Here is a 144,179-nt window from a genome sequence, read left to right as displayed (position 1 = left end):
ATCAAGAGCTGAATTGTTGATATCAAGAACTGAATTGATGATATCAAGAACTGAATTGTTGATATCAAGAAGTGAATTGTTGATATCAAGAACTGAATTGTTGATATCAAGAAGTGAATTGTTTATATCAAGAAGTGAATTGTTTATATCAAGAAGTGAATTGTTGATATCAAGAACTGAATTGTTGATGTCAAGAAGTGAATTGTTGATATCAAGAAGTGAATTGTTTATATCAAGAAGTGAATTGTTTATATCAAGAAGTGAATTGTTGATATTAAGAAGTGAATTGTTGATATCAAGAACTGAATTGTTGATATCAAGAACTGAATTGTTGATATTAAGAACTGAATTGTTGATATTAAGAACTGAATTGTTGATATTAAGAACTGAATTGTTGATATCAAGAACTGAATTGTTGATATCAAGAACTGAATTGTTGATATCAAGAAGTTAATTGTTGATATCAAGAAGTGAATTGTTTATATCAAGAAGTGAATTGTTTATATCAAGAAGTGAATTGTTGATATCAAGAAGTGAATTGTTGATATCAAGAACTGAATTGATGATATCAAGAACTGAATTGTTGATATCAAGAACTGAATTGTTGATATCAAGAAGTAAATTGTTGATATTAAGAAGTGAATTGTTTACATCAAGAAGTGAATTGTTGATATCAAGAAGTGAATTGTTGATATCAAGAACTGAATTGTTGATATCAAGAAGTGAATTGTTTATATCAAGAAGTGAATTGTTTATATCAAGAAGTGAATTGTTGATATCAAGAACTGAATTGTTGATGTCAAGAAGTGAATTGTTGATATCAAGAAGTGAATTGTTTATATCAAGAAGTGAATTGTTTATATCAAGAAGTGAATTGTTGATATTAAGAAGTGAATTGTTGATATCAAGAACTGAATTGTTGATATCAAGAACTGAATTGTTGATATTAAGAACTGAATTGTTGATATTAAGAACTGAATTGTTGATATTAAGAACTGAATTGTTGATATCAAGAACTGAATTGTTGATATCAAGAACTGAATTGTTGATATCAAGAAGTTAATTGTTGATATCAAGAAGTGAATTGTTTATATCAAGAAGTGAATTGTTTATATCAAGAAGTGAATTGTTGATATCAAGAAGTGAATTGTTGATATCAAGAACTGAATTGATGATATCAAGAACTGAATTGTTGATATCAAGAACTGAATTGTTGATATCAAGAAGTAAATTGTTGATATTAAGAAGTGAATTGTTTACATCAAGAAGTGAATTGTTGATATCAAGAAGTGAATTGTTGATATCAAGAAGTGAATTGTTGATATCAAGAACTGAATTGATGATATCAAGAACTGAATTGTTGATATCAAGAAGTGAATTGATGATATCAAGAAGTGAATTGTTTATATCAAGAAGTGAATTGTTGATATCAAGAAGTGAATTGTTGATATCAAGAGCTGAATTGTTGATATCAAGAACTAAATTGTTTATATCAAGAAGTGAATTGTTGATATCAAGAGCTGAATTGTTGATATCAAGAACTGAATTGATGATATCAAGAACTGAATTGTTGATATCAAGAAGTGAATTGTTGATATCAAGAACTGAATTGTTGATATCAAGAAGTGAATTGTTTATATCAAGAAGTGAATTGTTTATATCAAGAAGTGAATTGTTGATATCAAGAACTGAATTGTTGATGTCAAGAAGTGAATTGTTGATATCAAGAAGTGAATTGTTTATATCAAGAAGTGAATTGTTTATATCAAGAAGTGAATTGTTGATATTAAGAAGTGAATTGTTGATATCAAGAAGTGAATTGTTGATATCAAGAAGTGAATTGTTTATATCAAGAAGTGAATTGTTTATATCAAGAAGTGAATTGTTGATATCAAGAAGTGAATTGTTGATATCAAGAAGTGAATTGTTGATATCAAGAGCTGAATTGTTGATATCAAGAACTAAATTGTTTATATCAAGAAGTGAATTGTTGATATCAAGAGCTGAATTGTTGATATCAAGAACTGAATTGATGATATCAAGAACTGAATTGTTGATATTAAGAAGTGAATTGTTGATATCAAGAACTGAATTGTTGATATCAAGAAGTGAATTGTTTATATCAAGAAGTGAATTGTTTATATCAAGAAGTGAATTGTTGATATCAAGAACTGAATTGATGATGTCAAGAAGTGAATTGTTGATGTCAAGAAGTGAATTGTTGATATCAAGAAGTGAATTGTTGATATCAAGAAGTGAATTGTTTATATCAAGAAGTGAATTGTCGATATCAAGAACTGAATTGTTGATATTAAGAAGTGAATTGTTGATATCAAGAAGTGAATTGTTGATATCAAGAAGTGAATTGTTGATATCAAGAAGTGAATTGTTGATATCAAGAACTGAATTGTTGATATCAAGAACTTAATTGTTGATATCAAGAACTTAATTGTTGATATCAAGAGCTGAATTGTTGATATTAAGAACTGAATTGTTGATATCAAGAACTTAATTGTTGATATCAAGAACTTAATTGTTGATATCAAGAGCTGAATTGTTGATATCAAGAACTGAATTATTGATATTAATATCAGAAATGCATTTTCAGATATCAAAACTATCTACCATTTTTACTAGTAGCAATTCAATTGTTGATATCAAGAATAGACATTTCAACTAGTGACAACTGCATATTGATATCAAAAATTAGCATTTTTACTAGTAAGTACTGTATTTCTGATATGTGAAATTGGAATTTCAACTAGTAAGAAATCAATTATTGATATCAACAATTGAATTTGAAATTCTATGGTGACATTTCCCTAGTGAAAATACAATTACAGATATCAAGAATTGAATTGTTGATATCAAGAATTAACATTGTTGCTAGTGGAAATGTAATTCCTGATATCAAGAATTGAATTGTTGATATCAAGAATTCATATCCTGAGAATGAATAAAAGTCAAAACGGCTTGCCATATGACCCCTTCTGTCATCGCCACTAGTGGCCGCTGACGCCCTATAGATAGGAACTGTGTTTTTCTATCTCAATGTTCTGGGGGACGTTAATAGTGTAACATATGGCTAACGATATAGCATGTAGCATTTGCATAAACTTGGAGGAAATCTTTGGATAAGGTACACATTTACCTTAAATATTTAGTTTAATTGCTTCTTTGTCGGATAACGGCAGCTGTCTAAGTCATGAATTAAATTAAAGCCGTGTTAGCCGTTTACTAGAAGCTCTCAAGTTTACTGTTAGTGATTTTGCTGATATCCAAACTGTACTGACCTTATGTTTTTTGATGTGGTAGTGCTATTGAAGTGCCTTTGAGTGTTATCTGAATTATAGTAATTTCATTCAGTGTCAACGTATATCAATATAGCATCTGATATCATCAATGCCCTATGATTGTGCCATGGATGCCACAACTACTACAGTTTTCCATTGTACCATGGATGCCACAACTACTCCATCTTTTCATTCACATGGCCAGCTTTTACAGATTTCTTTTGTGTTTTTAAGTCACTTTAGGTGTTCTTGTTTGGTCATTCTGACCTGTTCACATTGTGTTATGTCCTATTTTTTCCCTATTTTGTAACCCCTACATAATTAAACACACATACACATATTTTTGTTGTCAGGAATTTACACAATATGTATTCTGCATCCATCTGTTTACTTATTATTTTAATAAATAATAGTTGTATGTTTACAGAGTATGGTTTAGACAGTGTAATTTTGTCATCAAAGAGTGGCTTGTCCAGTGTGTAATTTGCACTTGTTGCTCTGTATACTTTGGCTTGACTTGACAAACAAATTGAAGGAGTCCAATGCTTACAAAACAGCCTATTTATCACAACATTTAAGTAACTAAAGCTTCTCAGTGTGCGATGAGGGATTCCTCAGGTATTAAAGATAGAAATGTGGTTGACAGCATCATTAACAGCATCATCACATATGTACAAAACATCACAATGATTAGCCTTAGACACTTCACATTTAAGCATGAAATCAAAGTCATAATATTGTTATACTGTTTTGCTTTTTGCAATAGTTTCTTTTTTTCATAGTGTGATATTTTTAAAGGAATTTGACCTGCAAGCATAATCATAATTAATATAATAATAGTATAGGAGCCAAAACAATTAAAAAACATGTTTTTATTCATAATTCATTGCAAAGAGAGTAAAGTCCAGTTCAGGCATGGTACTGTAGCATATTTGGTATTAAGTATTGTGCTTTATGTCGTCATCTCATTAATCCTGCTTGATTGTCTCAAATATGCATAGATCACATAATTTGTTCCTAAATAGTTCTCCCATTTCACCGCAAACCATATTGCAAATGTTGGCTGCTTTGTGATTAAGATTTTTCTTTATTGTAGTGTTCTCCAGTATACTATGGTGTGAGACACTGAAATGGCTGGCCGTATTCCTCTGGTTTTGCTGGCCTGTGGCTCTTTCAATCCCATTACCCACCAGCACATGCGGCTATTTGAGCTGGCCAGAGACCACATGCACCAGACGGGTTGGTTCCACCTGTTCATTTACTTGAAACTGGCCATCATCTGTTATCAGGCCAAAACTGGCCTCCTTTCCACTGTCCCTCTGGGCCTGTCGCATTGAAGTGATTTCTGTTGTTATATAACTGCATTTTGATTTATTTTTGTTTAATTCTAGTCTGAAGTATGTCTAAAGTGTTAATTTAGTTTTTATTTGAGTTTATTATACTTTTGTTAATATTTTAAATTAGCTTTTATTTTTTATTTGTAGTTTTCATCTTAATTTTAGTTTACATTTTAGTCACTTAGTTATAATTCTGACTTTCTAGAAAAAAAAATCAGAATTGCGAGTGAGATATAAACTCACAAATGTGATTTATAAAGTCAGAATTGCGAGAAAATGTCAGAATTGAGGGCTGACTTTTTAATTAATTTTTTTATTAAAAATATTAATTGGGCTTTATAACTTGCAATTGCGAGTTTATATCTCAAAATTCTGAGAAAAAAGTTAGAATTGCAAGATGTAAACTTGCAATTGCTAGAAAAAAAAGTCTGAATTGTGAGGTAAAAATGCAATTATCTATTTTTTATTCAGTGGTAGAAACAAGCTTCCACACTTTTGTTATTTTTATTATCATTTTTTTTTAAATATTCCTATTTTTGTTTCATTTATTTTTATTTCAGTTTTAGTTATTTACAGTTAAGTTAGTGCTTCAACTTAAACTTATTCCAGTTAAAGGTCATGGCAACATTTTTAATTTTAGTTTAGTTTACGTTTTTCAACTAATATTTATTATTTATTTTATTTTGGCTTAATTTAAATTAACAAAAAATATTTTTGCTATAATAACCCTTGTCTAAACCTGTTATTGAATACATATTTATTTTATTCAGAGACTTTTATTTATTTATTTATTTATATATATATATATATATATATATATATATATATATATATACAGTACAGTCCAAAAGTTTGGAACCACTAAGATTTTTAATGTTTTTAAAAGAAGTTTCGTCTGCTCACCAAGGCTACATTTATTTAATTAAAAATACAGTAAAAAACAGTAATATTGTGAAATATTATTACAATTTAAAATAACTGTTTTCTATTTGAATATATTTCACAAAGTAATTTATTCCTGTGATGGCAAAGCTGAATTTTCAGCATCATTACTCCAGTCTTCAGTGTCACATGATCCTTCAGAAATCATTCTAATATGCTGATTTGCTGCTCAAGAAACATTTAATGTGTACAATTGTACAAAATATTTGTGTACAATATTTTTTTTCAGGATTATTTGATGAATAGAAAGTTCAAAAGAACAGTGTTTATCTGAAATCTAATCTTTTGTAACATTATAAATGTCTTTACTGCCACTTTTGATTGATTTAATGCATCCTTGCTGAATAAAAGTATTCATTTCTTTAATTTCTTTTCAAAAAAATAAAAATAAAAATTCTTACTGACCCCAAACTTTTGAACGGTAGTGTATAATGCTACAGAAGCTTTGTATTTCAGATAAATGCTGTTCTTTTGAACTTTCTATTCATCAAGGAATCCTGAAAAAAAAAGTACACAACTGTTTTCAACATTGAAAATAATCATAAAGGTTTCTTGAGCAGCAGATCAGCATATTAGAATGATTTCTGAAGGATCATGTGACACTGAAGACTGGAGTAATGATGCTGAAAATTCAGCTTTGCATCACAGGAATAAATTACTTTGTCAAATATATTTAAATAGTACACAGTTATTTTAAATTGTAATAATATTTCACAATATTACTGTTTTTACTGTATTTTTAATTAAATAAATGTAGCCTTGGTGAGCAGATGAAACTTCTTTTAAAAACATTAAAAATCTTAGTGGTTCCAAACTTTTGAACTGTACTGTATATATATATATATATATATATAAGGCTGTGAGGAATGAGCGACAAATGCAAAATGTAAATGTTTAATGCTCTTAGCAGTGCTTTTGCATTAGATACATCAGCTGACCTGTGAAAATGTACTTGCATAAGCTCATACGCAACGATTACAAGCAAAAGGCTTTGTAGCTGCTCAAACATTGAATCTACAATGCAAGCAAGCATTTTAAGTTAGATTAGAGTTGGAACATTTTGTTGTGTTGCACCGCTAGCTTGCAGTGCAGACATGATGTAACTGCACCTCTCAACGGCCTCAACAAGGTGCTGGCACACTGATGTTTTTGCTTGTGTTTATTTACTGTACAAAGTGTACTCCAGTACTTTCAAAAATAGCATGACAAGTTGCCAAATAGCTTGCATATTATATTACCTCAAGAGTGTCTGGAGACTTGTTTTTGGTTCATTGCCATTTTTATGAAAAATTAAAACAGACTTTTAAAACTTAATTTTATTGATAATTTCTGTTTTATAATTTTTTGCATGAGCAGCTAAATGAGAAAATGCAAACAATTGCAGGGTGATGTGAATTCATCTTGACTCTGCAAAATTAGAACATTATTTGGCAAAAACATTAAGCATTCAGCTACTCATTAGAGTCTGCCTGTGTATGCAAAGCCTGTGTTAATTTGTATGCAGTGACTTGGAAGCTTTTGTAGGGCTGTTGCACTTAGAAAAGGAATCAATGTCTATTTAATAATCCACTTATTTACATTTAAAGCAGATGCTTTAAAGGTGCAGTAAGCGATTGATATTTGCAGTAAGAGATTGATACACTGTTGATATTTGAAATCAACCCAAACCAACGCCCCTCCCTTCATTGCCCCACCCCTAAAATGCACAAACATGCAGTGCAAGAATTGATGTCTCTTTATCATAGCTGAAGCAAATCAAAATAATGCTTGAGCGAACAACAAGGAAAAACAATGACACTCAAAACTGTTCCTACAGCAAACATTACAACAACAGCTTATCTTCTGTAAAACAGCAAAACCAGTGTTATTCACATATGGATCAGGAACAACACAACCTCAGAGTCTGCTTTCAGGCCTTCCCGCTCAGGTCTCTCCAGCACTGGAAAGCTTTTCTAATATTAACGCGGGTCCTAAAGCTCTTGTCTGATCATAACCCTTCTTTTTCCCGTGATATTCCTCTGAGCTTTTCTTTTTTGTAATGTCTCTCAGCCATCTCTCTTTCTACAGTCTTTTAAATCTCCCTCTTCCTCACTCTCTTTCCTCCTCCATCATGAGTGGACACGCCCCCTACTGCCGATTGGCTCACTCTCTCTCCTCCCCATCACGAGTGGACACACCTCCTACTACCGATTGGCTCACTCTCTCTCCTCCCCCATCATGAGTGGACACGCCCCCTACTGCTGACTGGCTCACTTTCCTCCATCATAAGTGGACACACCCCTACTGCTGATTGAATCACTCTCCTCCCCCATCATGAGTGGATACGCCCCCTACTGCCGATTGGCTCACTCTCTCTCCTCCCCATCATGAGTGGACACGCCCCCTACTGCTGACTGGCTCACTTTCCTCCATCATGAGTGGACACACCCCTACTGCTGATTGAATCACTCTCCTCCTCCATCATGAGTGGACACACCCCTACTGCTGATCGACTCACTCTCTCTCCTCCCCCATCATGAGTGGACACGCCCCCTACTGCTGACTGGCTCACTTTCCTCCATCATGAGTGGACACACCCCTACTGCTGATTGAATCACTCTCCTCCCCCATCATGAGTGGATACGCCCCCTACTGCCGATTGGCTCACTCTCTCTCCTCCCCATCATGAGTGGACACGCCCCCTACTGCTGACTGGCTCACTTTCCTCCATCATGAGTGGACACACCCCTACTGCTGATTGAATCACTCTCCTCCTCCATCATGAGTGGACACACCTCCTACTGCTGATCGACTCACTCTCTCTCCTCCCCCATCATGAGTGGACACGCCCCCTACTGCTGACTGGCTCACTTTCCTCCATCATGAGTGGACACACCCCTACTGCTGATTGAATCACTCTCCTCCTCCATCATGAGTGGACACACCCCCTACTGCTGATCGACTCACTCTCTCTCCTCCCCCATCATGAGTGGACACGCCCCCTACTGCTGACTGGCTCACTTTCCTCCTCCATCATGAGTGGACACGCCCCCTACTGCTGATTGACTCACTCTCTCTCCTCCCCCATCATGAGTGGACACGCCCCCTACTGCTGACTGGCTCACTTTCCTCCATCATAAGTGGACACACCCCTACTGCTGATCGGCTCTCTCTCCTCCCCATCATGAGTGGACACGCCCCCTACTGCTGATTGGCTCTCTCTCCTCCCCATCATGAGTGGACACACCTCCTACTACCGATTGGCTCACTCTCTCTCCTCCTCCATCATGAGTGGACACGCCCCCTACTGCTGACTGGCTCACTTTCCTCCATCATAAGTGGACACACCCCTACTGCTGATTGAATCACTCTCCTCCCCCATCATGAGTGGATACGCCCCCTACTGCTGATTGACTCACTCTCTCTCCTCCCCCATCATGAGTGGACACGCCCCCTACTGCTGACTGGCTCACTTTCCTCCATCATGAGTGGACACACCCCTACTGCTGATTGAATCACTCTCCTCCTCCATCATGAGTGGACACACCTCCTACTGCTGATCGACTCACTCTCTCTCCTCCCCCATCATGAGTGGACACGCCCCCTACTGCTGACTGGCTCACTTTCCTCCATCATGAGTGGACACACCCCTACTGCTGATTGAATCACTCTCCTCCTCCATCATGAGTGGACACACCCCCTACTGCTGATCGACTCACTCTCTCTCCTCCCCCATCATGAGTGGACACGCCCCCTACTGCTGACTGGCTCACTTTCCTCCTCCATCATGAGTGGACACGCCCCCTACTGCTGATTGACTCACTCTCTCTCCTCCCCCATCATGAGTGGACACGCCCCCTACTGCTGACTGGCTCACTTTCCTCCATCATAAGTGGACACACCCCTACTGCTGATCGGCTCTCTCTCCTCCCCATCATGAGTGGACACGCCCCCTACTGCTGATTGGCTCTCTCTCCTCCCCATCATGAGTGGACACACCTCCTACTACCGATTGGCTCACTCTCTCTCCTCCTCCATCATGAGTGGACACACCTCCTACTACCGATTGGCTCACTCTCTCTCCTCCTCCATCATGAGTGGACACGCCCCCTACTGCTGACTGGCTCACTTTCCTCCATCATAAGTGGACACACCCCTACTGCTGATTGAATCACTCTCCTCCTCCATCATGAGTGGATACGCCCCCTACTGCTGATTGACTCACTCTCTCTCCTCCCCCATCATGAGTGGACACGCCCCCTACTGCTGACTGGCTCACTTTCCTCCATCATAAGTGGACACACCCCTACTGCTGATCGGCTCTCTCTCCTCCCCATCATGAGTGGACACACCCCTACTGCTGATCGGCTCTCTCTCCTCCCCATCATGAGTGGACACGCCCCCTACTGCTGACTGGCTCACTTTCCTCCATCATAAGTGGACACGCCCCCTACTGCTGACTGGCTCACTTTCCTCCATCATGAGAGGACACGCCCCCTACTGCTGACTGGCTCACTTTCCCCCATCATGAGTGGACACGCCCCCTACTGCTGACTGGCTCACTTTCCTCCATCATAAGTGGACACACCCCTACTGCTGATCGGCTCTCTCTCCTCCCCATCATGAGTGGACATGCCCCCTACTGCTGACTGGCTCACTTTCCTCCATCATGAGAGGACACGCCTCCTACTGCTGATTGGCTCACTCTCTTTCCTCCCCATCTTGAGTGGACACGCCCCCTACTGCTGATTAGCTACAAGTGTGTTGTGCTGCTCAGTCCGATCCACTTTCAACAGTGTTTCTCAGAAATCGCTTACTGCACCTTTAACCCAAAAGAGGTGTATTACATTCATGGTTTACATTTTATCATTTCATGCATTTCCTAGGAATCGAGCCCATGTTATTGGCATTGCTATACTGTTTGAGCTACAGGAACTGTGGCATGCTTTATATTTGACATCTGATAATGATGTATTTGACTCAATTTGGGTCAGATATTTTGTCTTTTTCCATCTCGCAGGTCTGTATCGTGTGGTGGGTGGCATTGTATCTCCTGTCGGTGATAGTTATGGTAAACAGGGTCTTGTTGCTTCGAAACACAGACTTGCTATGGCAAGACTGGCCCTGCAGAGCTCTGACTGGGTTTCCGTAGATGACTGGGAGAGCCAGCAGGTGGATTGGACAGAGACTGCGGTGACCATGAGGTGAATATATGCAGTATCTTGGCTTCTTACCATGACTAATGTGAATCCTTTATCCTGTCAAAAGTTTGATGAGACAAGAAACTTTTTGGAGTCTTTTAACACAACTAGGACACTGACTGAAAAGGAAACATTAACCGGTTTTGACAGATAGGGTGCTAAATCCTGATTGCATCTCCATTATCGCAGGAAATGCTCTGAGGTTCAGAGCTAGAGTCATCTTTGATGAAAAGCACTTCAAAAGCAGTGTTCAATTTTTTTTTTCTGGTGTTATTAATATGAAATAATATGATACGCCATATAGTTACGACTGATGTTGACTTATCCTTCACTTTAATGAACTGATGTAAAGAGTCTTCTATCTCACATATGAATTCTCATTTATATAGTGCATTATATACAAGAATAACACGTTGTCAGACTGAAAAGCAGGTATAGAATATAGATATTTGCTCTTTACTGTAGAAATATTCCACATTGTCATTATATCTGTGAATTCACCTTGCATCACCCTCTATGAAAGACTTTACAAACTCACTGTCATCTTAGAAATTTCAGAGCTGAGCTAAAGCCAAAACTTTATAGGAGCCGAATCCTTAAATTCCCGGTGTATGAGATATCAAATAGCCAGGCGCTGACGTGACTCATTCCAGTCCTTCTATCCATCATAAGATCCACGGTTTCCATTCTCCTCGGATTCTGCCTCAGAAAATACGAAACACCCTGTCATCCTTTAGTATTTGGCTGCTAGTGGTTTTCATTTTGCGCCCATGCCAAATTCTTGTCCCCTCTTTTTGCCTTGATGGGCCATTCCTCCTCTTGAATCCCTTAAGTGAGAACAAGAGACTGTTTAAGACCCCTCTGAGCTCTCAAATATTTTTAACTGCTAGCTATGCCCTTAGGTGGCTAATTAATACTCAGATGCCAGGAAAGAGGATGGCTGCTTTTGCGCCAGGGGCCTGTGCCAGGGCTTTGTCTTTCTTGTTTCGTAATTTACTTCTTGGCACAACTGGACAAAATTCACAATTGCTTGTGTGCCCTTGCAGTTGACCTATGTGTTGAATTACCAAGTTGAGTTTTTGCGATTTTAAAGGACATAAGTTGCATCCCAAATGATGCACTATACACTATGCACTTATACACTACGTACTCATCCATGTAGTGCGTGAATTGCATAAGCTTATTTTGTCATTTAACATCAGAGTCTGACAGTGCATGAAGTGTTCAACATTCCAGTGCATCATCCGGGAATTTAAAGTGTGCTTTTTTCTTTTTGGAATTTTCAGTGTGAACGCACTACTTACACTATTTATACTTAAAAATGTCATAGAATAGTGCATAAGTACGTGAATTGGGACGCACCTATTGTTGCATACAGGCTCTGTTCTAAACCTCAGTGAGCACTGCAGCCTATGTAGGCAGCATTTTAAGGTGCACTCATTAAGAAATTGCAAAAAGTAGACATCTTATAAGATACCTTCTTTTGGCCAAGTTCTTCCAGCATTGCTTGTATCCAGCAATGATATTTGGGGAGGAAAACATCCATCTATATGTCTTCGTCTATCCATTTACCATTCAAAAGTTTGAGGTCAGAAAGATTTTTTTAAAGTCCCCCTGTAGTGAAAGTCATTTTTAATGTTGTTTATATGTCTGTGTGGTGTTTTAATATGAGTTTGCACATGATTTGATTAAAAATATTAGTCAACACCATTGCTGAGTATTTTCTCCTTAAAACTTGTTTTCTTTTAAACTTTCTGTTCATCTATGAATCTTGAAAAAATATTGAGCAGCAACTGTTTTCAACACTGATGATAATCAGAAATGTTTCTTGAGCAGCAAATCATCATATTAGAATGATTTCTGAAGGATCATGTGACACTGAAGACTGGAGTAATGATGCTGAACATTCAGCTTTGACATCACAGGAAAATGTCCATGCATCCGTCCATCCATCCATCCATCCATCCATCCATCCATCCATCCATCCATCTGCCCTATAAACACTCAAGTTTTCAAGGCATTTCTTAAAATAAAAAAAAAATCCATCTTTTCAGCTACCTCAATTAAGATTTTTTAAAAGGCATTCGCAACTCAATTCTGAATGACGAACACCCTTAGTTGCTCTTATACCCTAATGTCCACTGTTCACTTTATACATTAAACACTCACATACACTACCAGTCAAAAGTTTGGAAACATTACTATTATTAATGTTTTTGAACAAAGTCTCTTATGCTCATTAAGACTGCATTTATTTCATAATAATTTATTCCTGTGATCAAATCTGAATTTTCAGCATCATTACTCCAGTCTTCAGTGTCACATGATCCTTCAGAAATCATTATAATATGCTGATTATTATCAATGTTGAAAACAGTTGTGCTGCTTAATATTATTTTGGAACCTGTGATACTTTTTTCAGGATTCATTGATGAATAAAAGGTTAAAAAGAACAGCATTTATTCAAAATATAAATCTTTTCTAACAATATAAATCTTTACTATCACTTTTGATCAATTTAACACATCCGTGCTGAATAAAAGTATTCATTTCTTTCAAAAAAAAAAAAAAGAAAAAAAATTACTGAGCCCAAACTTTTGAACGGTAGTGTATATTGTTACAAAAGATTTCTATTTTAAATAAATGCTGATATTTTTTAACTTTTTATTCATCAAAGAATCCTGAAAAAGTTTCACAGGTTATAAAATAATATTAAGCAGCACAACTGTTTCCAACATTGATAATAAATCATCATATTATAATGATTTCTGAAGGATCATGTGACACTGAAGACTGGAGTAATGATGCTGAAAATTCAGCTGTGATCACAGGAATAAATTATATTTTAATGTATATCAAAATAGAAAACCATAATTTTAAATTGTAATAATATTTCACAATATTGATGTTTTTTTCTGTATTTATTATGAAATAAATGCAGCCTTAATGAGCATAAGAGACTTTGTTCAAAAAAAATAAAAATAGTAATGTTTCCAACTTTTGACTGGTAGTGTACATGGGGGCGATATATATATATATATATATATATATATATATATATATATATATATATATATATATATATATATATATATATATATATATATATATTTTTTAACAGCTGTTGTTAACTCAGTAAATATCTCCCTGTAATGGTTACACACTCCTACACAACACCAAAGCTGATTACAGTCTCTTGTGAGAGATTGGAGAAGTTAAGATGCAAATCTTTAGGTTCATGTAATTCAGAGAGAATGTAAAGCTTCTCCCATGTTCATAAGCTGATTACTTAAACAGTATAGCCATTCATGCTCACTGTTGCTTATCTCTCTGAACACAGGTACCACTATGGCCGCATAGCTGCTCAGTACCACCACAGCAAGGCCCCGCCCACAAACGAGCGACCATCCTCTGGTAAGCCCCGCCCACCTCTCAGTATGTCTTTGTAAATTGCCACAGAAACCTCTCAACACAATTCGGTTTCCTCTGAGCCTCTTCTCCGGCCCAACAGAGCATTTTCTGTCTTTGCTAATCGCTTTAGATAAGTCCGGTGCATTTAAAACAGGTTGTTGTCTTCTCTCTGGCCAGCACAAGCGCTCTTTTTTAACAGTGCTTTTATTTGGGGGTGTTGTAGAGGAGCATGCTAATGAAGTCTAATACCCTCCACAGGGTGACTGGGCTTAAGACAGGCGTGCTCAGACTATAAATGAAGCTGAGATTAATAGCCAGGACAACTTTAAAACAAGACAAGTGCCAAGAATGATAGAACACATGCACACGAAAAACCCTGTTATCTTAAAACCTTTCACAGGATGCCTTGATTCTTTGCAAACCCCTTGTTTTGACTAAGTAAACTGAAGATAACATAAAGGAACTCCTCCTCATCCTTCTGTTACAATGATAAATAAACATATCCATTTGGAATGAACCTAAAAGATGTTGAAAATCATTGGCTTTTTCAGAAAGGGATCCGTTTAATTTTATATTTCATGTTGAATTATCACAGGGATTATTTTTTATTAAAATTGCCTTCGTGCAAGACCCGTTTAGGCGATGCAGAGAAATTTGGCGCTTGCTAAATGAAGCCATTTATGATTGTCTGGAAATATTAGTGTTTGTATTGAAATGTGCACAATGCTTTTAATTACTGTGTTTTCATGAATGTATTCATTATTAGAGTAAGTCTGAAGAGGGTGGTGTTTCCCCAGCTCCATGCAGTGTGCACATACATCGCTTTAGGTCTAAGTTTAGTCACACGGAGGAGAAATAAAGAGCTTTAGTGGGCCTGCAAGGTTCATTCCCTGCCCCCTGCAATTCATGTCTGATTAAACAAAAGCCAGCTCAGAGACATATGTTATAGCGAGAGAATTAGAGTTAAAAGCATACTATTGATTCTTTCATATGCTGTAAATATCACTGCTGAGGTCGAGCCCTAGCATTGCTGGCCATGAAATGATTTCTAATGAAGCGTTGAGAAAAGAACAAGAGAGTTTTTGCAGGTTTTCATGCAAGTGTCAAATATATCATTTTGTGTGAGCCACCGTAACGTTTTAAAAAAGACTGGGAAAGCATTGTTTTTTTGATTGTATTAGCAAATGACACATTAAAGGAAATATGCAAATCAGTTAACAGGCGCAAAATAAGTGCACAATTTCCACAGTGCATTTTCCAGTACTCCAGAGTTAGGGAGGATGCAGAAGGTTATGATAATTTGGCATACTTTGTTGGTTGGTACAGTATCGCTCTAACACTGCAGATACTATTATACTTATTGCTTATGTGCTATTAAAGGATTAGTTCACTTCTGAATTAAAATTTCCTGATAATTTACTTACAAGTAATTTACTTACCCTCATGTGCCCTCATTCAAGATGTTCATATCTTTCTTTCTTCAGTCGAAAAGAAATGAAGGTTTTTGATGAATACATTTCAGGATTATTCTCCATATATTGGACTTCACAACGGGTTGAAGTTTCAGTGCAGCTTCAAAGAGCTCTACACGATCCCAGACGAGGAATAAGTGTCTTATCTAGAGAAACAATTGGTAATTTAAAAAAAATAAAATAAAAATGTATACACTGTTTAACCACAAAATACGCCACGTGTGACCTTTGTAACGTGATTACGTCATGCGTGGCGCATCGTAGAGCAGTGCAAGATGAGCATTTGTGGTTAAAAAGTATACATTTTTTTTTTTTTTATAAAATGACTGATTGTTTCATTAGATAAGACTCTTATTCCTCGTCTGGGATCATGTAGAGCTCTTTGAAGCTGCACTGAAACTGACATTCGACCTTCAACCCTTTGAACCCCAGTGAAAATCCTGGAATGTTTTCCTCAAAAACCTTCATTTCTTTTCGACTGAAGAAAGAAAGATATAAACATGACATGGGCGTATCACTATTGACACCGCATTAAAATGAATATTGACACTATTGTCTTTTGTAAAGCTGCTTTACAGCTGAAATTGAAGTTTTTTCAAAGTTGATGAATTTTTGCAACATTAACATTTGTTATTTTCCTGGTTTTTACTGTGAAGCTGCTATGAAATGATCTGTATTGTATAAAGCGCTGTATAAATAAATTTGGCTTGTTTTGACTTCTAGCTTTTATTTGTATATTTTCATTTTTCTTTTTTAGTAAGTTTGTTATATGCTTTTGTCATTTTTATTAGTTTTTTCCTTTTTAAAATAATTTGAATAATATTTCTGTATAGCTTTAATACAATTTTGATTTGAAAATAATTTTTAATAGTTAACATTAACAACACTGTCTGTAACGCAGGATGTAAAACAAAATTATAGTGTTGGGGGTAACGCATTACAAGCAGGGTTCTAAATTAACTTTTTTGATCACCAGCCAATGTGGCTGGTAACTTTCTAAAGTTACCAGCCAATCAGAATTTCCACTAGCCAATTTTTTTTTTTTTTTCCGGTGAAAATAAGAGAAATTATGAGTGCCACTGAATGCATTTGATCATTTTATTAACATGTTGGCATGAAAAACACATATAAAGTACAATGCAAACAACAAAATATGCACAGAAAGTGCAAACATTGCACTCAACATACTGCCTCAACTTTAAAATGATTAGTTCCCACCACGAAATTGCTCGTTTTGTTTTTTCTTTCGCGTACATGCTAAGGTGACCAGATTTCTGAAATGGACATTTCCTATTTGAGTGGTCAAAATATCACCGAAATCTCATTTGTTATTAACTATTAATAAAAACGGGGACAATACATTTTGGAATGTTTTTGTTTTTTAATTGTTCACTGTTAACCCTAATAAGTTGAGACTACTTTAATTTTATTATTTGGACTTTTGGTCTGGTTTTAATACAATTCACCAAAAAACTATAACACTGTTAACCAAGCCTAACTAAAAAAGTATTACACTATTTTGAAAAATCACATTACAAAATTAAAACAACATAAATATGAGATAAGATAAATAAAATGGCATTTAACAAATATTTTTAACATTTATTATTGAATTTAATATTTTAATTTTCATGAGCTGTTTTAGGCTACTGTACAGAAATTACAACTTTTTAAACGTTTACCTATTTTTAACTGTTATTCTGCATTTTAGACTCATTTTAAGCACTAAGTTGCAAGTGTATTATTATTTTATTATAATTGTTTTATTTATTCATATCTGAGTGTACCTTCACCTCGTGATACGGTTGAGACGAGTCTGGAAATTGCTGCTTTGTGACTGAGGACGTTTAAATAGTCCAAAACAATCCCGCACCTTGTTTAAGCCCTGTTATAAAACACATAACCGTCTTACTTTAATTTAACATGAATAGTATGTTACTACCTTAAAAGTTGAAACCAATAGCGATGTTTCTTTTAATAATTGATGATATTCTTCATGAAGTAGCGGCGCGCGCGCGACCAAGTGTTGGTCAGGCTTTTTTGCAATGTATTTGCGGGTTATTTTGAACGAGCTATAAAACGGGGGCATCACCGGCCAAACTGGCTAGTAAGTTTTTATTATCACCCGCCAAAACGCATTTGGCGGGTTGGCGGGTGTTAATTTAGAACACTGATTACAAGTAATCAGATGACTTTTTCCAAGTTACTAGTAAAGTAACGCATTACTTTTAAATTTACAACAAAATATCCGAGTTACTTTTTCAATAATTTATTGCTGTCATTTATTGATTGACAGCTCTCCTGGGAGTAAGTGCGGAGGCGTCGTGTGTGCTGTGTGAACATGATGGTTATTCTAGACTAAATGCGAGCGTACATTTACACATTTACTTCTCCTGCATCCTATTCTTCTGTATTCCAGAATGGCAGCACAGCTGAAAGACTTGTTTGAGCTGCGCCCTCTACTGTACAGAAGTGAATTTGCATTTCCTTCAGGCTTATTCTTTTCACTTTTTGTGTGAAAGGACCTTTGCATTTGCCAAAAATATAACTTTTTTGTTGTTATAGTAGTCCAGCCCTGATGAGAAAAGTTATTAGTTATTTTTTAGAGAGTAACTCAATATTGTAATGCATTACTTTTAAAACTTTCCCCAACACTGATAGTAAAACAGGTCTTGTAAGATACGAGGGTAAATAAATGATGACATTGAAATTGAAAATTGAAAGCTGTGAATGAGCAATCACATTTCTATTGTTCAGAAACACTTGGTTTCTTTTATTACAGACTCATTAAAAAAGGTGCTGTAAGCGATTTTGTATGAATTGGCACTTAGAAAATATCTCTTTTAGATATCACTGATTTAGGTCTTCCAAATGATGGTTTCTGTGAAAGCCCTAGGCTCTGTACACTGCTATCATTCAAGTTAAGCACTATATTCAGATTCATAAGCAGTTGTCAGTTTGTTACCGCTTCTTTTGACAACCTTGACAGTTCTGTGATGAAGTGCTGCTGCTGCCCTTCTGCTCCATCTTTGATAACAGCAAATAGTATTTATATCACCATTGAAAAGATGAAAATGACAATAATATACAATCAGTAATGTGACCGATTTCCCCCCCTACAGACGTGCCACAGTTGAAGCTTCTTTGTGGAGCGGATTTCCTGGACACGTTTAAGGTGCCTGGTTTGTGGAGGGACGATCATGTCGAGGAGGTGGTGGGCCGCTTCGGACTGGTCTGCGTGAGCCGCGGTAGCCTGCAGCCAGACCGGGCTATACATGAGTCCGACTTGTTGTCCAGGCACCGGCAGAGCATTTTCCTGGTTCGGGAGTGGGTACGCAATGAGATCAGTGCTACAGAGATCCGACGAGCCCTACGGAGGGGCCACAGTGTTAAATATCTCTTGCCAGACTCTGTCATTGATTACATACAAGAGCACAACCTTTATACCCAAGACAGTGAGATGAAGAACAAAGACATTAAACTAAGACCTCTTACCAAGCAAGCAATACAAGACTGATGTAAGCTGTCGGGAACCCATAGCCTGAGGTGGTGTAAAGACCAATTCGCACTGAACCGACAAACGCCGACCAATGGGACAGACACTGTCGGGTTTTGTCGGATCAGTGTGTTACCCCTGTCAGCATCTGTTGCTGTTGGTTGGTTGTTTTCGCCGATTGAACATGTTCAATCCATGTCTGTCAGTGCAGTGTGAATTGGCCTTTAAGCATGGTTGCGGGAAATAGGGGTGGCGTAGCACCCCCTGCCGACAGCTGCGATGGAATTTAAGATGCCACTACAAATAAAAAATAAAGTTTTGCCTTCCAACATTTTATTAATTTTCCACCTTTATTTATAAAATTACTCTAAAGATTATTTTGCTTTTATATGCTGTTAAATCTGGTGTCCTGAAAAGTGAAGTGAAAATTATAATCATTTGATCGCCCCCAAGTGGCTGGTCCCAGTATAGGTCATAAACTCCACCCCCTAATGTAATCTAATGGGACGTGAAGCAAACTAAACAATCAAATTACACTTAAAATATTTTTTTTTCCCATAATTTAGTTTTTATCAGGCTGATGTAAGTTCAAGTGTTCCTTTTTTTAAATAAGTTTGGTTTTATTTAATTATTTGATGCTATAAAAAGGGGAGTGTGACATCATGATTGACAGCTGAGATTGACAGTTTCTCTGAGTGAAATAGTCACAGAGGCATCAAAAGACTTTTTTCGGTATCTTCGGGAGGAGATTGGAGCTTTAACGTTAATTTATACATTTCCGTAACTGTTTATTTCAGACCAACATAATGAGTTGTTCTGCAGTAAACTGTACTAACTGATTCTGCGTGAGTGTGGGCGGGACCTTGATATCGCGACTCCACTTCATGCTCACTAATGCACAGACTCGGGTCCTGAATCAGCGCAAGATGTTAGCGCCATATTGGGACATTGGCAGCTTAACTTTTTGTGCTAAGAGCACCTCCTAGTGGTCATTATATAAAACACAAAGGAAAAACTTGTGTGAGATATTGCTTAATAACTTAAAAGCTTTAACAAAAATATACACAAAATTCTGATAAAAGTGTTTTGCAACAGTATTTTTGTTGGATCTGACAGGTTTAATCAGGATGTTATCCATGTGTCTAGAACAAGTCCTAGCTGGTGTAGCTGTATTTAACGAGTTTTGTCGTTATCAGCAGAAAAAACCCTCTCTACAAATGCATGTAAATGGCTGGTTATTTCCCCGCTCTAGCTAGAACATTACAGCTGCACAAATGGATTTTTAAACAGCAATCGCATTTTTTAGTATTATAAAATAAATAAATAAATAGCCTACAGACATAAATGAAATGAGGGACACTGCTTACGTCTTACAGGACAAAGCTCCCTGTTTCACGACTGTCTCGCAAAAATTCATTTATGCACCCTGTCTGACAAGAAGTGTGGTTGGGCTGTTTAATATTAGGATTTTGTTTTAAATCCCACACCATGGCACCGCCCCACAATATTAAGCCCAGCACCCCCAATAAATATGTCCCCACGTCTATACCTTTAAGGTGCGGTCACATTTACCATTGTTCCGCGAATTTTCACGGGCGAAATCCAGTCATTTCAATTGGAATCCAAGCAATCGCGAATATTCCGTCAAGGCGAAAGATTTCCCTTCACAGATTTCGATAGATTGAGTTCAAGTTGGTAACATGAATTCGCAACATTGACCAACAGAAAGCTTCTTTGTTTGAAAATGATTTCTCTGTGAACAGAGAAAACATATGTATCCGCTTACATATATTTATATATAATCTATTTTTAATCTCTATAATAAAAATGTATAATTCAGATTTTGATCTCCATATCCATTTACATATATTATATATATCTTCCAAGGGGTTTTTTCCCTCCTAGGACTTTTTTCCCAGTGTTAGCACGCTGGGTTTTTCTCCTAGGGGGTTTTTTCCACCCCTGGGAGTCAGCCGACATTGGCTTAATGTAGCACCATCTTGTATATGTTACATATTACCACGCTTGTTTGTACAGCTTATTTTTAACCACTTCCCTTTTTTCTGTGCTTCTAATATGTAAAGCTGCTTTGAAACAATTACCAATTGTAAAAGCGCTATATAAATAAATTTGACTTGACTTGACTTGACTTGAACAGTGCTTTATACATTGCTAAACTAGTAATGGATGATGGACCTTTTTTAAAAAGTTGTTTAAAAAGTTGCGGTCACATTAGCGAAATTTCAGCAAAATTGTCACAATTTCATTGTGGGATTGACAGCGGACCGGAGAAAGCATTGAGAGTGGCCAAGAGCATCAAAAGGTTGAGCAGCTCTTGACTGTATGCAAATATCAAGTGAAAAATGCAGTCGGCAGCCAATTGCTGTGAAGTTCAGGTAATGACATCCGTCTTAAGCATTAAAAATATGCAGGTTTTAGTGCGTTTATGTGGATTTTAGTGGATGCTGGATTTAGTGTAAATCATTGTTTACACATTGGACGTTTTGCAGTTGTAATAAAATATAATATAATTGGGCAATATAATCATCAGAGATGCATGCAATTACATTTAGAAATAGGCAAGCTTTGTTTTTCAAATGCCGCAAGTAAAGATATCCTGTCAATTTTATAAACTTTCGTAAACCCAGTCAGTATAATCACAATGAAAGCATCCAAACTGCAATATTTAACACGTATATAACAAGTGCAAAGTGTCTAATGTGTAAACAATATGATTTATGCACTAAATCCAGCATAAACTTGCATATTTTAAATTCTCACGACAGATGTCACTATCTGAACCTCATAGCGATTGGCTGCTGACTGCGTTTTACGCTTGAAATTCACATAGATTTGTGAATTTCCCAAACTTTTGCCGCTCTCGGACTCTCTCAACGCTTTCTCCGGTCCACTGCCAATCCCACAATGCACCGCGCGAGCATGAAGCTCAACTTCCGTAGGAATTTACTGTAAACACTCCGTTATTGGGATCTGCATGATTCTGATTTGAATTTGCCCTCAAAATTTTGCCAAGCAACCTTAAATGTGACCAGTCACAAGAAGTGGCGAAATATGTCTCTAAAGAGTAAAATTCCCTCTTGCCTGTGAAAGCAGCTTTAGAGGGGTTTCATATTTTGTCTTGTGTAAAGTGAGCATTATCCATGACCATGGTTTCCTAGTGTAATGTGTGGAGAGGGATTTAGGAATTTATCCTGTCTCTGCAGGAGTTAGATTTGCCAGATCACTGCAGAGCTGTAGGTCTATGTTCAGCAGGTCTGAGATTTGTTGACTTTTGCTGAATGTCACAAGGAAGATAAATAACAGAGCCTTTACACTTTGGAGAGCAAACATTGCCTCTTCCATTTCCATTTGCACAGAAAGCGTCATTCATGTTGTCAGGTCCCTAAAGACGGTACATCAAGCTTTGTCGGTTGGGGCGAAAAGAGTTTCTGACAAAATAAAATAGAAGAATGTAGTTTGGGATATTTGAAGTGATCTCTATCTGAATCGTTTCTTGTATCACCGACTGCGAGTTTTGGCTCAAACGGCTCGCTGCTTTAAGGGTGGGTTTTGCGATGTTGAAGCCCTCCCGCTGACAGTGTTTGAGTGTGGAGTTTGGATGTTAATGCCTTTGTTTCATGCCGTCTCAAAAGAAAACCTGGAGAATTAATTCAGCGGAAGCGTCCCTCTCTTCTGCATGGCCCCTGCTTTGCATAGAAGAGCCATGTGTGCCGATTCAAAGCATCAGGCAGATGAAACGACTGACAATTGAGTTTAATCTTTTATCAAGCACAAAATATACATAAGAACAAATAGATGCACACAGTCTACGGAATAAAAAGTTCATCACCTGCAACAATGAAAGATTTCTAAAGAAGGATGTATTTTATGTGTGAGTGAATCTCTTTTTTTTTTTTTTTTTTTTTTTAAATAAATAAAAATTAAATAAACATTTTTGTGCGTTTTTAACCCTCTACAGCACAGCGTTGCCCTCAGGCAATGGAAAGTTTTTTTTAAGCCCTATGTTTAGTAAATTTTTCTTTAAATGATTACAACCAATTTGAAAGGTCGAGAAAGTAGCCTACCAAAGAACAGTCCAGTAAGGTGTGGGAGTCACCATCAAGCACCATTTAAAGGTGGGACGTCCTGTTCTGACACATGGTCACAGGAGCACATGGTGTGAGAAGAAGACAAGATTATTTGCTTTAGTAATCTTATTTAAAATGACGAGCTGTACATAAAAAATGTGTGTGTGTGTGTGTATGAAGATGTAGAGAAGCCTTTTGTCAGAAATTCAGTTTTTCCTCAGGGCAACGTGCAATAAGGGGTACTTTTTTGGACAATACCTCACATTGGCCACAATGTATTATAAGAAGGGAAGATGCAGGGTTCCTGGGTGTGCAGGAACACCCAAAGTGATGTGCAAAAATTGTAACATACACCACTATGTCACAGCAGAGAAGAAGTGCTTTTTGAAGTTTCGTATAGAGTGAAATCTTATTACATGAAGTACATTATATGGCATAGCACACTACATGATACAGACCTATGCATGCATCAAATTCAATATATCAATGTCTTTCAAGTGTTTTTCCCTTTTTACTTAATGATTTCTTGAAATTTTTTAACAAAAAACTGTGATTTTGATAATTTTCTCTATGATTCTGTACCATTGTTGCACAGGGCAACGTTGAAAATATTTTGGGGTGAGAGGGTAAAAAAAAATGAATCAATAAAATGTTCCCAAATTAACCAAAAAATGATGTGGAATATATATATATATATATATATATATATATATATATATATATATTTTTTTTTTTTAGCAGTAGAGGGTTAACATTTTTAGCATGTTGCCACATTATATGGGGTAAGTTGTCACAATGAAGCCTAAAAAGATGATAATCATTTCAGTAAAAGTTGGAAAATTAGAAAACAAAACAATTAAGCTGCAAACACATAATGCACAAAAAGACATTAACTTTATTCATTAGACGTATAACATTTAAAACCCATCTGAAAAACAGCTATTGAGATACCGTTCCTGTGACAACTAGCCCCGGCTGTGTTCCAGGTCACTGCTCTTCTCCACAGCTCTTGATCACAGAGTTTATGTGACGTAATTACATGGCGTGGTATCGTGTCCAAGTCTGCGAGATGGATCCAAACTCTAGAGGCGGGGAGACTGTTTCCATAACGGTATCCAACAGAACACAATGTAATGCACAAGTAGTCGGATTATGACCGTTTGAAAAACAGCCGTTCTCTCAGATGAAAAGCATTTGGAGAACAGCGAAATCAGATCTTCTTTGAACAAACCCATCAGTAGAGTTGATCAGAAATGGCTGCTGATTATAACGGCTTCTGGAAAATGATCTCCAACGAGAACTTTGAAGAGTACCTGAAAGCTCTGGGTGAGTTTTACAGCATTACATCCTTAACCTTCTGGTAGGGTAACACATCTGACGCGCAAAAGAGGTTAATTGAAAATGCTGAATTTTGTTTCAATAATATTTATTCTTTAGAACTTTGTATTTTAATTGGATTTCATGGATTAGACAATATTCAACTCTAAATTATGTAATAGAAATATTAATAGAGTAATTTAAAAATGCATGGAAGGCAGATTGGCACCATCTGGTGAAAGAAATGTGTAATCATATGTAATATCATAGCATTACCACTAGGGTTGCAAAATTCTGGGAATTTTCAAAGCTGGAAACTTTCCATGGGAATTAACTGGAATATATGGGAATTAATGGGAATAAACAGGGAATTTGCAAAATTGCAGGTTAGCCTATAACAGGGTACTTAAATGTAGTTATTGCATCATTTTGGTTAAAACAACCATATTTAATGCAATTTTAGTTGAATTTTTACCCTGCACATTCCTTACTGCAGGGCTATTGAGGCCACGCCCCCTGCACTGTGCATTCCCCCAGTCCATAACATGCACATTTGATCAAAAATACAGAAAAAAAACAGTAATATTGTGAAACATAACTACAATTTAAAATTATGGTTTTCTATTTTGATATACATTAAAATATAATTTATTCCAGTGATCAAAGCTGAATTTTCAGCATCATTACTCCTGTCTTCAGTGTCACATGATCCTTCAGAAATCATTCTAACTAATTTGCTAATTTGATACTCAATTATCAATGTTGGAAACATTAATATTTATTTTATAACCTGTGATACTTTTTTCAGGATTCTTTGATGAATAAAAATTTAAAGAACAGCATTTATTTAAAATAGAAATCTTTTGTAACAATATACCGTTCAAAAGTTTGATTTTTTTTTTCTTTCTTTTTTTTTTTTTTGAAAGAAATTAATACTTTTATTCAGCAAGGATGTGTTAAACTGATAAAAAGTGATAGTAAAGATTTATATTGTTAGATAAGATTTATATTTTGAATAAATGCTTTTTAACCTTTTATTCATCAATGAATCCTGAAAAAAGAATCACAGGTTCCAAAAATATATTAAGCAGCACAACTGTTTCCAACATTTATAATAATTGAGTATCAAATCAGCATATTAGAATGATTTCTGAAGGATCATGTGACACTGAAATAAATAACATAATTGGCGCAATAAAAATATATTTATTTTACATATTTACTAAATTAGAATTAATTGAATGTGAAAAATAAATAACTATTATTTCATGTTATGACCAAACAAAATGTTTATATTTGTTTTTATATGTTATATTTTATATAAATATTATAGATTTATGTAAATTTTCTAAAATTTTCAAATAATTCAAATAAATTCTCATAAATTCCTGTTAAGTTTCCAAACTGTAATATTTCTAAAATTCCCCAGGTTAAGTTCCCGTGGAAAGTTTCCAGAAATTTACTGGAAACTTTCCGCCCCTTTGCAACCCTAATTACCACTGAGAGAAATATACATAGGGCTGTTTATCCCAGTTGATTATATAATCATACATAATTCTTTACCATTATTTAGTTTTGTATTTGCATATATATAAACATCAAATACTGCTTCACTGTTGTAGATTTTACCACAAAAATTGCTCTGTATATTCGTATTTGTCCTGCTCTCCATTCATTCATGATGGTCTCTTTTTTCTTTTTTCTTATGGCGGTCATTATTGACTGCGAAGATCGCAAGTGTGACCAGCATTAAGCCTTTTCTAATCGTTCAGATGGCACAAAAGTACCAGAAAAGTCAACAAGTTTAGTACTATTCTGGTGATGCAAATAATAATAATAATTATTATTATTATTATAGTGAGAAAAATCTGTGGACATTAGTTCAGCACGATGCTGTGTAGTTTTAATGTGATAGACTTATTTTCGCAGGTTGTTACAGTTAGTTATCATGGGAAATTGTTGTTGTAAGGGAAACGAAACGGCAGTTTTCTACTACTTTTGTCATTTTCTCCTTTAGATGTTGTTGATTACACTAAGAAAAATGTTGCAAAACGGTTTTGGACACAAACCGTTGTATTCCTCAGATTACCATGTAAATATGGTTTATGTCTCTGGTAATCATTCAGTTGAAATACAATGTTATTTCCATCTGAAACCATCACTGTACTATGCTAAAGCCGGAGTACCTTTTTATAAGTGTATCCTGGGAAATCCACATTTTCTCATGGGGTATAATTTTCTTTTCCAGATGTAAATGTAGCTATTAGAAAGATTGCCACCTTGCTGAAACCTGATAAAGACATCACTCAGAACGGAGATCACTTCATCATCAAGACTCTCAGCACATTCAAGAACTACAACATGGACTTTGTGGTTGGTCAGGAGTTTGAGGAGGATCTGAGTGGAGTGGACGACAGGAAATGTATGGTGAGCAAACCTTGGAGGCTTAAAGAACTTTAAAGGGTTAGTTCACCCAAAAATGAAATTTCTGTCATTAATTACGTCGTTCCACACCCGTAAGACCTCGTTCATCTTCAGAACACAAATTAAGATATTTTTGATGAAATCCGAGAGGTTTCTGATTCACAAGAGAAAGTAATGAAATGACCACATTCATGGTCCAGAAAGGTAGCAAAAACATCGTTAAAATAGACTGCAGTGGTTCAACCTTAATGTTATGAAGCGACAAGAATACTTTTGTTCACAAAATCAAAACAAAAATAATGCCTTTATTCAACAGTTTCTTCTCTTCCCTGTCAGTCTCCTACGCTGTTTACGTTCAGCACTTCCAGGTTCTACGTCAGAACGCTGGCTTATTATTGGCCGGCATCACATGCATGCCTCATGCTGCTCACGTGATCAGCGTCAGCCAATAATGAGTCGGCGTTCTGATGTAGAACCTAAAAGCGATGAACGTAAACAGCGTAGGAGACTGACAGGGAAGAGAAGAAACTGTTGAATAAAGGCATTATTTTTGTTTTGTTTTTGGCGCACAACAAGTATTCTCGTCACTTCATAACATTAAGTTTGAAGCACTGCAGTCACACAGACAATGTCTTTAGTAGCTTTCTGGGCCTTAAATGTGGAAATTACGCTGCTTTCTCTTGGGGATCAGAAACCTCTCGGATTTTATCAAAACTGATTTAAACTGATTTTATCAAAAATATCTTAATTTGTGTTCTGAAGATGAACGAAGGTCTTACAGGTGTGAAACGACATGAGAGTGAATAATTAATGACAGAAATTTCATTTTTGGGTGAACTAACCCTTTAATGCTATTTTTCAAACTTTGCTATTTGACTTGAGATGAACTTGCAACATTACACATGTGATTCTTCCTCGATGCTTATTCACTGCAAGAACACTAGATGTTGAAAGTAATTTTCTCATAAGATCTTCTCATTCATAGAATTTCTGATGTTTTTCTTACCTTTAAGAAGCTAGTTTATATAAATGGGGCTGCATGGTTTATTATATCTATTTTCAGAAAAATCTTATAACATTCCAGTATAAGTAATAATTCTCCATTTGTATGATTGCGTTGCCCTTGAAAATCACTAACTGTGCTTGTCATTTACAGTTCACAATCTCAACTAATGAGAAAAGGGGAAAGTGTGAAATGAGAGCAATAATTGGCTCTTTAATCTAATAAGAAGTGTTACTCTCGTTCCTTTCATTTTCCTCTCACTTTTCCTTTCATTTGGAGAGACTTGCTATATCTAAGACCTGCTCCGTTGCAGAGATAAAGAGATAAATCTGGTCCCTGCTTAACCACTAAAGCCATAAACATATGCAGAGTATTCTTTATTATAGTTTTGTTATAGTTTCTATTGCATGAGCAATTTGTTAGTTGTGCTGCACTGGAGGTGAACTCTATGAAATCTGAACATTGTTCATGTTCTGATATAACTCAAAAAAGACCTGTGAAGTTTTTCCTTGAGTTGCAGTCAATAGAAAACACTTGAAACGCAGCGTTTAGTAAAGATGTTGTGACCCGGTTTGCTCTGAACAAAAATCACTCGCCTCATTCAGTCCACACAGTGCCAGGCATTGTGTTATTTCATTCCAGCCTCTGAAAGCAGGCAGAGGAACGGGCATTTTCAACATACTTCTCTTTGTGCGGCGTGTAATTGCGGTGCAAACACTTTTGCAAACCTGGGTCAAATTTAATTTTCTCTTTGTGCCGACAAAGTATAGATGTGCTCTTCTCCTCCAACTGCTCTTGCAAAATCTCTTCTGCTTCCCTGTGTTTCTTTGCAGTCCTTGTCTAACTGTGAAAGTTAAAAATAACCCAACTTCTCTGTTATGCGTTATAGACCACCATCACCTGGGATGGAGATAAACTGGTGTGTGTGCAGAGAGGAGAGATCGAGGGGAGGGGATGGACACACTGGATTGAGGGAGATGAACTTCACTTGGTAAGCCACTTCTCATGCATTTCATTTCTAACGTCCTTGATGGTATTCCCTATCTGGTATGATAGTTTCGCATACATCTAGTATAATATCAGAAACAGCCGGAAGCATATGCAGTTCAGCATCTCAGAAATTGTTAGTTCACCCTAGAGCTATTGTCAAATCTCAAAACTTGACGCACATGAAAAGCCACAACACTGACAGACTGATTATTTTAATACATTTGAACTTGGTTTAAATAATTCTAATGGGCGTCAAACACCATCATTATGATTTGATAGGATTTTTAAATGAAGTTGATGGGGATGTGATGGGTGGAGGTAATAACAACAGATGTTTGGCTTCAGCTGTGCGTTTGATCATGAATAATAAACCAAACCTCGTTTCTGACTGTAGCATTACCAAAGAACTGGACATTGCTGACACCATCTGGTTGTAAATTATACATTGTTGTGTTGTGCTAAAAAAAGAGCACTGTTAGGGAACATGGACCATGTTAATTATAGGGTCAATCCGTGTCAAATAAACCAAATTTCAGAAACTTCCCCGGCTCAAATTTTTGATTTTGTTCATATTTTTTTCTGTAGAAAGACAAACATAAATAGTGATGAAAGCCCAAATATTAAATGTCACAGATGTATATTTACTGAGAAATCCACTATTTTGTAGAGGGGGTCAAAATGACAATTTTCACCTGAGATTTGGAGCCAAATTAGAGGGGTGAAAAAATGACTTTAGAAAGATTGCAGCATCAATATTTTATTTTTACACAGAGATTGGTAGGTCTGTTAGTGAAATCTGTTGACTTTAGCAATCTTTGATGCATTACATGCCAATGGTGACCGTTCAAAAATGGCAAAAGTACTTCTTGTGTACATCCTTTTACATTCTAGTTCTTAACAAACTTTCCTCTTGGTGTCTTCATTTTTTAAATGGTTAGTTCACCCAAAAATGAAAATGATGTAATTTATTACTCAGCCTAATGTCATCCAAACCCTTAAGATTCATCTTTAGAACACAAATTAAGATATTTTTTGTGTCTCATTGAGGCTCCATTGAAAGTAAGATAATTAATACTTTCAATGCCCAGAAAGCTACTAAAGACATATTTAACCCTTAAATGCATGACTGTTTCGCCAATCATTATTACATATTATCTAACACGGATGGATCTCTTCCTGTCGCTATAATATAAAACTCTTCTGATAATAGAGTAACAATTACAGAAGAATAAAATAAATCATATTATTTTACCTTTTGGAGCTTGAAAGGGCTCCGTTTGAGCAGATGTTTTATGCCATTATAACTGTGCTCGTCAGAGCTCATTTCCCAGTAAATTCAGCAAATAATAGGCTAGTTTTATGTTTGAGGTCACGAATATGAGCCCATTCGCGATCTCAAACGTATTCTCAAAACTATATAATTTTCAACATCTTCAAAATCAATATTTCGATCGCTAACAGCTTCACCAGATCCATCCAGTAACAGTTACAGTCATATTTGATTGCCTTCAGTACTTGCTCTGCAGTAAATCGCTGAGCCATTTCATGTTTTTCTTATTATTTCGTTTTCTGTCTGAATGAGTCGTCACTTCAGCATTGTGTATCAGACATTGCCACCTTGTGGAATAAAGGTGAATTGCACTTATTCCATCATTTAAGATTCAATTATTGTTGTGCAGAAAAAAATATACATACACTTATACACACCTCGGGTCGTTAGCGACCCTATACAATTTTTACAAAAAATGAATACAAAAATAGGCATTATTTTATAATTTTATGATTTTTTCTTGTTATATTCTTTATAATGAATTGATTGAGAAATACCAAGAAGGTTGATGTCTAACTTTAAAAAATGAACGAGGAGGAGGGTAGTGAATGACGTCCCGGGTCACTAAAGACCCGAGGTATGCATTTAAGGGTTAAAACAGTTCATGTGACTACAGTGGTTCAACCTTAATGTTATGAAGCGACGAGAATACTTTTTGTGCAACAAAAAAACAACTTTATTCAACAATATCTAGTGATGGGCGATTTCAAAACACTGCTTCATGAAGCTTTACGAATCTTTTATTTTGAATCAGTGGTTTGGAGTGCGTATCAAACTGCCAAAGTCACGTGAACTATTGAAATTTAGAAACACTTATGACATAATGAAGCCTTGTTTACTGAAATCACGTGACTTTGGCACTCCGAACCACTGATTTGAAACAAAAGATTCGTAAAGCTTCATGAAGCAGTGTTTTGAAATCACCCATCACTAGATATTGTTGAATAAAGTCATTTTTTTGGTGCATAAAAAGTATTCTCGTCGCTTCATAACATTAAGGTTGAACCACTGTAGTCACATGAACTGTTTTAAATATGTCTTTAGTAGCTTTCTGGACATCTGAAAGTGTTAATTATCTTGCTGGCAATGGAGGCCTCACTGAATATATCATCTTAATTTGTGTTCTGAAGATGAATGAAGGTCTTACGGGTGTGGAACGACATGAGGGTGAGTAATTAATGACAGAAATTTCATTTTTGGGTGAACTAACCCTTTAAAGGCCCTCCATATCTCTGGGATTGAACCATCAAGGGCCTTTAAAATGAAGATACCTAAAGGAAAGTTTGTTAAGAACTAGAATCTAAAAGAATTCTTGAGTTACAGGCAAGCAAACTTTAGGCAAAAAAAAAAACACAATAGATGTTTTTTGCCTTTTTGAACTGTCACCATTGGTATATAATGCAACAAAGACTGCTAAAGTCAACAGATTTCACTAACAGACCTACCAATCTCTGTGTAAAACTAAAATAATGATGCTGCAATCTTTCTGAAAGTCATTTTTACACCCCTCTAATTTGGCTCCAAATCAAATTTAACCCCCCCTCTACAAAATGGTGAATCACTGAGTAAATATACATCTAAATATACATTTAATATTTTGGCTTTCATCACTATTTATGTTTGTCTTTCTACAGGAAAATATGAACAAAATCAAAAATCTGAGGACCTCTGGTTGAGTTGACAGAATGACCCTGTAGCAAAACAAAAAAAACTACATGATTTAAGATATTTTGAGAAAAATGTCTGTGTTGTTGTTTTTTTGTCCATACAATGAAAGTCAGTAGGGTCCATTGTTGTTTTAAACCTCACTGACTTTCATTGTAGACATACTTCAAAATATCTTTCTCGTTCCAAGGAGAAAAGAAAGTCATGCTGGTTTGGAATGACATGAAGGTGATTAAATGATGACAGAATTTTGATAATTAGGTCAACTTTCCCTTTAAGCATGTTTTCTTTGCTTGCAGGAGCTGCGAGCCGCTGGGGTTGTGAGTAAACAGGTCTTCAAAAAGGCTTAAACCTGTACCGACATTGTAAACTAACGCAAGAGATCCAGGAAAACCCAACACTTTAAAGTACATTTTCTAGCATCTCTCCATCTATCTATCTGTCTGTCTCTGTGCACCATCATCTGTGCTATTGTGAAACCAGACAAACACCATCTGTGATAGTCTGTCACAATCTATAAGTGCTTGTTTGTTCTGATCCTCACAGAGGAAGATCTCCAGCGACTTTCCTTCTTAGGTGCCGCCGCTCGTCGTTTAGATGTTATTTACATTAGTGGTGTAGAGAACACTGGGACAAGTTGCTCTGCAAGTGAACCATCAAACAACAGGTGCGTCAGGATATTGTCTGGGACGCAACAAGAACGGTCCTCAGATTGGGAGCTTCTGTGTACAAAAGTAATGAGACTCCAGAGAGGATGTGCTGAAGGAAAAATGATGTGACGAGTCTGAGTGCCGCCCGGATGCTGTCGCTCTGATTGAAGAGCCTGCCGGTCTCTTGGGTTCTGAGCATGGCAGGGTTTTGCTTTCCTTCCCATCATGCTTCTGTGACTGTGCACACAAAAGAATACATAAATGCATTGCTTTTGCTCTTCATATGCGTCTTAATGTGTTTGCTTGAACTTTTTATCAAAGCACTAGTTTAATAAAGCCATACCAGCAGGAATGTAAATTCAATATCGCTGCCGGTTTTGTGTGTATTTTAAAAAAAAATCCAGGTTGGCATGTTCACTTTTCATTATTGCTGAGATATGCTTCACTGGTTCTGAAGTACTACATGAATATTAAGTGAACAAAGCAGCATACTTACATCCACTTAACAAGAAAACGAACAGCATATAATTGGCAGTGTGTTGATAACTATAGACCGCCGACCAGTAAAGTCTGCAGACATTCATTTTCCAAATTTGGCCCAGAGTCTATCAACAGCTTCCTGCCAGGTGTCCCTTTTAGCTAAAAATGTGCTTCCATTGGCAGCCCACTCAGTGTCCACTTCCTTTTTTCCCATGCTAATGGCTCCAGATATATTTTTTGGGGTCCTAATTTACTTAAAATAGTGATCTGTTTGTATTAGTAACCCGGACCATGTTTAGCATGTCTTGAACTTTTAAACCTGCGACAGATTATGCAAGCAAAATAATACATTTTATACTGTTTCATACTTACTGACAAAATATGACCTATTCTCACTAATAATGCCTTTTAGCTTCAGAGGAAATTAACCATTGCAAAACTATATTCTTAGGTTCAAATTTACTTGAATGTATAGGTCATAATCATGGGAGGGAGACAGAGTTTCTCTTTTAAAGGTCCACTGAAGTGCCTTGAAACGCGCAGCATTTTTCAATGTGTTGGCGTAATTTCAACTGAAACAGGAAGACAGGGCGGGGCATATTGAACAGCTCCTCCCCTTTTTTTAAAATAGTCAATAGCATTTCGTTTATATCACAGCTCAGCCAGAGCCATTGATCTTGGTAAAGCCTCAGTTTCCTCCTAATCTCTGTTTCTCCTCCTAATCTCCTCCATATTGCTTTAAAATATTGCATTCTGTGCAGAATTCACATGGGTCTGAAAAATTTTTTGGTCTGCGCCGACTCATATGATCCACTCTGTGCTCTCGTGTCTCTAGACCGGAGTAGACTGTGTGCACGCTGCGGCAGTTCGCGTAACACTAATGTGAATCCAGACTTCATTCACCTAAATAGAAAGCATATTTACACTGTCTGAATCATTCCCTATCCTCTATATAGTGCACTATGTGCCATTCACCATGTAGAAAATAGTAAATGTGTGAACAAGTGGCCGATTTCAGCCACAGCTTCACCATCTATTTATAATGTAGGGGGCGGGACGCTTTAGATTCTAGAGAGCATTTGATTGGACAAAAAAATCTGACGTGAAGCTGAAGTGCAGCTTGTTGTGTCATCTTCGGAAGTGAGAGACTACGATTTGAATGCTTAGATCTTCTAAATACAAATTTTGTCATTGTTTTGGAGCACACTAGCTTTATATATGAGTAAAGGCCTGTTCACACCGGGACGAATATCGCGCGCGATTTTCGCCGACGTTTAACGCCTCGTGACTAAACAACGGGCGCCAATGTGAGTGTGTACACCGACGCGAAAAACGCAAGGCGTAAAAGCGTCATTTTTTAAAAAAACGCCTCGGGTTCATTTTTTTGTTTATTTGCACTACTGTTTCTGACTACCATCTCTCATGCCATTTATCTGCATTTTTATCTTCTTTAACTTTACTAATATCATATGTTTATTTGCACTACCGTTTCTGACTACCATCTCTCATATATATGCCATTTAATATCTGCATTTTTATCTTCTTTAACTTTATTAATATCATAAATATGTTTATTTGCACTACCGTTAAGCACAAGCGCCACATACTGTCAGGGAGTGAATTTGCACATTCACTTAATAAAGACACTACCAAACCTGATGATGAACTTATCATTACTAATTGGATTTGGGACTTATAATGTGGGGCTTCATGCAGACAATTCTCTGAATCTGCTCCTTTTCACCAGTGTCAAAGAATCCTCGCACTTTAATTCAAAATGCCATCTGATTACAACAGCTATTGAAAAATGATCTCAATTTAGACCTCAAATGAGTACCTGAAAGCTCTTGGTGAGTCAATTACCAGTTGAAAAGCCAGGGAATCTTCTGTAGGCTTAATTAACATTATCATCGCACTGCACTATAAAACCTTCGGAACGTAATTACATTACTGAGTTGGGTTGTATAATCCCTCTAATTATTAATTAAACTCAAGAGATATATTATAATTTTTATAATTGAATTTCACTAATTGTATCGATATAAATCTACATGCGTACATTAACTCACCGGACACTTTATTAGGTACACCTGTTCACCTGCTTGTTAATGCAAATATCTAATCTACCTCAGTGCATTTAGCGTCAAAATTGGGAAGAAAGGTGATTTATTTGACTTTAAAAGTGGCATGGTTGTTGCTGGAAGACGGGCTGGTCTGAGTGTTTCACAAACTGCTGATCTCCTGGGATTTTAATGCACAACCACCTTTGCAGAGTGTTTACAGAGAATGGTCTGAATGAGAAAATATCCAGTGAGCGGCAGTTCTGTCGGTGAAAATGCCTTGTTGATGCCAGGGGAGAATGACCAGAATGGATCCAAATGATAGAAAGGCAACAGTAACTCAAATAAGCACTTGTTACAGCCAAGGTCTGCAAAAGAGCATCTCTGAACCAACCGGTGACACTCCTGTCAGCTGAGAACAGCAAACTGAGGCTACAATTCACACAGACTCACCAAGATTAGACAATAAAAGATTGGAAAAACTTTGCCTGGTCTGATGAGTCTTGATTTCTGCTGCGACATTCAGATGGTTGGGTCAGAATTTGGCATAAACAGCATGAAAGCATGGATCCATCCTGCCTTGTATCAATGGTTCAGGCTGCTGCTGGTGTAATGGTGTGGGGGATATTTTCTTGGCACACTTTGGGCACCTTAGTACCAATTGAGCATCATCAACATGTCCATCCCTTTATGACCACACCATCTTCTGTTGGCTACTTCCAGCAGGATTACACTCCATGTCACAAATCTCAGATCATCTCAAACATGCTAATGAGTTCACTTTACTTAAATGGCACAGTCACCAGATCTCAATCTAATAGAGCACCTTTGGGATGTGTGTGATATTGGAGATTCACATCATGGATGTCCAGATGACAAATCTACAGCAACTGTGTGATGCTATCATGACAATATGGACAAAAATCTCTTAGGAATGTTGAATCACCTTGTTGAATCTATGCCACGAAGAATGATGACCGGTGAGCAGTATTGGAGGTAATGCATTACAAGTAACTTGAGTTACGTAATCAGATTACTTCTTCAAGTAACTAGTAAAGTAATGCATTACTTTTAAATTTACAAACGAGTTACTTTGTTTTCCCATTTGACTGACAGCTGAATTGAAGGCGTGAATTTGCATTTCCTTCAGCCTGAGGCTTATTGATTTCACTTTTACTGTGAAAGGGTCTTTACATTTGCCATAAAAACAAACAAACAAACAAACAGCCCAGCCCAGATGAGAAAAAGTAATGCAAAAGTAATGTAACACATTACTTTCCATGAAAAGTAACAAAGTAATGCAATTAGTTATTTTTTTTAAGGGAGTAATGCAATATTGTAATGCATTACTTTTAAAAGTAACTTTCCCCAACACTGCCGGTGAGTGTATTCATATAAATAGTGTATGTATGCACGTATGTGTGTAAATATGTCATATATAAATTGCCTGTTTGTTTTCAAACAGTCTTTGAAATATAACACAGAAATAACAGAAAATAATAAACACAAATACTGTGAGTTAAGTAATCTCATTTTGATTTTGGCTCTGGTTCCTGGCAGACACAAATGATGCTATTAGGAAAATTGCCACTGTGATGAAGCCAACAACGGCGTCTCTGAGAATGGAGATCACTTCATCAATGAGACGGTCAGCTCTGACGGCGTGACATTGCCTGGAGTTTGATCTGTCAGGAGCTGATGAAAGTATTTTGATTAGGATACCTATTTCTTATTTATTTCGATTTAAATATATAATAACTGTGTAAAATTCATTTCAACATTTGAATTAGTGCCCTTGTTTTCTTTCTCTATTGATATGCTAAGGAAATTGGTAGAGGCATCAAATCATAAATCTATTAAGCATATAAGAAGCAATACACTACATCTATAGTGATATACTCTGCATAGTTATGATGAAATCATAATTATAGGCCTTATTCATCATTGTCATCATTATTGCACTGACAAGATTACCAAGATGTGTTAAAAAGATAAGAGCAGATGGTTGCTGTTGTTTACTTTTGTCTTGTTTATCTCTTGTAGGAATAGAGCTCCTGGCATAAGAGAAAAAACAGGTCATCAAGAAATTATGAACCAAGGTCTATAATAAAAGCATTCCTGTTTATAGTATATAAGTGTGTGTGTGTGTGTGTGTGTGTGTGTGTGTGTGTGTATGTTCATCCATAGAATGAAAAGATAAATGCATACATATGTTATTAGATTTGGGGGCTGTTCACACAACACCATTTTCAACTAAAATCTGAAAACATTTTATATACGTTTTGGCTGTTCATTTTTTTGGGGGCCTGAAAACACAAACAGTTGAAAAGTGCAGGTTTTTGAAAATGATTCCATTATTGTCTCCATATAAACTACAAAAACTCAAATTTATGAAAAAGATGACATCATGCACATGCATATTACGTGTTCAGTCTGTAGGCGCATAGTGTTTCTTTACAAAGTGACATCGCCATCTGCTGGCCTGGCAATAACAGCCTTTTTAGTCACTTTCATGGATTCGTGTGAATGGGCATTGTTTTGACAACGATGGAAAAGCTTTTCTGTTTTAGAACATCATTGTCATGTAAACGTACCCTAGTTCTAGAGTTTACCCTACACTGAAAAAGAAAATTATAACATCTAAATTAGGGTCAGTGATGAATAAGGTTTATAAAAGTGTAAAAAAAGCATATAATTAATTTTGAAGGTTTATTAAGTGTTAACAATGAGATTATGTGGTTTTTATAATCAGTTTTTATAATCAACACTTCTTTTGTCATTTTTTACAAGATGGACAAAATTTGTCAACAAAAAAAGTCATTTGGTTTAATCAACATTTCAGTTTTACCGAATGACACTTTTTCATATTTTCAAACAATGCTAACAGGCTGATATCTAGCTAGCTAGCAAAAGGACAATCAAACATTTTATATTTAGTACAAGTTTTTAAAATATTACATTTTCTATGTTTTATAGCAGTTGTACCGAATGGCCTGATGTTTCGGGACATGAATTTTTCAAATTTAGTTACTTTCATGACCATGTGGTCATTTGCAGGTGTCGGAATGATGTCACATCCTGTCACATGATATTGACCGCATGACTAGATCCAAAATGGTCCCTTTATATTGGTTACTCCGAATGACATTGAAATGAATTTTTCCGGACATTCTTTCTCATAACAAAGCAACGACTTCTACAAATAATTTTAATGCCATTTTGCACTATGTTGATATATGATGTAATGAAATCATGCCAGAATAAAAATATATATACATTTATTACATTTTAAGATATTTTAATCACAAATGAAATGGCTGTATTGGCCTTTGGACGGTTAAACCGAATGACCTTTTGACACTTCAAAATCTTTAAAATACCTTTATATGTAGCAAAATATAATAAAACCTTTTGGATTCAATAAAAGAGATCTAGTTGTAGTACCTAACATACTTAGGATGTCATATCTTTGTTTTTTATAATTATTATTAATGCCTTTGAACAAAAAAAAGACCCGTCACATCATTGTCCCATTAACTGGTTTAATTCAAGTCAAAAATATTAGTCACATCACTGAATCCAACTTAATACATTGATTTATACCAACAAAGTTATTTCTTATGCATTACATCAGGTAGAAATAGATTTTTAAGGTAGCTATTGAAAGCTACCACTTTTTTTCTGTGTACCTAGCACTGGAAGGTATTTTAAAAGCACAAAAGGAGGTGTGTGTAACAAGAAATGTGGGATAGGTATATCTGACTCCTCATATGAAAGGCAAGGAGAGCACAGACAAGAAGAAAGATGATGAATGTAGTCTGGCTCCTGCAGCTCTCATAAACAAGCTTGATGGAGAGGATGTTGGACCCTGTGTATTGTCCCATGTGTACTAAAAATGTGCCAACAAAATGAAAATGAAAGAAAAAACTGTGAAATAAAGAAAGATGGAATGAACCTGTCTGTGTGGTGGTTTTCTGTTTGTTTGTGTGAATAGTAGTCAGAGTTTCCAATTACCAGCTGCATAACTCCATGGTCAAATATCTCATAAATCTATGTATAACATCAAAATCTGACATGAAGGTAAGGTGAGAGTTTCTTTAAGTTAAGACGTATGTGTCTGATGTGATAATATACTTCAAAAATAAGCATTTCTTCATTAAAACAGCTTATGTGAAGGAACCAGTAGGTTTTAGGTCATGCAGCATTGATTTAGTGTACTAAAATTGGAATAATTTAGGGTTATACATGTATGCAAACTATTTTGGCAGGCAATACGCAGTGTGTATGTTACATCAAACACAATTAATGCTTCTGTAAAAGTAGGATATCCAGGATTACCGATTTACAAAACAACATAATCTTTTTCTCATGCCAAAGCCACTTATCAGCCTTATGGGGCTTGTTTTAAAATCAGAATCTGATATCATCAGTTTAAATCCTCTTTATTTTTTATACATTTCTTACTTATCAATTAGGCCTGTAGCTTTTAAAGATAAAGGGTCAAAGAGAGTTCTTTATTGCTCTGCACGCTTCTATCCATATTATGCATGAGTTAGATTCAAACCTGATGATTTAGAAATAAAGCCTTGGGCTAATTGAGATTAATTGGTAAAAGATGGGATGTGTGCCAAAGCTGTATTTGTGCCTGAATCACAAATTAATGTCGTTCTCTTCAAGATGCTCTGAGAATCTTCCTACATTTCAACAGAGAAATGTCTTTTCAGTTCATTTAGTCCAAAGGTTTGCATTAGAACGGTGTAAATCCATGTGAATAATGTAACGATTGTCCCCTACCATTAATCCATATGTTCCAATATCTTTGATCCTCAAGTGTTATGCACATTGTGGGAGTGTTTTTCCCTATACAGTTGTACTGAGCACATGTGTCGCGGTAATGAGGCTGATCCGATTATTATGGTGGTAATAAAATGCGGTGCTGATATTCAGAGAGCTGCACAACAGGAGCTGGGGAACGATCAGACATCAGGTCTCCTCTAAAAACACATTTTCAGGACACGAAGAAAATCAGATATTTCACAATGCCTGCTGATTATACTGGATACTGGAAAATGATCTCCAATGACAACTTTGAGGAGTATCTCAAAGCTCTCGGTAAGTTTTTTTTATTATTCTTTGAGATGTATTGCAAGGGTATGTATGTGACTATTTATATATTTTCTCGCTTAAAAAATAAATTAAATAAAAACGTTTATGTCAGACCTTTTTCTTGGATGAATCACGTAACGCTGGTGGTGTGGAGTTGATTCATGAATCATTCCAGTGGCTCGAATCCTCAGTAGATTCGTTCAGTGGCCGTTAAGTCGGTTGTTACTCCAAACGGCGTTAAATGAGTATAATCATTCACTCTCAACCGATTGTTTAAAGTCGAAATTGACTCACATGCTCTTCATATCGGTCAGCATATCCTTGTTCACAGACGAGACGACTTGTTCAGTACCGCCAAAGAATATACACTAACAAGAAGCGACACTCAATAGAAGGTTCCGTTGCAGCACCGGCGCCCAGCAGCAGCCCTGCGCTTCCGCCATTTTGGGGTAAAAGCGAGTCGGCAGTCCACTAGTTTCTATGGCAATATCAGCTGCTTTGTTAAAATAAAATAAAAAAATAAATAAAAACGTTCATTAAAGCTGAAATCCAACCTGAATGATGACAACACAGAATAAAATACTATCGCTAGTGATCATCAAATCCTTACACACTTTGTATTTAAGTCTTCCATTTTTTTTTCACAGAACCTTTGCTCTCTAGAAACCCAGTCAGTTTGGGTTCAAATTCTTTAAAAGGCTTATAAACACTGAATTATTACCATGAAATTAAATTAAGGACATGCATCAGAAAAATTGGGAATGTTGGACAATAAATATATGAATATAACAGCTTGATTTTGCAGTGTTGTCTAATGTCCGTTAAAGCAGAAGTGTCCAAAAGTGTGAATTATGCGATGATGGACACAGCAATGCATCATGTATTATAAGATCATTATGTTTGTAGTGTGATCCATTAAAACGTAAAATATAGCCTATTTCAATTCAGACCTAGATATTATTACTATTAGCCTACTCCACTAGGTCTAAAATATATTGTTTGCTGTAAACATGATGATTTGAAATGTATTAATTATTAATTTACTATTAATAAATGTGTAAAGTTGCATAAAATGGAAATACTCAATAAAGTAGGCTAACTATGTTACCTCAGATGGTTGGATGGTTGGATTCCACAAAATAAAACATATAAGACAATACAACATTTACTGTGGGAGCCATACAATTTACTGGTGACTTAATTTTAGGAAATTGTTCTATTGCGCTTCTTATTTGGCAGTGAAACTCACAATTTTGGGTGCATAAGATGTGAAGGATTCAATGGTCAAGTTAGTATTTTCACCCCATAATGGCGGCCGTGCTACCAGAGCACCATCTAGTGGGTGTTACCCAAAAAGTATCAAAGTGTCGCCTCTTGGGGACTGCTCCGACTCGTACACTGAAAATACCGACTTGCTCGGTGAAGGGGCGTATTCGTTCTGTACGTCCAACCAATGAAATGCTCCTTCGCAGCCCGCACTTGGATGGCATTGGTCGTGCTATTGTCAATCAGGGGCAGTGCATTGTACCAGAGCTGTTAAATGTGTTTTTCAATGGCTCTGGTTCATACACTTAATTGTTTATAAACGAAAAATTTGTAGGAAATTTAATTAGATAAGTTAAAACATGAAAAAATAATACAGTAATTAATAGTAAATACTACTGTGTTTTTGAACTATAGTTAATTGTGTACTATAGTATTTACAACACTTTGTTAATGAATGCTACAGCATAGCCTACTGTAGTATTAACTATAAACTAATAAATACTGTATTTTCTATAAATTACTATATAGTATTTTTGCAGTCACTGGAAAGTATTTTTTGAAAGAATTTAGATATCTAAGTGAACATGTGTATCCGTAAACACTTAACCATTATTAACCTTGCATTGATTTATAAACAGGTCTGTTAAACCAGCTACTAATTGTAATTTTCATTTTTTTTCCTTCTCACAATTCCTGAAGATATTAATGTTGCTATCAGGAAAATTGCTGTTTTGTTAAAACCTGACAAAGATATCACCCAGAATGGAGATCACATTACCATCAAGACTGTGAGCACATTCAAGAACTATGACATGGACTTTGTGGTTGGTGAGGAGTTTGAGGAGGATCTGGGTCCAGTTGATGGCAGGCAATGTATGGTGAGTCTACCAACATCATACAATAAGTATAATCCAGAAGAATGAATCACAGTGATGGAGAGAGAAAACAGATGAGACAAATTACAGTGTTTGTCTGCTGTTTTTTCCTGTCTTTGGCGTAGAAATGGCTCAAATAGCTTTTCTTTCTCATTTGATTTCTGTTCACTTGAATGGCTTATTTTATTGTAATCCCCTCATCTGTACGTGGAATGCAGTTAAGTACAGAAATCCATTTAAAACTGCAATGGCTGAAATATGAAGTTAGAGCACCAAAGTTTTATCCCTGTTTTTGTAATTCAGATGTTCAGCTTTTGATGGCTCTTTTTAGCTGACCTACTCCAAACATGAGAGAAAATATTTAAATGTTTAATAATGCTTCAGAGTCATAAACATATTTATAAGGCATATTTATCTATATGGAAACTTGTTTCTGCCACTGAATAAAAAATAAAAAAGGTAATTGCAACTTTTTATCTCACAATTCTTACTTTTTTTCTAGCAATTGCAAGTTTACGTCTTGCAATTCTGACTTTTTTTCATAATTGTGAGTTTATATCTCACAATTCTGACTTAATAACACGCAATTGCGAGTTATGAAGTCAGAACTGTGAGATATAAACTCAAACAGTCAGTCTTTTTTTCCTCAGAATTGGACTTTATAACTCGTAATTGCAAGATGCAAACTCGCAATTGTGAGATAAAAAGTCAGAATTGTGAGATAAAAAAGTTGCAATTATCTTTTAAATAGTTTTATTCTGTGTGGTGGAAATAAACTTCCATATTTATCTGATAAAAAGTAAAGACATGAGTGGAATAAATGAAAAATAAATTATATCACATAAATTGTATCCAAGCAGCCAACTCAAAACTGTATGTTTTATGTTAGAGATAGTGATTACTGGTTACAATCTTACCATTAGAGACCTTTTAAAGTCACCATGAAATCAAAATTAAATGTTGCTGTATTTACTATAAATGATTTTCCCGTGCACTTCATTATATTTTAAATTCAAGTGCCCTTGTAATCAAAATAATTTCCCCTCCCACTTTCAGCGACATCTCTTCTCTGATGATGTGTTTACTGGCTCGAGGGCGGGGCAACCTGTCACTCACATGAGATCAGCCAATAGCAATCCAATCAATTCCCCATGGAAAAAATCAAGTCCCGCCCTACATTTTTTCTTGTTCTAGAAGCCCTTTTATATGTCAGAATTGGGAAGAAAAGATTCAACTTCAGTTTTTATGCAGACTTTAAATTACATTCATTAGTTTCAGTGGTGCTCAGAGGTGCAACTACCCAACATAAAACTTTCTCAAAAAAAAAAAGGAGTTATATATTAAATATCAAACTGTAAATTTCACGATTTGCTTATTTAAAAGATTAGTTCGCTTTTAAATGAAAATTACCCCAAGCTTTACTCACCCTCAAGCCATCCTAGGTGTATATGACTTTCTTCTTTCTGATGAACATAATCTGAGATTTATTAATTAATATCCTGATGTATCCGATCTTTATAATGGCAGTGAACGGGATCGACAAGTATGAGCTGAAGAAAGTGTTTTTCATCCACATCCATCCATCATAAACGTACTCCACACGAGGGGGTTAATAAAGGCCTTCTGAAGCAAATCGATGCATTTGTGTAAAAAAAAAAAAAATCCATCCATATTTAACAAGTTATAAAGTAAAATATCTAGCTTCCACCAGACCACCTTATGTATTCAACTTATGAAGAAAGTGTAAACTGGCATCACGTCAAATAAGCTTTTTCTGTAAGTTGAATATGGAAGGCGATCTTTGACTTCATAATTTGTTAAATATGGATATTTGTCTTACACAAATGCATCGCTTCACTTCAGAAGGACTTTATTAACCCCCCGGAGTCGTGTGGAGCACGTTTATGATGGATGGATGTGGATGGAGACACTTTCTTCAGCTCAGACTTGTTGATCCCATTATAAAGATTTGATGCATCAGGATATTTACTAATATTCCCCTGATTATGTTCATCAGAGAGAGGAAAGTCATATACACCTAGGATGGCTTGAGGATGAGTAAAGCTTGGGCTAATTTTCATTTGAAAGTGAACTAATCCTTTAAGCAGGTTCTAGTAGAGTCTTAAGATGCGACCACATATGCAATGTTTTTCTTCTTTGCATCATTTAATCCACAGACCACCATCACCTGGGATGGAGATAAACTGGTGTGTGTGCAGAAAGGAGAGATTGAGGGCCGGGGCTGGACCCACTGGATTGAAGGAGATGAACTTCATTTGGTATGTAAACTAAACTACACTTGAAACATCTTTTCTTACACATTCTCATTTGCCCCTATTTAACAATGACTTTGTTTCTGGAAACCGTGAGTTAGTGTAAAACATATGGTAACTAATGACACAAATGACATGTGCTCACCAGTGTGTATTAGTGGCTCTTTGTGCAGGGGACGTTATTATCGTTTCAAGGCTATTGTGCTATTGAACTCATCTAAAACATTAACAACAGATGTTCAACCACATCTGTGCAATGTTGCACTTAATTACCCCTAAGCAACCCCTTTGACAAAAGGGTGTCGAAGGTCTGTTGAAGAATATATTTAGGCACACAGCACCACCTGCTGGTGAGAAGTGCAATTTGTAGAGACACATGGATGTGTTTTTTTCCTGCTGCAAATGATATAGATTGGTGAGCTTTGTCTTGGAAAATCTGTTTTAATTCATAATCATGTTCTGTGTATTTTCTATGCAGGAGCTGAGAGCAGCGGGAGTTGTGGCCAAGCAGGTTTTCAAGAAGTCTTAAGCTTGTATAGTTGCACCTCCTACTGGAAAACACACAGAAACAACCACCAGATAGAGCTGTGTATCCATTCATCCTCTCATTATGATGTGCCTTTCTAGACTCCTCATCAGACAAAGTTTATTCCAAATAAGCAATTACTTTAGTGGATATTTATGAACACCTGTTAAATTCATATGTGTGTGGGTTTGGTATGTTTTAGTGCTATAAGACTAGCTTCATAACTGAGAGCTGTCTAAAAATACCGCCTTTAACATCTGAGGTCTGTCTGGCTGGAGGAGAGAAGACGGGTCTTGACCCCACAGCAAATCGAGCTCCTTTCTTGTTTGTAGAAGCAGGAAGAGGATGATGATGATATGATGAGGGTCTGTAAACCTGCACTGCTGCATCTCCTGTAGATCATGTGTGCTGAAAGTGTGACGTATCACAACTGACAAAATAAAGAAAACTGATGAGGATAGTGAACGTGCATGTTTTTGTGTTACCAGTTTATTTTCTTTGACAAAGTTTCACCATACATTGTTTACATGACTAAATAAGTTGAGGAATGAAAAAGACATATTTGCTATTTATCATACTGTTACAATGACTTTTAATAGGCAGAAAAGTTCACGCTTTTGTTCACAGTAGAGTACTTGTGGTTCAAGGCACATCAGTCGAGAACTTGTTTCTTAAAAACTTGTTTACACACCACTCCACAGACCCGCATTTCCTGCAAAATAAAATTAAAAATAAAATGTTTTTTAGTTAAAACGTTTTAATAAAATTTTAATACATATTTTTATTATTTTAAGGCAAGACACTGTAGGTGAATAGAGTTAAAAAAATAAACTAATAGATATCACCATATATCCCCAGTGGACTGACTATAATAAGAATTGCAAAAAAAAAAAAAAAAAATGTATTACAAGTTTTCTAAAATGTCATGCTTAGATATGCAAATGAAGCATTATTTACTATTAAAAATGTGCTAATTTGCATAAAATTCTAGTAAAAAAATCTGAACATTGGATGAACTCAGGTTGAGAATTCTTGTTTCATTTTTTTTCTACCGAGGGGATTTTGTGTATCTCTTTTTATCACTACAAAATTCAGAAAATACTGTGAACAATCAGAAAAAAAAAAAAAAATTCTTTGGAATAAAATGTATATAATCTGGCAAATTCTATATGAACAAATCCCTCTGTAAAAAAAACTTCAGAATATAGATAGGAATAAAACCAAAGTTTGGTGTAAATGCTGGAGTGGAGGTATATAGTTCAGTGCAGTAGAAAAAACTCATTTTGAGAAAACTGCCTTTAAAAATATGTATTGTAACTGAAATCTATAGTCACAAATAGATAAAGTGCCAAAAAATAAATGCTTAAATGTGGATATTGGATGTTTTCTTACCACTAGTCTGAAAAAACACTTCATTAAAAGCCAAAAAGCCCAAAATCGAAAAAGCAGCGTTTAGCCTGCAGTGTCTCACCTTAACAATACAAATGTATTTTTAAATTCATTAAAAAATAAAAACAATAAGCCATGTAAATATACATTGCCCTGAAAACTAAATGGCTACTTTAAAACATCAACCCATGAAATATTAATTCTTACACTACTGTTTTTAATGTATTTTTCATAAATAAATTATGGTGAGGATATTAGTTATGAATGGGAGAAACTACAACACGCAAAATGGTGGAATACTTCCCGCCTTCTAAGTAAAAGAGCCAATCGCTGATAAAAAATCATTGAAATAAAAAAAAATTGCGTCCCATAGAAACCTGAGACTCACGATTAGAAAAATAAGCTTTTATGCGGAAGAGGATTAGGACCAAGCAATAATAAAAAATAAAACCATCTCAAGATTAAAGTTGTTTAATTTGTGAAAAAACTCGTTAAATTTCGAGAAAAAAGTCTAGATAAAATGTTGAGAATAAACTTGTTAAATTTCGAGAAAACAGTCGAGATAAAATGTTGAGAAACTCGTTAAATTACGAGAAAAAAACTCATTAAATTTTGAGAAAAAAGTAGAGAAAAAATGTTGAGAATAAACTCATTAAACTCATTATGACTTTATTCTCAACATTTTATCTCGACTTTTTTTCTCGAAATTTAATGAGTTTGTTTCTCGTAATTTAACGAGTTTATTCTCAACATTTAACAACTTTAATCTCGAGATGGTTTTAATTTTTTATTATTGCTTGGCCCTAATCCTCTTCCGTACTTTTATAACGTCATTTGAGAATAAGAAACAACATTTATGAGACAGTTCATCTCAGATTTTATTGCTGATTTGAAATATGATATTTAATTGTGAGTTCGCCAAGCAGTTTTTGAGATTTCAGGATTCCCTCATTCAAATAGACAGGACTTGGTGTTGGATGCCCGAAATAGCTGCTCAGAGGCGTTGCAAATATGGCGCCGAGTGAACAGACTTTCCTTGAAAGGGACTTTGGCATAAGAGACTTCTTTCAAAATTCATTGTACAACCCTTAAACTTTTGAACAGTGCTGTAAAATGATTCTTAGTTTAGTTAGTTTAGTGGTCATTATGCACAAATTTAACAGTGTTGAGTAACAAATGAAGAATCCAGACTGTTGTATAATGAAGTCAGTAAATAGATTTCAGCTTACACATTTTAAATAGGTTTACTATTGCAGTGTGGGAGTGCTGCAGTAATGATGTTATCTCATTAATTACACTGTTGACTACACCAGTAACAAGACGCAGCCAAGTGTGACCTCTCTCATAATACAACAGACCATGTCCTCATATGAACTGTGTCCTTATACAAACTTACCACATGTAACTCGTCCCCTTTGACCCATTGTGTCCAGCCCCTTCCCTCCTTTTCTCCTTTCTGCACACACACCAGTTTGTCTCCCTCCCAGTTTACCGTGGTCTACAAAACAAGAACAGATACACGCCAGAACTGACTGACAATTCACACACAATAGAGAATGTTTTGTTTGTTTGTTTTTTTACTAGAAACTTAAATCAGTGTATTTAACACAACCTTTTAAACATCACCCTTATTTTTTTAAAGTACAAGGCTTCAGGTGTCAGTCACTTTCTGTTATTTTAGCTGTACATTAGTATTATTTTAATTTATTAGCAGAATCACACTGGTTTGTAGCGCAAATAGTGTATTCATTTACTGCACTTTGTTATTTTTATTATTTGCCTCAAAAAAAATTCTATATAGAACCTTAAAGGGGTGGTTGAATATGATTTCTCTTTTTAAACTTTAGTTAGTGTGTAATGTTGCTGTTTGAGCATAAACAACATCTGCAAAGTTACGACGCTCAAAGTTCAATGCAAAGGGAGTTTTTTTCTTTTACAGAAATCGCAAGAGGAAAGAGGAAGAGTTGTTGTAGAAGAGTGTTATTGACATGCCGTCATTTTACACCGGACTGCTTCACAAACGAGGGTCAATTCAACGCTGGATTTGCACAAAAGATTAACATGACGGCACATGCTAGTCAATGAGTTGAATCAACTCCACAGCAACTACATAAATTTATCCACTAACCATTCAGAAACGTCCAGTTTCATTCTAAAAGTTGTAACTTCTTCCTGAGTCTCTCCATCAGTGTCGACTCCGGTTTGAACAATGTAAGGCTGAACACCGTTACTGACAATCCTCATTTTGGCTGCGTGAAATTCTCCAGCTTTGTTGTTGTTGAGCTGTTAAAGCTCCGCCCTCTTCTGGAAAGGGGGCCGGGAGCAGCAGCTCATTTGCATTTAACCCTTGAATGCATGACTGTTTCGCCAATCATTCTTACATATTCGGGTCTTTATCGACCCGGATCTATATCTAACACGGAAGGATCTCTACCTGTCGCGATAATATAAAACTCTTCTGATAATAGAGTAACAATTACAGAAGAATAAAATAAATCGTATTTTGTTACCTTTTGGGGCTTGAAAGGGCTCCGTTTGAGCAGATGTTTTATGCCATCATAACTGTGCTCGTCAGAGCTCATTTCCCCGTAAATTCAGCAAATAATGGGCTAGTTTTATGTTTGAGGTCACGAATATGAGCCCATTCGCGATATCAAACATATTCTCAAAACTATATAATTTTCAACATCTTCAAAATCAATATTTCGATAGCTAACAGCTTCACCAGATCCATCCAGCAACAGTTACAGTCATATCTGATTGCGTTCAGTACTTGCTCTGCATTAAATCGCTGAGCCATTTCATGTTTTTCTTATTATTTCGTTTTCTGTCCGAATGAGTCGTCACTTCAGCATTGTGTATCAGACATTGCCACCTTGTGGAATAAAGGTGAATTGCACTTATTCCGTCATCTAAGATTGTTGCGCAGAAAAAATATATGTACACTCATACACACCTCGGGTCGTTAGTGACCCTATACAATTTTTACAAAAATGAATACAAAAATAGGCATTCTTTTACAATTGTATGATTTTTTTTCTTGTTATATTCTTTATAATGAATTGATTGAGGAATACCAAGAAGGCTGATGTCTAACTTTAAAAAATGAACGAGGAGGAGGGTAGTGAATGACGTCCCGGGTCACTAAAGACCCGAGGTATGCATTTAAGGGTTAAAGGGACACACACAAAAATGTCATGTTTTTGCTCACACCCAAATAAGGGCAACTTTGACAAGCTATAATAAATGATCTGTGGGGTATTTTGAGCTGAAACTTCACAGACACATTCTGGGGACACCAGAGACTTGTATTACATCTTGTAAAAGAGGCATCATAGGTCCCCTTTAAAGAGTTCTGGCAGGCTCTTCATAGAACCTTTGGGATCATTTTATGGATTTAGTTTAATTAATTTTGTTTTAATTCATTTTAATTTGACTTAAATTTAACCCCATAAAGATCTCATTGTAAACTGAACGTAAACACTGTACAAACATTCCTAAACTCGTTGACCTGACGTTCCCGGAGCACCAGGTGTTTGCGGCATTAACCAAAACCCTCATGGATTTAAGATTCAATAGGTCATTGTATGTAAATCTCAATCTAATCCTATTTAATGACATAATCACTGAGTCATCCATCACAGTAACCTAAGGAAAAACAGTTCAGAAAAGTAGTACACTTTTAAAAATAATGGGGGTTTTCGCAGCAATGCCATGGAAGAACCATTTTTGGTTCCCCAAAGAATGATTTTTACTTAGTGTGAAGAACATTTAATACTGTAAATAATCTTTTTCCACTATAAAGAACCTTTTTTATGCAATGGAAAGTTTCTATGGATGTTAAAGACTCCTCATGGAATCATAAAGAACCTTTATTTTTAATAGTGTAATACACAAAAAGGTTAAGTTTTCCAGTTGTGATCTTATATTTCTATTTTAACCTATACGTTCATATATAAGGAGGTCACTTACCATACATTTCCTGTCATCTACACCAATTAAATCCTCCTCAAACTCCTTGCCAACATCAAACTCCATATGGTAGTTCCTAAAGGTGGTGAGAGTCTTGATATTAAAATGATCACCATTCTGAACAATCTCCTTATCAAAGACGAGATAGCTGGCAATTTTTCTGATGACAAGATTCACATCTGTAAGTTGAATACATATAAAATTGGTCAAACCAAAGCCGTTTATGGAACATGAGCCGATTTTTAGTGTATAACAAACTATAATCAGGTCTGCCAGAGGTACTAAAACTTTTCTCTCGAGTACAAAATACAAGCATGTATTTCCATTTCCAACAGAATATATTATAAAATCTCACATACCACAATTTCACATGGGTATAATGAATAAATAAATAGAAAATGAAGTATAATCCTACCGAGCGCTTCCATGTATTCATCAAAGTTTTCATTACTTGTCATTTTCCAGTATCCATTCATGTCCACAGGAGACATCTTTGCTGCTTTTTTTGCGTTTGTCCTCTGCACTGATGTTTCAACATCAAGGTGCATTGCGGTGTCTCAAATCACAAGGCAAGTTGTAATCCTAAAGCCAATTAGGGCCTTTGGATTATCTCAAAGAGCATTTACACATGTTGTGGGACTTCTGCTGTGGATTGCTTTCTCCTTTTCTCTTTTTTTGTACAGGAGCTCTGTCACCGGGAGTGAACTCCAATGGGTGATGCATCTCATAAACTCATGTCAGTCACTGCATGTGAACAGACAGATATGTCAGTTTGTAATTGTTTTGATCTCAGCCTGTCAGCAGCACAACAGTCAGTCAAAGCAACCATCACAATGCTGTCAATCCGGCTTCCGTTTACGCCTTCAGACTCCAGAGCACAAACAGGAGGTGAAGACCCGTCAGTAATGAGGTCAGTCTTCCTGACTAAATTACTCTGAAGTGTTTACAGTGGAACGTAGAATAAAATATACATGGGATTCCCGAGATGTTTATTTTTCGGAACAAGGCTTATTTCCTTTTCCACCAACCACAAGAGAGTGATTTTGTCATCCAGACTTGTCTTGGTGGATCTACACATCCAAATTGGGGGGTCCAAAAAGGGACTTAAAAGTCTCTTATTCTCAACAAGGCTGCATTTATTTGATCAAAAATACACTGAAACAGTATTGTGATTTTGTCACATTATGTTGGTGTTTTGTTTCTGTTTTCATGGACTTTTAGTTTGTATAGCTTCCTGTGTTTCCTTCTATTGTTTCTAGTTTGTGTTCATTTGCTGTCATGTTGATTCATTGTTTTGTTTATTGTAGTCAAAGTCCCTTTATGACAAGTCATTTCATTCGGCAGCCATCTGTGAAACGCCTCTCGTTCATGCAAGTGCAGCTCCAATCTCTTTGAATAGGGAAACATCAAATTCTCCAAAACTATTCTAAGCTTACGATTAAATTTCATATTTGAAATCACCAATGAAATCTGACAACTGTCTCATACAAACGCTCAAATCATTGCATTTTTCAGGATGGACCAAGCTAATGTGGATGCACAATTAGCTGCGTTCCAGACAGATCCGAATTTGGATTTTTCCCACCTCATTCTAGGAAATAACATCTGGAACGCCACTCAAAGTCGGACATTTGGCATGTAAATTCGGGGTACATGGATCGACCCCGATCTCAGTGAGACGCGTCATTTGACATCAATCCCAAGATATTGCCACGTCCTGCTTCCAATGATTATGAAAGTAAACACAAACTTCAAAATTAGACATTAAGTTCAAGTAATGTTGCCTTCGTTTTTGCTTTTCATCAGCTGTTTTCAAAGCGATGTTATTTTATTCTATTTTGCCATAATTGACACAAAAACATGATATGCTCACGATGGCGACATCATGTGGTCAACATTTGAATATGATGAGTGATGACTGGAACTCACTGATGTCTGAAGTGGGACATTTCATTTGGCATATTCCCATGTCCAGCCTCGTTTGGAACGTGCCAGCAGGGTCGACCCTTCACAAAGACCCGGCCCCCTTAGTTACTGTTGCTTTGTCCAACAAGCCATGGGCTGTCTGTCACGACACACAGAGTGAAAAATACATCATGGAGCATAGAGGACACTGACAACACGTCGACAGACAAGACAAAGCAGGTTACTTATGATATCAAACAAAGTCCCAGCTTTCAAACTGTGTAGTTTTTTAAGAAATTCGAACAATTAATGTGTCGTGACAGATTGCTGTAGTGCCTCAGCTCAAGTGGCTCGTGAACCGATCATCTCTTCATAGTTCATTAATAGCATCAAATAAACATGAATGAACATCAGAAGGAATGTTGTTTCAAACGCAGAAAGACATCACACCATTTTTCAAGTTCAAGTCCACTGAGGTTAATATTCTAACCCCTGACTACTTTGTTAGACAAAATGGCGGATTCTGCGTTATGATTGGTTAGATCACCTGTCAATCAAACTCCCGGCGAAGACTAAAAAAATAGTTTCAGGGGGGTCCCCACTAAAAATCACGTTCTGGGGAGTAAAATCTGCATGTTTTGGCTAAATATCATGTTATATGGGATCGCTTCAACATGAAAAATAACCCGCGGCAGCAATGTTAATAAAGTAGCTCAATTCCGTGAGAAAACCGCGGACTTGGCAACACTGCACTGCGGAGCTTCTAACAGCAGTGACGCGATGAATTTACCAATCGGTGATTGGCTCATTTCTTTAGAAGGCGGGACTTATTCCGCCATATTGCGCGTTGCACTTCATCCCATTTATAAGTAATAGGAGTGAACCTTCTTTCTGTATATAAAGTCTTTGTTATAGTTCACACCTGTTTTCTATTTTAATATATTTCAAAAATGTAATTTATTCCTGTGATCAAAGCTTTTCAGCATCATTTACTCCAGTCTTCAGTGTCACTTCAGAAATCATTCTAATGCTGATTTGCTGCTCAAGAAACATTTGAAAACTTGCTGATTAATATTTTAGTGGAAACCGTGATACATTTTTTTAGGATTCTTTGATGAATAAAAAATTTAAAAGAACAGCATTTTAAATAAATCTTTTGTAACATTATCTTTACTTTCACCTTTAATCAATTTAATTTGTCCTTGCTGAACTGAAGTGTTCATTTCTTTAAAACCCTCATGTCATTTTGTTTTCCAATGGAACAAAAATCAAATTGTACAAAAACCTCTTTTGTGTTCATGTAAGCAATTTAAGTTTGAATTTACATCCAAATCTTTCTCCCTTCCTGTAATTAAAATAGCAAAAAGGCTTACTATAACACATGCTAAGGAGTAATACCAAAATATTCTTCCTCTGTACTTTCATATTCGTTCTACTTTCTTACAGGCCTGTGTGATGACACACTGGATGGAGCATTCAAGATAAATCTGACTCATAAATATATACGCTAAGTGCTGGAGCAGAATAAAGTGTAGCCTTTGGGCATTCTGATCTTCTGAACATCAAACGCTGGAAATGGTCCTTGTTCTTCCTGACACATTTTCTCTTATCTTGTCTTCCATGCTTAACAATAGAGTCCAAATACAGAGTTTCTCTGATCACAGGACTGAAGATCAAATACAGTGACGCTGTGTAACGCCCACCCTCTCTGCAGCAGCATCTCAGTGGGTGATAGATTTACAATATTGTTTATGCACTATGCCAATTATCACTTCAAAACCCACTGTTTCCAAAGTCAAAGTGAACAAAGATGAGCAATCATTTATAAACAACTTTACTAATTAAGTTCTGGTAATTTAGTTTTACTTTAGTTTTCACTTATTGATCTTGTGTTGAAGACTTTTTGCATTAAAACGACTTATTATTAATCAAAGAATCCTAAATTTTAGGTATCATGATTTCCACAAAAATATTAAGCAGCACAACTGTTTTCAACATTGATAATAAATAATGTTTCTTGATCAGCGAATCAGCATATTACACATAAATATAAAGGTTACAAAAGGGAGTTTTTGCAGAACCACTAACTAAACAGAAAAGGAAAGGAAACCCAAAGAACCTGTCTGTAGTGGCTGGTGGTAAATATATTTTGACCTATTCGCTCAACTTCTTTTCAGTAGGTGAGGGGTCTTCTCTCCTGCAGTCAGGTCAGAGATCTCCCTTATCATCATTACTCTGCTCTCTCCCCTCACTGTGAACAAACAGTCAAGGATAAAAGCTCCTCACTTGACTTAGTAACGCTACTGAAGTCCAGAGCTCATCGCACAACCATGGCTGTGGATTTCACTGGAAAATGGGAGCTGGAGTCGAGCGAAAACATTGATAATTACCTCAAAGCACTGGGTAAGCCTTCAGTAACCACTGAAAACATAGTTATGTATATTATATTGCATTTCTGTCAATAGATCCTCCTAAAATTTACACATTGCACCTTTAAAACTATATTTTCCAACAGATGGCAAAAACGGCAAATTGTCTATCTCCATGAATGAAAGTTAGAAATGTGGGTCTTTTTAAAAAGTGAATTTTACATAAATAATTATTTTGAAGAAGAAAAAAAAAAAAAATTAAAACTATTAATTTATGGATTTATTTATATAAACTTAAAACATGCCATAAATCCCCCCAAAACTGCACAAATGTAGAGTAAAAACATTAATAAAGTAAATAAAATTACATTTATATAAAAAAAAAAAAAAGCGACATTAGTCGACACCGATAGCCTCGTGGGCAGCACCGACATATAGCGCTGTTGATTCCTGGCTCATGGACATTTCCTGATTCCTTCTCATCTCTCTCTCTCTCCCGCTTTGCTCACTCTTCTATCATAATAAAGGCAAACATGCCAAAAATAAAATCTTAAAAATACATTATTTTGTTACAAAATCACATTTTATTGTTTTCATTGACCCCAACAGCCTGAGTGTACATCCCAAAAAAATATCTTACAAGGGTTCAGTGAACAGAGAAATAAGAGAAAGCTATTTGTGCCATTTTCTAACTCTGATTATGCCATTTTATAATATTAGGCAAAGCCATTTAAAGTATGAGAAATGACCATGCTAAGCTGCAAATATTTTGTTATTCTTACACATACATAGACATCGACTTTGCCTTCCGGAAGATTGCAGCTCACCTCACTCCGACAAAGATCTTTACCCAGGATGGGGATAACTTTGTGATTAAGACACAGAGCGCCTTCAAAAGCTATGAGCTGATCTTCACTGTTGGAGTCGAGAAGGAAGAATTCACTAAGGGATTTGACAACAGGACGCTGAAGGTGAGCAATTTCCTTTATAACTGTGATCCTCCTCTAGTGACGTAATGTTATTTAACCTGTCATTACCCAGCCTTGACCTGTAGGCCGTGATCTCAGTCAGTTTGTTCAGTGCTGAACCTACAGTAAAACAAACAGAAAAGGCCTCAACTTTTACCCAAAGGGACAAAATACATTAAGGTCTTTTTTTCTCATGTCATCTCAATACAGATTTATTTATATAAACCAGTGGTGGATGAAGTACACAAGTATAGTGTTTAAATAAAAGTACAGATACCCTATTAAAATATTATTCCAGTAAAAGTACTAATTTCCACACTCTAAAAATGGTTAAAACAACCCAAGTTGGGTTGAAAATGGACAAACCCAGCGATTGGATTGTTTTAACCCAGTGGCTGGGTTAAATGTTGACCCAATCTGCTGGGTAGTTTCATTAACTCAAGTATTGTTTAAAAATTACCGTATTTCTCGCTTAAAATGAACTCAAAATAGGTTGGAAATTAAAAATCAGACACATAATTACTAGAGGCAACAATAATAATCAAAAGTTGAACATTTATTAATAAGCAATTTAATAAATATTTATTGTTTAATTATTATTCATTAAACTTATTAATAAATGTTAATTTCCAACAAACTTTGGGTTCATTTTAAGCGAGAAATACGGTAATTTTTAAACAATAGTTGAGTTTAATAAAAACTACCCTGCAGGTTGGGTCAAACATTTAACCCAACCGCTGGGTCAAAACAACACAATCGCTTAGTTTGTCCATTTTCAACCCAACTTGGGTTGTTTTTAACCCAGCTTTTTTTTTTTTTTTTTTTTTTTTTTTTTTAGATGCAAGAATAATAATCAAAAGGTGAACATTTATTAATAAACAATAAAATACATGTTTTATTTAATTATTATTTATTAAACATGTTAATAAATGTTAATTTCCAACATATTTTGGGTTCATTTTAAGTGAGCAATACAGTAATTTAAAAAAGTACTTGAGTTAAACAAAACTACCCAGCAGGTTGGTCAAACATTTAACCCAACCTCTAGGTCAAAACAACAAATTTGACCATTTGTAACCCAACTTTTTTTTAGAGTGCAGTTTTACTCGAGTAAAAGTACTGATCGATGAACTGTATTTTTATTCTAGGCAGAACTAGTCAGTCAGCACTAATAAGAAAGAGTAGCGCACACCTGTATTGCAAAAAAGCAATAGCTCTCTTTATGAAAAATGTCTTTTTTATATGTCATGATGGTCAAAAATACTGTATTTATTTTTATTTTTTTTTAAAAATGATTTGTTTAAAAAAAGGTTATGTAACAGGCCAGTTCCTGTGGTTTAAGATTTATTTGATATTCAGACTCTGGTGATCTGGGAAGGGGACAAATTGGTGGCCACCCAGAAAGGTGAGAAAGCCAACCGGGGATGGAAACACTGGATAGAGGATGACAAACTTCATCTGGTGAGCATCCTATACAGTCATTCTATGTTTAATAATAACCACATCAATGTTAGAATCAACAATATTACATATAAATCTTTATTTTTTCACTTTTTATGAAATGTAATTGAATGAATATTATCTTTTCACAAAATTCCTGCTCTGCTGTGTATGTTTTGACCTCATGATCATTTCACTTGCAGGAGTTGACATGTGAGGATGCCGTGTGCCACCAAGTGTACAAAAGAAAAGACTGAATTGTCACGTGATTGTGATTCAATGTCACATTCATTTTGCTGTAACAAGTCTATCAAAATCAGGCTGTTGACGTGAGGCATCACTGCTTTCTCAGGAGATCAAACTGACGTGGCACTGACAGCACTTCTGTAGGAGTTTTTCTTCTACTAAATAAAGATGAAACATTACAGTATGAGTCTCACATTTCTTGTGTCTGTAACTTAACACTAAGCCTATTGTATCAAATATTTTAAGATGAACAGGAAACTTAGGTTTACTTGATTATCCATACATCTTTAAAAAAAAAATCACGTGAGCATCAAATATGATACGATATGATATATCTCTATCTCATTATTCTATTGCATAGCATTATATGTTTTGTCCCCCACAATAAAAACTATACAGAGCTTTGATCATAAAAGCATTTAAAAATAAAGTTAAATATATTTAACTTTTACTAGGAACAGAGAGAAGTCTTGAGCTAAAGAAAGGGCGGGGTTGACCTTGTTGCTATGAATGACATCAACATGTTTACTAACTCTGCCCAGTGATTGGCTGATGGAGGAGTCTCTGACAGCGATTTAATCATAGAAATATTGTAGAATGAGGTATGATGTTGCCATATTTAAATAAAGGTTTTAAAATGCAAATGTTGCCATATTCAAATTAGAATTTCCTAAAATTAGGATTGACACGCCCATGATTTTTAAGAGATTCTCCTACATCGACAAGTTAGGAGCTACTTTTATTAAAAACAAACTATTTGCCTTGTTCAACAGTGTTTTGGTCTGCTAAATATGAAAATATTAACTGGAAAAGAGTATGGTCAATAACAAATAAGTTTTTATTAATAATAAAATTAGAGAGGTATTAAACAGAATAATAAATATATTCTGTGCATAAAATATAAGTGAGATCATGTAAATGTTTGAAGTAACATGTAGACTTTATCTCTTTTGATACATTTATGGGCTATAGTTGACAATCATATTTATAATCATAAACATTTTAATCATTATGGATGAGTTCAATCCAAACATTATTATATTTGTAGGTCTGATACTGAAGAGCCTGAAGATTTCTGCTGACAGACTCATCTGAGCTTCTTCCTCCTGTTCACCTTTAAATAAAACTAAACCTTCATTTGTCTGAATACTAAATCAACATTAATCATTCAATATCACATGTTTCTGATACACATGCTGCTTTATTTCATTGTAAAGTCTGAGTCTCTTCCATCTGTATGAAACACATTTACACATTAATCACACATTTATTTCTCCTCATAGACACAGTAGTGAGACTCTTCTGTGGATCACCTGATGATTTCTGCTCCTCTCATGATGATTTCACACTATGATATAGAGCATCCATCAGACGTGTTTGGAGATTTAACTTGTTCAGAGACGTTTGGTGATTGATCATATATACTGTAAGGTGAAACAGAAGAGAAAACAATCAGTGTTCAGAGGAACAAAGTGCACATTAGTTACTATATTTCAATACTGTTTTTTGAGTAAAAAGAAGATACATTAAATTCCTGTAATCTGATTAATTACTGACTTTACATGATCTTGCAGAGATATTTGTGTTTTAAATATAATACATTTAAACCATGAATCACATTGATATGTTTGTGTGTTTGTGTTGGTGTGACTCCTATTGAGTGACTGTAAAGAAGAAACTAATGAGTGTACGGCGTATGGAATAAACCACAGGGAGCAAATACAAATGATATTCTGAATTAAAACACAAACCTTTAGTTAAAGCCATTTGTCCTCTAGTTTAAACATGTTTGTAGGGCTCTTAGTAAATAACTGAAAGTAAAGTGAGTGTAAAGTAGTGTGACGTGTTGCTTGTCAAAGTAAAAACACACTAGAGACAGAGACATTTCTCATGTGAGGCTGGACGGCTGTGAGCTGAAGCTGAACGCACTGATTTTAGCAGGAGTGCAGCGTTTTCCTACAATCTGAACAAGTCTATTTTCAGACTGAAATGATTCACTACTGACACAGTTAATAAAGCAGGTGTTGTTGAACAAAGCAGTGACAGTGTGCTTTTGTTCTCTTTCCTCCTTTGTGTTGAACATTTTAATAACTTCACATTTTGTTCTCACACAAACCCTTTGTTGCAATAAAGATTAATGATAATTTCCTTTCACATATCAGAGGTAAATGAAGATCTCTTTAATATCACAGTGATGTTTCCTCACCTCAGTTTACAGTTTGAGTCTCGTAACACGTCACTGAGCCACTGCTTTGAGTCTCCTATCTTATTGAAACTCAGATCAAGATGTTTTAAAAACTGCAGTGCTTTTGAGTTTGTCAAAGACTGAGTTAAAGAAGAAACATCTGTAATGCCACAGTACTGTAGACTAGAAAGACACAAACAGAGGAAGAGAGATTATCTTACAAACAAATCATTAAGATGAAGAATTTTGCACAAATATAATTTGAACTCAGACTCATTGTGAGATATTGAGTATAAAGTGTTTTAGTTTAAACTGTTAAAGTGATTTTAATCATTTTGATTCTTGTATGTGAAGAATGTTACTGACCTCAATCTCTCCAGTTTACAGTGTGAATCCTTCAGTACGTCACATAAGTGCTTCACTCCAGAGTCTCCTAGTTTATTCCCGCTCAGGTTCAGCTCTCTCAGGTGTGACGGGTTTGATTTCAGAGCTGAAGTCAGGATGACACACTGTTTCTCTGTAATACTGCATCTAATCAGACTGAAGAAAGAGAAAATGACTCAAATCCATGTTCAGTTCATGTGTGAGTTAAAAGAATCATGAATAAATGTCATACAGTCACTAATAAACCAGCAAAAACATGGAAACTTAATGATATAAACGAACAAACCAAGACAGGAGCATTTGAGGATACTAGTTACAATCCAAGTCTGGATTCGTCCTCACTCCCAAAAATAAGTGAATTTATCACTATAGATTAATATAGGATCAATATAGAAACAATAGAAAAATGAATATTTAAATGGACTATTTTCACATTTTAATGCAAGAAAATTTTAAACATGAATCCATTAAATCATTTTAGTGTAATTTACAATCTCTAAATACACATTTTGCTTAATAAAAGAAGATTTAGTGAAAAGTACCATTAGTCCAGTATAAATGTAACATTTCAGCATAATCTATTTGTGTAACAGTTTTGTTGTGTTTTATTATCATGGTGTTGCTGTCTGTGTGTGTTCCCTAGTTAGTGTTCTTGTTGTTAATTAGTTCCTGCAGCTGTTCAGTTTTACCTTGATTACTCTGACTGTGTATTTAAACTCTTAGTTCTGTCTGTTCATTGTTCTGTCGTTTATGTTGAAGTGGTTGTGTTTTATCTCTCCTACATGTTTAGATTTGTGATTAAAGACAGTGTTATTGTATTCTCCATCATCATGAGCTTCATTACAACCAGCCATTCATGACAATTTGTTACACTGTTTTTTAGTCTGTTCTCACTTCTGTCTTGTTTCACAGCAAAGATTTGTCAGATTCCAGCATATGAAACTATTTTACAGCCACAGAGATTAAAATGCTTTAAAGTTTAATGTCCATTTTACTGATACACATATAAACCCGTTAACTAAAACCATTTCTGAATCTTTCTTCAGATGGAGATGCAGCGCTACAAATGATGTGACTTGTGCCCTGTTGACTTAAAATAAACTAAACAGTAAATACAGTATAATGATACTAACTGTAGTTTCTCCAGCTTGAATTGTGGGTTCATCAGTAGATCACTGAGGTTTTTCACTCCAGAGTCTCCTAGTTCATTCCTCCACAGGTCCAGCTCTCTCAGGTGTGACGGGTTTGATTTCAGAGCTGAAGTCAGGATGACACACTGTTTCTCTGTAATACTGCATCTATACAGACTGAAGACAGAGAAATAACAATAGTTCACATCTATGATGATCATCTTATTGAAGAAATTCAACAGTTGCTAACTAGATTTAAAATAAATAAAAAAGTGACCAATAGGGAAAACCCAGAAAGTGCACTGCTATAAAGAATGAAACATAAGCTCTGCTGTCTTAAAATAAATAAACTTCAATCTCACTGTAACTGCTGTACAGTATAATGATACTAACTCTAGTTTCTCCAGCTTGAATTGTGGGTTCATCAGTAGATCACTGAGGTTTCACTCGACTCACTAACACTTTACAGTAATCTTTCATTTGTTAACATTAACTGCATTAGTTAACATGTACAACTACATTAGTTAACATTAACATTTAATAACCTTAATGTAAGTTTCAACATTTACTAATATAGTTTTAAATACAAAAGATTTCTGTTAACATTAGTTAATCCACTGTGAACGAACATGAATGATGATAATTGTATAAACTAACATTAACAGATAAAGGAATAAAGTATTTCTTTAAGCAGGAGACAATCAAAGAAGTTTTGGAAAAGGTAGTTCATTTGCTTTAGTGCTGCACCATGAGGCAGTGTCACATCTGTTCTGGGTTTTGTTTAGTTTATGTTTTCATGTCTTTTATTTTATATAATTCCCACAGTCTTGCTCCTCATGTGATCTTGCCATGTGCTCCCCCTGTTCATGTGTCATGTTCTGATTGGTAAATTATTATGGCTATGAAAAAACTGTTCTGACTCAAATATGTGAGGAAATATTATTTATCAGCTACAGTAACATTACAATTAAAAGTAATGTAATATTTTAAATAAATGAACAATACTCACATCAGTGTGTTGAGTCGACAGTGTTTATCCTGCAGTAGAGCAGCGATCTGATTCACTCGTGTGTCTCCTAGTTTATGATCAATCAGATTCAGCTCTCTCTGGAGTAACGGGTTTTTACCCACAACTCTCTCCACATACTGACAGGCTTCATCTGCAGCAGCACTCAAAAACCTGCAGAAGAGTCAATTCAGTTCTCAACTAAATCTCTGTTGCATTACAAACATGACTGATGAGATAAGATGTGTAATTATTGTTCAAAACACCAGCTCTAGTTAGTTATTTAGATGTAACACTTTTCTTTGAACATTTAAATACACAAATAAATATATATAAATACTTGAAAACGAAGTCTAATAGAGTTATTTAAAAGAAACTAGAGGGACACTCAGTCCTAAAGCAAACTCATAAGAACAGAAACGTCCCACAGAGCAGAAGAACAAAAGCTCACTAGATCATTATTTTCAGTATGAATACAGAGTATAAAATTAAGGCCTCAAGATCGTTCTGGTTTTTAAGCAGGAGGAGTGAGAAACATCAGCAGAGAAAACTGGCTTGTGAAACTGCATGTTTGTGAACATCTGGAGACTCATAGACCTGCTGTAGAGATACAGTGAATCTGGACTTGATGGAAAACAACTGTGTTCAGAAAACTATTTGACTGAAAGATTATCTAGAATTTTTAATGAAAGTGTGCACAAAAACAAAATTGTGCAAAATTGTCAAGGTATACCATACCATGCTTTCCTGTAGCTCAGTGGTTAGAGCATAAATGTAAATGTACTCCAGAATAGCACATATACTGACCCATAATGTCTATTTGACCTGTAGCTTGAATCACAACTAAACTGTTGACGGTTGTCATCATCATGTCAGAACCTGCAGCATCTGATCTGATCTTGATCATTTTGATGCAACAAATTGCCCAGCTTACTGTATAACTAAAATAATATGTAACCCTGACTTAATTTCAGGATTAATAATAATAATTGTATATAGTTTAAATAATGAAAAATGTATAGCTACATGATTGTTTACTGACACATAGCGTGCAAAGGAAAAAAATGAATAAATGTGAAAGAGAATAATCTGAATAAGATGTATTAGATAACTGACCAATGAGAGAAGACTGAGAAACTCCGCCCTGTTTTTAGTCAGCAGAAGCAGCGCAAGCTCACAATTTGATCAGAGCATTAAGCTAGAGTAATTCTCTAAAAAGAAGAAATACAGATGTAAATCGTTGTTTTGTAAAAAAAAAAAACCTTTTGGATTTCATGGAGAAGTGGTTGTACTGAGAGAATCCAGTTAATTTTGTGTTCGTGAGGATCTCAATATTGACGTATTACCGTGTGGAAATACTGGATGTTGTCAGGTTTTTTGAATTCACCGGAAAATTCCATTGATGGCGAGCTACCCAGTCGAATACTAGGAGAAGAATATCAAGGGGACGACAGAGTCCAAGTTTTTCATTCTTTGCTAAAGGAAGGATGTTTTTCTTTTCTTGGATGGAACTGTGAATTAACAGATGCATCGCTGGACTCGAGAAAAGTGATTGTGAAAAAAATGTGATATCAGTGAATTTGAACCAAACTGTTTTGATTTTTAAGTATTTTCTTTGAGGAAAAGAGGGTTATCTTTTTTTTGATACCTGAGTATATTTGAAGAGTTTTCTAATTTCTTCAACATTGGAAAATTGTCATTCATTTGTTGTTTTTTATTGTTTTATTGTGATTTAATTGTTGTTATTTTCTTTTTAAATGGCCTATAACTAAATTTGGGTAAATTTACTATTTGAAGACGTAAAGTACTTAATTTATTATTGACTCCTGTGTTCTTCAGTGAATAATCACCATCTCCAGTAGCCGTTCCTGTGATTTTCTGATTCGCAAAATTGGTCCATATACATTTAAACTGCCCAAATTGTTAAGAGTTTAATGATTATCTATCAATCTGTCATCTAATACAGATACGTACTTTTGAATTATATTAATTGTCACTCACTACAAATATATTTGTTATGAATATTTAGCCTGCATATAACTAATTTTGTTAATCATTTCATCCCGTCTCACCTCAGTGTCTTCAGTTGACAGTTTGGATCCTGTAGTAAATCATTGAGCTCCTTCACTCCTGATTGTCAGGATCATTTCCTGTGAGATCCAGCTCTATCAGGTGTGAAGGGTTTGATCTCAGAGCTGAAGCCAGAGCTTTATAACCTTCTTCTGTTACACTGCAGTTAGAGAGTCTAGAACAGGAATGAAAACATTCAGATTATTAATCAGTTAAACCTGAACAATAATAATCCTCAAAGTGAAAATGTGTTCTTTGTATCAATGTACTGAAAGTTAGTTGCAGAAACTGACAACTGAATATGGAGGCAAACAAAAGGCACAGAGAAATTCAATATGTTAGACATCAACATCACTTTCAAGATTTCAATTATCTAAAACTGTAGAGCTGTGAACGTCTTTGATCTGAATGATTCCCAACATAAGAAAAATTAGAAAATTAAAGTTTGGGAATGACCTAATTCAAGTCCAGACTTCAACTCAGATATTGAGTATAAAGTGTTTTAGTTTAAACTGTTAAAGTGATTTTAATCATTTTGATTCTTGTATGTGAAGAATGTTACTGACCTCAATCTCTCCAGTTTACAGTGTGAATCCTTCAGTACGTCACATAAGTGCTTCACTCCAGCGTTTTCTACTTTATTCCCGCTCAGGTTCAGCTCTCTCAGGTGTGACGGGTTTGATTTCAGAGCTGAAGTCAGGATTACACACTGTTTCTCTGTAATACTGCTGTCACTCAGACTGAAGACAGAAAGAGAAAAGACAATGATTCAGATCTATGATGATCGACTAACATGTTTATCTTCATCCAGCAGACTTTTGCTGACAAATAAACAGGGATATCCAGGTGCAGGTAACATGGAGAAAGACACACATTGTTCATTTAAATATACTACTGACATTGTAACAATACAAAGGCTGAAATAATCAATCTATGTTAGTTTACACATTAATTTCATATTGTCTTTAAGTTTCTTTTGTGTCAATGTCACCCTTGGTTTGATCACTGGGACAAATGTGTTTATGTCGGTTGTTTTCAGATACATTGTCAACTCACTAACACTTTACAATAAGCTTTCATTTTTTTAACTTTAACTACATTAGTTAACATGAACCAATGATGGACAATACTAGTACAGCATTTAATAACCTTAATGTAAGTTTCAACATTTAATAATATAGTTTTAAATACAAAGGATTTCTGTTAACAATAACATTAGTTAATCCACTGTGAACGAACATGAAAAATGAATAATAGTATAAACTAACTGTGGCGAGGGGGGCGTGGTTCAGCGAAGTCTGCAGCGGGAGAGAGAGGCAGGAGACGAGCGGTGAGTGAGTGGGTTAAATGCAAATGACGAACACCTGTCTCTTCTTTCAGTAATTGAGAGTACATAATGCCAGGAGAAACAGGAGTGGCTGAGAGAGAGAAGGACTACTGACTGCTGACCTGCTGGATGCTTGAAACCTTGTCTATTGGAGTTATTTTTGTGTTATGATATTTGACCGTCTTGTGCCTGTCTGCACACCTTTTATTTATTTGTGGAGACAATAAAGCAGTCAGTAGTCAAGCCGACCCTGTCCTCTTCCTTCCTGACATTGAACTTTGCTACACTAACATTAACAGATTAAGGAATAAAGTATTTTCTTAAGCAGAAGACAATCAAAGAAGTTTTGGAAAAGGTAGTTCATTTGCTTTAGTGCTGCACCGTTGTCACATGTCTTGTGTTTCTATTTCCCCCATGACCTAGTGTCTGTCTGTCAGTTAATTATGTAATTAGTTTCCACCTGTGTTCGTTATGGCCCTCAATAGTTCCTTTGTTTGAGTTGTGTATATATACCCTGTCTTCCACCATTCCTCATCCATTCTCGTTGATGTCAGATGTTGATATTGTGTTTCTGTGATTAAACTCTACTCCTTATATTCTCCGTCGTCATAGTGCCTTTTGATACACATGTATTATAACAACCATGAGGCAGTGTCACGTCTGTTCTAGGTTTTGTTTAGTTTATGTTTTCATGTCTTTTATTTTATATAATTCCCACAGTCTTGCTTCTCATGTGATCTTGCCATGTGCTCCCCCTGTTCATGTGTCATGTTCTGATTGGTAAATTATTATGGCAATAAAAAACTGTTCTGACTCAAATACATGAGGAAATATTATCAGCTAGAGTAACATTACAATTAAAAGTAATGTAATATTTTAAATAAATGAACAATACTCACATCAGTGTGTTGAGTCGACAGTGTTTATCCTGCAGTAGAGCAGCGATCTGATTTACTCGTGTGTCTCCTAGTTCATGTCCAATCAGATTCAGCTCTCTCAGGAGTAACGGGTTTTTACCCACAACTCTCTCCACATACTGACAGGCTTCATCTGCAGCAGCACTCAAAAACCTGCAGAAGAGTCAATTCAGTTCTCAACTAAATGTCTGTTGCATTACAAACATGATCGATAAAATAAAAAAAACTTAATTATTGTTCTAAATACAAGCTCTAGTTAGTTATTTAGATGTAACACTTTTCTTTGAACATTTAAAATACACAAATAAATATATATAAATACTTGAAAACAAAGTCTAATAGAGTTATTTAAAAGAAACTAGAGGGACACTCAGTCCTAAAGCAAACTCATAAGAACAGAAACGTCCCACAGAGCAGAAGGACAAAAGCTCACTAGATCATGATTTTCAGTATGAATACAGAGTGTGAAATTAAGGCCTCAAGATCTTTCTGGTTTTTAAGCAGGAGGAGTGAGAAACATCAGCAGAGAAAACTGGTTTGTGAAACTGCATGTTTGTGAACATCTGGAGACTCATAGACCTGCTGTAGAGATACAGTGAATCTGGGCTTGATGGAAAACAATTGTGTTCAGAAAACAATTTGACTGAAAGATTATCTAGAATTTTTAATGAGAAGTGTGCACAAAAACAAAATTGTGCAAAACTGTCAAGATATACCATACTCCAGAATAGCACATATACTGACCCATAATGTCTATTTGACCTGTAGCTTGAATCACAATTAAACTGTGTTGACAGTTGTCATCAATCATGTCAGAACCTGCAGCATCTGATCTGATCTTGATCATTTTGATGCAACAAATCCAGCTTGTTTTATAACTAAAATAATATATATGTTATGACTATTTAGCCTGCATATAACTAATTTGGTTAATTATTTCATCCCGTCTCACCTCAGTGTCTTCAGCTGACAGTTTGGATCCTGTAGTAAATCATTGAGCTCCTTCACTCCTGATTGTCCAGGATCATTTCCTGTGAGATCCAGCTCTATCAGGTGTGAAGGGTTTGATCTCAGAGCTGAAGCCAGAGCTTTATAACCTTCTTCTGTTACACTGCAGTTAGAGAGTCTAGAACAGGAATGAAAACATTCAGCTGATTAATTAGTTAAACCTGAACAATAAAGATTCTCAAAGTGAAAATGTGTTCTTTGTATCAATGTACTGAAAGTTAGTTGCAGAAACTGACAACTGAATATGGAGGAAAACAAAAGGCACAGAGAAATTCAAGATGTTAGACATCAACATCACTATCAAGATTTCAATTATCTAAAACTGTAGAGCTGTGAACGTCTTTGATCTGAATGATTCACAACATGAGAAAAATGAGAAAATTAAAGTTTGGGAATGACCTAATTCAAGTCCAGACTTCAACTCAGACTCATTGTGAGATATTGAGTATAAACTGTTTTAGTTTAAACTGTTAAAGTGATTTTAAACATTTTGATTCTTGTATGTGAAGAATGTTACTGACCTCAATCTCTCCAGTTTACAGTGTGAATCCTTCAGTACGTCACATAAGTGCTTCACTCCTGTGTTTTCTAGTTCATTCCCACTCAGGTCCAGCTCTCTCAGGTGTGACGGGTTTGATTTCAGAGCTGAGGCCAGAACTTTATAACCTTCTTCTGTTACACTGCAGTTAGAGAGTCTAGAACAGGAATGAAAACATTCAGCTGATTAATCAGTTAAACCTGAACAACATAAATCCTCAAAGTGAATTTTATTTTGTTCTTTGTACAAATGCATTGAAAGTTAGTTGCAAAAACTGACAACTGAATATAGAGACAAACAAAAGCAGAAAGAATTAAATTAAATATCAGCATATCTCAATGAATTACCACACAAAGGTACACAATAATATAAGAATGATGTTTTCTTTCATCTCTGATAGACATCTTCTCTTTAATTAAAAAAAAAACATTCATTATATCTAGCCAAATTTCACATACTGTATAAGTTTCTTCTTACAGTAAATGCGAATGTTGCTGAGACTGAAAGAGAACGAGCTCAAGTAAACATGCACACACTCGCATCGCGGAAGCTCACAGGCACCAACTTGTGCACCGAGCACATTTTGATTTTTAACAGTAGATCTTTACTTTTCTTGGAACAAAACAAATGATTAATATCAATTCAATATTATTCTTACGGAAAAAAAACAACAACAACTAATGATATGGCACACCAGTGCTGCAACAAATAAATAAAAGACCTTTGGATTTCAAAACGAATGCTTAGTTTGTAGTTCATCATTTTATTTAATGAAAACACAACAATAAAACAAAGAAAAACAACAAAAGTTAGCAAATTAACAAAGTTCTCTTGCGTTTTTGCCTCCAGCATTGTCCTGTCAGTCATCGCACCTCTCTCTCATCATGTGACTCCTGTGGCTCAACTTACCGTAGTATCTCCAATTTACAATTTAAATTCTTCAGTCCAGTACAGAGCAGCTTCACTCCTGAATCCTGCAGATTATTATTGTTCATTTTGTCTGTTAAGTAACAATCATTTAACCTACAAGGGAAATAAATCACATCACAGAATTAGATGGAATATATACAATACATTTTTCAATATACAATATTAAATATATTTTCCACTATAAATTTTTACATATATATATATATATATATATATATATATATATAGCAAAGAGGCGGATCGAAATTATCATTACTCTTCAAAAACTAGTATTTCCTGTACATCTGTTTTTTTTTTTTTATTCAGTGACAAGTTTTCTAGGTAAAATAAAGCATGTTTGCAAAAGAAATTGTGTTAAACTTTATAGCTTTTTATAGCTTTATAGCTGATCCTGGTTTCTCCCAAGGATTTCTTTTCTTTCACCTGATGGAGTTTGGGTTCTTGCCACTGTTGCCTCTGGCTTGCTTAGTTGGGGATACGTAACATTCAGAAATATTATTGACTTGACTGCACTGACACTATTAGATGAGACAGTTCACACTTTTATAGTTAGTTAAAGATCTTTCACTATAATTAAAAAAATGCCTCCTTTCACATGTACACATCTTTTTGCTATGAAATCTTTTATGATTTAGGCCAAGTAAAGCGAAGATTACTTTGAGAACCAAAGAAATTATATTAATTATTAATATTCCAAAATTAATATTTAATGGATTAAAGCAATTTAGGTTTTCTTGATTATTCACTGTGGTCAACCAATGGCTGATGCCGATATCTTAGAGAGCAGGGTGACCACTGGGTGAAATATCATTAATTTAAAGATAGTAAAAACACATCCATAACAATTGCAGAAATTAAATGTATATTTATTTTACTTAATATTTAATAAATTAGAAATAAATTATTTATTTTGAAGTTAATAAAAAACTAATTGGAGAAAAAACATGTTAAAATGTGTAAAATAAATATGATCCAAAAGGGTATTGATAAATGTTTAATGGTGAATGTCTCAATCATCTACTTATTGCAGTACACACACAATTAAAACTTCAGAACTGCAGAACTACTCATAAAACTAAGCATTTAAAATGTTAAATTCTTATAAAAGTTTGGTGTTATCATATGATACAAAACAAATAAGCAAACATTTGTAAAAGTTATTTTATATTTTGTCTTAAGGTTTCATAAATTGTGTCCATTATTTATTTTTATTTATTTTTCAGACTATTATTTCATATGTCACGATTTGCAGAGTTAAGTTCATGATGGGGAACCACTATAGAATAAATTAAGATAAATTCATTTTTCAGATGAGAGCAAAACATGACAAAAAGTATTAAATGACTTACAGAGCTCTTCTGGAGGTTCTGATGACTGCCGATAATCTAATGACACACTCGTCTGATTTCTTGAATTTCTGAAGCTCAAACTCCTCCAGCTCTTCATCTGATGTCAACAACACAAAGACCAAAGCAGACCACTGGGCAGGTGAAAGGTCACCAGATGAGAGACTTCCTTTGCTAAGGTGGGTCTGAATCTCCTTCACCAGAGTTTGGTCGTTCAGTTCATTCAGACAGTAGAACAGATTGATGGATCTCTCTGCAGACAGATTACCTTCTAATTTCTGCTTGATGTACTGAACTATGTCCTTGTTGCTCTGGTCACTGTTGTCTTGCTGTGTCAACAGACCCCGTAAGAGTCGTCGATTGGACTGGAGTGACAGTCCGAGGAGGAAGCGAAGGAAAAGGTCCAGGTGTCCATTGTCACTCTTGAGCGCCTCGTCCACTGCAGTCTTGAGAAAATCAATCATGGTTTCATTTTTGTTTTCCTGTTCTGTAGACTCATGAACAAACACACTTTTCTTGTTGATGTCTAGAAACAGATTTGCATAAAGGGCTGCAATAAACTCTTGAATGCTCAAGTGAACAAAGCAGTACATGGTACCAAGAATGATCTCTGTTTCCTCAAAGATCTGGGTACACATGCCTGAGTACACTGATGCCTTATAGACGTCAATCCCACAGGCTTCCAGGTCTGTGTCATAAAAGATCACATTGTTTCTTTCCAGTTGATGAAATGCCAGTTTCCCCAGTGAAAGGATGGTGTCTTTATCCCAGGAAACATCTGCTGCATATTCTCCATCATATTTTCGGCGGCTCTGCTGGATCTGAAATCGGAGAAAGTGTGTGTACATTTGTGTCAGAGTCTTGGGAGTGTCTTCAGTATTTGATTCCTGTAGTGTTTTAGAGATCTCATCAGCCTGATTGTTTTTCACATCATTATTTCTTTTCTCCTCCAGAATGTTCTGGAGAACAGTGGCTGAAATCCAGCAGAAGATTGGGATGTGGCACATGATAAAGAGACTCTTTGATTTTTTAACATGATCAATGATTGTGTTGGCCTGATTCTGATCTGTGAATCTTTTTCTGAAGTACTCTTCCTTTTGTGCATCACTGAATCCTCGTATCTCTGTCAGCCGGTCGATACAGTCAGGAGGAATCTTACTGGCAGCTGCTGGTCTGGTGGTGATCCAGATGAGAGCAGAAGGAAGCAGATTTCCCTTCATGAGGTTCGTTAGGAGAACATCCAGAGAGGCTGGTGACGATACATTACACCACGTCTCATTACAATCAAACTTCAGAGGAAGGCGACATTCGTCCAATCCATCAAGGATGAACAGGACTTTGAATCGATTCCTTCTTGTAAGGTTCAGTCCTTTTGTCTCTGGGAAAAAATGAGTTATAAGGTCCATCAAACTTAGCTTTTCTTTCTCCTTTAAGTTCATCTCTCTGAATGGAAGAGGAAATATGAAACTGATATCTTGATTTTCTTTTCCTTCAGCCCAGTCCAGAACAAACTTTTGCACAGAGACTGATTTTCCGATGCCAGCGACTCCTTTTGTCAGTACAGTTCGGATCTCCTCATCTTGTTCAGAAGCTTCAAACATATTTGTGCATTTAACCTGAATCTCTTGAGATTCATGACGCCTGGAAGCAACTTCAATCTGTCTGACCTCATGTTCAGTATTGACCTGTTCACTGCCACCCTGAGTGATAAAGAGATCTGTGTAGATGTTATTCAGGAGTATGGAGTCACCATGCTTTGCCATTCCTTCAAACACATGTTGATACTTCTTCTTTAGGCCACATTTTAGCTGATGAATGAAGAATAGCTCATCTAAACACAGGAACAAAAAATAAATAATTTTACTCTTAATATATAGTTTTATAGTCTACATTAATAAGTGACAATCTGACAGATGGTCATGAGTCTCTGACCTTCTAGAGCATCAGCAGCTTCATCTTGCTTCATCTCTCTCAGGTAATGTAGTGTGAGATCAAGAGCTGCTGCTTTGATACTGCATCTTTTCTCATTAAAGTCCTTCACAAAGTTTTCTGTGTCCTCATTTTGTAATATTTTCTTAAACTTTTCCAGCTCTTCCTTCAGAAATGTGATTATTTTGCACTCAAGATCCTAAAAACAAAAGTAAAAAAAAAAGGACAAAAAACTATTTAAACCAAATTGCAAATTGTACATTTACATTTGGTCAACACTATTTATTCAATAATTAAAATAAAGAAAAAAATCCTGTTAAAAGACTAACATGCTAACCTTTTTCTAAACATTTATGAAAATGTGTTTTCCTACCTGGAAGATCCACAGGAGATTGTCTTTAAAATTATTGTATTTCCTGCGAGTCTGAATGTCTGAGTCTAATGTCTCATATTGAAGCCTGTAATCAAATAAATAAGATAAAATACTGATTTTCCAGGCAAAACACTACAGAAAAGGAAATAAAACATTATCTGTGAATACTCTAATAAATATTTGATCTAATAATGTTTCATGATTGTTATTCACTGATACAACTTTTTTAACACAGTCAATGTGTGACCATAAATTAGAAACATGAAATACCTTTTATTAGATGATGGTTTTTCTCCACTGAAGACTGGTCCATTATCTTTTGACCGGTCACTCTTCAGAGACACAGAGCTGGACACATGTGATCCTGATCTTACACTAATGACACAGATGAAACAACAGAGAGAAAAACACTTTAGCAAAGGAGGTTGAACTGTGTCTGAAACACAGCCGTGTCTTAATCTAATCGTCCACAGAAATGCACACACTCACACAATCTACAGTTTTATAGTTAACAATTATTTTATTTTACTGACTCACATTGGTTTAATGATTTCTTTAATGTACATGAATGAGATTAAATATGTTAAAAAATACTTGACTAATTTAAGAGAGTTATTATTATTACTGCTAGTTATACTAGTTATTATTACTAATGTCAATTTTTTTAATTAACAGAAATGGAGAGCAGAAATGTCTGTGTGGCACATTTTTGTTAGCATACTTCAGTTAAATTAAGTGTATAGTTGTTTCCTAATGCAGGGTCTTTCCTGGGTCAAAAATGGTCTTCGGTGGTGGCTGACAGACATGACAGACAATATAAGTAACCTGAAAATACTGTGGATTATTAAGGCTAATTCTTACTAACTATAACCTTAAATTCATTATTTTATTTCAGTTTGTTAATTCATGGTTTTATTAAAAAATGGGAGGGGGGAAGAAATTTAGATTTTTATATACATTGGTTAGAAATTTATTAAATTTTATTACTTTAAGGCGGAGCACGCTTGGAAACAGAGGAGAGAAGAAGTGAGTTGTACAGGAGTGAGTTAGGTAGCTATGCTGTTATGCCGATACTTCTGATTAAAGAAAGAAACGTGAATTAATACCATCGTAACCCGTGTTTTATTTATGTTATCCACGTTGAAGACACTGGAGTGTTAACTATGGAAGCTTATATGTAAAAATGGCAATTCATTTCTGTATTTAAATTTACATTTTCCATACCATATATGCAATGTTTTGACACAATCTGCATTGTAAAAAGCACTATATAAATAAAGGTGACTTGACTTGATATTGAATTTCAAGTGATTATTGCTACACATAAGCTTCCATAGTTAACAGCAGAATTTTTAAGCGCAACTCACACCCAGCGGTAATTCAGCATTTAAATCTCCAAATGCGCCACAAGAAACATGGATTCAGTCTTCCGACCTATTACCATTGTGTCATTTCACATTTGGTTTTATTAAATGTGTCCTAGAACACTATTTCACAAAATGTAATATAAGTCTAAGGAGTCTGCAGAATGTGTCTGTGAAGTTTCAGCTCAAAATACCCCATAGAGTTTTTATTATACCATGTTTTAACTGCCTATTTTGGGGTTGGATTAAAATGTGCTGATTCAGTGCATGTACACCTTTAAATGCTTGTGCTCCCCGACCCCGACCTCACGACTCCCATTAAACATTGTATAAACAATAGAGACAGAGCGCATTTACTATAATCTGAAAACCACGCCCACAGGAGGGGAAAACAATCCAACAGTCCCCATTGACTTTCTATTGCGTGAGGCTGCCTCCGTGTCATTTCTGACTTGTTACAAAAAACAGAACAATGCCTAAAAGCTGCTGTATGACAAGGTGTACAGCTAACAAGCTAAAAAACCCAGAAATAAGTTTTTATAAGCTGTCGACCCCAAAAAACTAATGTTTAAGGACACAAACAGGCAGTGAGACTTATAGTCATATTACTATAAGAAATACACTGGAGGGGAATGTAATCAGTGACAACATATGCTAAACAAACATAAACAAACCATTCATTATTTTTAACCATGTCAAAGAATTATTTCACCTGTCACCGATTACGTTCCCCTCCAGTGTAGTTCTTATAGTAATATGACCCGTTGTGATCTGTCTCACTGCCTGTATCCACTTTTGTGTCCTTAAACATTAGTTTTTGGGGTCGACAGCTTATAAAAACTTAGTTCTGGGTTTTTTAGCTTGTTTGCTGTACACCTTGTCACACAGCAGCTTTTAGACATTCTATTTTTTGTTGTAAACCAGAAATGACATGGAGGCAGCCTCATGCTATGTAAAGTCAATGGAGACTGTTGGATTGTTTCCCCCTATAGGCGTGGTTTTCAGATTATGACGTGTGTCGCTCTGTCTCTATAGAATAAGTTCACACAGCTAATATAACTCTCAAACTCTTACAGACTGTTCATGATGCAGCATATCAGATCACGTAATATGGTTTTTATATTGTGGATTTATAAAAAATGAAGATGGGTTTATAAATTATACAGACTACATGCATTTAAAAATGAAAATAACATGGCTCTGGTCTGTGAATACAGTAAGAAACAATGGTAACTTTAACCACACTTAACAGTACATTAGCAACATGCTAACGAAACATTTAAAGACAATTTACGTGATATCATGGATCATGTCAGTTATTATGGATCCATCTGCCATATTCACTATTGTCCTTGCTTGCTTCACAATACCTGCATAACGTCTGATGATTCGGCTGTGCAGCTCCAGATGTTAATACTGGCTTGTCTAATGCCTTGAACATGGGCTGGTATGTAAAAGTTGGGGGTGTAAATATTAATGATCCCGACTGCTGCGTCACAGTCGATGTTATGTTGAGATTCGCCTGTTTTTCAGTGGTGTTTTGCATCAACAAGATTTACGATTAAGATTTAAGAAGGAGGAAACAATGGTGTTTGAGACTCACTGTATGTCATTTCCATGTACTGAACTCTTGTTATTTAACTATGCCGAGGTAAATTCAATTTTTGAATCTAGGGCACCTTTAATGTTCAAGAGAGAGACAATTAACAAATTATTATCTGTGATATTGTCTATTAAGCACTGTCAAACAGGGCTTAATTTAAGAAGTTCAAAATTGAAGTTGTGAAAAGCATTTGCAAATATAAAAAGTTTTATAATTAAGATTTTTTTTATTTACAGGAAAACTCCAGTAGAGTTTAAAATGATGGTGTGAAACAGATGCAGTGTTACCTGTGTTTCTCTGAGAGACTCATCTTAGAGAGAGAGTCCTTTCCTCGCTCCTCTGATCAGCACTGGTTTGAGAAAACAATCAATCGTTCAGCAGGACCTGGAAATGACAAGATTTTACAGAGATGAAGAACATGAAAATAATGAAGAATGATGAGTTAGACACAACAGAAAAAAATAATGAATAAAATAAAGTGAGTTACAAATATATTGTCATGTAAAATAACTGAAAGGTCTTAATAATTTCAGATTGTTTAATGAGACTGAACACAATCTGTTATATTCTCTGTTCAAGTTTAATATCTTACAATCATATTTACCCAATCTTTATTAATTGTTGAATTGTTTGTTGTTTAATCATTACTTCAAGTTCACAATAATGGTTGAATTCATTACTTTCAAATGATCCTAAAATAACTGATTTGAGTAAAAGTATCCTGAATTATTATGGTAACTACTAATCATAATTGCTATGAACTGAAATATTCAATTTAATATTAGTAGATTTTTGTTCTGTTCTTTGACAAAATAATAATAATAATAATAAATACACTCACGTTAGGCTTCATCTTCCTGTCTGTAAATGTCTGCTTCAAAATTACTTTCGATTTCGCATCAGAAAAACAACAGCCTAAAACGGAAGTGGAAATGAGACTCTTTCTCAATGACTATTTTGTTGTATTATATCAAAAAAATGCAAATACCCCGCCTCCTTGTTAAGATTTTGGATGTCTGTTGCTACACATTTGACCAATGTATTAAATATTAGGTATTGCTTACAATATTATTATTATTACAATATTACAGTCTTCTGACCAAATTGTAAGTAGTTTAAAATGCTTATAGACTCGACTTACTTTACCTAACCTGAGAATAATAAATAAGGTTAAAGGTGTTAAGATCAAAATAGGCCTACATGCCGCAAAACAATTTCTTCATGTTTTAACATCCGTGGTCTTAAAAAAAATTGTCATTTCTGGAAGATTCTTCCAGAATCAGGTGTCATGTATCATAACTACGGACATGCGCGTGCACGCAGATGTTTACCTGGATTTCCAGCAGACTGCGACCCAGCTAACAATTTTTGGTTCCCAGAACATACATCCTTCATACAGTCATGCAGCGTCCCTCAAATGCCGAGTTTATCCGAAATTACCCGAAAAATTCCGAAGCCGTCCGAGTGTCACGTCAGCGCACGGGCTTTGAGGAAGTTCCACGTCACATTTGCCTGCCGTGCACAGACACAACTGCAGCCGAGAAACACATCAGACTCTCGGTGGATGATATAAAATATTACAACTGAAGGAGACCAAAACCAGCAAACGCAATCATGGCAAGTGTCACATCAGTATCTATGTTATAGACAATATTGTTGCTGTTTCGCATATATTGAGGAAAATAAATAGGCTTTCAGTAACGTTAGCTAGCGCTGTTAGCCTCGAAGGCCCTTAGATTGGCCACATAGACAACTCAAATTCAGTCAGTCTGTGAATTATTTATTATTTTTAAATGTTTTTCGAGATACTATTTACATTTTAAATATTTACATTTTAAAGAAAATACATATATAATGAATTAATTGTCCACTTAAATGTTGAATGACAATAAAGTGATTTGTATCTGGCTAACAGCTGATGATATGAATGTGACGTTAACATAAGTACATGTTAATAAAAAAGCACTATAGAAATGTGATGCTGTTTATTATTATTTTGAGTAATTTAGTCACTCCCTGACATTATCTTGATGAGGCTTGATTTGTTGTAATTTTGTTGCTTACTGTGCTGTAAAGGTTATCAGACTTTTAACTGGGTGATAAATAGTAAATGTTTGTGTAATTGTGGGTAAAAACAAAATTTCACTGCTTTCTGTTCTTAAAACAATTACGTTTTGTGCTTTTTCTGTAGACTGTTGGTGTTACTGCTGTATAATTAGGACTGTTGACTTAAGATTATTATCAGCTCTAATGTAATAGTGATTTTGATTCTCCTCTTCTAGCCTCTGAGGCTGGACATCAAGCGCAAACTCACGGCTCGATCTGACCGTGTCAAAAGCGTAGACCTTCATCCGTCTGAGCCATGGATGCTGGCCAGTCTGTACAACGGCAGTGTGTGTGTGTGGAACCATGAAACACAAGTGAGTAGGAGACGTGTGCAGTTTTTCAGCATTTGCAATACATCTGATCTTTACATCAAACATTAGGGATACGGTAGAGCATTAAGTGTGTTTAATGTATGTCTAATATTTACCTTTCACAGACTCTGGTTAAGACGTTTGAAGTCTGTGACCTGCCAGTAAGAGCCGCCAAGTTTGTTGCCAGGAAAAATTGGGTCATAACTGGTGCTGTGAGTATACATGAAGAATAATATGCACAGTTATACAATATATATTTATGCTGTTACATGTATTATAGCTTTTTGTTACTGATATTAAACCTTTTAATAACCCCGCCCCCTCTTTTTCTAGGATGACATGCAAATTCGGGTTTTCAACTACAACACATTAGAGCGAGTACACATGTTTGAGGCCCATTCAGATTACATTCGCTGCATCGCTGTGCATCCCACCCAGCCCTACATCCTCACGAGCAGCGGTACAGATTACATTTACATTAAGTATTTGTTTTATACGTAAACTACTTGTCAAAAGTTTTTGAACGGAAAGATTTTTTAATGTTTTTAAAAGAAGTCTATTCTGCTCACCAAGGCTTCATTTATTTGATCCAAAATACAGTAAAAACAGTAATATTGTGAAATATTTTTACAATTTAAAATAACTGCTTACTACTTGAATGTATATTAAGATGCAGTTTATTTCTGTGTTAGCAAAGCTGAATTTGTAGCATTATTACTCCAGTCTTCAGTGTCACATGATCCTTCAGAAATAATTCTGATTGGCTGATTTGCTGCTCAAGAAACATTTATTATTATTATCAATGTTGAAAACACTTGTGTATGTTTTTTTAAGGATTATTTGATGAATAGAAAGTTCAAAAGAACAGCATTTATCTGAAATATAAAGCTTTTGCAACATTATAAATGTCTTTACTCTCACTTTTGATCAATTGAATGCATCCTTGCTGAATAAAAGTATTAATTTCTTTAATTTCTTTACCAAAAAAAACACTTTCTGACCCCAAGCTTTTGAACAGTAGTGATAATGTTACAAAAGCGTAATATTTCAGATAAATGCTGTTTTTTAACTTTCTATTCATCAAATAATCTGTTTTCAACATTGATAATAATAATAATAAATGTTTCTTGAGCAGCAAATCAACATATTAGAATGATTTCTGAAGGATCATGTGACACTGAAGACTGGAGTAATGATGCTGAAAATTCAGCTTTGATCACAGAAATAAATTACATTTTACCATATATTAAAATGGAAAACAGTTATTTTAAATTGTAAAACTATTTCACAATATTACTGTTTAGCTGTATTTTTAATTAAATAAATGAAGCCTTGGTTTGCAGGAGAGACTTCTTTTAAAAACAAAAAAAAAAATCTTTTCATTCAAAAACTTTTGACCAGTAGTGTATATGAAAAAACACCATATTTGGAGTGTCAGTAAGATTTTTTTTTTTTTTTTTTTAAAGAAATTATTATAATATTCATCAAGATTGCATTAAATTGATCTAAAGACTGGAATAATGCCTGCTAAAAATTCAGCTTTGCCATCAATTACATTTTTAAATATATTAAAAACATTAGTTATTTTAAATTGTAATAATATTTCATAGTATTACGATTTTTGATTAAATAAATGTAGCCCTTGTGAGCAAAAGAAACTTCGAAAACATTAAAAACAAAATCTTACCAACCTCAAACCTTTGAACTGTGGTGTATATATACAAAACTCTTTGTGTTTAACATTCATGTGTGTGTGTGTTTAGACGACATGTTGATAAAGCTGTGGGACTGGGAGAAGAAATGGTCCTGCAGTCAGGTGTTTGAGGGCCACACACACTACGTGATGCAGATTGTCATCAACCCCAAGGACAACAACCAGTTTGCGAGTGCATCGCTGGACAGAACCATCAAGGTAAGACTGAACACTTATGCATATAGAGCAAGTTTGAATCTGACTTGTGACATTTCCCTCATAATTTCTTCTTTGTTGTGTTTCAGGTTTGGCAGCTGGGCTCTTCCTCTCCTAACTTTACTCTGGAGGGTCATGATAAGGGGGTGAACTGCATTGATTATTACAGTGGAGGAGATAAACCCTACCTCATATCTGGAGCTGATGACAGACTGGTCAAGATTTGGGACTATCAGGTATAAACGATATTGATGATAATCAATGGAGCGGGTCATTACTGGCTGTTTGTTTACTTCTGTTCTGTGAACCTCTCTCTCTTCAGAATAAGACATGTGTGCAGACTCTCGAGGGTCACGCTCAAAATGTGTCCTGTGTCAACTTCCACCCAGAGCTGCCAATCATCATCACTGGATCAGAGGATGGTGAGTCGTGGCACATCTTCAGGATAATCACTTTTATAAAACTGCACTGCCTCATTCCTGGTGCAAATATTTTTTATTAGTTTTTATGCCAGTGAAATATTTTAAAAACACACAGCTTACAGCGGTCTCTGCACATTAAACTGAGACTGTATAAAGTGACGGCCGCTTTCGAAACACACTTTGTGATGCTTTGAACTTTTACAAATCATTTATCCTGAACCATTGATTCGGAGCATGTATCAGACTGCCAAAGTCACGTCATTTTGGTAAACGAGGCTTCGTTACGAGACGAAAATAAGACGATAACTTAAAACAAACCGGCTTTGAATGACAAAAACTATGATGATAAATCTATTGATATTTTTATCAGTGAATAAAAATGAGATGAAAATGTTAGGAAGGGCTGATTTGTGTAGAGATCTTTTAAATTGTAACACGCTGATCTACCCAGTGGCACATAAGTTGGCATACACTTTTTGCAACTTGCATGTCTCATAAAACGTTCAAAAATGTAAATGTCTGGTAGAAAGACAAGAGCAGACGTATGGATTGATCTGAAAAAGCATGACGACACAAAAGAGAGCTTTATTTGGTCTTTTTTTATTATTTGGTAGCTGCCTCTCAGACGTCCGTGTATGAGTACTGAATTGTCCGTTTTGAAGAGTATTCATGTAAACACAGTCACTTATGTCTCAAGAAAACTTAAACAGTTGTGAGAATATCAGATGTGCATCAGTATATTGGATCCGTGCGTTCGGTCTTAAAGTGACAGCAGCCTAATAAACCTGCTGTCTCAGAATTGCATGCACAAACAATGTTGTATGCAAGTTGTTATAAAGAATGCATTACAATTTAACTAAACCCATTAGATTTTAGTCAACTAAATCTACTGTACTGTAAAACTAAAACAATTCAGATTACTAAAAAATTACTAAAACTAAATGGCTTTTTGGTCAAAAGACTGACTAAAACTAAATCAACCTGCTGTCAAAGTTAACACTGGTCTATATATAATTTTTACCTGATCTCAGATCAATTTTATAAATTTTTAGACATTGAATGATAATAAAAAGGAAGAGTTGTAGTTAAAAGTCTCAGACTATTCTGATTACGCAATCTCTCTATAAAACAAACAAAACAAGTCCTACAATTGAATAAAACAACACACTTTATAAAGACACTTTATATTTATTGGTATTAGTTGATTTGATAATTGCATATTATAGATTACACCTTCAATAAAACATTTGCAATTGGTGTGTAAAAGGTGTTTTTATGCACAAGTTTTTGCTGCATTTACACTGTTCTGACCAGCAGGGGTCACCATTGTGTGGCGTTTTGAGTGAATCATTTTGTGAGGCAATTGGTCCAGTTTTGAGAAGCTTTGTTTCTCCCTTCACTAGTATAAAGTATTTTCAAATTAAAAACAAACACTTCTCCTTTAAATCTTCTTGTATCTGTCTTCTGTTAAGGCACGGTTCGTATCTGGCACTCCAGCACTTACCGTCTAGAGAGCACCCTGAACTATGGCATGGAGCGGGTGTGGTGTGTGTCTGGCTTGCGCGGCTCCAACAATGTGGCATTGGGTTATGACGAAGGCAGCATCATTATCAAGGTACTAAAAATAATACAAAAGTAGCACCATGCTGTTGCCTGTCAGCGGTCTGACATACCAGCTAAAGCTCAGGCTCATAATTGGAAAGTTCAGTCCCCACAATGAGAGCCATTAGGTTTTTCCAGGGCAACGGCTGTCAGCAGGGGTCGCAGAGGATAATGTTACGAGATTTCTATTTCAAATAAATGCTGTTCTTTTGAACTTTCTATCCATCAAAGAATCCCACAAAAATGTATCACCGTTTCTACAAAAATATTAAGCAGCACAACTGCTTTCAAAATTGATAATAATAATGTTTTTTGAGCACCAAATCAGCATATTAGAAAGATTTCTGAAGAGTAATGATGCTGAAAATTCAGAAATAAATGACATTTTTAAATAAATCAAAATTAAGACCATTATTTTAGATTATTATAATGTTTCACAATATTACTCTTTTTACTGTGTGTATATATAGATATATACATTTACATGACATTTCTATCTACTTCAATGAACATTAAATAATAATCTGATGAGCTTTATATAATGTAATATCTCATGTGGAGAGTCCTCTGTAATTTATCCGGTTTATATTTGTGTTTTAGCTTGGTCGTGAGGAGCCAGCCATGTCAATGGACACCAGCGGAAAGATTATTTGGGCCAAGCACTCAGAAATTCAGCAGGCTAACCTCAAAGCCATGGGAGATGCTGAGATCAAGGATGGTGAGAGGCTGCCACTGGCGGTGAAGGACATGGGCAGCTGTGAGATTTACCCCCAAACTATCCAGCACAATCCTAATGGCAGGTAAGACTATCACATAGAGCTGCACGATTAATCATTGAAAGGTCGCTGTCTCGATTCAGACACCCACACGATCTCGTAAATGACAGAGATTCGCCTGTCTTTATTAAGCCTTTGACAAAATTACACTGGAATATTTAGATCTGCGTTAATACTGCCGCTGAGCCAGAGAGAGCAGTTGTCATGTATAGGTATGAAACAGACGATTTCTTTCCAACCAAACAGTATTATTATAATTACAAATATTCAAATGATCACAGAAGTACTGGGATAAAAGTTTATAGTTCAGATATTAACAGTAATGTCTAGTATGGAAGCTTGTTTCCACACTTTTTAAAAAAAATAAAAAGGTAATTGCGACTTTTTATCTCACAATTCCTGCTTTTTCTTAGAATTGCAAGTTTAGATCTCAATCCTGACTTTATAACTCGTAATTGCATGTTATAAAGTTGGAATTTGCAAGATATAAACTCACAATTCTAAGAAAAAAAGTCAGAATTGAGATAACTTTTTTTTTATTTAGTGGCGGAAACAAGCTTCCATACCACCAGGTGGTGGCAGGTGACTTTTAAAAACCTTAAATCATTCAGTCAAAAGATTCGTTCAAAAAGTTATTCATCCACTAAAGTATTTATGAGTGAGTCATTGAATCATTAAAACTGATTATTTAAAAAAAAAAAAATCATTCAAATTAATTAAACATAGACTTAGACATAGACATTAAATTGCAGCAATTTAAATTTTTGTCAGAACCTCTGGTAAATTACCTTTGTTCAGAATAGGGATCACTATTTGAAACAAAAAATTGTGATACTCCGTTTATCCAGAATCGAGCTCTACTATCACATCTATCCTCTAATGCCACTCATTTACATAGAGCCTGCAATTTAATAATGTAAATATAGTTTTACAAACAATACATTTATCAACATCCAAAGTTTCAGTACCATTAATCTTGTTGTCTAGGTTTGTGGTGGTGTGTGGAGATGGAGAATACATCATCTACACCGCAATGGCTCTGAGGAACAAGAGCTTTGGATCTGCACAGGAGTTTGTCTGGGCCCATGATTCATCTGAGTAAGTGCACAACAAACATGTCAGAGCAACTGCTTACTAAAAATACTGTATGAAATATGGAAACTGACGTGACTTTGTTTTAAATTAAGGTACGCGATCCGAGAAAGCAGCAGTGTGGTGAAGATCTTCAAAAACTTTAAGGAGAAAAAATCTTTTAAGCCAGACTTTGGAGCAGAAGGTAAACTGTTTTGCATTGCATTAGTAGTGCAGTAAGCTCTGTATTCAAAATTTTTTGTGCAAAAATCTAGTAGTAAATACAGAACATTTACATATGCACAACCATACGGCATGCTCGATTCCTTGATTGCATGTAGTACAAGCGTGTCAGTCTTTTATGGTTTTATGTAAATGAATGGTTGTGCGTTGCAGGCATCTATGGTGGTTTCTTGCTGGGCGTCAGATCAGTGAATGGCTTGGCTTTCTATGACTGGGATAACACAGAGCTGATTCGTCGCATTGAGATCCAGCCTAAACACGTGAGTCAGCTGCTACAGTCCTCTTTTCTTTTGTTCTGAATTTTGGGACAATTGTTTAGTGTGCTGGACCTGTACTTGCAGATTTTCTGGTCAGACTCTGGTGAGCTGGTTTGCATTGCCACAGAGGAGTCTTTCTTCATCCTGCGCTATCTATCAGAGAAGGTGGCTGCATCACAAGAGTCAAATGAGGGGGTCACTGAAGATGGTATCGAAGATGCTTTTGAGGTCAGTGTTAAAAACACACGGTCATGTTTAATCTGTTTAAAAGAGTTCTTTCAAAGGAAAAGCATTGTAGTTAAATCTTATCAATGCATTCAAAAAGAATGATCTAATGAATCATTTACAATACAACCAGGATTTTTATTAAGACTGTACATTTTGATGTTGACTTTAAAGATTTGAAAAAAAGGTCTGATCTCCTCTGTGTTTGTGTGTGCAGGTCCTGGGAGAGATTCAGGAAGTGGTAAAGACAGGTCTGTGGGTGGGAGACTGTTTCATTTACACCAGCTCAGTCAACAGACTCAACTACTTTGTTGGAGGAGAGATTGTCACCATTGCTCACCTGGACAGGTGCCGTCAGATTTCCCTATATCTGAAATCAGTGTCAAATCATTTTCATAGTTCTGGTTCGTAAGATTTAAAAAAATGTTTTTGAAAGAAGTGTCTTTCTATTTAATGATTAAACTTAATTTGCTAAATAGAAGTAATTAATTTCTTGAAAATAAGAAACAATGACCCTAAACTTAGTAAAATTAGTAAACTTAGTATACATAGAGAAGGAAGGCCTGATAGTCGACTCACCCCAAATAGTCGACTAACCGTTAGTCAATGAGAAGAGGCTTAGTCGACCAAAATTGGTATTTGTTGGTTAGTCGCAGAAAAAACCCTCCACATGAAAGTGGTGAAATCACACAGTCTATGACTGACAGATCGTTAACGACAGGAAATCCAAACATTTGCATGTCATCATCATTCATCGACCTCAGATTTGGCTTATCACTTGAAACATGCAAGTAGTAGCGACTCCAACTAGTCCGCTCGCTCTAATGTTAACCTAGATAATTGTGTGCTATTATTTGGCACATATCCAAGTGTTTGTGTGGGGAGCGCTTACTGCACAACATGGAGGCGCCGGCGCGATCACTTGCAGTTAACTTAAAATACTAATTTTTGGTCATTCAGATAAGAATAATACAACATTTGAAACTGTAAATTGTTTGCTTTTATTTCTGTAAACTCACAATAACAAGATGTTGTGCTTTTGTAAAATAATGAAAAGAAATAGGATGCGCTTTCTGCCGTTTTGGTCTCAAGTGAACTTGAGCGCGTCACAAAAATGAACCGAAACTCCGCATATACTTGCCTTACAGACATGAGAAATATATCTATGGAAAGCTTGAAATTTCTACTTTAAACGAACTGATTCAAATCTAAAACGAATATTCTCAGATTATGTAATCAGTATGAAATGCGCATAAAGTCAGTATCGTCGACTTCATCACTGCAGCTGAAAACACAAAAAAACATGTGTTTAGCAATAAATTATTAAAATGTTCAGACAGTGTCCTTCTGTTTTTTTATGCCACAGAATCATTACGTTTGCCGGTGTACTGCTGTAATCTTTATGTGTGTGTTTGAGCACTGATTAGGCTATGTATTAAAACAGCCAATTAAAGGCTCATTATTATGATTTATATGGTTTATTAATATAAACGTCCAATTAGTCGACTAATTACTTAAATGAACGACTATTAGTCGACTAGAAAAATCTTTAGTTGAGGGCAGCCCTAATTATTATTATGTAATATAATTCATTCATTCATTCATTCATTCAGTCTAACAGTGACTTGTTCATCTTAGAACCATGTACCTTCTGGGATACATTCCTAAAGACGACCGTCTTTACCTGGGTGATAAGGAGCTGAACATTGTCACGTACTCTCTTCTGGTGTCTGTCCTGGAGTACCAGACTGCTGTCATGCGCAGAGACTTTGGCATGGCTGACAAAGTGCTCCCCACCATCCCTAAAGAACAGAGAACCAGGGTTGCCCACTTCCTGGAAAAACAGGTAAGATTTCAAAAGTCATGATTTGCAAATAACGATTCTAGCTCTGCAAGAGTAGCAGCAGTTTAGACTCATAAGTCGAAAGTAATAAAAATATGCATGTGAAATACGTTATAAGTCATACTTGAATGTACTTGTGAAGATCAGTGTATACAAATGTGTCAAGAAAGCCTTACGCTGCATCCGAAATCGAAACTTCCCTACTATATAGTACACGAAAAACACTATGCCAACAGAGTAGTATGTCTGAATGCATAGTATTCAAAAAACAGTTGTCGTAAAGTACCCGGATGACCTACTAATACTGACGGGATTCTGAAGTGCTAATTCGATGGACACTTTACTATCCCATGAGGAATGGAGGATAAGCAATGTAACTGACACTGGTAGGTCACGTGACAGTAACAACATGGTGGCTGTAGTACGTCCGGATAACATTCATACTACACACATTCATACTACATATAACAAATTTTTTTTAAACGGTGAAGTAAATTAAAGTGTAAATGTAGTACATTCTCAATATGCGATTTTGAATGCAGCGTTATTGATTGATTGGCTACAAAAAGTGTAACAAATCAAAATGATATACTTTTTATGTTCTGTGATGTCTAAAGGATGTTTGTCCGTGTGCCTTCAGGGTTTCAAGCAGCAGGCCTTGGCCGTGTCCACCGATCCAGAGCACCGGTTTGAGCTCGCGCTTCAGTTAGGAGAGCTGAAAATCGCCTACCAGCTAGCAGTAGAAGCTGAGGTTTGTTGTTATAAACCAGTGATACAGCTCCCCTAGTGGTGGCTAAGCTCAGTAGCTTACTACTTTATTCATTACATTTATTGTAGTGGAAAAAAACTTTTTCTGCAAAAGTAGATCAAAGTTAATATAATGAGGATTGCTAATGTTAATGCTCTTCTTCTGTAGTCTGAGCAGAAGTGGAAGCAGCTGGCAGAGTTGGCCATCAGTAAGTGCCAGTTTGGTTTGGCACAGGAGTGCCTCCATCATGCCCAGGACTATGGAGGTCTTCTGCTCCTGGCCACTGCATCTGGCAATGCTTCTATGGTTGCCAAGCTTGCAGAGGGGGCAGAGCGTGACGGAAAAAACAACGTTGCCTTCATGACCTACTTCCTGCAGGGAAAGTAAGTATTATAAGTGAAAAGACTTTTGTCAGCGAAAATACAAATAGAAATTTGTTGACTACAGATGTTTTACTTTTATGGATTATCATTTTTATAGTCTACTATGCATTCCTACACTTTTTCAGTCACTGATTGTTGTTTTGAATATGGTTGTGTTGCTTTAGCTGATTTTTATTGTTTGTCTTGCCAGACTGGACAACTGTTTGGAGCTCCTGATCAAGACCAATCGTCTGCCAGAAGCAGCCTTTCTTGCCCGCACATATCTGCCCAGCCAAGTGTCCAGGTCTGTGTTCACATTCATGTTGTCACAGCAGTAAAGTATCACCTGATCGAGAACAAGCTCTGGCTCCAGAACGCTGTATCTCAGAATAGAATGCACTTGACTTGATCTCAATTTCCAGTCTCTTTTTGACTCAAAGACATCGGTATAAAGTAAATTAGTCGTTGATCTTTTTTCTACTTCAGAGAGTAAAATGTGTTATATTTACACTCCTGTAACTGTGTGTTTGATAACAGGGTGGTGAAGCTTTGGAGAGAGAGCTTGTCTAAAGTGAATCAGAAAGCTGCAGAGTCTCTGGCAGATCCGACGGAGTATGAGAACTTGTTCCCAGGCCTGAAAGAGGCGTTTGTGGCGGAGCAGTTCCTGAGAGAGACCTGCCTCGGCAAAACCAGACCTGCCTCCGACTACCCACTGATCACGGTAAGAGAGCAGGGCTTTTCCATCTTTACTCAAAGCATTAATATTTTGAGTTTGCTTTTTCATATTTTTAGTTTTAGTAATTTAAGTTTTAGTAGTTTACTTTGGTCTTTTTCATTATATTTCTATTTAGCAATAATTTTATTTTTATTTCAGTTTTGGTTTTAGTAAATTTAGTATTTCAATATAATTTAAGTTAGTTGACAAGGCAACATTTCAAATTTTTGGTGAAGGTTTTTAAGTTTAAGTGTGTATATTTCAGCTTCATTTGAATTACCAAAAACAATTTAATAGTTTTAGTTATAATGAACAATATGAACACTGCCTTTACTTCTTCACCATTTACTTACACAGAATCCAAGCAGTTAGAAGATACAAGCCCATAAGTCTTTGATCAGCCAATATTTACTCATTGACCTATATCTCCTGAAATCAAACTAAACTCATTTATACTAGCAAATATAGTCAGATTACACCTGTAGGGGACGCTATAATGTAAAATCAACATTATTCCAACATGCTTGATCAAGAATTTTTTTTTTAACTTAACTGCATCTTGTCATTTTAGTCTGTTTTGATCCTGATCTGCTCTTTTAATTCTTTGCATACCTTTTTGTGTTGTAATTAATTGTTTAAAAATCAATTTTATTTGAGTAATAAGCTGTCTTTATGATTTAAAAAACTGTGTAGTTTCAACATCAGTTTTTTCTCACTATTTCTTTAGCCCAATGAAGAAAGGAACGTGCTGGAGGAGGCCAGTGGTTATGAACCAAAAGGAATTATCCCCACTCCTACAGAGGTGTGTGTGTTTGTCAAACACTCATTTTGTTGATGCCAACTAGAACTAGTGCTGCAACCAAGGGCCTAAAATTAACTTTTATTTAAATCATCAAGGCTTAAACTTTCGTGGCAATGCAGCACTGGCCCGTCAACGGTCCTGAGCATCATTCACGTTCATGTTCTCACAACAGTGCATTGTTAGAATTCATAAAAATTTTACCAGCCAACTGCCGTTTCATATACTCGGTTTTATACTCTCATTTGGCACTTAGCAAGTGTTAATTTTAGTCCTTGGGTGCAACGGATCACAAAACTCATGGTTTGGATAATGTTTTTGTTTGTGAGTCATGGATTTTTTCGGATCAGCAAAAAACAAAACTAACAAACAAAAAAATCACTCAAAGCACACTTTTAGGTACTTTGATACCACAGAAAAAACTACTAGCCTAACTATAATGTTCAAACATCATTAGAGACAAGTGAACAGTCAATAAAAAAAAAACAAACACTAAGTACAATTATAAATACAATAAAACAAAGTTACAAATAAATTAAGGTCTAACATTAGTATTGAGGTACAGACATGTAATAGTTAAATGTAAAATAACACTAGTGTTCACTGTATAAATTAAATATAGATTAATCTTTGTTAAAGCTGTCTTTTGGTGTTTTGATGAACATTAATGACACAGACAGCAGCACATTTATTAGGCTGCTGTCACTTTAAGATCTGATGCACGGATCCAATGTAATACACATCCAATTTCTTTCTCAGCTGTTTCTGTTCACTTAAGACATAACTGACTGTTTACAAGGATATTTAGCGAGAATGGTATTTTGACATAATTTTGTACCTGTCCGTTCAAGAGCAAGGAGATGCAAAAGAGGAATCAATTCAGTGTATGTGCATCTGAAGTGTTGCTCTCTATGTGTATGAATGCAGCTGTGGGCACAAATAACAGCGCTTGAGTACTGAATTGAGTTCTCTTTCACCTAATCACTATGTAAATTTACAAGACAAAATGTGCAAATGATTGAACTCTATGATGGTTAAACTTGCAGTTAATCCAAGAATTGCATGACACCATATCTTTGTGCATAAACAAATCAGATTGCCTGTGTATGTTCAGCAGGTGAAGGCCTCAGAGGAGCCCCCAGAGGATGTGGGTGTTTTGGCCTCAGTGATGGCAGCCGTCTCGGCTCCAGTAGTTGCTGCCATGAGTCATGCAGAATCCCAGCCTCCTCAGAAGGTCGAGGAGAAGACAGAGGAAGAACCTCCCACAGTGACAGCAGAAGAACAGAAGGTATTTGGTAAAAATACACAGTTAATAAAGCCATATTAACATCAGATTTGATGTAACCTCACTTTGTGATTTATTTTAAGGTTATTGATGAACTGGAGGATGATTTGGATAACATGGAGCTTGATGACATCGACACCACAGATGTCAATCTGGACGACGACTTCTTAGATGACTAAACCCCCAGCACTGAAGCATCAAGTTTATTTAAGCGACCAAACCTTTTTTATTTGTTCCTGTTAGACCTGCAGAGCTGAAGTCTTGGGTAGACTGGGCTGAATATAAATGTCTTTTAGGGCGTACCAGGAATGTGCATTATTGATGGTGAATTTTTGTACTTCATTCTGGACCTTCAATTTACATTTTACCTGTACATCAAGGTATATGTTGATTCTTGTGTGTTTGGCCATGATAAATCATGGCTCCATTATTCATAATAAAGATATCTACTATACTTACAATGATTTGCCCTGTCATAATATTGTTTTTTTTAATGAATAAGTAGGCATCTGAATGATTTATGCAAAATATAATATAAATATGTCAGACTTGAAGACAACTTAATCTGGTATCACAGAGCCACATTAAAAAAATAAAAAACCCTGCATATTAAAGGCACAATATGTAATTTTCACCATTAGATATCGCTTATTCAAAACAAAGGGGTAGCTTTATGATGCCATGAATGAGTGGAATCATGGGATTTGTCGTCTTACCTCCACAACCGATGGAAAGCAACCCAATGGGACTCGGTCAGAAATCACATTCATGGATGAGCTAATTCATGAATGTATTAATTTTGAGCGAGTCCACTGGAGCGAATGCTTATGAGAGGGACCTGCGATACACACCGGTCTCGAGACCAGTGGAGCTTTTATTATGCGCTGCAGTAGGCTGCTTTCACTCTTCTCATTGTGAATGTGGGGTAATGCAGCACTTTTATATGGTTAAAATAAAACCTTGAGTGTGTTGAAAGTTGTTTTAATGTTACTCTTTGTGTGAGAGATTGGTTGCACTTTGCAGTAATCTCGAAATTAGAATATCATCTTAATAAAAACTGGATGACTTGTGTTGCTTAATGACATGCAATTAATTGTAAAATATATTGTAAGATGGAGAAAGATCTCTTTGATAATATATTAGCCAATTGACAAAACTGTCTCTGAGGCATGGTAAAATCATGTTACTGGAAAATGATGAAAGCAAGCAATTCAAAGTTTCAAACAATAAGACTAACCGTGTTGAGCTTTATAACACTGATTCGTTTTCGGTTTGTATCCAAACAGTTGCTCACCTGTCTAATAAAATGCATAATACATTAAAGTGTCTTTGGTGTTTCCATAGTTTCAATGAAAGTAAAACTGGAACTCAAGGGAAACACGGATATGACTTCATTGACAGGCGATGCATGGACATAGTCTGTGTCCTGGTTAAAATTGCTGATTTCTCAGGATTTAAACACTGTTGGAAACACGTGGGATTATGCAAGTAGCCTACACAAGTCAACATAATAACATTGTTCTTGTGATTTTTGGATATTTTAATCTAAAAATCTTCCATATTGTGCCTTTAAGTTCACCTATATGAGGGGTTTGGGCCACTGTTCTGCAGAGTTTAGCTCCATCTTGCCTCAACACACCTGCCTGGAAGTTTTTAGTATGTTAGTAAGACCCTGATTAGCTGCTTCAGGTGTGTTTAATTGGGGTTGGAGCTGAACTCGGCAGGACAGTGGACCTCCAGTCCCTAATATTGGACACCCCTAACCTATATACACTTAAATGACAAAATACAGTCAAATTAATTGTAGAAAAAATGAAAAAAGAGGAAAAACAGACCAGCATGAGACAAGGTATGGATTTCGTTTTATCATTGAATAACAACTTAAATTTCTGTGAATGATCATCTTAAAATAGGTTTTCCATTTCTCATGTCAAATTAAGTTGAAATTAAATCTCCCTGTGTAATAAGTAACCTTTGTCTTTAATCTGGAACAATTGGATTTTTTGCTTCAATTTAACATGACTTCGAGGAATACTGTGAAATTACTTGTGCCATCAAAAATGTACGCAATATGCAGTACAAAGATTGTCTATACAGCAACAATGTACCCATTTTACCTTTGATGTTACCAAACAAAAGACCCAACAATGGTTTCCCGCAATTCTTATCTTTGGTAAAAATCTGTACATGCTGCTATTATTCTGGTACAATTTGGTGGAGGTTCAAAGCATTTCAAGCTTTATTGCAGATGAAAGAAACTGCGAGCATCATTATGATCTGTAGTACTGTTCTCTCTACAGTAAAGGAAACATTTGTCACCCAAAAATACAAATAGTGTCATAGTTTTCTTCCCCCTTGTGTCTTTCTCAGAGATCTTTCATTAGATGGCATCCTGTCCAGTAGATGGAGCCAGTGCTCCTGATTATTTATCAGTTTGACTCATTGGCAAAAGAGGAAGAACACAGCTGTAACATGGGTTCCTGTGAGCTCACAGAGAAGTTTGTGTGTCACATTTTACACCAAACCTACAAAACAACTAAATTACATGATTGGCCATCCGTTACCATCATATAATTGTTGGTCTTGATTGACTGACAATATGGCTGCCATCTCACCCGTTCCTGTCACAGATTCTGTCTGCTATCTTTGCACTTCTCCTTTAAAAGACTCTGTTGTTCTAAGATGTTGCCACAGCTTGTGCAAAAACTGTCTACAAAGCTACTGGGAGCTCAACAAGTCCCTGACGTGTCCTGTTTGTTTGAGGGATACACACTGTTCTGTTCCTCTACATCATTTAAGTATTTCTCACTTTGCCTCAGAGGACGAATCCTCTCAAGACAGAAACTTCAAACCACCCCATGTGGGGAATGCAGAAAGTGGAATGGTAAGTGAGCTCAACTTTCACTCAAAAGAAACTGCTCTCTTAACTTTGATCTTGAAATATATAACTTCGGCTAAGGGATCTGCTCTAATCCAGTTACAGATTTTAGGGACTGTCTTATGAAAACAGCAAAGCAGCAGAACAAAACTATTTTAAAAATATAGTCTTTTATCTGATTTAATTAGGATAGTATCAGTGTGTTTGCCTTTTATGGACCAAATAGTAGTAGAAGAAGAGTATTACCTAGTAGATTGAAAGTCAATTAAAGCTCTTTCCAGACAAATTCAGAGGTGGGAATACTTGAGCTAAAATTTCCCACTTCTGACTTCCAGTCTTTCCTCATTCCAGACAACTCATATTTTTCCTGCCTCCCCTTGAAAATTGAAATTGGTAATTGGGAATTGTTTTATTCACTTCCATATTGTAAATGAAGTCAAACAATGCTTTTCCCTAAGTTGGGGCTGATCAATCGGTCGGATATCTGTTCAAGTGGTTATTTTCAAGTAGGAGGCGAGAGAAAGTTCTGAGAAGTTTTGCATCATTAGTACTGGATCAATCACCTCTGACACTGACCTGATAAAATGCATACTTTGGCCCTGTTTACACCCAGTATTAAGATGAGTTTTGGTCGATCGGATCACAAGTGGACGACGCTAAATACAGGTGTAAACGGGGTCTAAAACGCTTTGAGCTTGTCCACTTTCGACCAATTCCAGAGGCAGTTGAAAACAAATTTGACCGGGTTGATTTCGTAGTGTAGATGCTCATGTGGTTGAATGTGTTCGAACAGCCACAAAAGACCTAATGCATTAACATTATGGGAAGTGTGCAAGTCAGATGGGATTTAAACTTTGTCGGCTGATAAAAACTGTACCAAGCACAAAGTTCTCTCACCATTCCTGATTTCTAACACGCACTCACAGCATTTGGCTGGTCTTGAGGCTGTCAGAGCAGAAACAAAAGCTGATGTTATCCGTGTTTTTCCATCATCTCTGGGCACGTTAATGTGTGCACAAGCTTATTTCATCCATTAGATCGAAAGATCCCATACATTTACCAGCACATAGATCCTCCTCTTGAAGAAATCAGGGCAGAAGTGGTTGAAAGTGGACAAAACAGACGGATTAAAACACCAGGTGTAAACGGGAATGTGTCTCCCTCATCTACTTGTGATCCAATTGACCAAAACGCATCCTAATACCAACAGGGCTTTTGAATACAATGTAAGTTGCTTTGGATAAAAGAGTTTGCCATAATGCATAAATGTAAATGTTTATGTTAACACCGACGGCAGTCAGTGAAGAAGGACCTATCAGAGATAATGAGCACTATGGTCAGCATCAAGACAGAAGAGGACATTAGTACCATGGTCCAGATATTGATGGAGGTCAAAAATGAACAGGTTGAAAAAAACATATCAGCAAACATAGGAGAAAACCTTATACACGGACATACAATTGAGGACATTGCGTCTGTGAAGGTAAGATGTCAAATGTATCAGCATAAGTCTTCCAAGCTGAGAACATCTCTTCTAAACATGTTCTTGTTTTGTTTTTTTAAAGATGGAGCAGTGCAAAGAAACCAGGTGAGTGTGCCATCTTCTCATGAAAATGAAAAGGTCTCTCGTTAGTACATAAATGCTTTAAAAGTAAATCATAAATCAGCCTCTTAATCTTTTATAGTTAAAGGGTTAATTCACCCAAAAATGAAATTTCTGTCATTAATTACTCACCCCCATGTCGTTTTCACACCTGTAAGACCTTCGTTCATCTTCAGAACACAAATTAAGATATTTTTGATCAAATCCAAGAGATTTCTAATCCCCTCCATCGACCGCAACATAATTACCACTTTCAAGGTCCAGGGAAGTAGTAAAGACATTGTTAAAACAGTAGACGTGACTGCAGTGGTTCAACCTTATTGTTATGAAGCAAGGGGGGGGGGTTCAGAAAGCTCTTTGATTTCAGCAAAAATATCTTAATTTGTGTTCCGAAGATGAATGAAGGTCTTACGTGTGTGGAACGTCATGAGGGTGAGTAATTAATTACAGGGATTTCATTTTTAGGTGGACTAACCCTTTAACTTCCTTTGCTTCTCCTAAAAAGCCTTTGATTTATACATTATTTACTGCTTCTAGTGATGAGGAAATGCATACAGACATGATAGCACATGACACCATTCCTGCGTCCAGTTCCGTCTTAACGAAACCTAGTGACTCAACAGAGAATCCTCATCCACCACCCACAAATACTTCCAGATCATTAAGATCCAACCTTTGTCCAAAATGTGGCAAGAGCTTCAAAAGAAAATCGGACCTCAAAGCCCATGAGAAGGTGCACTCCTTGAAGAAATCACACCAGTGCTCCACTTGCGGAAAGAGTTACGTCGGTAAACATGAGCTTTCCTTGCACGTGCGGCTGCATACGGGTGAGAAGGTGTTGGACTGCCCTTACTGCAAGAAAAGGTTTGTCAGGGAGAGTGGATTGAAGTCCCACATAAGGAGCCACACTGGGGAGAAGCCGTTCTCTTGCTCACAATGTGGGAAAAGCTTTTCTCGAAGAAGTACCCTAACTACTCACCTGCGGTTGCACCTAGGCCCCCTGCCCCACCAGTGCGACCATTGTGGGAAGCTTTTCAATACCGCGGCAGCTATGAGAGTCCACAGGGCTACTCATACCGGAGAGAGGCCATTTCCGTGTCCGCAATGTGACAAGAAGTTCATCAACAAAGCTGAACTGGATGTACACCTGCATAGCCATGCAGGGAACAAGCCGTTCAGCTGTTCAGTGTGTGGGAAGAGTTTCCTGAGGAAGCATGAACTCACCATTCATCAGACCATTCACAAAGACATCCGTCCATTTCATTGCACTCACTGCGAGAGCAGCTTCAAAAGGATGAGCCATCTCACGTCGCACTTGAAGATCCATTACTCCGACACCCCTTACAAATGCACGCACTGCGGCAAGCCCTTCAAACATCCCAACAGCCTCAAAATGCATGAGCGTCTTCACACTGGAGAAAAACCCTACAGTTGTGAACACTGCGGGAAAAGGTTCCCTTCTTCGGGAGATCGCTCTAGACACCTGGCCGTACATTCTGAGGAGAAATTGTACAAGTGCCCGAAGTGTGAAAAGAGGTTTCGCTTCAAGAACAGTCTGAGGTCCCACCAGGTCACACACACTGGAGAAAGACCTTACCACTGCAAGAAGTGCGGTAGGAGCTTCGCAAGGATTGCGAATCTCAAAAACCATAAGGTGGTACATACCGACGAAAGATGTTACAGTTGTTCTCAGTGCGGTCTGGCTTTCAAGTCCACCTCTACACTCAGGAGTCACCTGATAATCCATTCCAGCAAGTCCCTGTTAAACTGCACCACCTGTGGCAAAACCTTCACTCGCCACGACACCTTCAAAAGACATCAAGACATTCATGCGGGGATCATAGTCCACAAGTGCTCAGAGTGTGGAAAATGCCTGAGCTCAGCAAGTTGCCTGAAGCTGCACATGCAGGGTCACTCCGGGAAGAAGAAAATGTACTACTGCGATGAATGTGAAAAGAGCTTCAGTTCCGCATCCTATCTGCAAAAGCACCGGCAGATCGCACACACCGACGAGAGGCCGTATGCTTGCTTTGAGTGCGGGGAGAGCTTTAACACAGACGGGAAACTGGTTACTCACCAACTACAGCATTCAGGAGGACAGATGGAGCATGTTTGCTCCCATTGTGGGAAGAAGTTTGCCCGGAAAGAGACACTAAGACGACATGAGAAGATTCACTCTGATAAGAGGCCTCACCAGTGCTCAGAGTGTGGGAAAGGATTTACGAGGAGCGATCGACTTAAACAGCATCAGAGAACACATGCAAAGATGAATTAAATGGATGTGATATTTTCATTTTGAGTTCTACTAGGTTGCCTGTTAATATGCAACATTTTCTTTTGCTATTGAATCATCCTTTGTCCATGCATTTTTGGACCCCACTTGAGTTTACTTGAATGGTACTTTGTATTAGTGGCACTAGATGGCAGTCTGTGCTTTTGAGACATAATTGAGTGAATTGTAGTACTAAAAAGGTGACTGAAAACCCAATGTTGCAGAACCTTCTCTAAAATCATGAAACAAAATGACATTTCAATGTTAAGGTAAAAGACAGAAGGTAATATGTATGTTATGTTGTGGTTTTGTTTTGTTTCAGTGTTCTGTCATTAAAGACAATTATGTACTGATGTGATGGGCTTTTTATAACAACTAAAAGATCTCAGAAATTAGTCCACTTTTAATACAACACCTCGTGTGTTTGGTTCACCACTTGTCCTTTCGAAACGAGTCTGATAAATTAGTAATGGCAGTTTAAAATGTAACAGTCCATGTGTCTAAAAATGAAATTGGATTTTGATGCAAATGGCACAGATTCAGCAATATCAGCCTGAGGCGAGGACTAGCTCTGATTTAAATATACTAACACTTTATTTGAAGCTGCTGTTATTGCATTAACCTGCTTTTGTACCCAAAGGGTAGAATAATGCCATGCACCATTAAGAGGAATCATATAGACTTTAGGTCAGCATTCCAAATTGGATATTTGATTGGATTTTTTTTTTTTTTTTCAGTATCTGTTTTAAAAAAAAAGTGTTTTAGCCTTTATCCTTAATGCATAGTTTTTATAAAGCACAGTGATGCATAATACCAGTTCTTGATTGTACGTTTTTGTGCTTTTAAAGAGGTCACTTCAAATACAATTCAGGTAGCTAAGGAATGCCTTAAAAGGTACTGTGCTGAAAATAGTCTAAAATTATACATATTCATGATAATGTTCATGAATAGTGTTCACGCTTTCAGAAAAGCCACTCTTGTGAGTTCATCACCCAGGCTCAACAGGAGCTTTCCATTTTGTGTTGATTTTTCATTGATTTTTTAAAAAACAATTTGTTTGTGTATTCCCATTTGTTCATGTGGATGTTTGCAGACTCAGATTCCACTCCAGCTATTTCATTCCCAGTTGAACAAATAAACATAGTAAGAAATTCTAAGTCTGGTCAGGGGAGAGTCACACTCGGTCTCCTTGACAACAGTCGCTAGGCAACTAACATTTGTCATCCCTTTTCTTTCTTACCTCATGTCCCGTTTCCAACCATCTGCCTTTACAGAGTGAAGCCGTCAAACCCTTTCAAATTCAAATATAGTTCTTCACCTTGAGGAGGAATCTTGCAAGAATCATTTAGACAATTGCAGGGACAAACATCAGACACATACTAGGGTATCATAACAAATTGTCTTTATTCTCCCATTTTCAAAGACAGAGTGGATAACATTCATCAATAGTGAGAAACAAGTGAATGGTTCTGCCATGTTTGACCTCGGAACGTTTCCAGAACGTTGTAGTTTCGTTGTTGTTGCATAAGCCTGTGTGGCCAGCCCCCACAGAAATGCTTGGTCCTATGGCATATTCAGTGGATTCCATGAGCTCATGGGCCTCATTTATAAAACGCCAACATTCATGTTTATAAAAACTGTCCTTGACGTGGAAAAGTCACATCAGCGTCTAAGCAGACGTACACACTTTTCCTTATGGCAGAGTTGGAGTACTTTAGGTATTTGGAAATCTATGCAATTCTTGTCACTTGCGATTCTCAAGTAAAGCATTTGGACGTTGACTCTTTATATGAAAATTACATTAATTAGAGGCCGTTTACAAGGCGGAGATCTGAAACCATTGAGCTGCGTGCAATTTCACAATCATTTACAATGCATAAATTTAAAATCTGCAAGAGAGGCGTACATAAATTTTTTGTGCGTACATTCGGTCTCTGAATCACACTAACCCACATTTGAGAAATGATCGTAAGATCAAATATACACTAAAACATGCTGGGTTAATTTTAACCCAGGTTGGGTTAAAAAATGGACAAACCCAGGTGTTGGGTTAAATGTTTGACCCAACCTGCTGGGTAGTTTTATTTAACCCAACTATTGTTTAAAAATTACTATATTGCTCACTTAAATAGATTGGAAATTAACAGTTATTAATTAAATTGCTTATTAATAAATGTTCACCTTTTGATTATTACTGTTGTCTGACTGTGTCTGACTTTTAATTTCCAAACCTATTTTGGGTTCATTTTAAGACAGCCATATAGTCATTTTTAAACAGTAGTTGAGTTAAATAAAACTGCTCAGCAGGTTGGGTTAAACATTTAACCCAAATTCTGGGTTTGTCCATATTTAACCCAACTTGGGTTGTTTTTAAGCCAGCATTTTGAGTGTAGGACAGTTTTTACGAAACATTTTATAAATGAGGCCCCATGTGTTTATGTGTCTAAAATGTGAGCAGGTGAAAATACAGAACAAAACTTGCCCATCTCTCCTCTTATGGCTCTTTATGTACCTTTGTTTCAAAATACGTTCACATGGTATCATCCTTAAACACGCATACAACTCCAGCCATATCACTGAATAAGGATGTCATTTATGGTAACCCTCGCAATAAGGCTACAGCATTTTTACAGAACATTATTGTTAAAGAAACAAACATAGTCCTAATCCTAAACATTAACTACCTCTAAAATCAGAGGGAAATAGAGGGTTCATAAGAATGATGTTTAAACCCCATCACACGACTTGCATCAGCACTGCTCTATGAAATGAAGCATCAAGAATTGCACTCAAAGTTCACACAATTTCAGCTTTGACCTTGTATTTGTACCTGACCTTTTAAAGCATAGCCAGTGATAACCAGACTTGCAGTGACAGGTTCAACAATCTCAGTTATTTCACACAAGATTGTACCCGTCTATTGATGTCTTTTTACAGTGCAAAGCTTTGTAATTTTTTTCCCAAAGATATGACAAAATTTATGAAGAGATTTAGATAATTTTTTTTCCACAAGCATCCTGAGACCTCGGTTACAGATCTAATTTTAATTTGCTAAGAGTTTGCTAACAGTAAAAGGCCTGTTCACACCAAGAACAATAACTATAAAGATAACGATAAAGATATAGTTCTAAAAATTGTTGTAAATATAAAAGAAAAGCACAAATAGACTCTATATAGGACCCTATAGAGGAACGATATTGTTGGGATCAGTTTTAGAACGATTTTTTTTTCCAGCTGTTGAATGATAAACTGCCAATCAAAATCCATTCGAATTTAAGTTCTCGCGCATTTAAAATGGCGGACGGCATTGCGGAGAAGTTAATCACTGAGATTCTGAAAAATCCACCACTGTTTGACAAGTCTACCTGCCTTTTCAAGGATACTTTAACGTAAATGGATATATGGAAAACAATAAGTCACACCCTTGGAATAAACGGTAAAAGAAGTATTAATGATGATTATGTCAGGCTAGCAAACAGTGTAAAACAAAATTACCTCAGATATCCAGCGCTAGTTTCAACAACATTGTCTTGCTTCCTTTGACGATGTAGTGAAAAAGACTTTTTTTTCCACACTATAATGACTTCGTCAGCCAAATTCACTGTTAGATTAGATCGATTACACTAGCTATTCACTCAAAACATAGCATGCTGAGGACATCTGCTGGTAAAGCTGTGCAAATGCAACAAGAACAGCAAAAACACTTTGAAACCGCAGCACGTGAGCTTACAATAAACAGATCGTTCGTTGGTATAGAAGCAAACATATCATTAGTTATCTTTAGAGTTATCATTCTCGGTGTGAACTGGACTTAACATTTTGCAAGACCACATTAAACGAGTTTTCAAAATCAATCAGCAGGACATTCTGTTCTAAGCTCAAATGTTTTCACTGTTTATTGTGCACACAATCCACTTCCTTGCTACCATGCAAGTTTCTGACACTTCTCATGTGGATGGCAATGAGGCTTGAGTTGAAACCCTGATGCAAGTCATATGAAAGGTCCTCAACCTCAACAACATTCCTATCAACCAATCATCTATGTCCATATTGGCGAAATCACAGTAAGCCTCATGATGAAGACAAAGACATTACATGCTTGTAGACGACATGACAAAGTGGGCCATTCTCAATATTGCTTATCCTAACATCTGGTCTTTTTGGTGACAAATCATCCAGGAAAGTGAAGTGAGAGGAAATTTAAAGTACAGTTTTAACCTGAACCCAGGGCTGTATGGCGTTGATTAAAAGTGCCTTTTTTCGATCTCTGAGACTTGCATTTAACTACTGTGTGCAGCTAAATACCAAATACTATATATATTACAATTGACCCGTATAAAGGAAAATACCATATAAAGGGTTATTCTCTTGTCAGACAGAATTGAGTGTGAACATGACTTGCTTTCATTATACACTGAGGTGTCAAATTAGTTGACACAAGCGAGTTATTCTCTGTCTGACTCAAGGGACTGTATGAAAGTGCTCTCCACAGACCAATCTGCTTTCTCTGCCAGAATTGATTGCCTAATATTGCCTTCTTTCTTATTTTATGCTCATTAAATAACAGGTCTGTGTATTACTCCCACCATAGTGGTGGAGTTTAATTATGAGTGCATGTAATTGGGAGTTTAAACTGATATTAATATCAGAACAACAACAACATGTTGCATTGCAAAATGTCCCATTACATCTAAAAGCAATCAATTAGTATGTGATTTTGCTCTGAGTGTGGCTCCCTATACAGTTAAGACTGGTTATACGTCAATATCTGATTATGTACTTTAGGCCTGATTGACTGAAGTCATTACTGTGAGTTAAAGATTACATTTCAGTTATAGCCAATCACAAATATTGCTTATGTTTGAATATTTTCTTCCTTGTTTTCACAATTTTTGACAAGTCAATTAATACCAACCACACACCAAGAGTATGTGTTTTCTAAAGGATGTTAAATCAACTCACTTTATTCGTTCATTAAACCGCATATGTAAACTATTTTAGCAAGAGCTAATTTCACTTGTAAACAAGGCTCTTGAGGGTACAATTCGCAATTACTGCAACTGGACGGCTGTTTATACTAGAACAATAAAAAAACTGAATATCATTACCACTCCTCCGCAATTCTATGCTGATTCACCCCAATATTTTGCACACAGCTTTGTGATTAGTAAGCAAATTCCTTGGGTGTCATATCCATGCAATAACAGAGTGCATAAGGAAACATCACGCCAATCGCTCGGATGATATTAGCCAATTAATACACTTGATCACTAAATATTGTGCATGTCATAAGAACTGCCATAAGTTCAGTTCACATAATGATCAACACCGTGTCCTAACCAGATGTGATGCAAATGAAGCAATTTTTTGTCGGTCGCTTGGTTTTAACTTCTTGGCTGTGATGCCAAATAGCCCCACGTTCAAAATCTTGTTCCATAAAACATTAAAATACCTTCCTAGTGGCTTTGCTATTGTGATAAAAAGTTAAGCAAAGCAGAGTACCAAGTACAGAGTGATTTTGAGGAGGAACTAATTACTGGATCTGCACAAAGTTTTCCAGGTTAGTGGCATCAAATGAACGAAAGATCCTCAAGACTTCTGTTCTTGATCACAAACCTCAAGAGACATTTTCATAGCTAGTATTCGACTAATTGGGCTGCACGATATACAGAAAGAATTTCATTAAACCAATTATGCAATATTGATTTTATCAAAATATTTTTTCACAGTACAATAGCATTATTACAATATATTTCTTACTTTATTTATAATTTTTAATAATAATAATCATGATAAAAATGATTATTACCTTATGGTCAGATTGAATGGGTCAAAAACAGAGGGAATGTGGCCTATGAAAACACAAGGGAAAAGTGGTTTTATATTTACATTTATTTAAATTTCTGTTATCACTTTATGGTTACAGAAAGAGGTTTGGGTTGGTTATTTCTTTTAGAGAGTATACCAAAGAGTGAACATCCACATTTTTCAAGTTTTTCCAAATCATTCATCCCTAAAAGTATGGTTCACCAAAAAAGTAAAAAGTCTGTAAGTCTGAAAAAAAATTGTATTTTATATGCAGATGCACCCCTCAACAAAATCACCCCAATCATTCTAGAATTATGGTATTTGTCCAAATATAGCAGCAGAAGTCACCTGGTGAAAATTCCTGTATTCTTTTCATCTAGCAGAAAAACTAAATAATCGCAATGTCAGTTTTCCCACCCAATATCGTGCAGCCCTATCGAACAACAGGGGGTTTTCAATGACCGACTCTTAAAGGGTTAGTTCACCCAAAAATGAAATTTCTGTCATTAATTACTCACCCTCATGTCGTTCCACACCCGTAAGACCTTCGTTCATCTTCAGAACACAAATTAAGATATTTTTGATGAAATCTACAGAAGAGGATTAGGGCCAAGCAATAATAAAAAATAAAACCATCTCGAGATTAAAGTTGTTAAATTTCGAGAAAAAAGTCGAGATAAAATGTTGAGAATAAACTCATTAAATTACGAGAAAAAAACTCATTAAATTTCGAGAAAAAAGTCGAGATAAAATGTTGAGAATAAAGTCATTAAATTACGAGAAAAAAGTTGTTAAATTACGAGAACAAATTCGTTAAATTATGAGAAAAATGTCGTTAAATTTCGAGAAAAAAGTCGATATAAATTGTTGAGAATAAACTCGTTAAATTATGAGAAAAACACTCATTAAATTTCGAGAAAAAAGTCGATATAAATTGTTGAGAATAAACTCGTTAAATTATGAGAAAAACACTCATTAAATTTCGAGAAAAAAGTCGATATAAATTGTTGAGAATAAACTCGTTAAATTATGAGAAAAACACTCATTAAATTTCGAGAAAAAAGTCGAGATAAAATGTTGAGAATAAACTCGTTAAATTATGACTTTATTCTCAACATTTTATCTCGACTTTTTTCTCGAAATTTAAAGAGTTTTTTCTCAAAATTTAACAACTTTAATCTCGAGATGGTTTTAAATTTTTATTATTGCTTGGCCCTAATCCTCTTCCGTAGAAATCTGAAATCTGAAGTCATTATTATTTTTTTTTTTTTGGTGCACAAAAAATATTCTTGTCACTTCAAAATATTAAGATCAACCCACTGTAGTCACATGAACTGTTTTAAATATGTCTTTAGTATCTTTCTGGGCATTGAAACTGTTAATTATCTTGCTGTCAATGCAAGCCTCACTGAGCCATTGGATTTCATCAAAAATATCTTCTGAAGATGAACGAAGGTCTTACAGGTGTGGAACGACATGAGGGCGAATAATTAATGACAGAATTTTCATTTTTGGGTTCATTTAAGGTTTCCTTAAACCTAAAAATGTGCAGGTAGAGCGAGATAAGCTAAATCCATGCATTAACTAAAGCATCTTATTCTGTGCCGGAGGGTCTTTTTTTTTTTTTTGTTTACTACAAAACATATACTACGATTCTGCATCCGTGCTGTGTCAGCATGCTTCTTAACAGGGACTACTACAGGAGCTACTCTATCACCACTAACAGCCTGCCATAGCCAGCATGATACACTCATTATACTGAGACCCGGTGCTATATTTGTGTCTGTGTGTCCGTTTACAGACCTCTCGCAACCTTAAAGGTCCTGTTCTGCCAGGATAGTTTATACACTGCTAGGTTTCGCTGCACCACTGTCACATTCAATGAATGAGAGACTGGTATAAACAACTAATTTCACACATACTAGTTTAGGTAATATCTCCGGGGAATCATCTCCTCTGTGAAGTGGTGCGGCAACACTGTCTCTTATCTCCTCACCTGTCAATCTCACATGCAGTTTCTCCTCTAGCCTGCTTTAACACCTCTTCTCCCTTCTCTCTCGGTCGTTTTCGGTTACATTAGAGCACTGAGGTCATGACAAGAACGTGACTTCTGCCTGAGCATTCTGCTTCCTCTGTGTCTGCTGAGGTCTCTGTCTCTGCCGCCCTCCCTGTCCCTGTCTCTGCCCAGGTGGGAGCGCGGTACGAGCCCTGACAGAAAGCGCTTGGCCCTGCTGGTCAAGCTCTCGCGGCGGGCCGCTGCGGGGGACCCCTCCGTCCAGCCGGGCCCCAGGCTGTGGCCCCGTGCCGCTCTCACAGCCGCTTCTAGGAGATCGTTGGTGCGGTGGTCCAGAGAGACGGAGAGCTCCAGATACAGGCAGCCAAACATCATTGCGCTGGAGTGCGCCTCTGAGGAAGAAAGAGAGGGAGAGGTTGAGTGATACAGACGCAGATGGAGTTTGACAATCTCTTGTCATATCGACACAGATTAGCATTAGACAACTGCACTGATTGAGTGAGACTTAATGAAGCACGGAGGGGCTTTAGGAAAGGGAAATAAAGGCTAAATGCTTGGTGTGTGTTGATTCGGAGGTGTGTGGACAGGATTGAGTTAGATCACTCTAGATGTTGACTAGACGGCACCATTGTGAATAAGCAACATGACCTGAGAGAAGAAACGAGGAGGAGGAGACAGAGAAAGAAACAGACAACATTTATCATGACAATCCACAGATGAGGTGTAGTTTTAAGGCCAGTTCACACCGCACCAACAGATGCCGACAGACGGCAACAGACACTTCGTCTGGTTTTGTCGGATCAGTGTGTCGGAGCTTGTTTTCACCTATTGAACATGCTGAAACGGTGTTTGTTGGTCTTGAAATGTCTGAGAAGTGACATGCTGTTGGTCTGGGTCTGTCGGTGCAGTTGTTTTGTAAATTGTTTTTTTGTAAAATAAAGATTTTGATGTAACAAGTTTTAGCACTTAAAGGATTAGTTCACTTTCAAATAAAATTTTCCTGATAATTTACTCACCCCCATGTCATCCAAGATGTTCATGTCTTTCTTTCTTCAGTCGAAAAGAAATTAAGGTTTTTGATGAAAACATTCCAGGATTTTTCTCCTTATAGTGGACTTCACTGGAGCCCAAACGGTTGAAGGACAAAATTACAGTTTCAGTGCAGCTTCAAAGAGCTTTAAATGATACCAGACGAGGAATAAGGGTCTTATCTAGAGAAACGATCGGTCATTTTCGACTGTATATGCTTTATAAACACAAATGATCGCCTTGCATGTGCTTCTGCTTTCTGTATACTTCAAAAACCTTATACTGTATGTCCTACGCCTTCCCTATTCTATTTACGGAAAAAAACTAAACTGGTGCTGCGTTCGTTCCGTAAGTAGAATAGGGAAGGGTAGGACATAAGCTTTTTGAAGTATACAGAAAGCGGAAGCACATGCAAGGTGATCATTTGAATTTAACATTTTTAAAAAAAAAAATTCGAAAATGAGTGATGGTTTCGCTAGATAAGACCCTTATTCCTCGTCTGGTATCGTTTAAAGCCCTTTGAAGCTGCACTGAAACTGTAATTTTGACCTTCAACCGTTTGGGCTCCATTGAAGTCCACTATAAGGAGAATAATCCTGGAATGTTTTCATCAAAAAAATCTTTTCAACTGAAGAAAGAAAGACATGAACATCTTGGATGACATGGGGGTGAGTAAATTATCAGGAATATTTTATTTAAAGGTGGACTAATCCTTTAATTTTTCCTCCGTGGTACAGTGTCATTTTAATATTATTTATATACTATTTTAGTATTTATTAATATTTTGAATTAGCTTTTTTATTTGTATATTTTCAGTTTTCAAGGTCAAAAAACACTTTAATTTTCTCATAATATACAGTACACATCACCTGATTTTTCAAGGAATCTAATAACGTTCATTCAAGGATTCAGTCTCCCTCCTTTCCAAGAGCCTACTCTGCTCTGATTGGTCAAACGGCCCAGTCTGTTGTGATTGGTCAACCATGTCTCAGAAACTAAATACTTATTATCATATCTGAATTTCAGCTCTGGAGGCTTCCTCAGCACTTGTATACACAGAGATATGGATGGTTTGGTTTTTCCATATAAATTCCAGCATGAGTCCTCATCCTTTGGAAGTGCAGCAAAGCGGATTCGCAACACTGGAAACAACGTCTTTTTGACAAACTCTTCCAGGCCTCAGCTACAACTAAGTAGATGTTGTATTTGGAATTGTAAAATATATTAAAGTGGAAAACGGTTGCAATAATATTTCACAATAGAGACAGACTGAAGGGGAAAATAAATGATAAAAGATGCAGGATTGACTATAAAACGATGGACCCTGTTATCTTTAAAAAAAAAAAAAAAGAAGAAGGAGGAAAAGATTTTGCTGTGCCACAGCAGACAGGAGATTTATTGCATATGTGTAGCATTACAGTCCACAGCTGTAATTTCTGTTTATGGCTATAGACTCATCTTCGCCAGCAAAAGGTTGTGCATCTCTGTTTCAATAATTTAGCTTGTATGACCTTACAGCATGTACGCATCCAGAGTCTGCGTGCCTGTTTAAATACGGCTTGAATGTCAGCATCAAATAGCTGACTGGCAAATACAGAATGTAAATTAAACCCATTTACATGAAGCTGAGTACATATTGAGTGTGCGCTTGTGTGTTTATATCAGAGGCAGGAAGCGAGATGAAGACAGAAAAAGATTCAGAACATTTCCAAATCGATGACCACATTGGCTGCAGCACCCGGAGGAATAAATATGCTGAGCACAGATGTGTCCATACAACCATCCTCTGCACTTCCTACAAGGTCCTTTTCTCCCTTTTCTGTCTCTCTCTTATACTGTCACTCATACTTAGGCTTTTGTTCAAATCTTTAACCCTAAGTATTAAACTTTGAAGCATAACTCGTCCATAAAGGTGGGTTAGTTCACCCAAAATGAAAATTCTGTCCATCATTTACTCACCCTCATGACGTTCCAAACCTTCATCAGAACACAAATGAAGATCTTTTTGATGAAATCAGAGGTACTTTGACAGCTACGCAACTGTAACTTTGATGCTTCAAAAAGTTCATAAAGAGATCGTAAAGCTAATCCATATGAATTGAGTGTTTTAGCCCAAATTTTCTGAAGAGACAAGATCGCTTTTTTATGATGAAGAGATTTGATTTAGGCTTTTATTCACATATAAACATTGATCAGTGAACAGAAACAAGCTCAAACGTGCTGCGTAACACGAGAATGAACCGCATTGGTTTTCGCACGTCAAGTGAACATGCTTGAGCTTCTGTTTACCACAACTGATGTGTGAGTTGATGAATGTTTATATGTGAATATAAGTCTGTCAAAGCATTTTTTCCGAGGCTAGCTTACTTTTCCAGTTGTTTTCAATGGGAATGACGTGTTTTTAAAACGCCAGGAGCATGCCGAGACGCTCTGAATTTTTACCAGTCATAGAGAGTTGAAGAATGTTCATCTTTGTGTAAAACGCAGCGCTCATCACTGTCACTTTGTACCAAGCCATCCAATCACAGTAGAGGAGGGGCGGGACAAATACAACACCGACCAACCGCACATTCTGCTTGTACAACATCAACAGATGACAACAACAAGCATAATAATTGAACAAAATAATTTAAAACAAGATCCAGAGCAAATACTTTACATTGCATCAAAATTTTTATATAGAAACAATACAGAAACAAACTATCTGTGAAATGAGATGCTAGTAAAACTTCTGCGGATATTCCGTATCATAGCAAGCAAAGCATCTCAACTGAAAAAAACGCTGCTCTGTCGAAGCGCTCTCAAACACCCACAGCTATCCGTTTTCAGCTGAGCATCTGGTGTTTTCAGCTGGCTAAAAACACTTTGGTGGACACATGGCTTAAATTCAATCTGTTCAGCATATAAAGCAATCATGTCTCTTCAGAAAATTTGGACTAAACCACTCAATTCATATAGATTAGTTTTATGATCTCGTTATCAACTTTTTGAAGCATCAAAATGGTAGTCACGTAGCTGTCTATGGAGGGACAGAAAGCTCTCAGATTTCATCAAAAATATCTTCATTTGTGTTCCAAAGAAGAATGAAAGTTTTACGGGTGTGGAACGACATGAGGGTGAGTAATTAATGACTGAATTTTCATTTTTGGGTGAACTGACCCTTTAAGATGCGTTTTGGTTGATTGGATCACAAGTAGTCACATTCCTGTTTACACCTGGTGTTTTAATCCGTCTCTTTTGTCCACTTTCAGCGACTTCTGTCCTGAATTCTTCAAGGGGAAGGTCTATGGGCAGGTAAATGTATGGGTTTTTTCAAAGCGTCATCCTCCCCCAGTTATTCTTGAAGCCAATACGGAAGTGACTTAAACTGCAATTCATCGACTGGCCACTAGGGACAGGCTCCAAAAGAGAGCAGAATCTCATTGAGTCCCATGTTAAAATGCCCAACTTTTCAGCAGAAAAAAAAACATGTTTACAGCCTGGTACAAAGTGTGGTTTTTGTCTATACTGCTAATTTTGCCCTTCATGACAACTCTGAGGGGGGTGAATTTTTTTTTATAACTCATTAGTTTAAATTATATTAAGTCTTCTGCATGATTAAGGTATGCTCAGATTGAATAATTTCTTGAAGAACGATGATGAGAGCAGATCATTCAGAAATGTGATGTACACAATGGACAATATATCAATATTTCATGGATTTAACGCTTTTGTGGACAAAAAGTGCTGTTTTTTGTTTTTCAATGGACACTCATGGACATTTTACCCAAGTGCAACAGATTATTGGATTCATCTCGCGATCGCTATTTTCAATCATTACAAAGGTATGGAGTCCTTTCTGATTTTTCATGTTGTCATGTGCACACCTGACACAAATTACAATTACTGGTGCTGGAGCATCTATATCGTAAAAAAGACACTGTAGATTGACAGTAAACCTTTAGAACTTTCTAATGATATAACTTATCTTTATTAACTAATAAAGATTACAAGTTATATCATTAGAATATTAATATTTTAGATGGTATCTAAGATAGATAGACAGCTCCTTTGCCTGCAAAATGATCATGTTGAGCTAGGTGGGCGTGGTTTCAGCAACCAGGCACCTCAGTTCCAACCAAGATGGCAGCGGCCTCATTTTCACCTCAAAAATGCTCTTCAGAAATCTACGGGTGACGTCACGGACACTATGTCCATTTTTTTCAGATCTTTTGATCTAATGGACAAAATAAGCTTGTGCAATTTACATATGAACACGCCCAGAAACAACAGAAAAGCATACAAAAAAAAAAAAAAAAAGCATCAGCTTTCGTTTCTGTTCTGACAGCCTCAAGACCGGCCGAACGCTGTGAGTGTGTGTTAGAAAACAGGAATGGTGAGAGAACATTGTGCTCGGTACGTTTTTCGTCTTCAAACCAAACTTGCATCTTCAGCTGACAAAGTTTAGATCCCGTCTGGCTTCCCATTATGTTCAGTAACACATCTTAATACCAGGTGGAAACCGGGCCAAAGTGTTTTTTAAGGCACTCTGTAGCCATCTCAGACAGCTATTTTCTGTTTTCCATGAATTGCAATAGACCATTATCTCTAAAACTGTTTGTCAAAAGAAGGTTCAAAAGAGCAGCATTTGATAGATTTAATGCATACTTGGTAAATAAAAGTATATTAATTTAAAAAACTGCCCCCAGACTTTTAAATGGTAGTGTACTTTCCAGAGCAGAGATTTTTAGAGATATTATTGAAATATATGTTTAATTAACGCTTTTAACCTTCACAATGGCAACACTGATATTACCATTTCATTATGCAATCTAATGAGTTCTATGTATACTGTCTTTTGAAAAGAGGTTATACACAACCATGTATAGCAACCACTTAGAACATAATAGCATCCAATGGTCGATGCCCTTGTAACCACCCAGAACACCATATAAATGCCCTAGCAACTGCACCAAACACCATAGCAACACATTAAAGAACCTCTTAGCAACTGAATATCAGCACCTTTGCAACCTCCCACAACCCATCATGCTGTCATTTACCATTTACATTTCTTTCTGGCAGTGTAAAAATCTAGTTGTTGTATAGCTATTCATTTGTTTCAGTCACATGACTTTTCCGCTAATCCACCATATTGATGACCAACAGCGGTGGTGGTGATTACAAAAACATTTACAGAGATAACAAGGAAAACAATGACGACATATCCCAAAACATATCCCAAGTTAGCAAAGACCCTATTAAAACAAACTTTTGTGGACATCTATATATTTATTCCATGATCCATCTCCATATAGCACCAATATACAAAGAGTCCAGGTATACAGAAATGGGTTATATAAATGTATATAAATATTTGATTGGCCATTCCTTTGCCCAGCTGTTGGTCATAATATGGCTGATGAGCAGAAAAATCATGTGACTAGAACAAAAGAATACAGCTTAAACTGGATGTAATTTTCTAAATGAATAGAGCACCTCTGATGTCGTCCTTCCCCTGGAGCCGCCCTGTTATCAGCTAATACATAAAAGTGCCTGCACACCATTCTCTTAATGATTACAACACACTAAGCTTCACTGTCCTCTTTCCTTATCCTCCTTATCACAGTCCTGCAAACACATGGCACAGGGGGTTCACTTCACCACGCAGGCGAAGGAGAGAATTAGAGAAAGAAAGGTGTGAGGGAGAGAATATGAGCACATGTACTAGCATTGGCATACTTAAACACACACACACGCACACATAAAGATAGTAACACCAGCACATTGTGGGTGAGAGATAATACAAAGCAAACACAAAACATAAATGTCCCAAACATTCCAAGCATGGCAAACAGAGAGGGAGAGGGAGTGAGGGAGAGGGATGCAGCATGACTACGGAAGAAGCATTATGCCAACTCAGACTGAGGGTACACGTGTCCCTTCAGATTTTTTGGGCCATGTGAATTTTAAATGCAACCTTAAAACACAGTTTTCACTGTTGTAGGTATATACACATACAGGGCTTGACACTTGACACAGGGATTAACACGCTCAAACCCGCCAAATGCGGATGTATTTCAGCAGTGGTGTGTAACGCAGTCACTCCTACTAGCCACTTTGCCGGGTTAATTTTTATATAAAATATATACATATTTCAATTGTAGTCTTTTAAAAAGGCATCTAAAATAATAAACTAAGTGCAATGTAATACATAAATACAGGTCTGGACTCATTGTCCAAGAACCGCCCAGAGGCAGTTTGACTGACATGTAATGCAACCAATCACAGTTCATTTTGTTTTGCGACATGTTTAGGGGCATGTAAAGTCGATGTCCCTACAATAACAGACTGGTGTGCATCTAATAAATTACTCATTTAAGAACGTTATGCAAATTTACTGCAACAATGGAGCCATTATTTCCCACTGATTTTGATACACCCAAAGTGCACGCACATAAAGCGTCTCTCAGAAATAAATTGAGTTCTTTTTTGCAGCTTTTTGCACATAAACAGTCAAATCCACACAAAATAATGTCAAAATGCTGGTGTTGGTGAGTATTCATGTAAACACAGTCAGTTATGTTTGAAGTGAACGTAAACAGTTGAGAAAGAAAACGCATGTGTAACAGTATAATGGATCAGGCCTTAAAGTGACAGCAGCCTAATAAACCTGCTGCCATATTATGAGATAATATAAAAAAAAAAAAAAAAAAAATATATATATATATATATATATATATATATATATATATATATATATATATATATATATATGGGAGTTTTTCCCATGGTATCAATGTCAAAATTGTGGCCAGTGAAAATGCTGAGTGGCTACTAACTTTGGAAAACCACTAAACATTGTGGCTGGTGAGCAAAAAAGTTAATGTCAAGCCCTATATATATATATATATATATATCCAGGGCTTATATACGGGGCTTGACATTAACTTTTTTGCTCACCAGCCACAATGTTTAGTGGTTTTCTAAAGTTAGTAGCCACTTAGTCTCAGCCTCAGACACTTATCTGGAAACACTTCAGGAGTTTTGAAGTCGTCATCTGCCTCTCTGGTTGGTTGAATTCTACAGGATGTCTGGGAGATGTGTGTGTCGCATTCTTTAATGGTCCGCCTGGAAACGCCAAACCAGCTCAAGGAAGAAGAACGCTGCTGTGTTTACAACTGTGAGGCACAAGCTCTTACCAGGATCAACTAAATGCTGTATTTTCAAAGTATGTGAAGTTTGCGGCTCCATTGTTGCAGTAAACTTGCATAACGTTCTTAAATGAGTAATTTATTAGATGCACACCAGTCTGTTATTGTAGGGACATCGACATTACATTTTCATGCCCCTAAACATGTCGCGGAACAAAATGAACTGTGATTGGTTGCATTACACGTCAGTCAAACGGCCTCTGGGCGGTTCTTGGCAAATGAAAGCTGCGATAGAGTTCAGACCTTCTGCCGTCAGTCTGAAGGTCTGGCTACATGAGACTAGTAGCCACTCAGCATTTTCAATGGCCACTAAAAACATTATAGCAACCACCCACCAATGTGTACTTTGAGATGCAATTTCTTCAAATAGGACATTGTAGGTAAAAAAAAATAAAATTAAATACTGTGGCAGAAACCATAAATTGATCTGACTTGAGTTAAAATAAAATTCTGCAAACAATCACTGGGTATTTTAATTAAAATGTTAATTAGTCACTAAAACAAAACTCTATCTGCCCTGCTGAGAAAACACCAGGAAAGAGAATCTATATTCCGTATCAGCTCCTAATGTGTCCACTTAACCAATCCACGTCTCCTAGCAGCACCTGCTCATGCCGATAAGCTGCGTGATTTCTTCTTGCCAGAAATCCATGAAGCCCCTTATATAAATACAGCCAGATGGACATAGAAGCATTTAGACAAAAGCTGAGTCACAGCAGCAAGGTTAATATAGATGACTCACAAGTGTGAGATACAGAGGTGGACCACAGGGGACAAAATACCTGTTGAATTATGGGATCTCTACCGGAATTACTGTATTAAATTTCCTCATACATTTTATTCCTATTGTTCCACCATTTTCTGCTATTATTCTCACAGCGTTTAAAGTCGGCATGAAATGAAGATTGACTCTGTCTGTTTTCTAAATGCATGTTAACTGTTAATGATTTATCCATGCATGTCTTATTTTTTGCATTTATTTTGACCTAGTAATTTTTAATCTAAATGTCATAACTCAGTCTTTTGGTGAAACTTTCTGGTGATGTATGCCGAACTTCTCCAATCACTTTAATCCGCTTAAACCACGCCTCTTAATTTCAATTAACTGGAATCTCCATCCAATAAACAACCGATGGATAGCACCAAGACCCTGCCGTACATTTTTTTTTTAATTTTCTGATAATACGCATCACTCAGATGTACAAAAAAAATAAAAAATCTGTTGCCATTTCCACTTTATCACGACTTTAACATGCACACTCCATTTTTACTTTGTTTTATTGAGAATTTCAGCCTTGGCAGTGCATCTATTTTTATAGATTTTTTTCTCACAAGTACAGGAGCGTGACACAAAAAAAAAAGAAAGAAGAAAAACTAGTTTGCTCCCATTATATATGGAGCTCCCAGCATGAAAACTCTTGATATTGGCATAGTGTGCCCCATTTCTATTTTTGACACACTGCAAAGCTTCAGACAATAATTTCCTCTCTTATACGTACTCGTATATGGATACAGTAAATATATGGTAAAAACAGAAATATTGTGAAAATATTATTACAATTCAAAATAGCTGTTTTTAATTTTAATATATTTTTTAAAATGTAATTTATTCTTGAATTTTCAGCATCATTACTCCAGTCTTCAGTGTCACATGATCCTTCAGAAATCATTCTAATATGCTGATTTGCTGCTCAAAAACTTTCTTAATATTACCAGTTGAGCTGTTTAATACATTTATGGAAACCGTGATACATTTTTCTGTATTTTTTGATGAACAGAAAGTTCAAAAGAACATAATTTATTTTAAATAGAAATGTTTAATAAAATTATAAACGCCTTTACTGACTTTTTTGATCAATTTAAGGCGTCTTTGCTGATAAAAGTATAATACAATCTTACTGGAGCCAATTTTTGAATGGTAGCGTATCATAAATTCATTACTATTCATATTTTATTCATTATGTTTCAAAATATTTTGATACTAATCACTAATATTTTCCTTCTGAATTCCAATTGGTCTATTTTGCATACTGAATAATAATTGGTCTTTTTATATTGCACATAACTATCAGTCTCTCTCTCTCATCTTTCTCTGTATTTCTATCTCTGTATCTGCATTTGTGTTTACAGCGTTTAATTTACTGTAAAACACTATTCTTTCTTTTGACCTAAAACCCTATTCTTTTAATTCCCTGCATGTAATCTCCTCCAGCTATGAATTATGGGATCCGTGCTCAAGGACGTAGATTAAAACAGGCCTACCCTCTGTGCTGATCTCACGGGAGCGCACAAGGTCACTCTTGTTGCCCACTAGGATGATGGGGGTGTGCGGCAGCGACTCCCTCAACAGCAGGCGGAGCTGGGCGATCCGGTGGAAGCTTCGCCTATCCGTCAACGAGAACACCAGGATGCACACCTCACATTGCAGGTTGGACAGCTCCTGTCAATTAAATCAAATCACAGACATACCAATTACAGCAGAGCTCAACCATGAGAGCTTAATATACAGAGTATTAGATGATAATTTGCCATTGGTACGGTAGGTCAGTAATAAGAGAGGAGGACAGTTTTTGTTAGTGTAGAGCTCAGGAGTGTTTGTGTCCGTGAAAAAGAGGATTAGCAGGATTTAAGGAGGATAACCTCAAATCTACGATGGCTTTGTTGTTGTTCCAGCTCACAATTTTCCCGTTGCTGCTGCCGCCACTGAGCTCAGGTGTGTTCAAAACGGCAGCAGATACATCAGTCGAGTGTTTACCCCCCGAGAACGTCATCACAAACACTTTAAAGCGTCAAAGTACAGGCACACAGGGGCTGGGCTTTCTCTTCGTGACAGCTCTGACAAGACTGCTGTCACTCTATCTTTCATGAACTGGGGGTAGAAAGAAAATGCTTCTGTCCCCTATGGAATGTAGGGCTGTGTGATTTTGGCTTCCAACGATTATGAAAACAGGATAATCGGCCTAAAACGATTATTGTGCCGCTGTCGCATTCCGTCCAGCGCAGCTTTCCTTCCGTGGTGTTGGGTTTTCGTTCCTTCCTAAGCCAAACTTAACAGCCATATCAATAATTAAGTGATGTAAAATGCAGTCTACTGTTGCTAAAACGAGGGACGTGCTTGATATTAAACAGTGCTATTACAATTGCATTAAAGGCACAATATATAATTTTTGCCACTAGAGGTCACTTGATTTTGCGGAATCATGGGAGGTGTTGTCTTCACGTCTACAGCCTGTGGAAAAGAATCTGATGGGACTCGGGAAGAAATCATATTCATGGATGAGCTAATGTACTATTAAAGATTTATTAACATTACTGTAGTATGAAGCAGCGTGTGGGAGCGGAACGAGGCCGCTGGAGCGATTGTTAATGAGAGACGAGCGCGACACACTTCTCGAGAGCAGTGGAGCTTTTATTATGCCACAGATGAGCGCTTCGGCTTCTTCCGATCATTCGTATATACGGTAACGCAGTGCTGTTAGATGCATTTGTGTTGGAAATTGTTATAATGCTACTCTGCGTTTGTTCATCGGCTACTATGAGACACTTGTTGCACACTGCAGTAAGCTAGATCGATATTAGGCATGGTAAAACGTGGTACTCATTGTAAATCAAGAAAATGAGATTTAAACAAAACATACTGTGTTGAGCTATATAACAGTGATTTATTTTTCTGTCGATGAATGTATCCAAACAGTTGCTCACCGGTCTAATAAAACACATAATACATTAAAGCGTATATTAACCGGAAATCGAGGATTACGTGGGTTTGATGTCATTGATAGGCGACGCACGAAAATGATCTTGGTTAAAATTGCTTATTTCTTTGGATTAAAACATTCTTGAAAACATTTGGGATAATGTAAGTACACAAATCAACAAAATATATAACAGTGTTCTAGTGGTTTTTGAATATTTTAAGCCGCGAAAGAGATACTGTCCCCTAGGCGGCTTTCTGTGCGCGCTACGAGATAAAGTGCATAAAAAGTGGAAAGGAGGGGAAAGCGCATAAGCAAAGTACACTGTAAGTGGTCAAATAGCCTACACACAAAAATGTTGAAATGGTGTAAACACAGTCGGTTATGTCTTAAATGGATGTAAACAGTTGAGAAAGAAAACGCAAGTGTAACCGTATATTGGATCCGTGCAGCTCTTAAAGTGACAGCAGCCTAATAAACCTTATTTAATTTCTGTTGTCTATTACTGTTAGTACATCTTCCTGAAAACCCTAAAGCACTGTTTATTTCATGTGAATTTTTGTTCTGTTGTATTTTTGTTGAATTTAGTTTTTGTTCTTATTGTATTGCTGACTGTTTACTCGGTTTGAGGACTTTTACCTACATTAGTTAACCTAGTATTAGTTTTTGCTCAAGTATCAATATTTGTGAAATTTCACTGATATTTGAAATGATATATCTTTGATTTTGATCATCACCGATCACACACCGATAATTGTCGATAATTTCGATATCGACCAAAATATTTGTGATTATGATTTTTGCCATACCCGAGCAGCCCTAATGGAATGCTTCCTATTTCATCTCCTAAACAAAAAGAGGAACATATAAATAGATGGAAAGCCTGTGTCCTACATCCCCTTTTCCCCAAAGGCGAATTCCAGCCCTCTGGAGAGCGCCTAAAAAAATTCTCATTGCAGCCGAGCCAATTGCACTCGCCCCGGAGGGTGAGATTCACACAGCTTCAGAAACGCAGAGTTCCTCTGGAGAGGAAGAGTCTACTGGGGCGGAAGCAAGGGGGGAGAGGGGGGTTCGGCCACCTGCCACAACCCCACACAGGAAGGGCACGGGGAGGAGGTTCTCTCCTTTGAGGAGCGCACACATGCTCTTGATGAGCGGAGAAGACAGCACGACACGGTCGATAGTGCTCATCGTGATGGAGGGGCTCTCTGGGGCCGGACCGGCAAAGTAAAAGGTCTTTCCATCAGAGAAACAAGACGAGAGCGTAGAGCAGTATCTGACTAACAACATCGAGCTCTTCCACTGAAATACAGGCCCATCTGTCACTGTCTGCCCTTTCATGACCGGATATACACACAAAATGATAGCTTTTAATGGCTCTGAGTATACACCGGCAGGTATGCTTGCACAAATTTATAGCCTACAGTGGTAATGCAACACACACACTTATTATGCTGTTCTTTATCACACAAACTGAGTGATTATGGTCATGAAACACACACACAAAATCCGTATCATGCTGTCAGCAAATATGCCTGCCAGGTTTTTTGTCCTCTTGTGCAGATTTAGATTATTAAATCCTGCACTCTTAATAAATGCTGTAATGGTCTATATCAACCCTATAACAGCAGGTTAATGAAAATATGCACACTAATCCAGCTAAATGCTCATCCACACGGCATGGTGCTTTTTGTACAAACACGTTTACCGTTATGAAGTGCTTGTATGTGTCAGGAAGATTCATTTTGTATTTATAATATAATGTTGCAAAAAGACTTAATTAAAAGGAACAAAATATGATTTTGAATAGGCTATTTCTCCAACCGAATCTCACACTGAGCGTATTCTGTGTAAATTTATCTTCTTATAATTGTAGTGCAGTTCCTGATGTGAAGTAAGCAATTTGTAGGTTGAATTCCCCTTAAGAGTCTAAGCACTGTGGTGATTTCACTATTGTTCTGCTAGTTGTAATTCCAACATTAAGTGCATTCAAGTGATTTTTGTTGAAGTAAAATGGACTCTCAGAACAATTTAAAATGTAAAAAACAATTTCTCTTTTTTACTTCCTAAAAAACTTTTTAGCCCTAATTCAACATAATGAAGAGCAAAGAATACACATTAGGTGTGTCAATGGATGTATGGATTGGATATATGATGGTTGGATTGGGATGGATGGATGGATGGTTGGATTGGGATGGATGGATGGTTGGATATGGATGGATTGGATGGATGGATGGATTGGATGGATGGATGGATAGATTGGATGGATGGATGGATGGATGGATGGATGGATTGGATGGATTGGATGGATGGAGGATGATGGATGATTGGATAGAAGGATGGATGGAGGATGATGGATGATTGGATGGATGGATTATGTGGATGGATGGATGGATGGATGGATGGATGGATGATGGATGGGTCGATGAATGAATGGATGGATTGGATGGATGGATGGATGGATGGATGGATGGATGGATGGACGGATTGGATGGATAGATGGATGGATGAATGGACGGATTGGATGGAAGGATTGGATGGACGGATTGGATAGACGGACGGATTGAATGGACGGATGGATGGAAGGATTGGATGGACGGATTGGATGGATGGATTGGATGGATGGATGGATGGATGGATGGATGGATGGATGGACGGATTGGATGGATGGATGGATGGATGGATTGGATGGAAATATTAGATGGATGGATTGGATGGATGGATGGATGGATGGATTGTGTGAATGGATGGATGGATGGATGGACGGATTGGATGGATGGATGGATGGATGGATGGATGGATGGATGGATGGATGGAAGGATTGGATGGATGGATGGATGGATGGATGGATGGATGGATGGATGGATGGACGGATGGATTGGATGGATGGATGGATGGATGGATGGATGGATGGATGGATTGGATGGAAGGATTGGATGGATGGATGGATGGATGGATGGATGGATGGATGGATGGATGGATGGATGGATTGGATGGATGGATGGATGGATGGATGGATTGGATGGAAGGATTAGATGGATGGATTGGATGGATGGATGGAAGATTGTGTGAATGGATGGATGGATGGATGGACGGATTGGATGGATGGATGGATGGATGGATTGGATGGAAGGATTGGATGGACGGATTGGATGGATGGATGGATGGATGGATGGATGGATGGATGGATTGGATGGATGGATGGATGGATGGATTGGATGGAAGGATTGGATGGACGGATTGGATGGATGGATGGATTATGTGGATGAATGAATGAATGGATAAATGGATTTGATGGAATGGAATGGATTGGATGGATGGATGGATGGATGGATGGATGGATGGATGGATGGATGGATGGCTTGGATGGATGGATGGATGGATGGATGGATGGATGGATGGATTGGATGGATGGATGGATGGATGGATGGATGGATGGATGGATGGATGGATGGATGGATGGATTGGATGGATGGATGGTTGGATTGGATGGATGGATTGTTAACATTACTAGAGTCACATCCTTGTGTGTAGTCTGTATTTAGCAAATTATGTTTAATATAAAATTATATGCTTAAGGTATGATTGTGTGTCATTTATGATGTACAACAAAACATGACAATCTCCTCAAGTAATGTTCACCACAGACTTTAATTTACTGAAATACTGAAAACTGCAAATCTGAAAACTGCAAATCTAAAAACCCAAAGCAAATTCCAGAGGGAACTCAATGCTCACGAACTGAACAGTTTTATTGAAGATAAACAATCCTTTGGAAATTTATCGTTCAATTCCCTTTGGTGCCACTAGTGGTACAGAAATCACTCACTCCAGCTTTGAAACCCTGAAATTGTTTCTCTCTGTTCCTGTTTCTGTGGTTAAGCTTTGGTTGAGAAAAAAAAGAGTTTATGGTAGGTCATGAAGCAGATTAAAATCTGGGCAAAACATGGAATTAAAATGTCCCTCGACTCATCTGCCTCCATGAACCCATTCCCAAGAAATGTGTTCCTTCTCTGCTGGGTCATTTAACACAAACACGCCTTCTTCTGGCCACGTTTGGCACAGGAAGACAGATTACATGGAAATCAGGCCAGGGCCTGGACCACGAGCCAATGCAGAGAAAACACTGCAAAAAAATCATTTCATCAGTATTTTGATCTTTCCCCACACACCCCCAGTAAAAACAAACAAACAAACAAACAAAAAAAATCCTTTAAGCAGGATAAACTATATTGAGAAGACAAAGTAATGAAATAAATATAAACATATAAAAAATTACAATAATAATACTAAAAACCTACATAATTAAATATAATATAAAATCAAATTATATATGATTATATTATGAATATGATTATATGATTAAATATAATATTAAATATTATTAAATAATTCATCCATCCATTTCCAAACCGCTTGTCCTATAGGGTCTGTATAGCTGCTAAGTATTAATATTAAATAATATTAAACATTATAAATAAATAAATAATACACACACGGATTTAGTATAAGACATTAGAAGATATTTAGTATAAAAATCATATGAAATAATACATTTAAATATAAATAGATTTAAATAATGTAATAATGTAAAATAATATATATTTTTTTCATCTTTATTTATATGCATATATATGGAGAGGGGCTTGCTTAGTGCATAAGAGACTTTCATTTGTTGCTCCGTAGGGGGGAGAGGTCGAGTCTGATAATTGGATGTTGAGAATTAACCGTGTGCCGAGTTTGTTTCTGTACACCATTGTGAGGTCCACACCCCTGCAGACAGTCACCACAGACCATCTGTCCTCACATCCCCTCCTCCCAAATCCGAGATCCCACACGCAGACATACAGTGCACCGTCCCATCTGAAAGTGCTTTCTCAGCCGCTGAACAAGCCAATTCTGCTGCTATAAACACAAAACACACATACCTCCACAGAAATAAAAGCCCGCTTTCTCTGCCAAGCACACCAACATCAAAGAAAAAACATCTCCCTAATGAACGTTACAGAAAGCTCACAGTCCATAATGACACTAGGGCCAAGCTGTAGCACACTGTACTTAAGCATAAGGCTCGCAGCAGTGCACTACACACACTGAGTGAGATAAACAGACGTATACTTCACACATTTACTATCTCCAAACCGCCCTGTCAGTTTTCAGACACAATGGCCCCTACCCAGTAAACAAAAACCATATGAGCCGTTTAGCATCATCAATATTTCACCTCAAAGTAATCTATTAATTATAGCCAACTTGAATAGCCCCAATCTACCAGCTCAAGACATGTCTGTCAACCATACAGTGACAGGAAATGGTAGCTTCTTGCACCGCTTACTGGTTCATACTGAACAGTATATGCATATAACATACATGCAAACATTCAGTAATCTGCAAAGATAAACAGTAGAATGAGACATGTTAACGTTACTTAGTCACGTTGCATGTGTAATCTCTGAAATGAATGCTAATGTTAAAGGCCTAGTTCACCCAAAAATGTCATTTCTGTCATCATTTATTCAATTTATTCACCCTCATGCAGTTCCCAAGAACATATGCGGCAGAATGACAGCCTCAGTCAGCATTCCTTTGACTGTAAGGGAAAAAGATGCAATTTTTATGGTCCAGAAATAAAGTCAGACAGGTTTGGAACAACAATAGTATGAGTAGATGAGGTTAATAACACATATATATTATATAGGGCTTGACATTAACACCCGCCAACCCGCCAAATGCAGGTGGATTTCAGCAATTCAAAAAACATGTATACTATGCATAACAATAATTAATAGTGCACTTTTCCAAGTTTCATATAATTTTAAGTGTTCAATTTAAAGTAACCAATAGAAAAATCAAACCCAGTTCACACCCTATTTAGGCTGCAAATTGATTTCAAGGAGAGTTTTTGGCTCATGTAGTTGACATAAGTGATCAGAGAGGTAAGAGCATGCTGATGCCTCCCGTGCTCACTCATGTTGGGACACGGAAAACGGAGCAGTGACGCGTGACGTAATTCCCAGTGCCTACCAGCGGCAGGGCGGGTGACGGAATGCGTCCTCGGCCTGCGTAAGGACGCTACTGACCATGTGCCAGCTATTTTAGGAAAGAGAATGACTTATTAAAGCCATTCTTCCCCCCACTGTCACAAGCACTTTAAGTCTCTGAGCTAACTGAGGCAGTCTAGACTCGGGGCGGTGTGCGTGATTGTACATTTGTATGCATGGGCATGTTTGAATGAATGGCAGACTCTAATTGGGCTGATGTGTCAGGTGTAGATTGGGTGAACTTGGTGAATCTGCTACAGCACCAAAATAGACCTGCATCCTCTGCAGCTACTAGTGATGCAGCACTGTGTGAAAATGAGTTCATTCACTCACTCGCTCTCCAATTCTCCATGGTTCAGTGAATGCAGTAAGTTGACAGTGAGGCTGCAGTCCACAGAACAGACTGCAACGCGGTACTGTAAACTTACCGCACACTCTTCACTGAAACCAAATATGCTGACCTTGTTTCACAATAAGGAAAGTGCTGACCTTCACTGAGCCACTTAAGACATTAATTAGTAATGCTTACATTTTGTCTTAAAGATACTCGAGGGAGAAATGCTTATATGGCTTTTTATCACCACTACAAGGACACAATTTTAACACATTGTAAACTGAAATTTAATAAACATTTAAAAGGGACCCATTATGCCCCTTTCACAAGATGTAATATAAATCTCTGGTGTCCCCAGAATGTGTCTGTGAAGTTTCAGCTCAAAATACCCCACAGATCATTTATTATAGCTTGTCAATTTTGCCCCTACTTGGGTGTGAGCAAAAACTCACAGTTTTTGTTTGTGTCCCTTTAAATGCAAATGAGCTGCTGCTCCCGGCCCGCTTTCCAGAAGAGGGTGGAGCTTTAACCCTTAAATGCATACCTGGGGTCTTTAGTGACCCGGGACGTCATTCACTACCCTCCTCCTCATTCATTTTTTAAAGTTAGACAACAACCTTCTTGGTATTCCTTAATCAATTCATTATAAAGAATATAACAAGAAAAAAAACATAAAATTATAAAAGAATGCCTATTTTTGTATTCATTTTTTGTAAAAATTGTATAGGGTCGCTAACGACCCGAGGTGTGTATGAGTGTACGTATATTTTTTCTGCACAACGATAATTGAATCTTAGATGACGGAATAAGTGCAATTCACCTTTATTCCACAAGGTGGCAATGTCTGATACACAATGCTGAGGTGACGACTCATTCAGACAGAAAACGAAATAATAAGAAAAACATGAAATGATTTAGCAATTTACTGCAGAGCAAGTACTGAAGGCAATCAAATATGACTGTAAGTGTTGCTGGATGGATCTGGTGAAGCTGTTAGCTATCGAAATATTGATTTTGAAGATTTTGAAAATTATATACTTTTGAGAATACGTTTGAGATTGCGAATGGGCTCATATTCATGACCTTAAACATAAAACTAGCCCATTATTTGCTGAATTTACTGGGAAATGAGCTCTGACGAGGACAGTGATGATGGCATAAAACATCTGCTCAAACGGAGCCCTTTCAAGCTCCAAAAGGTAACAAAATATGCTTTATTTTATTCTTCTGTAATTGTTACTCTAATATCAGAGGAGTTTTATATTATCGCGACAGGTCTGTGTTAGACATAGATCTGGGTCGATAAAGACCCGAATATGTAAGAATGATTGGCGAAACAGTCATGCATTTGAGGGTTAACAGCTCACGCTTCGGTTGCTCAACAACAACAAAGCTGGAGAATCTCACGCAGCCAAAATGAGGATTGTCAGTAACGGTGTTCAGCCTTACATTGTTCAAACCGGAGTCGACACTGATGGAGAGACTCAGGAAGAAGTTACAACTTTTAGAATGAAACTGGATGTTTCTGAATGGTTAGTGGATAAATTTATGTAGTTGCTGTGGAGTTGATTCAACTCATCCACTAGCATGTGCCGTCATGTTCATCTTTTGTGCAAATCCAGCGTTGAATTGACCCTCGTTTGTGAAGCAGTCCAGCATAAAATGACGGCATGACAACAACACTCTACTACAACAACTCTTCCTCTTCTCTAAAGCAGCACGACTTGGCCCCATCCCCTTTGTTGTGTGTTCTCAGGGGCGGGGTTTATGTAAAGTTTAGGGTTAGTGATGTCACAAACCCGGAAAGAAGCACATAGTTCTTACCAGCCATTTGTTGTAGTCCTTAAACAGAGAAAAAAAAAACTCCCTTTGCATTGAACTTTGAGCGTCGTACCTCTGCAGATGTTGTTTATGCTCAAACAGCGACATTACACACTAACTAAAGTTAAAAAAGTGAAATCATAATCAACCACCCCTTCAACATCTCATTTTGCTGCTGCCTGGATCAAAGCAATCCACAAAAGGAATAAAATCATTGAATGAGCAGCTCCTGCATCCAAAAGAGTGTGCGAAACAACAAACGGGTAAGCAATAACTCAATTTGGAGCAATGCCTTGTGCATTTGAGTCATGTTTTGCCTGCATTCTGCTGCCAATAGTTACTCTTAAGCAAACCACACCGTATTCTCACACCACCTCTTGAGATTAGTTTAGTTCGCTGTTAGAGGACAGTTTGTTTAAGTGTTCACATCATGTAAGCCAGAATGTTTTCATACCTCTTGGAGATCTCTAATTGTGAGTACAGCCACAAATACAGTACAGATCAGTGTTTTCTAACTTTTTTTGAGCAGTGTTGGGAAAGTTACTTTTAAATGTAATATGTAACAATATTGCATTACTTCCTAAAAAAGTAACTAATTACATTACTTTGGTTACATTTAAAGGTGTCAGTATTACAGTGTAATTATACATTTAAGTACTGAGTAATAATAATTAACTACCTGCACTTACTATAGGGTTAGGATGAGGGATTGGTTTAGGATTAATTGCATGTAATTATGCATAATTTATAGTCATTACTACAGTAACATGTGTAACAATGTGTAACTACATGTAACGTGTGTAATTGACACTGTAAAATAAAGTGTTCCCGTTACTTTTTATGGAAAGAGTCACGTTACTTTTGTGTTACTTTTTCTCATCTGGACTGGGCATGCTTGTTTGTTTTCTATTAACAAAAAAACAAAAAAAAAGCTCTGTTTTTGGCAAATGTAAAGGCCTTTTCACACCAAAAGTGAAATTAATAAACCTCAGGCTGAAGAAATGCGAATTCACACCTGTACAGTAGAGGGCGCAGCTCAAACAAACTAAACGTTTGTTTATTTAAAGTCATTTTTGCTTATTAATATGGCTGAATTGGATAATCGAAGGTTGGCAGCAAAGACATAGGTTAATAAAGTGAGATTAAATACATAAAGTATATTTGTGTTATTTAACATATTTAATTATTGCAGGTTTGCGTAATATTCTGACTTTGTATTTCACTATTTTTATTAATTTTGAGGAATACTGAATCTGTTTTTGTGCAAGTGAGAGAAGTAAATGCATTTACATTTAGTCTAGAACTACAATACCCATCATGCTTAGCGCACACAACACCTCTGCTCTTACTCCCGATTTCTCTCAACATGGCGACAGGAGAGGTGCCAGTCAATAAATGAGAAATCAAAGTAACTTGCGTTACTTGTTTGAAAAAGTAACTCAGATATTTTGTTGTAAATTTAAAAGTAATGCGTTACTTTACTAGTTACTTGAAAAAAGTAATCCGATTACGTAACTCGCGTTACTTTTAACGCGCTACCACCGATAATGTTTTTGAGTATGTACACCCACAGTCCCTTCAAAAAAGCTCAAGCTACTCATCAAAATGCTTTTTAACTTCTAATATATGAGATATCATTTAGCAATAATCACTAATAACCCTAACCCTAACTTTTTATTAAATAAAAAGTGTTTGCCTACAAGACAACCACTGGCTCTGCACCCCTATAACTAAACTCACTACTTAAAGGCTGGTGCACACTGTGTGAATTTGGCCATGATTTGGTTGCAAATCATGGTTGCAAATTTTGCAAATCCTAAAAGTTTTCTATAATCCTAGGCAAAAATCTGTAGTCTAGTTTGACATGTTCATCAACAGCCAATTAATGACCGTTGTGATCAAATTTTACCTCAGATGAAATTCTGGCAGTGTCAGAAGATTTGGCACACAGTCCTGCAGTTTGACTTCTCCTATAACGAATGTCAGTTTGTTTTTGTTTTTTAAGACAAGCCATTATCAAAATTAACGCTAGAGATTTCTTTGTTAGCCACCATTTCAGTCCCGTGTGTAATGCAATAGAGTACCCCAGGGATGACGTGTTTCTGTAGGCCAACCCGGAAGTTAGCGGCACACAGGTTCCCTCGATTGAAAGCCTATGCATTTTTCCCATAGACTTTTGGAAAATCACAGAAAATAAGCTCTGTGTTTAACAAAGGGTTATGACACTTGCACGTTTTGTCTATCAAGATAATCTTTACAAGTGAACACAACATTTATAGATTTTGAAGCCTAAATAAAGTCGTCAGATATAAAAGGCTAACAGTAGAAAGTATTTAGAGGCTTTGTTAACCACAGCCCTTATTTCAGGCAATTTAGCAAAAACCCATTCAAAAAACTCACTGACTTTACGGCATTGGAACCGGAAGTCCTAAAATGCTAACTCGCTTCCGGGTTTTGCCTACAAAAATGCATCATCCCTGAGGCACTCTATATGTGTTGATGATGTAAAACTCCAGACAGGTTTTCATGCGTTCATTAAGACTTTGAACCTTCAAAAAGCTTGTATTCTGCAAGTCATCTTTTTTGCCAACACTTGACCCATTAATATTAGCACTTTTTCTATTTCTATTCTGTCTCTCTTTCTATTTACTAAAAAATAAATAAATAAATAAATCCTTGGGACTTGACACGGCATTTGCACTCATGTTGATTTCATTGCTTCTGTCGTTTTGGAGAAAAGTGTCTGCTAAATGATTAAATGTAAATAAAATACAATACTGTGGGTAAAAAAAAAAAAATCACCAACTGCTTCAGCTCCACTTGAGCTTGTTTGTCTATCACAAAGATTTGACAGTTCTGGGGCAAATCATGAAAAAAACTTCTCAGAAAAAGACCTTTTTTTTTACTGCAAACATATTTATAAATGAACTTCAGATGGAATGTTTGACAAAAAGTTAAACTATTTGGGCTTATATGACAGAAATGATCATCAAGGTTTCATCAAGGTTTCAAAAGTATGAAACCAACCAATTTTTTTTTTAAATATTGGAAAGACATTAATACTTTTATGGATGCATTAAGGATGCATTAAATTAGTCAATTGATTGACAGTTAAACTTTTACATTGTTACAAACCAATTATATTTAAAATAAATGCTGTTTTGAATGTTCTACATTCCTGACACAATTGTATCATGATTTACACAAAAATATTACATGAAGCAGCACAACTGTTTTCAACATTAATAAAAATGTTTCTTGAGCAGCAAATCAGCATATCAGAATCTGAAGGATCATGTGACATTGAAGACTGGAATAAATTACACTTCAAAATATATTAAGAAGTTTTTAAACTGTAATAATATTTCACAGTATATACTGTACTGTCATCAAATAAACGCAGCCTTGGTGAGCATGCGAGACTTCTTTGAAAAACATTTTAAAAATGTTTGAACGGTAGCATACATCTGCCTTATTTCTTTGAAAAGGAACTGAATGTTTAAAGGCATTACCAATTTGAATGAATCTTCTGACAGCCCTAATTTCAGCATATTATAATCACAATCTCTGCAGAACAGGTTTAACAAAGCAAAATCAAAATCTTTCCAAGTACTCCTGATGGGAGCCTACAGACAAAACAGAATACCACTAATTCACTTTGAAGTATGCAGAGCCGTGCAGACTATATTTTTCGCTAATTAAATCCCAGCCTTTTATGGTTTATCGTGGAATATCGGAAATATCGATTTTGATTGGATCAATTGCGCAGCTCTAACCACTACTCAAATAAACCCTGATGAAGTAACTGCATTACTGACAGACTTCTGCTGAACATTTTTCAATCCATGAGATACAGACTGCAATCAGTGAACCGTGAAGCTGTAAGGGCAGCACTGAATCTCTGCATCTGTAAAATTAAAATTAATCACTGCATAGTTTATCGGAGATCCTTTTGTTTGCTATAACCACCGTAGCCATGGCAACCGCGGAACGGGCCAGGCGGGTATAGAATGCAACGCAGTGGGTGAGGTCAGAGGTCACGTGATACGACGTGCCACTGAGGAAGAGAGAAAGAGGGATGCTTTGAAAGAGAAAAATGGCAAGATGGAGAAAGAGAAATGATGGAATGGGGGGGGGGAGTTTTTCCAGCAGCTAGCCACTGCCCTGGAATTAATCCAAAAACTCATTCTGTGATAGCAGTATCCCTATTGACATTCATGCTTGAAACAAACAGCATCTGATTTAGGAGAGATCCGATGACATATAAACATCATTTGAAAAAGGTCACATCAATTTTGCCCAGGGATTTGAATAAATTTGAATATTCAGCAGGCAAACGAATACCCCTGTGGTGTGTTAAACATCTATATGCACAATATGATATCGCATAACATTCACAGGTACTTGAATCATTTCTAGTGAGATGTGTCACAGAGAAGACACTGTGCATGTGCTCATGATATCGCTGTGATACATCTGTGTGTTCCAGGCGAAATGATCATCATATTTCAGAGTACAAACACGGCACTGAGTGGATGATAACACCCACACTACATGCTTTGGTCTGTCATGGGAGCGAGTGTGAGGGAAATACATAAGATGGAACAACATGAGGTGATTTTAAACTGGTATTTAGGACCTTGTGAATGTCCTATTGTTTAAGCGAAGGTCAAACGTGTTGTTTTATCAAAGAAAGAGGAAAAGGAGGTTGGTTAATGAAGAGAGAAGTGAGGTCAGAACTAGCAGAGAGGCATTAATCACAGATGAAGATGAACGTAAATAATTCAATCACACAGATGCTTTGGAGGAGATGCCACTGCTCACAAGGGTCAGCATCAAACCCCTCCGTAACAGTCCCATATTTTCTGACCAGTATGATAACATTGTGAATTAATTATTAGGTTTGACTATTTCAGAAAATCCCTAAAGCCGTGTTATAGTGGAAAGGCTTCCCAAAAGATGGGATGGGAGGGTTTGGGTTTTATTAAAAAATGTATGCTCACCAAGGCTGGATTTATTTGATCAAAAGTACAGCAAAAATAGTAATTTTGTGATATGTTATTAAAATTTAACAATTAAAAAAAACATTTATTTTAATATATTTTCAAATGTAATTTGAAAGCAAAGCTATGGAAGATTGTTTCCACCACAAATAAAAAATAGAAAAGGTAATTGCGACTTTTTTTCTCAAAATTAGGAGTTAAAATTGCGCAATTCTGACTTCTTTTCTCAGAATTGCAAGATATAAACTCACAATTGCAAGAAATAATGTCAGAATTGCGAGACATAAACTCACAATTTTGAGTTATAAAGTCAGAATTACAGGATATAAACACACAATTGCGAGTTATGTCAGAATTGCGAGATATAAACTTAAAATTGTGAGAAATAAAGTCAGAATTGCGAGATATAAACTGACAATTGTGAGAAATAAAGTCAGAATTGCGCGTTATAAATTTACAATTGTGAGTTATGTCAGAATTGCAATATATACTCACAATTACAAGAAATAAAGTCAGAATTGCGCGTTATAAATTTACAATTGTGAGTTATGTCAGAATTGCAATATATACTCACAATTACAAGAAATAAAGTCAGAATTGCAAGTTATAAAGTCAGAATTGCAATATAAACTCACAATTACGAGAAATAAAGTCAGAATTGTGAGAAATAAAGTCAGAATTGTGAGAAATAAAGTCAGAATTGCACGTTATAAATTTACAGTTATAAAGTCAGAATTGCAACATAATCTCACAACTGTGAGTTATAATGTCAGAAATGCAAGAAATAAAGTCAGAATTGTGAATTATAATGTCAGAATTGCGAGATATAAACTCACAATTTTGAGTTATGTCAGAATTGCAATATAAACTCATAATCGCGAGTTATTTCAGAATTGCAAGAAATAAAGTCAGAATTGTGCGTTATAAACTTACAATTTTGAGTTATGTCAGAATTGCAATATAAACTCACAATTATGAGAAATAAAGTCAGAATTGCAAGATATAAACTCACAATTCTAACTTTATAACTCGCAATTGTGAAAAAAAAGTCACAATCACTTTTTTTTTTTATTCAGTGGTGGAAACAAGCTTTCAATTAAAAACTGAATTTTCAGAAACATTTTAATTTTTTTTTCAGGATTCTGTGATGAACACAAAGTTCAAAAGAACAGCATTTATTTGAAATAGAATTTTTTGGTAACCATGTATAAGTTTCTCCTGTCACTTTTGATCATTTCTTTCAACAAAAAAAAAAAAAATAAATAAAAAAATCTTACTGACCCCAAAATTTTGAATGGTAGTGTATGAGTTTAGCCACAGTATACTTTAAGTGCTGTATATCTTTCACTTGACAATATATATAACTACATGAAAAATCTGCAATACACTGATGCAAAAGCAGTAATCATGACAGAAAAGCTTTATGATGCATCCCACATTGCACTGATCCATTAGATCATTTTAGATTACAACCAAACAAGTGGTTTTTACAGTGTAAAAGCAGAGGTCATAAATCACTGTGAAATAACAAGGAAACCGGGACCCGGCTGATTTTATAGAGGGCACACATAAAATGCTTGTAAACGGATCTTTAAAGCCTGCAGTTACACTCAGCAGAAATGGAACAAATTACGGGAAACTGAAAACAATTTGCCCTAAAGTAAAAGGAAACAGAAATGACAAACAACAGACGAACCTCAGCTGGAGGGTCAAGAGCCGATTTCTCTCATCTTTCTCTGCATCCCCTCTTTTTATGTCTCTGTAACCTCTCTATTTTAACCACTTAACCACTTAAAGCGTGTGTCTGTTCAATCAATAGATCTTTACACTAATAATTTACATTTATGCAATGAAGCGGTGTGTTTGGATGGTTAATGTAAATGTGCCGATTAACTGGAGTCCCTGCATGGTGTTTTATAGGGATGATGTAATAATTTACTCATCCTCACATCATTCCAAAACTGTACAGTTTCCTTTCATCTGTGAGGCATAAAAGAACTTTTTTATTTTTGACCATACAATGGAAGTCAATAGTAACCATAAATGTTTGGTTACCAACATGCTTCAAAATATCTTCTTTTGTTTTCTGCAGAAGAAAGACATTTATACAGTTTTAAAACGACATGAGCAAGAGTAAATGATGAATTTTCATTTTTAAGTGCTGTAACAAAATATTTAATAAGCCTAAATGCTGCACAGTTATGTCAAACTGGGTGTTTACTTTTTATGTAGAATGTATTTTATGTAAAAGTATAAATTATATTAACATGTATTAATTATATAACTAAGTCTCAATCAGAGCACCATAGTTCAGTAGATGTGTTTAAAACCATTTCAGGACAAAGGGAACACGGGGGCAGAATCAGACATGAACTCATAAATTATGAAAAAATAGATCATAAATTATGTGCTTGGCAAACTACAGTTTCAAAGTAGCTTCCCTAACACTGCAGTGAAAATATTAGAAGACTAGATTCGCATTTCCTGAAATAAATACCAGTGCTCGCAATGCTGCAAAAAAATCATGTTAGGTAAGCTTCGGATTTGGGACTTTAGTACAGTGAAAAATGATGTCGCATCAGTCATTTTTGCTGTTGTCATGACAATAAGTATGAGTCTTGTTTTCTGTCAGATGAATCAATGTCTATAAATGTTTACGTATACACAGGGAAGGCAAGACCAATCACGATTCAGTATGCATATATTACAATGACGTCATCACTACTGGTTATAATTTGAATGCTGAACATTCTATCATTCCAAAACTGTAGTTTCCTTTCATCTGTGAGGCATAAAAGAACTTTTCAGTCAATAGTAACCATAAACATGCTTCAAAATATCTTCTTTTGTTTTCTGCAGAAGAAAGATATTTATACAGTTTTAAAACGACATGAGGAGGAGTAAATGATGAATTTTTATTTTTAAGTGCTGTAACAAAATATTTAATAAGCCTAAATGCCTTGTTATGTCAAACTGGGTGTTTACTTTTTTATGTAGAATGTATTTTATGTAGAAGTATGGTTACAATTTGAATGCTGAACATTCTATCAGTGCATATCAGTGGGGAAGGAATCTTAAATGTATTATGATAAAGCACACCTGAGCTGAAATTATCTCTAAGAATGGCGTCTGTAAGTTAAGCAGTTCGATCATAATTAATTGCAGAAGTTTAATTCTTTGGGTTATTTTAGGGATGCACCGATATGAAAATTTTGGCCGATACTGATAACCGATAATTCTTTACATTTGAAAGCCGATAACCAATATATTGCCTGATAAATCTAAATCCAAATTTTCATATAATTTTTGAGAGCCTGATTACAAAAACAAAAGCCTCACCATTAATAGCCATGTTCCAAGCACACAATTATAAAGATGTTATATTATATCATTATAATTTTTTTGTAGCCTATATGACAGATTTGCGCTGCATGTTGCATGTAACAGCACTTTCCTTTTTGAAGCAACTCCAATCATATTTCAAGCAATTCAAAACCATAATGGCGGACAGTGCGCATCTGAAGTGTCTCCGCTGAAGGAAATGATCCATTATTTATCAGCTTTAATATATCGGCCAAATATTCTTATTGATAAGGATAACATTAAAAATGAACATATATCAGCCGATACTGATATGGTGGCCACAGGGGTGGGCAATATATACCAATAAACATGATTAACTGGTAGAAATTTGTCGACCGGTAAAGATCTTGGACTAACGATTACGCTCACATGACATTGCTTATCGTTTGCATGCGTTTTTAAGCATTGCGGTTCAAAAACAAGTGGTTTTAAACCATTGAAGCACAATTAACTGCGAAAGACAACTCATTTCAGCATATGCGCGTGCTCTCTTGCGCTGTCTTTTGTTTCGAATCTATTGTTTCGAATCAGTGGTTCGGAGCGTGAATCAAACTGCCAAAGTCACGCCCCCTAGTGGTGAACCATTGAAATTTTGAAACACTTATGACACAACGAAGCCTCATTTACTGAAATCACGTGACTTTGGCAGTTTGTTACACGCTCCAAACCACTGATTCTAAACAAAAGATTCGTAAAGCTTCATGAAGCAGTGTTTTGAAATCGCCCATCACTAGATATTGTAAAATAAAAAATTTTTTTGGCACACTAAAAGTACTCTCGTCGCTTCATAACATTAAGGTTGAACCACTGTAGTCACATGAACTGTTTTAAATATGTCTTTAGCAGCTTTCTGGGCACCTGAAAGTGTTAATTGTGTCTTGCTGGCAATGCAGACTGAGCCATCAGATTTCATCAAAAATATCTTAATTTGTGTTCAGAAGATGAGCAAAGGTCTTATGGGTGTGGAACGACATGAAGGTGAATTTTCATTTTTGGGTGAACTAACCCTATAAAGTAAAAATAACCATATTGTGATATATTTCGTTATCATGATATAAGACTTTGGTCATATCGCCCACCCCTAGATTCGTGCATACCTAGTTCATTTCCAAAATATGTCATGAATAATAATAATACACTCACACCTTGCAAGCACCAAAACAAATAATTTTTGACTCACCTGTTTCCAGCTGTCATATACTAAAATTGTGCTGTCCTCATCATCCACAGTCACTCGCCGCTGGTAACCCTCATCTACAACACACACAATCACATCTTTGAAAAACTGACACTCACTTGTGTTCAATTAGCATCTACTTTTATTCATGCAGCTGAGCAAAAACTGGCAATTTCACGGGATCAAACATATAATAATATATTGTAGAAAGAAGTTTTGAAATGCAAGTTCAGAGTTGGACTCGAGACGTTGTGTAACAATAATTTAGTGGGTGCAAAATCGATGCACAAGAACACTCGACTCAAGAAAAAAAAAAACGTGTCTGTGTGTCTGATTGGCTCTTTGTCCACTAGTAAATGACATGCTCTGTTTGTGCAGAGGCAGTACTCTGCTGCTTCTTTCCCACCTCATTAAGACACGAGATGATGAAAGACCTGAAATAAGATGGATGCCTTCACGGCACCCACTCCGCTTTTTCCAATCAAATCCTGAGAGCCTTACTCTAGTGATCTCGGGTGTCTGTGAGGTGATAAGTGTGTTTCATCCAAAGCAAATCTAAAAATAGTACAGTCCTTGGCATCCTGACGCTTGATGCTGCACACAAGAAAGCTGTATGAATATAATCTTTACCGGTTGCTTGGGTTTCAGAGTCTATAGAGAGTGATCTGTCTGACAGTCCAGCAAGGCAAAGTGCCAGAGAGGATTTGCCCACTCCGTTTTGGCCCAGTAGTACTATCCGTAGGGGTCCGTGGTACTTCTGCTGCGGCGGTTTTGGGTAGGCGATTCGTGGATATTGATTTGCGGAGTCGCAGGCTCATCGAGCCCCGGCGTCCAATCGTAATCCTCGGAAACAGCCTCCTCTCGCCTCAGCTGATGCTTGATTGGCAGGGGGGTGCTGCCCCTGCGGAGCGGGGGTGCAGCCGATAGAGTTACGCCATAACCCTGTGAAATCCCAAGACAAGCAAAATCATCAGAGACAAGGATCTTCATCCAATAAATCTGAACACCAAGAACAATGTCAGTCCATATGATAAATTAATAATGTATAAATGGGGAGGACTGTGATCCTCTGGGACTTTAAAGTGGGTCAAAACAATGAGCAGTGTGTCCATTCACATAAACAAGCATCACTTGCTTAGAAAAAGCAGCCAACAGACAAAAACCATGAGGGACATGATGAGTTTTCACAGTTTCAATGATGTTGAGGGCATTGTCCATCTATCTCCATCAAGCAAAATCACCAAGACAGCTCTTTAACTGTTTACTGTGCTTGCTCGCAAGGGAAAATGGCATCAATATTAATATGGCAATTAATCTAGCCGCCGCACTGCAGGTGTGCCGGGGATCTTGTACGTCTGATCCGGTGTCAGACATCCAAGACAGCCAATTACACTAATTGAAAGGAGATAATTAATTAACAATAGACTTTATTGTGAGTCGATAAGATGTAGTATGGTGCATGGGGTGACGTAGCCCAAGGCCAGCCCTTAAGTAAGAGTTACTTTTAATAACAACAATATTTTAAACATAAATATTGAATTAGTATGCAAATCATTATGATTATAAATAATTATTCAACTATACAATGTTAATTAAGAGGCTACCTCACTAATATTTCCAAGTCTTCATTGTATATTCGACTAATTATTCGTAATCACAATGATTTGCATACTACTTTAGTATTCATGATTAAAATGTTGTTGTTATTAAAATTATTCATAATCATAATCATAATGATTTGTATGCTACAATATTCATGATTAACCTGTTGTTGTTATTAAAAGTAACGGTTAATTAAGAGGCTACCTCACTAATATTTCTAAATCTTCAGTTACTTTTAATAACAACAAAAATATTAGTGAGGTAGCCTCTTAAGTAACATTTACTTTTAATAACAACAACAGTTTAATCATGAATATTGAAGTAGTATGCAAATCATTATGATTATGAATAATTTTAATAACAACAACAGTTTAATCATGAATATTGAAGTAGTATGCAAATCATTATGATTATGAATAATTTTAATAACAACAACAGTTTAATAATGAATATCGAATTACTATGTAAATCATTATGATTATGAATAATTAGTCGACTATACAATGAAGACTTAGAAATATTAGTGAGGTAGCCTCTTAAGTAACAGTTACTTTTAATAACAACGACAGTTTAATCATGAATATTGAATTACTATGTAAATCATTATGATTATGAGTAATTAGTCGACTATACAATGAAGACTTAGAAATATTACTGAGGTAGCCTCTTAAGTAACAGTTACTTTTAATAACAAGAAATATTAGTGAGGTAGCCTCTTAAGTAACAGTTACTTTTAATAACAACAACAGTTTAATCATGAATATCGAATTACTATGTAAATCATTATGATTATTAATAATTAGTTGACTATACAATGAAGACTTGGAAATATTAGTGAGGTAGCCTCTTAAGTAACATTTACTTTTAATAACAACAACAGTTTAATCATGAATATCGAATTACTATGTAAATCATTATGATTATGAATAATTAGTCGACTATACAATGAAGACTTAGAAATATTACTGAGGTAGCCTCTTAAGTAACAGTTACTTTTAACAACAAGAAATATTACTGAGGTAGCCTCTTAAGTAACAGTTACTTTTAATAACAACAACAGTTTAATCATGAATATCGAATTACTATGTAAATCATTATGATTATGAATAATTAGTCGACTATACAATGAAGACTTAGAAATAATAGTGAGGTAGCCTCTTAAGTAACAGTTACTTTTAATAACAACAACAGTTTAATCATGAATATTTAAGTAGTATGCAAATCAGTGTGATTATGAATAATTAGTCGACTATACAATGAAGACTTAGAAATAATAGTGAGGTAGCCTCTTAAGTAACATTTACTTTTAATAACAACAACAGTTTAATCATGAATATTTAAGTAGTATGCAAATCAGTGTGATTATGAATAATTAGTCGACTATACAATGAAGACTTGGAAATATTAGTGAGGTAGCCTCTTAAGTAACATTTACTTTTAATAACAACAACAACAGTTTAATCATGAATATTTAAGTAGTATGCAAATCAGTGTGATTATGAATAATTAGTCGACTATACAATGAAGACTTGGAAATATTAGTGAGGTAGCCTCTTAAGTAACATTTACTTTTAATAACAACAACAGTGTAATCATGAATATTGAAGTAGTATGCAAATCATTATGATTATGAATAATTTTAATACCAACAACAGTTTAATCATGAATATTGAAGTAGTATGCAAATCATTATGATTATGAATAATTTTAATAACAACAACAGTTTAATCATGAATATCGAATTACTATGTAAATCATTATGATTATGAATAATTAGTCGACTATACAATGAAGACTTAGAAATATTAGTGAGGTAGCCTCTTAAGTAACAGTTACTTTTAATAACAACGACAGTTTAATCATGAATATTGAATTACTATGTAAATCATTATGATTATGAGTAATTAGTCGACTATACAATGAAGACTTAGAAATATTACTGAGGTAGCCTCTTAAGTAACAGTTACTTTTAATAACAACAACAGTTTAATCATGAATATCGAATTACTATGTAAATCATTATGATTATGAATAATTAGTCGACTATACAATGAAGACTTAGAAATATTAGTGAGGTAGCCTCTTAAGTAACAGTTACTTTTAATAACAACAACAGTTTAATCATGAATATCGAATTACTATGTAAATCATTATGATTATGAATAATTAGTCGACTATACAATGAAGACTTAGAAATATTAGTGAGGTAGCCTCTTAAGTAACAGTTACTTTTAATAACAAGAAATATTAGTGAGGTAGCCTCTTAAGTAACATTTACTTTTAATAACAACAACAGTTTAATCATGAATATTTAAGTAGTATGCAAATCAGTGTGATTATGAATAATTAGTCGACTATACAATGAAGACTTGGAAATATTAGTGAGGTAACCTCTTAAGTAACATTTACTTTTAATAACAACAACAGTTTAATCATGAATATTGAAGTAGTATGCAAATCATTATGATTATGAATAATTTTAATACCAACAACAGTTTAATCATGAATATTGAATTAGTATGCAAATCATTATGATTATGAATAATTAGTCGACTATAAAATGAAGACTTGGAAATATTAGTGAGGTAGTCTCTTAAGTAACAGTTATTTTTAAAAACAACGACAGTTTAATCATGAATATTGAATTACTATGTAAATCTTTATGATAATGAATAATTAGTCGACTATACAATGAAGACTTAGAAATATTATTATTAAGTTACAGTGATTATCATGATCACCATAGCTATTTTTGACCCTTTCAATGACACTAAACTCAAATATTAGATTTTCCCTGCAAAGGAATGTTTTGAAAACAAAATCACTCCTACATAAAGTCAACACAAAGGCTGCAGAAGAAGAGAGGGTGTGTACACACCGGCGTACATCCCAAACCTGTGAAGGACCCTACAACAACCCCACACACACATATCCACACACACACAGAGAGAGAGAAAGACGGGAAAGCGCCCTACCTGGTCCGACATCGTTCTTCAGTTCATCCGCTCTCAGTGAGACACCCAGCCGTCCATGTCATGTCACTGAGCGTCAAAAACTGCACAAGCGTCGGTGGGGATCGTTACATTACACTCGACTCATATGCCATCACATGGCTGTAGTCTGAAAACGCTCCCAATGTGACTGTAACCGCGCAAAAATGCTCCTCTTTCTCACGTTGACTTAATAGTAAACATTTAATCGCCTCCCTGCGAACGGCTGCGCTGCGTGACTCACGTATTACTGTACACCTGTCTCTACAATAGTGGCTTTTCATATGAGAGCGTGTAGCCCCGCCCCCGCACCGTAGACACGCCTCTTCATTCCAGGCGTTACCTGAATGCTCTGGATCTCTCTCTGATTCTCAGATTGAGACTCTATTGGGATGGTAAAGAAATATAAAAAGGTTTATATTCTGTTTATCACTATTTTAGTCCTGATGATGCTGTGCAAATTATTGAACTCCTGGTTTGTGATTGTTTACAACAGATTTTATTGTTCAACTTTGCTTTTTGGTCTATGCTGCTACTGTACACCCTCCAGATTATCTACAAACAATAGGCATTTGACTTCAGTGTTTATTAGAGTAAAATCAAGTGCTGCATGCTGTTCTGTCTCTCTTTTCTACATATAGAGATTTGACCTTGATACTTTGTTTGAATCAACTTTCCAAAGTCACATACATAAAGCGTATCCTTTGAGATATTTTTCTCCAGTAACCCTGAGTTTTCAAGCACTGCATGAATTATTGAGTGGTCGTTAAGTTTTATTGCAGCCACATCGAGCATCGTTTATGTCACAGGTGGAGAGAAAAACGTTTCCATGCAGGCTTTTTAATAATTCTTGTGAAGATCTTGTCTGTCTCTTTGATCTTAGTTTAAATGAACTATTATTAGAGCCAAAGAAACAAGATTAGAAGCGCTCTGAATCATCTGGGGGTCCCAGTCAAACACTCAAGAGGCACTATATCAGTTAAAAATTTGACTTTTTTTCTGTTCATAAGCCTTTGGTTCTCCTTCTACGCATTGAACATTGTGTTTTCAGTTTCCACCATCCTTATGGGGAAAAGACTCTGCCTACAAATCTTGTCCATTTTTCACTAAATTTGTCTCACATGTTCAGACCAAGCCCCATAATGCATATTAAAATTGTTTTGATTATCATAAGTGTGTTGTGGTCAGAAAAGAATACAATCTGATGAATAAGCCAATGCTGTAGTGGCCTAAAGTCATGTGTCTGGCCAGTGATTTCAATTTTCAACCATATTTTGAATGTGAATGTATACATCTGTGTCTTAACCAGAGATGGTTTTAAAGTGGCTTTTGATATTTTGGTGTACTGAAAAGAAGCTTGGCATCATTGGCATTTTGCCCAGTAGGTACCTGAGCAGTTTGTGTATAGCGCCACCTTGTGGTCAAATAAATTAAAATGTGATGTAATTTCCAATAATTTAATTACTTCTAAATAATTTGGCCTAAAATCATTGATTATGGTCTCTTATTATTCCTTGGGTCATGCAAAGCCTGTAATAACCAGTTTCAGAGTGTCAACCTGTTACTTGTCTGACTTTTTTCTTTGAAATTTCATCAAATCTTGACTAAAATTGACTATAGATGATCTTCAGACCAACCAGGAAAAGAGGAAGTGTCTTAACAACACTTTGTCATATGGACACAAAATTGTGTCAAATTGTTTGAGGAGAAAATTAAGACAATGATCTATCTATCTATCTATCTATCTATCTATCTATCTATCTATATGGGCTGTCAACGTTAACACGTTAACACATTAACGCATGCGATAAATTCAAAATCCTTAATGCGTTAAAATAATTTAACGCAAATAAATTACTGAAGCACGTGAAATTGTGTGGTTAACGTAATTTACGTGATGCAGTTAGATGATCTTAGAAGTTAAAAAACATCTACAATGGCACAAGCAACCCTGTAACCCTGGTAGGTGGACATTTCAATTCTAACCCTTTAACCTCAGCTCTGTCATACTGTGTGATCGTTTCTGAAGAGTGTGAGCCTTCACGCATCCCGCTGTGTGAAATACAGACTGAACGGAACGTCAAAACATCCCACCGCAGGTCAGATGATACGCAAACAATGTTTCTCGACTGGATAAAGCAAACCAGCGTCTCGCTATTAAAGTTTCGATGGATGAGGACTGCAATCAAGGTAAAGATGACTGCAGTGATGTACATGTAGTCGTATAGGCACACAAGAGTCTGTTATATTGATGTGCAAAACAAACCATGTATGTGCGCTGTTGTCGATGCATTGATTGAACATTGTATTTATGCATATTTCAGTACATTCACGTTGTTTCCACATACATTAATGTTTGAATTTGTCATGCGTACGTTGCTGTTTAGTAATTCTGAATCGATCCATGTACTGTAGTAGGTATATGCATTGTTTGGATATTTGGTGTCCTTTTGAAGTCACCAAGTGTCCCTTTTTGGAAAGACACCTAAATTGATCTTGAAAGCTTGCTTAAATACAGTTTTGTGAGAATCACCTGGTTTACTTTCTGGATATAACAGATGATTACAAATTAATGTGCTAAACAAGATAAATGGTGTATGCTTAATTTCACGGTAAGTGCAATCAAACTAAAAGGGTGCGACTAATCGTGCTTAAAAATTTTAATCGATTGACAAACCCCCAAGTCATCATGTTTTCAGGCCATTTTAAGTTTGATTTTGCCATGACATAAAGCACTGATATCTAAGTGGGTTAGATGTTTACTTACTTTTTAATTTGTCTTTTTGTTCTTTCAGACTGATTTGCAAATGCAAATGAAAATAAGAGCTGGGATTTAATGCACGAACCAATCATATCCAATCATAACAATCACATCCAATAATAGTGCGATGGAGGTATTGCCTCTGCTCAAGCCTGCTTTTGACTCTGCTCTGCTCTGCTTCACCCATTCATTCTCGATTACCCCCCACTAAGCCTACCGCTCGCTTTAGGGGGTCTGTTAAAAGTCAATGGACTCAGGGGAGGCAAGAGAGACTCGGAGCTCCCGCTGAAACTTTACCCGCTGGTGGTTTCACTGTTGGACAGTGTTACTTTAGAAAAACAAGTGATTTATACACTTTTTACTGTCACATTTTGTAATATTTGCATTGTTTTATTTTTGTAATATGGATTATTTCCTCATCCAATTTTTTGAGGAGGCAATGCCTCCCTTGCCTCCTAGGCCTAAAATCATGCTTCTGTTCTGGAAAGATTTCCTCTGGCTTGTAGTGTAATAATATCTCCATGTACCACGTCTGCCAAATTGGGTTTTGATGAAAATGGTTCTCCTTCCACAAATATTTTCTAATTCACTCCAGTTTTGCCTCAGATAATCTTCAGACCACACTGGACATCACATTCATTAGTTTTTTATTCAGAATAACAGAATTTTTGTGACTGAAGAATCAGCCATTAATAAACCCATCTCCGTTGACCAAGGGTGGAAGTTTATGATTGTAGTAGTCATCTATGTAGCCTTTTTATTTGGTGCTTGTCTTCATCATACACATCTGCAATTGCTTTGTAAATGCATTTGTAGTGTTACATATCAGTAAAGACGATTCGATACATACTGTATGTATTACTAAAAAAACATGATGTAATAAGCTTACTGTTGCCATTCTTGGAGAGCAGTGGATCTTTTTTTTTAGAGCAGTGGATCATATTTCAGATACATGTGACAGATTGCATGTCACATTGCCAGCTCCACAACAGTCTACCGAGCAAAACCGCCTCAGTCCGCGGTGGTCTGGAGCTTCACATGATGACAAAGAGGGTCGAGAGGGACAAGTGGAGCACGCTGAGCTCATGTCGCAGATGAGCCTGTTAATCTGCAGTGTTAATTGCATCTCATCAGACTTGTCGTCTCTGTGTGAGTCTGAAAGGAGTTTGATGTGAGCGTTGACAACTCTAATTATTCAGTAAACCCCCCCAAAATATGACTGTTATAATTACAGTAGATAACGAGCGAGTTTAAGTGGCTATGTCTTGCTATAGAGTGGTGAATGGGTGATGTTGTCAGTGTATTTGCGAGACAGCTCACCCCCATTCTCAGCGTTGTTCTCGTCAGCCTGTCTGCACTTTAACTGCGACCTTTTTGAACTATCATTAGCTCACTGAGGTCTGAAGGGACTCTGCATCAGATTAGCGAAAATGATTTCATTGGTCACTTGCGTGGCTGGTGTTTTGCTGGGTTATGTAAGAGGGATTACAACAAAACAAACCAATTTTCCAGTCAGCTTTAAAACCCACGTAAACAAAGTCATTCAGTGGTTTCGTTATTGTCAAATATCAGGCATCATCAGAAAGCCAACCTCTTGATCTTTTCTACTGAATTATCCCTCCGTCCATCCCAGAAATGATTTCTAACCTTGTTGTTATTTGATGAACTGACCAGCCTTGGGTGCAGATTAAATGTCCCTTTGAAGTCACGAAGATCACAATGTCTAATGCACACTGACAATGAGAAAATTACTATCGTTCCATGAATGCCACTCTGTGATGCATTTCAGAACGTAAATGGAGGAAGGGCACAGATTTGTTGTCCTGGAGAGATGAATGATTGACAGAGAGGAGCCAGAACAAACATTTTGTCACATTTATGGGCTTGGAAAATGATTGTGACAAGTCAAAAACAGATGCCTGAACAAAACAACTATGGCATTTTTCACATTTTTTGGACTTGATATCATGGTAATACCATGATTTTAGAACCCCAAAAAAGTATTGGTACAGTCATGGTATCAAATGGAAATACTATAGCACTTTAAAATATACAATGGTACTAATATTCAAATGGTATTTAAAGGGGTCATGAACTGCATTGTTTTATTGTTTTATAATGTTTCCAGGGGTGATCTTATAATGTTAGTATGCTTTTTACATCAAAAATTGTCATAATTTAGAAATAAAAGGCATTTTTCCTGCCCTCTGATTTGAACGCTGTTTTAAGGGGCGTGTCTGCTGTGAGACTTCAGTGTAAACGCCCACTGTTGTGATTGGCTGACATCTTTGCCTATGGAATAGCTAAGTATTACTCTCTCAAAAACGTTTAGCTTGTT

The 144,179-nt window shown here is 36.2% G+C and overlaps 9 protein-coding genes across 19 annotated transcripts; 6 read left to right on the top strand and 3 right to left on the bottom strand.

Annotated features, from left to right (window-relative positions):
* Nucleotides 1-3,028: 3,028 nt before the first annotated feature.
* nmnat3 (nicotinamide nucleotide adenylyltransferase 3) lies at nt 3,029-19,467 on the top strand. Its single transcript, XM_048162852.1, has 5 exons — nt 3,029-3,139; nt 4,390-4,532; nt 10,572-10,755; nt 14,093-14,166; nt 18,758-19,467. Exons 2-5 carry the CDS (start codon nt 4,424-4,426, stop codon nt 19,150-19,152), a joined length of 762 nt encoding a protein of 253 aa, XP_048018809.1. The 5' UTR covers nt 3,029-3,139; nt 4,390-4,423; the 3' UTR covers nt 19,153-19,467.
* A 4,600-nt stretch (nt 19,468-24,067) lies between these two features.
* On the top strand, nt 24,068-32,950 carry LOC125250334 (retinol-binding protein 1-like). Of its 2 annotated transcripts, XR_007180764.1 has the most exons (5): nt 24,068-24,545; nt 26,785-26,963; nt 28,853-28,954; nt 32,248-32,355; nt 32,495-32,950. XR_007180764.1 is itself a non-coding variant. In XM_048162864.1 (4 exons), exons 1-4 carry the CDS (start codon nt 24,473-24,475, stop codon nt 32,296-32,298), a joined length of 405 nt encoding a protein of 134 aa, XP_048018821.1. In that variant the 5' UTR covers nt 24,073-24,472; the 3' UTR covers nt 32,299-32,950. The 2 variants fall into 2 exon arrangements, 1 of the variants encoding a protein (XP_048018821.1); XM_048162864.1 differs by having other exon boundaries at nt 24,073-24,545; nt 32,248-32,950.
* A 6,927-nt stretch (nt 32,951-39,877) lies between these two features.
* LOC125250335 (retinol-binding protein 1-like) lies at nt 39,878-45,649 on the top strand. The gene is made up of 4 exons (XM_048162865.1): nt 39,878-40,250; nt 42,210-42,388; nt 44,563-44,664; nt 45,137-45,649. Exons 1-4 carry the CDS (start codon nt 40,178-40,180, stop codon nt 45,185-45,187), a joined length of 405 nt encoding a protein of 134 aa, XP_048018822.1. The 5' UTR covers nt 39,878-40,177; the 3' UTR covers nt 45,188-45,649.
* Nucleotides 45,650-45,655: 6 nt separating this feature from the next.
* On the bottom strand, nt 45,656-52,720 carry rbp1.2 (retinol binding protein 1, cellular, tandem duplicate 2). 3 transcript variants are annotated; one of them, XM_048162860.1, is made up of 5 exons: nt 52,475-52,715; nt 50,961-51,289; nt 50,546-50,724; nt 47,970-48,071; nt 45,656-45,896 (listed from the first exon to the last, which is right to left on the bottom strand). In XM_048162860.1, exons 2-5 carry the CDS (start codon nt 51,091-51,093, stop codon nt 45,837-45,839), a joined length of 474 nt encoding a protein of 157 aa, XP_048018817.1. In that variant the 5' UTR covers nt 51,094-51,289; nt 52,475-52,715; the 3' UTR covers nt 45,656-45,836. The 3 variants fall into 3 exon arrangements, with proteins under 3 accessions (XP_048018817.1, XP_048018819.1, XP_048018818.1); XM_048162862.1 differs by lacking the exon at nt 50,961-51,289 and having other exon boundaries at nt 52,475-52,720; XM_048162861.1 differs by lacking the exon at nt 52,475-52,715 and having other exon boundaries at nt 50,961-52,440.
* A 1,975-nt stretch (nt 52,721-54,695) lies between these two features.
* Nucleotides 54,696-57,654, top strand: rbp2b (retinol binding protein 2b, cellular). Its single transcript, XM_048162863.1, has 4 exons — nt 54,696-54,853; nt 55,612-55,790; nt 57,147-57,248; nt 57,431-57,654. The coding sequence occupies exons 1-4, from the start codon at nt 54,781-54,783 to the stop codon at nt 57,482-57,484; spliced, it is 408 nt and encodes a 135-aa protein (XP_048018820.1). The 5' UTR covers nt 54,696-54,780; the 3' UTR covers nt 57,485-57,654.
* Nucleotides 55,771-77,015, bottom strand: LOC125250295 (NACHT, LRR and PYD domains-containing protein 12-like). Of its 7 annotated transcripts, none has more exons than XM_048162820.1 (15): nt 76,915-77,015; nt 76,425-76,498; nt 75,871-75,967; nt 72,887-72,991; nt 72,617-72,701; nt 72,247-72,442; nt 70,318-72,145; nt 68,948-69,061; nt 68,022-68,195; nt 67,445-67,618; nt 66,475-66,645; nt 64,815-64,988; nt 59,680-59,841; nt 58,787-58,897; nt 55,771-55,907 (listed from the first exon to the last, which is right to left on the bottom strand). In XM_048162820.1, the coding sequence occupies exons 3-14, from the start codon at nt 75,891-75,893 to the stop codon at nt 58,822-58,824; spliced, it is 3,282 nt and encodes a 1,093-aa protein (XP_048018777.1). In that variant the 5' UTR covers nt 75,894-75,967; nt 76,425-76,498; nt 76,915-77,015; the 3' UTR covers nt 55,771-55,907; nt 58,787-58,821. The 7 variants fall into 7 exon arrangements, 5 of the variants coding, with proteins under 5 accessions (XP_048018777.1, XP_048018776.1, XP_048018774.1 ...); XM_048162819.1 differs by lacking the exon at nt 55,771-55,907 and adding an exon at nt 57,502-58,587; XM_048162817.1 differs by lacking the exon at nt 55,771-55,907 and having other exon boundaries at nt 58,655-58,897.
* A 40-nt stretch (nt 77,016-77,055) lies between these two features.
* On the top strand, nt 77,056-90,718 carry copb2 (COPI coat complex subunit beta 2). 2 transcript variants are annotated; one of them, XM_048162824.1, is made up of 22 exons: nt 77,056-77,200; nt 77,866-78,003; nt 78,126-78,212; nt 78,334-78,460; nt 79,764-79,912; nt 79,999-80,145; nt 80,232-80,331; nt 81,804-81,946; nt 82,534-82,733; nt 83,697-83,807; nt 83,897-83,985; nt 84,177-84,283; nt 84,365-84,508; nt 84,723-84,853; nt 86,144-86,351; nt 86,989-87,099; nt 87,265-87,479; nt 87,670-87,762; nt 87,996-88,179; nt 88,901-88,975; nt 90,090-90,260; nt 90,341-90,718. In XM_048162824.1, the coding sequence occupies exons 1-22, from the start codon at nt 77,198-77,200 to the stop codon at nt 90,434-90,436; spliced, it is 2,829 nt and encodes a 942-aa protein (XP_048018781.1). In that variant the 5' UTR covers nt 77,056-77,197; the 3' UTR covers nt 90,437-90,718. The 2 variants fall into 2 exon arrangements, with proteins under 2 accessions (XP_048018781.1, XP_048018780.1); XM_048162823.1 differs by having other exon boundaries at nt 90,087-90,260.
* Nucleotides 90,719-92,637: 1,919 nt separating this feature from the next.
* On the top strand, nt 92,638-97,363 carry si:ch211-119o8.6 (uncharacterized protein LOC556659 homolog). The gene is made up of 4 exons (XM_048162826.1): nt 92,638-93,141; nt 94,433-94,618; nt 94,701-94,723; nt 95,276-97,363. Exons 1-4 carry the CDS (start codon nt 92,857-92,859, stop codon nt 97,011-97,013), a joined length of 2,232 nt encoding a protein of 743 aa, XP_048018783.1. The 5' UTR covers nt 92,638-92,856; the 3' UTR covers nt 97,014-97,363.
* Nucleotides 97,364-104,216: 6,853 nt separating this feature from the next.
* On the bottom strand, nt 104,217-139,391 carry rem2 (RAS (RAD and GEM)-like GTP binding 2). Its single transcript, XM_048162846.1, is given in 6 exon segments — nt 104,217-105,224; nt 115,317-115,494; nt 134,492-134,565; nt 135,119-135,280; nt 135,283-135,430; nt 139,066-139,391. Coding segments are annotated over 6 exon segments (909 nt in total). The 5' UTR covers nt 139,078-139,391; the 3' UTR covers nt 104,217-104,889.
* Nucleotides 139,392-144,179: the final 4,788 nt, after the last annotated feature.

Source organism: Megalobrama amblycephala, linkage group LG17 (assembly GCF_018812025.1).
Source record: "Megalobrama amblycephala isolate DHTTF-2021 linkage group LG17, ASM1881202v1, whole genome shotgun sequence".
NCBI classification, from domain to species: Eukaryota; Metazoa; Chordata; class Actinopteri; order Cypriniformes; family Xenocyprididae; genus Megalobrama; species Megalobrama amblycephala.
Note: the sequence above shows the minus strand (reverse complement) of the source record. Positions and strands in the feature narration are given on the sequence as shown.

Bases quoted from the DNA above. Each gene is read 5' to 3' on its own strand.
- LOC125250295 (XM_048162820.1), bottom strand. From the start codon at position 75,893: ATGAGTCTCTCAGAGAAACACAG. The intron at 67,619-68,021 runs GTCAGTAACATT...TTCCTGTTCTAG, and splicing joins TGTAAACTGGAGAGATTGAG to ACTCTCTAACTGCAGTGTAA. The intron at 66,646-67,444 runs GTGAGACGGGAT...ACTCTTCTGCAG, and splicing joins TGTCAGCTGAAGACACTGAG to GTTTTTGAGTGCTGCTGCAG.
- copb2 (XM_048162823.1), top strand. The intron at 87,763-87,995 runs GTCTGTGTTCAC...GTTTGATAACAG, and splicing joins CTGCCCAGCCAAGTGTCCAG to GGTGGTGAAGCTTTGGAGAG. The intron at 88,976-90,086 runs GTGTGTGTGTTT...GTGTATGTTCAG, and splicing joins TTATCCCCACTCCTACAGAG to CAGGTGAAGGCCTCAGAGGA.
- LOC125250335 (XM_048162865.1), top strand. From the start codon at position 40,178: ATGCCTGCTGATTATACTGGATACTGGAAAATGATCTCCAATGACAAC. The intron at 40,251-42,209 runs GTAAGTTTTTTT...CAATTCCTGAAG, and splicing joins GGAGTATCTCAAAGCTCTCG to ATATTAATGTTGCTATCAGG. The intron at 44,665-45,136 runs GTATGTAAACTA...TTTTCTATGCAG, and splicing joins AAGGAGATGAACTTCATTTG to GAGCTGAGAGCAGCGGGAGT.
- si:ch211-119o8.6 (XM_048162826.1), top strand. From the start codon at position 92,857: ATGGCTGCCATCTCACCCGTTCCTGTCACAGATTCTGTCTGCTATCTT. The intron at 93,142-94,432 runs GTAAGTGAGCTC...CACCGACGGCAG, and splicing joins GGAATGCAGAAAGTGGAATG to TCAGTGAAGAAGGACCTATC. The intron at 94,724-95,275 runs GTGAGTGTGCCA...TACTGCTTCTAG, and splicing joins GAGCAGTGCAAAGAAACCAG to TGATGAGGAAATGCATACAG.
- LOC125250334 (XM_048162864.1), top strand. From the start codon at position 24,473: ATGGCTGCTGATTATAACGGCTTCTGGAAAATGATCTCCAACGAGAAC. The intron at 26,964-28,852 runs GTGAGCAAACCT...TATGCGTTATAG, and splicing joins TGGACGACAGGAAATGTATG to ACCACCATCACCTGGGATGG. The intron at 28,955-32,247 runs GTAAGCCACTTC...CTTTGCTTGCAG, and splicing joins AGGGAGATGAACTTCACTTG to GAGCTGCGAGCCGCTGGGGT.
- nmnat3 (XM_048162852.1), top strand. From the start codon at position 4,424: ATGGCTGGCCGTATTCCTCTGGTTTTGCTGGCCTGTGGCTCTTTCAAT. The intron at 4,533-10,571 runs GTTGGTTCCACC...TCCATCTCGCAG, and splicing joins AGACCACATGCACCAGACGG to GTCTGTATCGTGTGGTGGGT. The intron at 14,167-18,757 runs GTAAGCCCCGCC...CCCCCCCTACAG, and splicing joins AAACGAGCGACCATCCTCTG to ACGTGCCACAGTTGAAGCTT.
- rbp1.2 (XM_048162860.1), bottom strand. From the start codon at position 51,093: ATGCACCTTGATGTTGAAACATCAGTGCAGAGGACAAACGCAAAAAAA. The intron at 50,725-50,960 runs GTAGGATTATAC...TTCAACTTACAG, and splicing joins TGAATACATGGAAGCGCTCG to ATGTGAATCTTGTCATCAGA. The intron at 48,072-50,545 runs GTAAGTGACCTC...CTTGTTTTGTAG, and splicing joins TAGATGACAGGAAATGTATG to ACCACGGTAAACTGGGAGGG.
- rbp2b (XM_048162863.1), top strand. From the start codon at position 54,781: ATGGCTGTGGATTTCACTGGAAAATGGGAGCTGGAGTCGAGCGAAAAC. The intron at 55,791-57,146 runs GTGAGCAATTTC...TTTGATATTCAG, and splicing joins TTGACAACAGGACGCTGAAG to ACTCTGGTGATCTGGGAAGG. The intron at 57,249-57,430 runs GTGAGCATCCTA...TTTCACTTGCAG, and splicing joins AGGATGACAAACTTCATCTG to GAGTTGACATGTGAGGATGC.